The 138,577-nt window shown below is 36.5% G+C and overlaps 2 protein-coding genes across 2 annotated transcripts; one reads left to right on the forward strand and one right to left on the reverse strand.

The window, feature by feature from the left end:
- Positions 1-1,976: 1,976 nt before the first annotated feature.
- Positions 1,977-29,491, reverse strand: PSKH2 (protein serine kinase H2). The gene is made up of 3 exons (XM_074207413.1): positions 29,265-29,491; positions 21,955-22,621; positions 1,977-2,267 (listed from the first exon to the last, which is right to left on the reverse strand). Exons 1-3 carry the CDS (start codon positions 29,489-29,491, stop codon positions 1,977-1,979), a joined length of 1,185 nt encoding a protein of 394 aa, XP_074063514.1.
- A 49,631-nt stretch (positions 29,492-79,122) lies between these two features.
- Positions 79,123-108,810, forward strand: ATP6V0D2 (ATPase H+ transporting V0 subunit d2). The gene is made up of 8 exons (XM_074206306.1): positions 79,123-79,450; positions 97,726-97,897; positions 99,302-99,480; positions 102,489-102,568; positions 103,635-103,712; positions 106,835-107,011; positions 108,196-108,273; positions 108,496-108,810. Exons 1-8 carry the CDS (start codon positions 79,321-79,323, stop codon positions 108,655-108,657), a joined length of 1,056 nt encoding a protein of 351 aa, XP_074062407.1. The 5' UTR covers positions 79,123-79,320; the 3' UTR covers positions 108,658-108,810.
- The last annotated feature ends 29,767 nt before the right edge of the window (positions 108,811-138,577 follow it).

Genomic DNA, 138,577 nt, shown 5'->3' on the forward strand with positions numbered 1-138,577 from the left:
ATTTCTCTCTACCACAACTCCTCTCATCTCCTATTATTTCCCCAATTTTGCAGAAGGACCAGACCTACTCTCTATAGTTTATTCTCACTCTATTCCAGTTCCACTACCATTGATATTTTCCCTGATCATATAGTGTTGGACATATTAGGTTTATTTCTCTCTGTAGATTTACAGAAAGTAGTAGTCTGTCAGAATGAGAACACGACTTGGAGAATATTTAGTCAATTTTTTTAGAGAATTATTAATTTTTTTATTCTTTTCTGTTTTCCTACTATTTCTCTCAAATTATCAGTGTTAGTAACCTCTCTTGAATGATCATTAAACTCATTCTCTGTACAATTAAGTTGAAAATCAAACTCTTTACAAATAATTAAAACTAGGCAATAATCTAAAATTTAACTTCTTTACAAATAGCATAACTATCACCAAACAATTTATCATGAATCAAAGATGATACTTGTACTGTCTCCACCGATTTCTTTTGGTTTTTGTTGTCCAAAAGTTTTCAGTTGTGTTTAACATTTCAAGATCCCATTTGGAATTTTCTTGGTTTGCCATTTTCTTCTAATTTTACAGATGAGAAAATTGAAGCAAACAGAATTGAGTACTTTGTCCAGGGTCACAAGCTAGTTAGAGTCTGAGGCCTGATTTGAATTCAGGAAGATGAGTCTTCCTGACTCTAGTCCTGACCTATCCATGTGTCACCTAGCTAGCCACACTGACTCCTTAGGGAATGGTAGTTAAATTACTACTGTTCAATAGTTCAAAGACACATAAAGAAATAGTAATCACTATGTACAGGATAAACAGGAAATACTCAATAAGAGGAAAGCACTAGAATTGAGAGCAGTTGGTAACGGCTTCCTTTGTAGAAGACGGATTTTTGGCTGGGACTTGAAGGAAGCCAGGGAAGCCAGAAGGTGGAGATAAGGCAGGAGAACATTTTAGGTATGGTGAACAGTCAGAGAAAATGCTAAGAGTAGCGAGATAAGTACCTTGTTCAGGTAACCACAAGGAAGCAAGTGTTATTGGATCAAAAAATACAAAGAGAATATTACATTCCACTCACTCCTTTCTTGTTTGTTATTCCTATAACCACAGTAGTCTGTTTAACCAATTCAATTCATGACACTAGTTCTTCATCTAAATATAATTTCTCATATTTGAGTTAATCTAATATTTGATCGGGTAAGTCTTTTGCAGCAATGCCTTTTAGTAAATAAATATTTTTCAGATTTGAAAAAAATCAGATCCAAGAAAGGTGAAAGCAAAACTTATTACCTATTAATCAGCCTTATTAGCTCCGTTCTGTAAGGTAGATCACATGAAATAGTCATTTTATTAGGGTGTATTTGTATGAATATATATATATTACATATGTGTGTATTTATGTATATTTTTCCCTCATAGTGAATGCTATTAAGACATTTCTATGTTGTATATATGTATACATGTGCACACACATGTATGTATACATTCATATATACTTTTTTTTTTTAGATTTTTCAAGGCAATGGGGTTAAGTGGCTTGCCCAAGGCCACACAGCTAGGTAATTATTAAGTGTCTGAGGCCGGATTTGAAATCAGGTACTCCTGACTCCAAGGCCAGTGCTCTATCAACTGCGCCACCTAGTCACCCCCATATATATACTTATAAATGTTTTCATAGCATTCACTAAAAGGAAAAGAATAGGCAGAAAGGGAGTGAATGAAAAGTTTAATGTCTGTTTCTCTTTATTTTATTGATACCTTTTGTAATGGCCTCCGTCACACACTCTTCCTGTCAGTTGTAGATTGATTCAGTCATTTCTCATCTTTCCACTATAGGGAAGAAGGCACAACAAGTCATACTTACACTAAGCCCATGTAATGGCTGCTCGGAATAATACTCCACATGAGTCCCAAGGGTAAGTTAGTCTATTTGATTAAAACCTGAAGTAATTGCATAAGTAAATGTCTCTAACAGAGGTTCTTGTTCATCCCAGACTACCGGTCTTATTCACCAGTTTTTTCCCCCAAGTGTGTTTTGAACCATTAGAATGGTAAGACTCAGAGGTCCGAGCCGATCTGGAACACTGTGAATGGGGTGATGTCCTGAGCATCAAGTTCCAGGAGATGGATCTTTGAAGATTCTTCATGGGAGATGTCATGGCCATGGTCACCCAAGGGTGATTTAGTGCCTGCCCAGCTGACATGCGCTGATTGGAATCCAAAGTCAACAGTCTATCTATAAAGTCCTTTGCTAAGTTGGATACATTTGACCAAGGCTGAAATAGAAAAAAGAGAAAGAAAATTGGAATTTGGATGTTAGTTTATTCAAAGGGAACATTTAGAATGCTGGAGTCAGGAAGGTCTGGTTTTACAAGCCAGGTTTTAAAACTCTTATACTTAATAGCAATTTGACTGGTCAAGTCACTTATGATTTACAAAACTAGAATAGGGATACATGGAATACCTCTACCTCACAGAATTCTTTTAAGTCTCAGACAAGATAATGTATGTTTAAAAAGTGCTACACACATCAGCCCTAGAGTCAGGAGGACCTGAGTTCAAATCCAACCTCAGACACTTAATAATTGCCTATCTGTGTGTCCTTGGGCAAGTCACTTAACCCCATTGGCTTAAAAAAAAAGAATGCAAGAAAAAGTGCTGTACAATTGTTCTTATATAAAAGTCAAGATCAGATCACATTTAATTCAAAAGCTTTTTTTGTCACAAGAATATGATTATTAACATAGAACGAACCCAAGACTTCCCTCCACCTTTAAGAAAGCAAATCAGAACATCCAATTTACAACTAATTCTTTGCTAAACAAGTGAGAATTCATAGGTTTATGGATCTAAAGCTGGAAGTTTTCTCAAATTCGCAAAATGAACTGGAGAAGGAAATAGTAAACACTTCAATATTTCTGACAAATAAGGAAACTGAGGTCCAAAGAGGCTAAGTGCTCAGGTGGGGTGACTCTGAGGTCAGTGTTTTTTCCATAATACACATTGTCTCTTTATGGGGAATTTTTTTCCTGGAAGCTATCAGACTTAAAAATTACTACATTAAAGATCTAGAAATGGCAAAAATAATAGTAGTAATATAGAACCCAGGTTTCCAGTAAACCCTGGAATATCTGTTGCATAAGCAGGAGACTTCTTAATTGATGGAGTAATGTATTATGCCTGTGTGGCGAACAGACTTAGTGCTAGAACTTTAGAGAAAAAATATATTCATTGAAAGAATATTTCTTCATCACACATATAACCAGACTCTTAAGGACCAACTTTAGACATATAAAGAAAGAAGAAGAAAACCTTGGGAAGTTTTAGATATGTAAAAGAAGTTGACTTCCCAATATGTCCCTGGTTTCAAGTTTTCTTCCTAGGAACCCTAGAATGAGATTGGGGTCTCTCTCTCTCTCGGCTTAAGTTAAAAGATCATCTCACTTCCAGAAAATAATTTATTTCTCATGTATTTTCTATTATAGTCTAATTTGTATAAATTATTCCATTTTTGTTGGCCATTGGCTTAGATTAATGGGTTTACTTGCTATTCACTATTTATGAATGTCTTTTTATGTAGCCAGTGTTTGATGGAAAAGTGTTAAAGCTTCAAATAATGCTGAAGAGGTATAAGCCTTCCCCCCCTTAAGATCAATCAGGAAAGAAACTTTTTGTTTTAGAGCAAAATTATGCCCTTAAAACCAGAAATATTTAGGGCAGTGAGGAGATATAATTCTACTCCAATATATTTCTCAGAGACTAGAGGAAAAAGCACCTAACCTTGTGACATTTTTCCTACTTTCCTCAAGGCAGGAATGGCAGTGTCCCTTAAATGGAGTAGGCAAGATCCCAAAGATATTTATCAATGCTTTTCACAAGCCACATTTAATTAACCCAAGTGGATATGTGTGCCTTACAGGGTATATCTTGTGATGTTTCGAGGATCAAATGAGATAATATTTGTAAAGTACTTACCACAGTGTTTGGCATTTAATGAATGCTTATTCCCCTTCCCTTATGTATGCAATTGGGAAAATACCTAATTCTTTGATCACTATGCCCAATTACTATTAGATTCACTGAGTTCTATTATCCCACAGAAGACATTACTCCCTGGGTTTATTACAGTTCCATCCCCACAACTATGTAGGGGGAAAGGGAGGGAGAGGGGAATAATTGTTGCATTTCAATGAAGGGATTCTCCTGAATACAGAGTTCTCATTGTCTTCAATCAGCAGACTGGCACAGGAATTCAGTGTGCTGAAGAGATAGGACATGGCTCAGTAACAGCTACTAGCTCTATCTGACATTTGAATAGTTTAATCTGGCTATGTTTACAGTGTTTAAAATACTTTATAAATACAACAGTAGCAATTCACATGGGAGAGGGAAGGAAGCAGTGTTCCCTATAGTCAAGCAGTCCATATTATTCAATGCCCCAGAGCACCTAAGAAAAATGGACAGTTTGCCTCCTTCCTCTAAACGTGAAAAATTCTATGAAAGATTCAAACACTGTTTCTGTTTTTTGAAATTTTGTTCAATTCTAAATGGAAGGTCAGAATGTTCCAGAGGAAACAATAAAGGATCTCCCTGTGAAATTAATCCCTAACGTTTCATCAGGACAAGGAAAGTGGGAATGAGAGCTTGGGGTTTAAAAATGTAACCCTTTTAATAACATTCAGAATGTGAATTGAGAAAAATTCCTTCATCAGTTAGGGAATGGCTGAACAAACTGAAGACTATGAGGAATGAAATAGTATTGCTCCAAAAGAAATAACCAATATAAAGAATTCAGAGAACCAGTTGAATATTTGCAGTGTGAAGTGAATCAGAGGAAAGTAAACAGAACCAGGAAGGCAAGGTACACAATGATCTATGATCAAGTAAATGATAAGAACATTAAAATGAAACCCAGTACTGTGGGCATAATTTTAATGATCAATTTTGACCCTTCAGAGAAGAGGTGAGGAAATGCATCTCTTTTCTTTGGAAAAATGAAGGGTTATACAGAATACTGCATAAGCCATTCTATAAAGAAGCTGTGTCTGTTAAGCTTTAACTATTTTTTGCTCAACATGTATAGGCATGGAAATGACCATGATGTAAAACAAGCTATCAAAAATTAATTTTAATGAACATTAAAACTGTGTTTTTTAAAGTGAATATGAACAAATCATGAAGCCACTCCTTTATTCCCTTAGAGATGAAATAATTAGCAACATCTATCTTAAACTAATACAAAGAGGGTTCTGTCTATTATGAAATAGCTACCCTCAAGTCTAGACAAAGCATTTCAATGGACATCAAATACAAATGTGTGCACTCTAATTTTGCCCAGACTTGGCTCTGAATTTATACTTTTATTTGAACTAAGTTCTTCATTTAAATGAATGTTAAGTTGCATATATTCTAAACTTGAGAAGCAGTGTGAGGTGATAAAAAGAGAAACCTGGAATGTCCTCTTACACAAACTGTTTTTGTAGGGTGGGGAAGAGGAAGGGAGTCTTTTAACCATTTCATGCCCCAGATAACTCTCTGAGATTATAAATGTAGAACAGTTTTGAATATGCACTGAAGTAAGGAATTTCCATCCCAGCTCATATATGAAATCATATATCTGAAACAAACGAGCAGCAATAAGGAAAAAATGCTGAGCTTGTTAGGAGATAATAAACTAAACCTTTCTCTGAAAAGCATAAAATATGTACAATGCAGCTTCTGAGACACTCCTTAAGTCCAATAGAACATAAGTTTCTTAGAAGCAGAAACTATTTCTATTTTTTTTTTGTCTTTGAATCTTCAGGGTTAAGTATAATATCTGGCATTTAAATGACATTTAATCAATATTGAACTGATCTGAATTGTTTATACCAAATGCAAATATATTTAACATTCAACAGAAGAAAATGAGAAGTTGTGTCCTGAAAACAAAAAGTATTTTCCTTAAAGCTTGATTTGGGAGGGTGAGGGGGAAGTTATGTGGAAGATTCTGAGCGTGGAGACATCCAAGTCATATGACCAGCAAGAAGAGTCCCATGAGTACTCAAAAAAAAACCAAACAACAAACCTCCAAAGAGGGATTCATTGAAGTATTGAGATTCAAAGAGGTTAAATATCTTTCCCATAATCCCATAATTAATTAAATGTGAGAATCTGATCATGATGCCTCTCCTGTTATTTATTTAATACTTATTGTTTGTAAATTATTCAGTACTTTTGTTTTTCCTCCCATTTTTTCTCCAGGTGATATCTGTCCCTGTTTCTCTTTCTCTTAGCAACATTCACAGAATTTCTAGAATTTAATTTTTTAAATGGAAACCAAAACTCAAACCAATCAATTCTATTACACTTAAGTACCTCTGTAAAAAAAAAACCAAACAAAAACATTTAGATCTATTAAAAAGGCAGTCCTTTATAAGATTAAAAATCATTCCAAAACACACTGATTTTTAAATCCTACTTAAATGCAGGAGATACCAAGTAAAGGAATCCCTTATCATTGCTGTTTTTCCTTTTTAGAAGTTCAAAAGATTGGTTCCATTGAATATCTTGTATAATCTATGAACATAGCACCTAATTCTCATCTAGATTATTTCCATTCTATTTCCTTAGTGTTTTGTCTCCTAATTTCATGACTGCCTATGAGGAGTTGTATCATTTTTTCAATTTTAAGTCCCATAAATGCTCTGATTCAATGGTTTGCTTGCAAGATTTACTATAAATACACTTTTCTTTCTGGATATTTGTAGGAGGATACATCTTTATTTTAATACTAGTAAGTTTAAAGGAACCGTTAGACATGATTCTTGGTTTTTAAGTTTTCAGAATTTATCTTCCAAGTTCATTCTATAACTTGAAAATATATGGATGTGTCACATACCCTCTTCAGATTTCTATGTATCATGGCTAATCATGATCAAAATGGAGTTCTTATCAAGTAGTTGATATAATAGCTATATATATTCCACAAAACAACCAGTCACGGGACTGCATTCTTTCAGTTTCATCTTATATTTTTTAAACTGATCAACTTGCTGAATATGCTGCTTGCTGAAGCCTAAGTAATTAACGGTAGATTTAATTACAGAGTTTTCAGAGTGTTTGAAAAACTAACAGCATCCTAAAATTTTAAATAGATGGCTAAGCTGTAATTCACTGCATTAGGCTTAAAGCCAAATTAAAAAAATCAACGTTTTCCTTAAAAAAATAGTGACAACTTTAAGCAAAACTGCTACTGGTGATCACCCTCTTAAATTAGCACCATTTTAACGCATCTCACAATGCCTCATTATTGCCGAATGTTGTGCAGGTTGTGCAACTAAATTATACCTCTGTGGATCATAACTCATGGACTCATTTCCTCTGGTTTTATAGGAAGTAAATTAACAGCACAACTTGAATACATAAAAAGCATGTGATACCTGGTCCTCTAAAAGTAGCCTAGATAAATTCAATTCACCTTTGTTGAGTGATACGCAACTCTAGAAATAATATTTGTGTAGCAAATTTGTGTTCGAGGATTTTTTTTTCTCCACCCTTTACTACAAGATCCTTGCTTTGGTTAATTTTGAATTGAAAATTTAACAAGAAGAAGCAACAAATTTTATTGTGATATTTCATCCAGTTGGGCATATGGCAAGTTTCCTGAAGTTAATATTGTAACAATATTCATGACAGCATATGTCATGGGTTTTGTTTCAACACTGAAGTAGCTAAAATTCATGTGTATAGTATATATAAATATGGACACACACACACACACACACACACACACACACACACACACACACACATATATATATATATATATATATATAAATAATATGTAGATTTAGCTGTTGTTTGTCCTTCATTCTCAAAGGAGACCTTGACCATGACATGCAGTTGGATTGGAGTGGGGGGGGGGGGGTGCTAAGTCACCAGCCTCACTTTCTCCTCCAAACTCATCTAGGTTCAGTAGCTAGATATGAATCAGAACGACTGGAAATAGTCTCATATGCAGTGGGAGACCTTGGCTTTTGAAACTAGGTCTTGTGCATATGTATCAAAATAAAGAAGTTGAAGTGACAAAACTACCTTGTTTAATGTATATCAAGAACTATTTTTCAACTCGTGTCTTGAAAACTTTCCTAAGGTACTGAGAAATGAAGTAATTTACCCAGGGTCATAGTCAGTATATATATCAGACACACAAGAATAGAGTCCAACACAGAGGGAACCATTAATCAAGTATGAGATGAACCAGGAGAGGGCAGTGTTACAGAAGTCAGAGAAGAAAATGTGCAAGAGGATAGGATGGTCACTGCTATACAATTATCCCTTCCAGCTTGTAGGAATAGGGTTATTAGGGGCATATGGCCCCTGCAATCTGGAAAATTCACATAAAATGTTTTAATCTCCCTTCATACCAGAGAAGAAGTCTGATTTTTTTTCTTTTATGGGAGGTTTACAATACCTTATTGTACTTGTCTTAACCTTACTGGGTGAAATAATTGATCATAGGCTCTGAGTCATCTGCTGACTTTCACGTGTTGTCTGTTGCTTCCACAAAACTCAGTTTCTTATGCCAACCCACAATATATTGAAATCATGATGGGAAAAGTTGAAATTCTGAAGGATAACTATAAAAAGCAGCATAAAAGTCAATGAGAAGACATACTGACAAAGAGAGGGATCCTGTCCTGATATTTATCAAGTAGGAAACATTCATTAAGCACCTATAAAGTATGAGACATTGTGCTAATGGAAATGTGGAGACAGTTTCTTTTGCCTTCAAGGAATTTATATTCTTATCAGGGTTATAACATGCTCATATATAAGTAATACAGATTAGATGAAAAATGAATTCTAGATAGTTTTGGGAAGAGGTTCTTCAGCAGCTGGAGTGGTGGGGAAGGGGCTAGCAGGCCCACAAAAATTTCATGATGAAGATAACACGAGAAGAATTTTGAAGGAAACTAGAGATTCTGAGATTAAGATGTAAGAAGGGAATATATCTGGAGAGTATTTTTGAGACAGTGAATAGGTTTCAACGTGACTGGAAAACAAAGCACAGGAAGTGAGTTGCAAAATAATAAACTAAAAAACAAACAAACAAATAGCTACCTAGAAAAGGAGGAAAGGGGCAGATTGTAATGAATGCAAAATATTTCATATAGTTATAGATATTTACATATGTAGTTATATATGTAACTAGCCATCAAGGGGTCTATTTTTAATCCTTGGGTTTTTTTTTTAAGTTTTTTGCAAGGCAAATGGGGTTAAGTGGCTTGCCCAAGGCCACACAGCTAGATAATTATTAAGTGTCTGAGACCAGATTTGAATCCAGGTACTCCTGACTCCAAGGCCGGTGTTTTATCCACTGTGCCACCTAGCCACCCCTAATCCTTGGTTTCTTGAGGGAAGCCCTGGAGTTTGTTGAGAAGTAGAGATGACTTAATCAGACCCAGACTTCAGCAACAGGAAAGATAAACAGGATTGGAATTTAAAGGTAGGAGACTAAATAAGAGGCTACTGTACTGGGAGGCTAGAGATGATGAGATCTTGAGGTGAATGGTAAGAAAAATTATTAATAACCAATTGAAGGGTAGCTAGCTGGTGGAATGGATAGAACAACAGCCCTTCAGTCAGGAGGACCTGAATTCAAATTTGACCTCAGACACTTATCAGCTGTGTGAACCTAGACAAGTCACATAACCCTACTTGTTTCCTCCCCTCTCCACCTCTCTCCCCCAAACCTGTTACACTGGAATACAGGCATTTCTTCTCTGTTTCTTCATTGATACCCAGCTGCTTTACAAGTCTGCCCTTGAAGGATAAGACAGATTAAAACTATCCCTAACCCTGGAGGGGCATATCTTTCAATCTTGGACCAGACCCCACCCAACTAGGAGACCTTACTTAGGTTTAGCATGTAAACAGAATCCAATCTAAGCGAGTATTTGCCCCCAAAGAAATGAGCCTGTCCTTGTTAGATTTTAGGGTGACCCAACTCATAGTGGTTTGAATGGAAATAGATTTTCCTGTCCCAATTGCTGGAGATACACGAGTTTCATGATGAAGAAAAGTTCTCAGCAGGAGGAGATGAAGACTTCCAGCCCACCTTCTCATTAAATTATTATTGATTTTCACAAGATGATGGTACCTTTGACAATAATAATGGCATGTGGAAGAGAGGAAGGTTAGGGTAAGAAAGATAATGAGTTTTGAACATGTTGAATTTGACATGCCTACAGGATATTTTGAGATTTCATAAGGTCATGTGAGACTGGAACTCAGGAGAGATCTGATACCAGTCTGCTCAGAGAAGAAAATTGAGGGAATGTCAACAAAAGAGAAGTTAAGTGACTTGTCCAAAAGAGCAAGCAAATAGTCAACTAACATTTAATAGGCTCCTACTATAGGAATTGTGCCAAATACTGGGGGGGGGGGGGGGGGGGGGGGGAGCCAATAACAACCCCTGCTCTCAAGGAAGGCATAATATACAAATGACTTTATACAAACAAGATGAATTGGAAATGATGAACAGAGGAAAGATTAGTAAAAATTAGAAAAGGTCTTTTGTAGCAAGTGAGACTTTGAGATATAAAGGAAATCAGGGAAGTTAGGAGGTGGAATATTTACTACAAAAGGATATTTACTTCAAAGATATAGCAAAAATAAATAAAATACATATAACCTTTGATCCAAAGATGGATAACACTACTAGATCTAGCTCCAAAGAGATCAAAGAAAAAAAAGAACTGACATGCAGAAATGTTTATATCAGTTCTTTCTGTAGTGCAGGAAAAAACATATTGGACACTGAAAAGGTAACCATCATTCAGAGAATGACTATACACAATGTGGTGTATGAATGTGATGGGATATTATTGCACTGTATCAAATGATGGAGATGGTTGCAGAAAAGCTCAAGAAGATATAGTGGATAGAGCACATGATCTGGAATCAGAAGACTTGAGTTCTAATTTGGTCTCAGACATTTACTAACTATGTGACACTGGACAAATCACTTAACTCTGTTTACTTCAGTTTCCTCATCTGTAAAATGAGCTGGAAAAGGAAAAGACAAATCACTCACTCCAATATATTTGCCAAGAAAATCCCACTGCAGTCAAAAAGGGTCATATCCTAAAGAAACAAATGAACAACAAAGTGAGCAAAAGCAAGAAAACAATTTAAATAACAACAATTTATAAAGACAAACAAATCAATAAGATTTGGGAACTTGCATCAACACTATATCTAACCACAATTCCAGAGGACTCACTGATGAAAAAAAGTCCTACCCACTTCCAGATAGAGAGGTGATAAATATAGAATACAGTTTGAGATATTCTTTTTTAAATGACTAATGTGGAAATTTGTTTTACTTGAGTATTCATGTTTATAGCAGATTTTATTTTCCTTTCCTTCTCAAAGGAGATAGAATGGGAAGTAGAGAACACAGATCTAAAAGTAAGATAAAACTGAATTTTTTAAAGAGGTTTTTGCAGTGTTGCAGATAAAAGGTAATGGTACAAGTTAAAGTGGTAGCTATGAGAATGGAGAAGGCATTTGATATGCCAGATCTGAAGACAATAAAACTCTACCACTGATTGGACTAAGGAAGGGTGGAGCTGAAAGGATTTGAAGATGAGTCAAGGATAAAAATCTTGTAATGGCTAGAATAGGTAATTTAGAATTAGAGACCCTAGATTCAAATTCTGACACAGATACTTCTTGTACAATCCACTTAATCTAATCTATATGTGCCTCAGTTTCCTACCATGTAAGATGGATGGTTGGACTAAACCAGTGCTCTCTATACCATTTTAAATAAACATTTAATCAGTGAAAAAAAAATTGAACACCCTTCAATATATTACATAAACTTTAAAATACACCCCAAAAAATAAATAAAAAGGGTTAAGGCAAAAATACTATAAACATTATTTTTTAAAACTTTGTCCAAAGATAAAGCAAGAACTAATATCCAAACATCCTCTACCCCATCACCTTGAGGGCACATTCTTCTCTATGCTACCATAGTTTCTGGTGGAACAGGCTGGAAACTTAGTTCATTTCCTAAATTGTCATGTCTGCTTCTTTGCATATCCATATGGAGTTTTCTTGGCAAGGAGACTAGAATGGTTTCCTTCTCCAGTAGATTAAGCAAACAGAGACTTGACCAGGGTCACATAGCTAGTAAATGTCTAAGGTCAGAAAAAACTTAGGTTGTCCTGACTCCAGGCCCATTGTTCAATCCATTGAGCCATCTGGTTGCCTCCAGTTCCCTATATAATATTGATTTCACCAAGTTCATGTCTAAATGTATTATAAATACCAGATGAGCCTTTGTCTCTACTACTACTACTACTACTGACTTGGGGTCACAAAGGTTACTCCTAAAGGTCACTCCTTGATACTCAGTTCATTCATACTTCACTGTCTGTGAAACTATGACTCTGGAATGCAGGAAACCAAGGAAGGCTTTATTCTCTTTATAGGACCCCACGAGTGAAGAAATCACAAAGATCTCACAGAATCAAATGAAGCAAAGATAAAGACCAAAACTGAAGATGACAGGACTTTTCAAATGCTTCCTCAGCCAGTCAAAAAGTGTCTTCTTCAACACATGAATAACTGAGTAGAAAAAAAATTACCGAGTATCTACCCATGTCTCTGAGAAGTAGCAACCCAATGTCTGTCGCATAGAGGAGCCATCTTAGAAAGCTAATAGGGTCTGCATATTCACTGGACCCCCATATGCAAGATATCTTACAAATAATTAAGCATATACAATCACATTGCTTTCACTAAAAGTTTTATTAATAATATTTTAATATTGATACTATTAATAATATTTAATATTAATGCTAAATGTTAATAATATTTAGTGAGAACAAAATTATTTTTGAAACTTTAATGAAATATTTTATTTTATTTTGTAATTTTATAAATTTTACAATTTATACAATTATTAATATAGAAGAACATATAATACATGTATAATATTTATAAATAAGTAAATATGCACATGTTGTAGGTACAGGTTCATTATTTTTCTGGAGATTTGTGAACAAAAAAGTTTGGAGGCCATGTTCTATGCCATTTCAAAACTTTTCCTCAAATCTCAAATAATGCTTCCTTTATACTCTCAGATATGTTTTTCACTGAGAAAATAGGGGCTATTCACATCAAGTTCCCTGTTTTCTTGACTCCCTGCCTAAAAATTCCTCTACACCTCTACTCATCCTGAGGAGGCCCTTCTTACCAAAGTCATTCCCTCTACCCTTTTTCCCTATGTTCTAAACTCTTTTCTTTATTATCTTCTCCAAGAGCTGACTATCTGTCCCTCTGCGCCATCTCTTTATCTTGTTTTCCCTTAGTTTTCATGCAATGGTCCTCTCAGCCTCCTACCTGTCTGTTTCTTCTTTGTCTTCTTTGTTGGCTCATCATCATCATCATCACCTCCTATGCCTCCTATCTCTGGGTATTCTCCAAGTCTTAGACTAACTTTTCTTCTCTCTTCACACACACACACACACACACACACACACTTAAAATTCCCATCAGCTCCCACAGGTTCATAGGATCATTATCCAGAAAACTTTCAAATGTCAAGCTAATTAATAACCATCATTATTGGAGGGATTCAGTTTCCAATGAGCAATAAATATGAACAAGAACTCTTCCCCAGAGGAGTAACTTGAGAGATGGGGGAGAATAGACAGCTTTGGTTTCAACTGTAGTCTTATATCTCCCCTTTTTGCCTAGAAGGGAAGGCACTTTTGAGCTTCAAAAGATTTAGGGAATGGGGTGGCTAGGTGGTACAGTGGATAGAGCATCAGCCCTGAAGTCAGGAGTACCTGAGTTCAAATCCAATCTCTGACACTTAATAATTACCTAGCTGTGTGGCCTTGGGCAAGTCACTTAACCCTATTTGCCTTGCGAAAACCTTTAAAAAAATCTAGAGGAATTTCTTTTGCTATTGTTCAATTTTATTTTTTTTTCCAAATTCTCTCCCTCCTCCAACCATTGGGAAGGCAAGAAATACAAAACTCATTACAAATGTGAAGTCATGCAAACAAATTTTTTCACTAGAAATTTGCATTAGGTATGCCCCTTTCCCCCACAAAAAAAAGAAAGAAAGAAAGAAAAGAAGGAAGAAACAAAGAAAGAAAGAAAGAAAGAAAGAAAGAAAGAAAGAAAGAAAGAAAGAAAGAAAGAGAAAGAAAGAAAGAGAGAGAGAGAGAGAGAGAAAGAAAGAAAGAAAGAAAGAAAGAAAGAAAGAAAGAAAGAAAGAAAGAAAGAAAGAAAGAAAAGAAAAGAAATACAAGGGAAAAATGCTTCAATCTGGAAGTAGTATTTTTTTTATCATGAGTATTTCATAATTGTGGTAGGTCATTGTGTTAATCTGAGTCATTAAATCTTTCACAGTTGATTATCTTTATAAGATTTCCTGTTACTCTGTAAACTGTTCTACTGATTCTGCTCCCTTCACTTTTTATCAGTTCATACACATCTTCCCGGTTTTTTTCTGAAACTATCCTCTTCATGAATTCATAAAGCACAATACTATTCCATCACAATCACACAAACCTCGGCTTGTTCAGCCATTCCCCATTTGAAGGCACCCCCTCAGTTTTGCTGCTATAAGTATTTTTTATACATATGGGCCCTTTTTCATTTTTTTTGATCTTTGGAGTATAGCCCCAGGAGCAGTATTGCTAGGTCAAAGGGTAAGCACAGTTTAATTGCTTTTTTAAAGATAGTTCCAAATTGCTTTCCAGAATGAACTAGTTCACAGTGCCACCAATAGGACATTATTTTCCCACAACTGCTCCAGTATTTGTCATTTTCCTTTTCTGTATCTTAATCAATATTATGGGCATGAGGTACCTCAGAGATATTTTAATTTGCATTTCTCTATCAGTGATTCATGACTAATGGGAGTTTTGATTTCTTTCTCTAAAAATTGTCTGTTGACCATTTATCATTTGGCTCTTATGATTTTGAATTTCTCCTATTCTCATTGGTATCATTCAAGATATTATCTTCTAGTGGCAGTATCTGGATTGGGAGACGAGAACAGAATGAATACATAGTCAAAGTTCTATTAAAAATAGGAAAGACCATCCTAAAGAGAACTTCTTGAGCATCCCATCAAGGGGAGAAAAGGACTTCCAGAAATCAGGATCTATGAGTCACCTCTGTGCCACATTTGACCTCTAAATTTGAGTCCACTCTCTCCTAGTAGAAAGTGTGTCACAGATTTTTGGTGATATGTTTTGTACCAACTATTTGGAATTTTAGAAAATATTTCTTTCTTAAAGCTTTTTAAGACTGGATGACTTTTTAAGTAATGATTTTTAACTAAAATTCTTAGGAGTAAAGAAAGAGAGAGAATGAGGCAGACTAGCAGAGATACTGAATATCCCTGAGGGACAGAGTGTACACATTCTAGAGATCTAACTCATGAGTGTGAGTTGGAATTGGGAGAATCTCCCTAAAGCATGTATTACATTTGAAATATTCTTATTTCTGTTAATAATCTCTCTCCTCTCCTTTTCACCTCAGTTGAATATGAACTCCTTGAGGACAAGATTTGTTTTGTTTGTGTCTTTGTATTGCCAGTACCTGGACCCAATAGGTGATTAATAAATTTTGAATTTAATTGAGTCAATGCAATCAGTACAATGTCATCTGGGAACAAAAAAACTTTACCATTAGTAAAATGCATTATTCATAGGGAGAACAAAGTAAGTATGACTCTCATTTTTCAGCTTCCAAGAATTTCCAGTCACTTTCTTTCAGTGTTTTTCCAACTCCATTTAAGCCCACCCCTAACTGTAATAAAAAAAAAAACCCAACAATATACCTGCTGCCTTCCATCATCCTTGCCTCTTTTGTCCTCAGTTCTAACAGACTGAGTGTGGTCTATACAGACACAGTAAAATGCATATTTGCCATTTTGATCCTTGGAAAATTGATTATTCTTAATGACTCATGTGTAAGAGATAGGGAACACAGCCTCTCAAATTAAGTGAAGCAAGACAAGGAATGAGAAAAGAGAGGAGTTAATATCAGAAAATGGAATTATGTCCATTTTGCCAAATAACAACAACAAAAGACTTTCTAATTAGCTTCCATCAAAGCACTATATTTTTTACTAATGACAAATTCTTGAGCATCACAATTTTAATGAACATAATTACTTAGAAAATGAGCCATAGGAACTTAAATTATAAAAATTATGACTTGGCAGACCACCTGAAATGTGTAATAACTATTACTGGAATTCTAGCCCTGATGGAAAGAAAATGGAAGGAGATTAGTATAATCTTTCTCTAGTTCAGTCTCTACTCTTGTACCTGTTCAATAATCTGAAAGAGGAAAGATGCAAGAAAGTGCTATGCAAATTCTGGGAGATGTGAGAAGATTCGAAGAAGGGCCTTGAAAGGAGAAAATGAGTATCATCAATCAGACTTTTCATTAAAGAATCATTGACAAATATGCTTTTCTCCAAATTGGTCAGTGCTAATTCCTGAAACTGTAAGAATTTCTATTTATCAAATTTTGTCTGACCAGTTAGCTTAGTACTTATGTCCATCCCATTAGCAACTTTTTCATTCAAATAGTTTATAGTGGTGCCACGATGTATAATTAGGCACGAATGCATGAAGTCCCTTCTTTCCTTCATTAGCAACAATACTAACAATCCATCATTCAACTCCCCTTGGCTAATATCAAACTAGACTTCCTAGACAATTCCATTTTGAAGATGATGAAAGTAAAAACTATTAGTTGATTAAGACTATGAACTACTAGAATATTTGTATTATAGGGGCAGCTAGGTGGCACGATGGATAGAGCACCAGCCCTGGAGTCAGGAGTACCTGAGTTCAAATCTGGCCTCAGACACTTAATAATTATCTAGCTGTGTGGTCTTGGGCAAGCCACTTAACCCCATTGCCTTGCAAAAAAAAAAGGAATATTTGTATTATAAAATATCATATACTTTTAAATTGAAAGTCTTGGAGGTTTTCATACATTTCAGTTAACATCAAACTCAACAAACATTTGTAAATGTCTACTATGTGTCAGACAATATACTTGTGTTTACATTTTCCTTTTTTTAATTTAAAGTGATTTTTTAAAAATCATAAACAAAATAAACAGGGGCAGTTAGGTGGTACAACTGATAGAGCACTAGGTCTGGAGTCAGAAGGACCTGAGCTCAAATTCAGCCTCAGACACTTACTACTTATTTAGCCCTGTGATATTAGCTAGTCACTTAACCCCATTGACTTGCAAAAAATAAAAAAAAGCAAAAAACCCCCAAAAACAAATACCCAAAACAAAAATTAAATACAAAAACCAAAACCCAAAATATCCCCCTACCTTCAAGAAGCTCCCAAATTCTGCTAGGATACATAAATTCAAACACTTCAATTTTTTTTGATATTCCTTAATCACAAAGTCTTAATAAAGGAATTTTGAAAGGAAAGGAAGGGCTATCACTAGACAATATAATAAAACTCTGTTTTATATCTATGCTTCATTCACAAGGTAGACAGAATGCTGGCAAATGAAGGTCAGGACTATCCATAAGAATGATCAAGGGATCATTTTTCCATCTGAACTCCTAACATTGAACCACCAAACTAAAGATATTTGAGAGGTGACAGAGAGATAATGTCTAATTAATAATTTTTGTGCTTTGGACTAAAATGCACCTCCCATGTTTCTCTTCCAAGTGATTGAGAAGTAGGAGGAGCCTTAAGGGTTTCAGAGATCGTTAAGGTTTCTCTATTATTGGAAGTGTTACAACCCTGACATGGACTCTTTGCTACAATGGCCATTACAATAACCATTTAATGTGACCAAAGAGAAATCATCCCTTGGACTTGCCCAGAATTCTACCCCTATTAACAATTTTTTTTTTCTAGTTTACCTCTTACTGTGCCTGCTTGACCCCTTTGTCTCTACTTTGTCTCTACTTCCAATGAAAGATATATCTTTTCCTACCTTTCTCAGTTTTCTAGAGATAATGAAATTAATTTTAGCAAGTAGAACTTTTAGCATATAGTAGTGTGTATGGAAGGTGGGGGATTGGGAGCATGGAATGGGTGAAGTGTTTTAAATGACCTTAATCTGACTTTGAGCCCATCAGAAGTTTAATAACTTGCCCAAGGTAACATAGGTACTTTTATTTAGCTTCTTCATCTGTAAAATAAAGAGATCGTATTAAATGATCTCTAAGATCTCTTTCAATTTTGTGATTTTGTTATAACTGATTAAATTTAGAAAATTAAATTCAAGTTAGCTCTTGCAAATCAAAAGCTTGTATTTTACTGAAACTACTGAAAATAAATGCTCAAAACAGAGGAATATTTAAGATCAAAAATAAATTTTTGTCACATTTTAATTGAGGATTGTTGACAACTTTATGAGTGTTTATTAACTGACTTCTATGTAAATTACACTGAGGCATATTATTTGGACGTATGTGAGAGATGTGAGAGATACAAGTGAGTTTCTGATCTCAAAGAGTTTACAATTTCATTGGGGAAATAAAGTGTAATTCTATTTCTGCCCAAGTTTGGATCAGTTTTGTGGAGAAATTGGTCTGTGTTGTGTAAACAGAATTGTGTAATTGTGTAAACTAATTGAGATAACTTGGAGTGTGATACTATTTAAAGGACTTCAGTTTGTTTTAGGGACTTAAGAAAGATGTTTTTGGAAACATACATGGAAAGGAAAACTTCTAAGTAGGTGATTGAGATTTCTGAATTGTGGACTAGACCAGAACAATCACGTTCCTTGAATTCCAGAATTATCAGTTCTAGAGCTGCTGAGTAGACTTTTTCTGGGTAACAGTATTCTTTCTCCTGGTTTGAGTTTAGATCTCATCTCATTCCCAGTTGATGAGCTCATTTCTCTTGTGTATTTGTTAGTAAATTTTAATCTGTAGAATTCCAATATCTATTTGCCCTTTTGCTTGGAAAAAAAATGGGTTTACTTATTTCAAGATTTATGATGCTCATTAATGTAACACGTATTTGGTAGGAAGGGCTTAAACTGGCAAAAAGTCTATCCTTAAGAATGATCAAGGGACAGAGCACTGGCCCTGGAGTCAGGAGTACCTGAGTTCAAATCCAACCTCCGATGCTTAACAATTACCTAGCTGTGTGGCCTTGACCAAGCCACTTAACCCCATTGTCTTGCAAAAAAAAACAAACCTAAAAAAAAACAATCAAGGGATCATTTTTCCAACTGAACTCCTAACATTGAACCTCCAGACTGAAGATATTTGAAAGGTGACAGAGAGAGATATGTCTAATTTATAATCATTCTTGGAAACTAGTGTGTGTGTGTGTGTGTGTGTGTGTGTGTGTGTGTGTGTGTGTGTTATATGTTGGTGGCATCAACACCGCTTTTCTCCTACTTTCTAAAGAGGTAGACCAGATCTCATTCATACCAAAAGAAGGCTGTGTCTAAATATTTACATACACACATGTTATAGAGACATATAGACATGAGGCAACTAGATAATTCTACAGCACTTTTTTTTTATCATGCTGTTAAATGATAAAATAAACAATGCAATACTTTGTAAGTACCAAAGGACTGCAAAAGCAGGTAGGAATTGGGGCAGCTAGGTGGCACAATGGACAGAGCACTGGCCCCAGAGTCAGGAGGACCTGAGTTCAAATTTGACCTCAGACTCTTAATAATTACCTAGCTGTGTGATCTTGGGCAAGTCACTTAACCCCATTGCCTTGCAAAAAACCCCTAAAAAACCACTTAGCAAGAATCAACATGAATTTGTAGGAATTTGGGTGGGGGGAAGAGGGGGAGGACATTTTAGGCAACACATTTAAGTGATTCATACAAATCAGCAAATCCCAAAATGAAGTCATTAATCCTAATTCCCAGCTCTTAACTGATTTAGTATTGGTGTGAAATGAGGAAATGAAATCATATCACACACAAAAGGAATTTACTGAAATATTTGATATTACTATTTCTCTTCACTTTGTTATATAAAACAATACATGTTATTTTCATTCCTTTTCCTATTTAATAATCCATTCACAGTCTCAATTAACATTAGGAAATTAAAGTCTTTTTCTTAACTATGAATACCTTTTATACTTATGAATTCCATAGAAAAGGGCAAAGAAAAGTATGTACCCAGCTATGTCCTTGAACTAGGGATTCATATGAGGTTAAAAGATATTTTTATCTGTTACACATACACTATGGTCTCTTTATGGCTATCTTCTTTTTTTTTTTTGACTATTAACATAATAAAAATTTCATGGATTTAAAAATGAAAGAGATTATGGAATTACCAAGTCCAATTTCCCATTTTTAATAATAGGTACCCTCTATTTTAAGATTAACAAAGCACTTTACAAATATTTCATTTATCTTATTGTCCCTATTACACAGATGAGGAAACTGAGGGAAACAGGGAAAGTAAATTACCTAGGGTTATATAACTAGTAAGTATCTGAAGCTATATTTGAACTCAGGTCTTCTAACTTCAAGTTCAGTTCTCTATCCACTTTGTAATCTAGTTGTCCCCTTTCTTTTTTCCATGAGCAAGAGATCCACATAGCAAATTATTGCTGTTGTTCATCCTTCATTCTCAAAGAGGACTAGTGACATCATGAAGGTGATGTCTTGACTTGAGCATGAATTTTTGCTCCAAAGTCATCAAAGTCCAATGGTAAGCAAAAATTAAGATGATCCAGGATATAGTGGGCAACTTTGGTCTTTCTAAATTAATGTCTTTTACAGATCTCAGTTTGTCTGAGGCCATGATCATTCAATGGCTAAGGGCTAGATAAGAGTTGAGTCAAAAAAATGACCCAATCATCACAAAACTATCAATCTGGGAGGAGAAGACTCTTAGAGTTTCTGAAAAGTACAGAAAAAAAATAATTGCTATTCATCCAAGCTAGCAAAACTTAAATAATAAACTACAAAGTCTTGGGTTGGGGGCTATTATTAATCATTCAATGAGAACCAGAGTGATTTGGATTTAAAGACTAGTCAAATAGCTCCATTTGAAACACAACAGATTTTCTAAAACCTGCTTTTTTCAGAGCTGTATTTCAAGCAATTGTAAATGAAAACTGCATAGAACCAATAGTAAATTATCCTAGATTTTTTTTTTTTAGTTTTTTTGCAAGGCAAATGGGGTTAAGTGGCTTGCCCAAGGCCACACGGCCAGGTAATTATTAAGTGTCTGAGACCGGATTTGAACCCAGGTACTCCTGACTCCAAGGCTGGTGCTTTATCCACTATACCACCTAGCCACCCCTATCCTAGATTTTTTGAAAAATAAAATAATAATGTAGTTTTTAAAAATCTAGGCTCTAAACCCCAAAATGTCTAACAAAAGTAGGAAGGAAAATAATGGCATCCCCCAATTTCCACTTGAAGTGACTGGTTGGGTCCCCTACTACATTTAAATAACATGGTAAAGACAGTTAATATAAAACATTCTCCTAAAATCTAGTTCACTCCATCCCACAAATACACACATACAACATCCATATAAGTGAGGTAAATATGTAAGAAATAGATGTAAAGAATATGTGTAGTAAGCCCCAGAGTCAAGTTCTCTGATTTTAAATCCAATGTTCTTTCTTTTATACCACAATGATTTAATTTCTTACACATCCACTAAAACTTAAAGTCCCCATAAAAGATTAAAAGTCTTTCACAAAATGAGAAGCTGGGGCACTGAAACTACACTGTGTAGCTAATTGAAGGCCTTCCAAAATGCATCAACACTTTCATCAAACACTTAAAGATCATACTGAGGAGAGTACTATGTCATCACTGTGGCTCTAGTACACAAAGGGAAAAAAGAGTTAAGATGTTAAATAATGCAACAATTCAGTAATCCAACCAGATATTATCCAATATACTAAGTTTAAGCATATCAAACATTTTACTCACTTCTCCCTTGTAGCTGTATTTGCCCTTTAGAATCTTCCTATAAAGTCTCATGTGGTTTTCATCCTCAAATGGCAGGGAGCCACTTAGTAAAATGTATGTTATTACTCCAAGGGCCCACATATCCACTGCATTTGTGTATGGTTTTCTGGACAAAATCTCTGGTGCTATGTACTCTGGTGTCCCACAGACAGTATCCATGGACCAGTTACCATTTTTGTTACCAGAGCTTGCCAATCCAAAATCTGTGATTAAGATCTTTGACTCTGCTCCTGGGTGATAGTACAAGAGATTTTCAGGCTTCAGGTCCCTGTGAGTTATTTGCAAACTATGCAGATACCTTACTCCATCAACAATCATTTTGAGGATTGTGATGGCATCCCTTTCTGTGAATGTTCCCTGGGAAATAATTCGATCAAAGAGTTCTCCTCCTGTAGCCAGTTCCATCACGATGTAAACTCGATCCTGTGTTTCAAAAACCTCTACAAGCTTGACAATATTGCAGTGACTAACTCGCCGGAGGACGCTCAATTCTGATTCACATGCTTCTCTGCCTTCTTTCACTCTGGTTTCCACCATTTTTATTGCAAAGGGCTTCTTTGTGACTCTCTGCTCCACTCTCACAACCTTGCTGAAACTGCCTCTTCCAATAAGAGCCTGGATATCATATCTAATGAAAAACAAATAGACCTGTCAACCATCTAATATAATTATTCTCCAATATATTCAGGATCCCTGGGGGACTTCTTCCCATCCCTTATCCTGTAACATATAGCTTTCAAACATATTCCCTTGCAAAAAGGAACTTAAATGTTTTAAATTAGCTCATTTTCTGTAGCAATTTGAAATTTATAAAATATTTTCCACACAACCCTGTGAAGAAGGTGTTATTATTGTTGTTTTGAAGCCATTTTACTTATGAGGATAATGAGACTGAGAAAAATCAACTGACTTGCACAAGTCATATAACAAGTCATATAGGTAGCACTTTAACCCAAGATTTCAGGACTACTGCTAAAATCCAAACCCAATATTGACCATTCTGTTAGACTCAGTTGATGGGATAGGTGACTTTGCTCATCTTCTTTCCTTCTTCTTTAATTGTGTTTCTTTAATCTTTTAATTTTTAAAATGCACAGAAGAGAACACAAGGTAAGAAGGAAACACAATCAGGACAGTTTTGAAAATTAGTTCTTGAATTTATTAGTCAATTAGTCATTTATTAGACACTAAGTTCCAGCTAGATGGCACAGTGGGTAGAGTGCTGGTCTGAAGTCAGGAAGATCTGAGTTTAAATCTGACCTCAGACCCTTACTAACTGTGTGGCCCTGGACAAGTCACTTAGACCTGACCACCTCACATCCAAGGTCATCTACAGTCTTTCTGATTCATATGTGGTCACTGGAGAAAGTGAGGCTGGTAACTTAGCGCAGCACCCCCTCACTCAAATCCAGTTCTGTACTTGCCTTGGCATTATCTCCATGATGGCATGGTCTTCTTCCAAAACAAAAGACAAACAACAACAGCAATAACTATGTACTATGCTGAGGCACAAATTAAGGCAAAAAATCCAGTCTGTATCCTTAGGGAGATCACATTGTAAATAGAAGGCTAAAGGAAAAGAAAGCAATATGCAAACAACTACGTGTATATATGATATATATACAGTATTATTAGGTTAGTTCAGAGGGAAGACAGTCTCCTGAAAAAGGTGGGATTTGATCTGAGCCTTAGAAGTGAAGTACAATATTAATACTTGTGTGATCCCTGTGTAAAGGGAGTCCTTGACACTTTGGGGCACCAAGAAACTTCTCAATTTGGCTAACACCGCTAAGTCTGGGAACATCCTGACAGGGCTCAAACAGTTACCTTGAGAGTCACAAGACATACCATAAATTTTATCTGAGATTTACCTAATCCTAATCCTTTTTCTGTTTCTGCAATATTCCTGCTCCCTCCTAAAACTGCCTCCCCCCACCCCAGGTGCAGCTGGAGCTGTGAGATAATGAACTCCGCCCGATCTAAGTCTCCTTGGTACGTGACTGTACTGTACCATAGGCAGAACTTGACCCTCTCTCTGGTGCGTGACTGTCCTGTACCACAGAACACATGTTAAGACCTAAGGTAGACCTGACCCCCTTCCATCTTTTATTGGCCTCCTATCTATACTATGTCATATGTGTGCAACAGTCTGACAAGGAAATATATCTAACTGCTATTTCTGCTTCTGTACTCTGCTTGCTCATGATACCCCCTCCCCTCAAAATACTATTAAAACCTTGTTCATTCTATTCTCAGGATTGTTAGATTTGGGTTTTACCCCCTAGCATCCCCTGGGTAAATATACTCCATTCCAAAATTCAATTGGTCTCTGTTTCTCATGTCTGTTTGGGGGTACAACAAAAGAAAGACAGGGAAACGAGGAATCAGAGGCAAGGAAGAAAAAAGTTCTAGGAATGGGGGTGTTAGCCAAAAGTCATGGAGTGTCTTGGGCTATAAAAGCAAGAAGACCAGCACTGCTGATCATAGAGTATGTGAAGGTAGGAAGGGGACAGATTGTGAAGGGCTCCAAAAGTCAAACAGAGAATTTTATATTTGCTCCTTGAAGTAACAGGGATTCAGGGCAACTAGGTGGTGCAGTAGAGTACTAACCTTGAAGTCAGGAGGATTTGAGTTTAAATATGGCCTCAGACACTTGACACCTACTAGCTATGTGACCTTGGTTGAGTTACTTAATCCTGATTGCCTCACAACCAGGACTATCTTCATTCATCCTGATTTATATCTGGTCCCTGGACCCAGACAGCTACTGTGGAGAAAGTAAGGCTGGTGGTGACTTAGTACAACACCACCTCTCTCAAATCCAATTAATGTGCATGTCATGGAGTCACCTCCTTGATGTCATGGTCTTCTTTGAGAACAAGGACAAACAACATCATCATCATCATCATAATTATCAATAGGGAGTCCCTGGAATTTATTAAGTAGAGGACTGCCATGTTCAGTTTGTTTATTAGGAAGATCATTTTGACAGCTGGCTGGAGACTGGAGCAGGAAGCAGGTAGTAGGAAGACCACCCTGCAGATTATTATAAAAGCCTAGACAAGAGGTGATAAGGACTTTCGCCAGGGTAGCTAGAATTTCAGAGAAAAGAAGGATGACGATAAAAGATGTTGCAAAGGTAACATTAACAGGACTTGTCAGCATATTGGATATGGGGAAATGAGTGAAGAATCAAGCATGATACTGAGGTTATAAACTGGAACTGAGAGGAAGAATGGTGGTACCCTAGGCAGTAACAGGGAAGCTGGGATTAAGGGGGGGGGGGGGTGGAAGGAAAAATAATGAGTTCTATTTGGAACATGTTTAATCTGAGAACCCAATAGGCAGTTGGAGATTGGACTGGAAGGCAAAAAACAAAAAAAAAAGTTTGTGATGAACAAATAGAATCAAAATTTATCTATATAGAGATAACTGAATCCGTGAAAGCCATGGTTAAACCTATTTTATTGTACATGTAGAATATTCTTTTTCTTTTCTACTTTATAAGAGGAAATTCTAATTTTTTGATTTAACTTCAAAATAAAAATTAAGGTCAACAAAAAAATAAAGTTCAAAACAAAAAAAAAATGAAAGGAATGTCCAGAAAAAGGATTTTAATGGAGGTGAAAGAGGGCATCAGGTCAGAGGATTGATTGTAAATAGCTGCTAGTTATTAAGAATTAATATTACTCTCAAAGTAAGTTCATGAGGGCTTGGGACTGTCTCACTTTCATCTTTATAGCCCTATGGATTAGCATAGATGCTTGTTGCTTCATTGATTGTAAGTTCCTTGAAAAAGAGAATTAAATATAATTCATCTTTGTTTCTCTCCTACAGCTCCCAGCATTTAAGTACAACAATAAATATTTGTTGAATGACTCAAGGAAGAAAAAAAATTGATCTGAAACAACAAGCCACAGCTACAGTTCTTCAGGACTCAGAAACTGTCTTTTACTATCAAACAGTATAAATTGAAAGGAGTGACTTTTCACAAGCTCCTGACAACTCCTTAGGTGAAGAAAAGAAAGTCCGCACCCCCTCTGAAGGAAAAATGTTGCTGACACTTGCTATTTTTAAGCAGTAAATACAAGTTTTAAGAGAATGTAAAATCATTATCAATAATATATGGGCTACTCTCTCACAGAAAAAGCAACCCAGTCAGGTAGAACAACTGAAAATAGTTCAAAAGCTCCCCTCCTGACCTGGATTTGTTGTGTGACCTTGTGAAATTAAACATTTAGAACATAGAGACAAGCAATTCTAGACTCAGGATGTTAAAACCCACTTTACTGCTCTTTTCCACTCAGTAAACTGTCTTCCATTTAAAAGGAAGAGAGAGAGAGAGAGAGAGAGAGAGAGAGAGAGAAGAAAGAAGGAAAGAGAAAGAAAGAAAGAAAGAAAGAAAGAAAGAAAGAAAGAAAGAAAGAAAGAAAGAAAGAAAGAGAGAGAAAGAGAGAAAGAAAGAAAAAAGGAAGGAAGGAAGAAAGGAAGAAAGAAAGGAAGGAAGGAAGGAAGGAAGGAAGGAAGGAAGGAAGGAAGGAAGGAAGGAAGGAGGGAAGAATTGGAAAGAAACATGCAAACCAATAAATAATAAAGAATGTGGAATATTTTAAATTCTACTCTGAAAGATTCCTATTTTAGTTTCAATATTATGCTCTTAAAATTGAGGTGGGGTAGATTTCTCTGGTTTTTTTCCATTTTTATTATCTCTCTCCAAATTATTTGTTCCTATTTCGAACAGCTTACTGAGCAAAAAGAAAAAAATAATAATAATGGTATTTCTACTGACTAACTGAAAACATCTTTGTTCTAGGAAATGCTTTTTAATTTTCTGGTCAATTAGTTTATCAAAATAGGTAGCAATTTAGCCATCTTCAAAAGATTCTTTTTTCCTCTTTCCTTTCTTCTCTTCATGAACACAATCATGGGCATTTTCATTTCTAATACTTTCTGGACTAAGAAGACATCTCAAATTCATGTTTTACCTTCACTTTAAAGCAGATGAGAGCATTTTGCAAACACTTTTCCCCTTGAACTGAAAGACAGACCATTTGCTCACTAAATTAATCATCAGTTATCAGACAATTCCATTGCTGAAGGTCCAACCTCATTTGCTTAAATAAAGAATGCTTTAGTCAACAAAAATAAACTGCATTTATTCAGCAAGTATTTTAGAGAAGACTGTGTCATTGGCATTTAAGCAAAGGGCAAGGTTTTAAGTCTACCTTTAAAATGGTTGAAATGAAATTGGTTCAAGAGAAATGACAAATGTTCAGCAGTAATATCCAGATCTTACTATGTTATAAAACTTGACCACTATTTCCCTGGATTCTGATTCATGTCTTAATATAATGATAGAAACAGATTTTGGACTGGAATATTAGAGGTCAGCTAATAATTGCTAGCCTTTATCTATTCTAGAGCTTTAAATTTTACAAGTACATGTGTTATCTTGTTTGATCCTCAAAACAATTCTGTCAAGTAAAAATAATTATTATCCACCCCCTCCCTTTCTTAACAGATGAGAAAATTGAGGTTCAGAGAGGTAAAGAGATAGGTTTTGAATCTGGATCATCTGACCCCAGACATAACAATTTAAAAATTCCCTAGCTGACCCAGCTTCTGATAATGAGTTTCTCTTAACTGAGCTTAACTGACAGGATATCACTAGACCCAAAGTTTTGAACCTGGTAGAATCTTACAGTTTATACTTGGCTGCCATGACTTTAGAGAGTCCAGGATTATTTCCACAAGATGGGTTGAGGGGGGAAAGAGGAAGAAGAAGAAGGGTATAGGGACTTTATTAGAAATAGTTGAAAAAAATTTAAATTGGATTGACCAGGTGAGAGGCATTTCTCAGTAGTCTTTACTCTTTTCCCACCTCTAGCCAGAAAAAGAAATAAAGCTGTGGTTCCTCTACAGCAAAAGCAACCAATAATGCAATTTTCCAACCTCTAAATGTAGTAGATTTTAGACCCAGTTCAAGTTAATGTCATGCTACAATTTTGGATTTTCTGAACCTAAAGTTAAAGGTGAGATAGAAGAATTATTAACACAACCTGTATAATAAGTATTATAACAGAAATATCACAAGGAAATATAGTCAATTAAGACTTTAGAACATACTGAAAGTGTAAGAAGCAAAAGACATTCAAATGATAATGTAAAGTGCTTGGGGGAAAGGAAGGAAAGAAGCACCTTATACAAATCTCATTTGATCCTCACAATAGCTCAGTGAGGTAGGTATTATTACTATCTATATTTTTATAGATAAGGAAACTGAAGCTGAGGGTAAGTCAAGTTTCTTGCCCAGAATTTCACCACTAGTGCTTGAGGTACGATTTGAACTCAGATCTTTCTGATTCCAGATCCAGGGTTTTATCCATGCCACAAGCTGTCCCTAAACCTTAAAGTGATATTTAAATGCTCATTGATGGTGGTGGTGATGGTGGTAGTAATAGAGTAGGGCTCAGATTGTCCATGACATAATGGAAAGATGGCTGAACTAAAAATTAGTCTTTTCTCTTTAATCCTGCCTATTTCCTCACCTGTGAAAAGAAGTTGGACCAGATATTGCTTGTATTTAATGATCTTTGACCTTCCCACTCTAAACTCCTCTAACCTGATTCCCTGGAGAATCCCATTTGTTCCAAAGGTTCTACAACCTGTTCTTTGATCTACCCCAGGTAGAATGGGAGGGCTTGAGTTAGTTTAAATACTGGGAGCTGATGATAAATGGGGAGATACAGATTACATTGTTCCTAATCTCCCAGGCTTTTCTTTTAGAACCAGGCATGGTTTGCAGCCAATCAAATCAGGTTCTCTCTGGTCGCGACTTTGGTTTCTTCATTAGTAAAATGAAAAGATCGGACAAGACCATCTGAAAGATCCTTGTCTGACTCTAAATTCCTATTTTACATTTCTTTTTTTTTCAACTATTTCCATTTTACATTTTTTTAAAAATTTTTGCAAGGCAATGGGGTGAAGCGGCTTGCCCAAGGCCACACAGCTAGGTCATTATTAAGTGTCTGAGGTCCGATTTGAACTCAGGTCCTCCTGACTCCAGGGCCGGTGTTCTATCCACCGCTCCACCTAGCCGCCCCCCTATTTTACATTTCTAAAGGATTCTGGTGTTCCAAGCCTTTTTTTCCCCCCAGAGGGACCCTTTAACATTCGCTACCCGACATCTCCATCCCGGCAGAGAAGAGAGGCGACCCTTTGCCCACCACACCGTGCCCCCCACTGCTTAGACGAACTTTAGGGTGAGTTACCTGGCTGTGACCCGGGGGTCGAACTTTGCCCGGTATCTGGCCACCTGCATTTTTTGAGCCGCTTCTGCTGCCGCTTCGGGGGGTCCCCGATGCCCCTTGTGCCCAGCCTCCCCTTCCCCTGTCTGCAATGGGCCACAGGTTCCTCCCCTCACTCCTTTTCCCCAGCTCGGGTGAAAGAAAGAGCCCGGCAGCTCGGGGACCACTTTCCTACTGGTCCCACAGCCCATGGTCCCTCTACAGGGGCAGAGCCCCTCCAGAAGCAACAAATGAGTAGAGGACAAACACTTCTGAGACACTCCTGAGGTTTCCCAGGGAAACCGCCCATTTATCCATCCAGGGGACCAAATTCCTCTCTCTCTCTCTCTCTCTCTCTCTCTCTCTCTCTCTCTCTCTCTCTCTCTCTCTCTCTCTCTCTGTCTCTCTCTGTCTCTCTCTCTCTCTCTCTCTCTCTCTCTCTCTCTCTCTGTCTCTCTCTGTCTCTCTCTGTCTCTCTCTGTCTCTCTCTCTCTCTCTCTCTCTCTCTCTCTCTCTCTCTCTCTCTCTCTCTCTCTCTCTCTCTGTCTCTCTCTGTCTCTCTCTGTCTCTCTCTCTCTCTCTCTCTCTCTCTCTCTCTCTCTCTCTCTGTCTCTCTCTGTCTCTCTCTGTCTCTCTCTGTCTCTCTCTCTCTCTCTCTCTCTCTCTCTCTCTCTCTCTCTGTCTCTCTCTCTCCCCTTTTTCACTTGGGAGGAGGAAGGGCACAAGAGAAAAATCTCTATCACTCTATCACTGCCCCAGATCCTAGAGCTGGTGGTTAGCTGTTTACTTCTGCTCCCCTCATCCTGAGTTAGTCCTGAAGCAGGGCCTGAGGTTTGACCCTGTCACAGACAGACAGACAGACAGACAGACAGACAGACACACACACACACACACACACACACACACACACACACACACACACACACACCTGTCTCAACAACTTCACTTCCCAATAAATTCAAGGATAGGGACAACTTTTGCACCTACCAGTCCAAGATTTTTGTTTCAAAAACAAATTAGTCCTCAGGACTTCTCATCTGTAAAGCTTAGGGAAACATTATCTCTGTTATTGCTAGTTGGTAGCACAACTGAATCCGGAGACCTGGATTAGAATTGGTTATTAGAGCTGGCTACTGGCTAATGCTTCATCTATCTTTAAAAAAAAAAAAGAGGATTATGGTCTAAGATCTCTTTCAATTATGGTATTTTATGATCTCAAAGAACTGAGAGTAAGAGCATCACAACTCTTGATAATAATTGAGCTGTTATGAATTCTGAATTGCTCTCAGAGACTGAATATAATAAAAGTGATTACTAAAGTTTGCAAAGTTTTCATCACATTCTGAGACAGGTAGAAAAAATTGAGGTTCTAGAGAGGCAAAATGTTCATAGCATAGGCGTAAAGCTAATAAAAAGTAGAACTGGGATTTGAACCTAGATAAAATAAGGAAAAGTAGTCATCAGACAATCATGTCACCAGGTCCTTGGGACTTGATCATTATTTCCTGTTTGTTGCATTTTTAGTATAGTGGATAAAGCATTTTACTTTTTCTTTTAATTGAAATTTTATTTTATTTTCCCGATTACATGCAAAGGTAGTTTTCAGTATTCATCTATTGCAATTTTATGAGTTCCATATTTTTCTTCCACCCTCCCTTCCTTCCCCCCTCCCCATGGCAGTGAACCATCTGGTAAAAGTTTTAATGTACAATCATGTAGAGCATTTTACTTTGAGTCTGGAAGGGCTGGGTTTGAATCATGCCTCAAAACATAATAGCTTTGTGATCTGTAACCTTACGTAGGTCATTTAATCTCTTTTAGACTTTGTTTTCTTCATCTATAAAATGGAGTTACTGTTAGGATCTATATCTCTCAAATTAAAATGGCTGTCATGTGTTAATACCCATTGCACTTGGCTTTGAAAAGTTAGCATTGTGGCTAATTGTTAGTACTACACTTCTTGAACGAAATGAGAAAAATCCCCCTGGCTCCCCTTCATTAGAGAAGTGGGAGACTGGCTGTGGAACACTGCATAAAACTGTCAGATTCAACTGTCATGAGTGGTTTTGCAAAACAGACTTTTCCAATTTTTCCCTCTTCTTTTTTTTATTCTTTGTTAGACATAATGACTCTCTGGTTTTGGAAAAGGGAAGGAATATATTTGGAAATGAAGGTATTTTAAAAATAAGAGATACCATTAAAAATAGGATTGATAGCATAAAAAACCAGTAAGTGACCAAGACACTAAAACTAAAGCTAAGTGAATCCTAAACAAGGTCTATTCATTTCTCAGGTCTTGTGAAACTTCAAATGAAGTCTTAAAAAATCAAGAGTTACAAATGAATAGAGGACATTATGTTGAGAAAGAATACAGGTTTGGCCTGAATCTGAAAGATATCTTTTCTACTAAGGTTTCTCTTGAATTTCAGGGACAACCATTTATGTAACTTAGGTTATATTTAAATTTAAACAATTTGAGAGACTTTTATGCTATTTGTAAAAAGTATTACTTTTATTCATTGCAATAATAGGTTCACATTTATGTAGTTCTTTAAAAAGGTTTTGTAAAATTCTTTTCTCATAATAGTCCTTTGAGACAATGGAAGGGTAATTATTCTCATTTTATATAGATAAAGAAATAAGTTAAGAGAGGGTTAAATAACTTGCCCATCTTCACACAACTACTATCAAAGTCAGGATTTATATTCATTTCTACTTATTCCAAGTCAAGGGTTCTTAATGACATGTTTTTTTCATTATCAACTAGATGACACAGTAGAGAGAGCACTGAGTCTGGAGTCAGAAGAGACCAGACATAGAAATTTGACCTTAGATACTTAGTAGAGTGTGACTCTGGGGAAGTCATTTTGCTTTTATTTGCTTCAGCTTCCTCATCTGCAAAATGGGGATTACAATAATATCTACCTTTGGATTGTTGTGAAGATCAAGTGAGATTAACAAACTTGAAAGCACTATATGAATGCTAGCTATTGTTATAAAAATTCATTGATTTAGCAAGACATTTCTATGTGCACAGGTAACATAATGCAAATTGAATAAAAGTAGCTTCTCTAGGCATTATTGATACCAACAAGAGAAAAAGTTGAATGGCAGAACCAAAAAGCATCTAAGCAACTGACTACTGAGCAATCAAGTAAATTCAATATGCAAGTAGAGAAAATATTAATTTCTTTCATAAACAAAGTATGGGTAGGGTGTGAAGATCCACCATGAGAGTGGATTTTCAACATGGAGTAATCAGCAGGATTCTTCAGTCAGAATGAATTAAATCAGATAATGGTATCTTTAAAAAAATTAATATCAAAGAGAAAATCAAGAATACATACCAGAATCATTGAACCTGGGAAATAGTGACCTGCTTATTCAACTTTCTGGTGGGGGAGGTCTAGATAAAAATAACAGCCTAGGAGGATGCAATAGATCCTCTCCCTCAGATAGGTCACCACCATGACCAACACAGAGGCAAGGAGAGGCATTCAACTGAGGCAGGTGAAGGGGGCAAAGGAAAGGGGGAAGGATCAAGGAGAAGTGAATGGCAGTATTTTGCTTGCAGAATTTTCTGTCTTTTCTCTTTTTGACTGTTTGGTAGGATTGAAATACTTAGATATCTTCGATTTTGTGGTGAGGAGTTGCAACCTTAGACTTGTATCATATTAAAGGTTTAGAGATGTTATTAAATGGACTCTCCTGATTGCCAGTCAGGAGAAGGAATTGAAGATAGGAGACAAAGTGGTGGGGGAGGTACAAGTGAAAAACCATGGGTAAGAATCCTTGACTGCTCCTAGATGGGAATTACAAGTTCTGAAGTTCCAGAACTTTGACCTGTCTGGGAGGTAGAGAAAGGGTGAAGGAAATAGAAAGGAAAGTTAATGTAGGAACTAAATGTTTAAAGTCTAGAAAGATGCATTCCATGCATGTTGATAATAAAGTACTTTGATTTGTTGGTGCTATAAGACCCATATTGCCATATGACAACTACATTTCCCAGTGGTCCATGTAACTGAGATGGGTCTATATCATCATTTTGAATTATGCTTACTCTGTTATGTCTTCTAAGCAGACTTTAATGAAGCAATGGGTAAAGGACAAGTGGGGAGATTTTTCTTCTTTTTTGACATTTAATTTTTATTTTATTTTTTCTCAACTTCATATAAGCAAAATTTTTAATATTCATTTTTTTTTAATTTTGAATTCTAAATTCTCTCCCTTCCTCCTTGAAGGATATTTTTTCTAAGCAGAATTATGGGAGTCAAATTTAGTATCAGTTTCTGTCAGATAGTAGGCACTTAATAAATGTTTATTGATTGATTGGAAAATCCAAATATCATCCCTAGAGTGAATACCGCGGTATTCCATGAAGAGGTGGAACTGAGGGTGTGAGTTGCTGCCAGCTATTATGAGAGCTTAAGAGAGACATAGGGAGTTTGGCAGATTCATCAGTCCAAGATCCCAATAGTTAAATGAAATGAGAAACCAGTCCCAATATCCACTCCTTGTTATGTTTTACACATTTATATCCCAGAGCCTAGAGAAATATATAATATATATAATATATAATATACATTATATATATATAATATATAATAAATGTTTGTGGAATTGAATTGAACTGTTGACAAACCATTCCACTTCCCTTTTTCTCCAAAGGAAATCATACACAAACATCTTTCTCAATTCCATTTTTTTCTTCAAAGCTGAGAATGTAATTAATCTGCCCTCCTAATGAGTAAAATTATAATCACCTTGAATATGACATTCCAATTGCTAAATCCTGTTGAAAACAATAAAGAAATACACTTCCTAAAAGTCCTTTTTATGTCCTGAGATGGTGAAGCTCTCATATACATAAATGTGATGATACAATAGCTAGGATTTGGGATTAAAAATAAAGACTATAAATGGTCTGATAAGAGTATGCATGTTCTTCTCTGAATTATGCATGCATATCTGTGTATCATTCCCATGCAATCTATTGGAAAAGAGATTTGTCATAATTACTATTGTATGCAATATTATATCCCAAATGGTAAATTAGCTATAGAATTAAAACCAATTTTTAACTTATCTTGTTGCACTGAATCATTGCATTTTAAGCACATATTCTATAAGTGGATGGCTATAATTGAAATATTTGACCCAGCTAAATAAATGGAAGCTCTGCCCAGCACTTTATACATTATTATCCCACCACCCCACCCTGAGGTCCTCAGTAAATATTAATTGAATAAATTGAAGTCAACTTGCAACCCCTAAATAGAAAAATCTCCCTCATGTTCAATGCCTACGCATTTCCCAAAGCTATCAAAGGCTTTGCTTAGTTACTTGCTATTAGCATGTTACCATTTATAACAACATGCAATTTAGTTTTCTATTGAATTATTCAATGCAGATGCTACATAACCTCCTAAATTCACTCTGGCACCAAAATTGGGAATCAACACAGCTGAACAAATCCTAGAATAAATGTTCTGGAAACACAGACTTTGAGCCCAGAGCTTCTCTAGGCCAAGACCCTGAGCTTCTCTGGCTTCCTTCATAAAAGGTATCTTTACTGTTTCCTACTCAAGCTCCTAAGGGGTATTCTTATATAATTAAAAAAAAAGCTCAACTAGTCTTAGGGAGAACTAGGTGTCTCAGTGGATAGAGCATTGCCCTGTAGTCAGGAGGACCTGATTTCAAATTCAACCTCAGATCAGCTGCTTATTAGCTGTGAGACTCTGGGCAGGTCATTTAAGTCTTTTTAAAGTTTTTTTCAAGGCAATGGAGTTAAGTGACTTGCCCAAGGTCACATAGCTAGGTTACTATTAAGTGTCTAAAACCAGATTTGAACTCAGATCCTCCTGACTCCAGGGCTGGTGCTCTATTCACTATCCATCTAGCTGGCCCTGGGCAAGTCATTTAACCTCAATTTCCTCCCTACCCCTTAAAAAAAAGTCTTCTTATGGATCACAAAAGTCATTCTATTTCCTATTATTCTAGGCTCCTGTAAATGTAATAGTCACCTCCTTATTTCTACCTCTTTTAGAGTCCCTAGTTTCCTTCAAAGTTCTGTTTCAGGATGACCTTTACATGAAGTCTTTCATAATTCTTGCAGTTGATTGTGTTTCCTCCTTCGGATTATTTTGTATATACCCCTGTATTAATACAACTGTGAGTTCTTTTGGGGTAGTTTCTGCTTTGTTTTTAATCTTTGAATTCTCAATAACAGCAGCGTCATTCACATTTTTTTCCTTATCAGAACTGAGAGTTCACTGGCATAGGGAATGCCTGAGGAGATCCCCCTACCTTTCTGGCCTCCTAGGTTCATAATCTTGGCATTATTTGTGATTCCTTATTCTTCCCCCCCCCATATCAAATCAATTGCCAAATCATACTATTCCTCACTCCACATCCCTTGTCTCTACCCCTTCTTTCTACTCACATATATCCACCACCAAATTCAAGTCAGACACCCATCATCTCACATAGATCATCATGCTTTTAATTGGTCTTCTTGTCTTTAATTGGTTTCCTCACTCCGAGACAGTCTACACAAAACTGTTGGCAATAGCCAAAATAGTTTTCCTTTACTTTTCCAGATCTGACCTTGTGACTCAACCAATTTCAGGAAACTGAAAAGGGAGAAAGGGGATTCAGGGAGTACTCAATACAGGGACACGATGTTCTGTGAATTCAAATCCAAATTATTGCCTCTAGGTTATAGAGTTGAAGATGAACTATAAACCTTTGTTTAAAATTTAACATCCTTTATAATCTGGTTGCTATCAGTCTTTGCAGTAGAGTTGAACAATATTCCACCTCTCAACTCTGCAATCCCACCATATGGGACCTATCTCTCTATTCCTCACACTTGATATTCTAGTTACTGTCTCCATACCTTTGGAGTCACCATTCCACAAATCCAGAAAACATATTCTTCTTACTTCTTTCCAGAGATACTCTCTTTCTACTTGCTACATTTATATCATCTTCTACATGAAGCCTTTTCTGATCCTCCAACTGCTCTTCCTTCTAAATTTTTAACAACTTTGTGTTTATTTTTTACATTTTGATAAACATTTATTAAGCTCCTGCTAAGTCCCAGCTAAGAGCTAAGTATACAAATAGATAGTTCCTGCCTTAATGGGGTTTGCAATCTAATGAGTGGGGGATACAACAGACAAAAGGAAGCTGAAAAGGGGAAGGCACTGGAAGAATACCCAGCCCAGGAACATGATAAGGAGTTAAAACCAAGCACAGGGGACAGCTAAAGGGCACAGTGGATAGAGCACCAGCCCTTAAGTCAGGAGGACCTGTTTTCAAATCAGACCTCAGACTCTTATCTTGGCAAGTCACTTAACTCCATTGCTCCACAAAAAGACAAAAATGAAACCAAGCACAGTTGCTGATAAAAAATGGAGAGTTACCTGAAAAGTTCTGATGTGAACCTCTATTAAAGGAAAGCTTTTGGAGGATGTCTTGTCCAACAATTAGGATATTCAGGGCACCCCCAAATAAGGAGTCCAGTCTAATTCCAAAGAAAGAGGACAGGGAGCTCCAGGTTGATTATATAAGTAGTTTAATAAACAAAGTGGGATATCCATATTCAGGCAGTCTAGGGCAGCAGCTAGACAACATATTGGATTTCCCTTAAAGACCATCCCTGCTCCCCAAAAACCTGTGAGGTAATTATAGAAATCAAAGAAAGGAGGAGTTTATGTTAATGCATATTGACCAATATTTGGGGGCTTACTCTCTGCTAAGCACTGGGCTTGGATCCCAGATATCTGGGTGCCATAGCATTGCTGTTTTAACATAAAGTCCTGGGCGTACATGGCCTTGTACTAGTCATTGTTGTTAATGTGTTTTCTTTAGACTTACATCAATTTCGGTATATATTACTCATAGTTTTCATTGATAGGGACTCCATTTTATTATTATTATTATTATTATTATTATTATTATTATTATTATGGCTTTCACTTACAGAAACTTCAGGATCTTTGTTGCTACAGAGTCATTGTTTAAGGGGTCTATATTATTATGACTCCTCCACAGAAGAGTTCAAGTGATCAGCTTTTCTGATATGAGGTTTCTTGGAGTCTATGAGGAACTCCAATTCTGACACTCCTCTGATTCTGAATTATGCTTATTTTTTCAAAATAAACAAAGAAAGAAGACCAAAAGGGAGGGTTTGTTGTAGATAAAATATATTAGCTCCATTTAGGATGATTTCCCCTTGGAGCAGTTGGAAGTTTGCTTTTTCTGTCAGATCTTCTCTGGTTTGAAAGGCCTCCTGCTGAGATTAATTTTCTTTAAAGCAATCGTACCACTGAAACATCAGTTTGAAGGTGTTCATTTTATCAGCTTCTCTCTCCCCAAGGTGCAGACTGACTGAGGGTTTGCAATGAAAAGTGGCATGGGGCTTCTTCCTTTAAACTCATCTCACAAGCCATAGGACATGTTGACAGAACAGTCCGGAGAGCTTCTTTGTGCTTTCCCCTGTAAACAAATAATAATGAACCTTGAAGTAGGACATCTCTGTGTGAAAAGAAAAAACTGAATACTTTGTCACTTTCATTACTACCTCGTGCCAAGGACTATTCCAATTCAGATTGCAGTCTCTAATTGAGGCCACACAGTTGCAATGGCTCAGGAAAAAATCTTGAATGGTTTTTCAGAATTAAGGGCAAATTGTTTTATTTTATTTGGATCTTACATATTTATGAAAAAGCTGTGATTACTAGGTGTAATCTATCGTGAGGAAAGTGGGCAAGTGATTTAACCCTGATTGCTTATAACAAAAAAGTAATGGGTCAATTAGGTGGTACAGTGGATAGAGTACTAGTCCTAGAATCAAAAGGCCCCAAGTTCAAATCACAGCCTCAAATACTTAACTGGGCAACCCCTATTTGTGACCAAAAAAAAAAAAAAAGAAAAGAAAATATGGCTATACTTAACTTCTGTAAGGTAAATTAAAGAGTCCTGTGGTACCTTCTTTTTTTTAAGGTTTTCTAAGGCAAATGGGGTTAAGTGGCTTGCCCAAGGCCACACAGCTAGGTAATTATTAAGTGTCTGAGACCGGATTTGAACCCAGGTACTCCTGACTCCAGGGCCAGTGCTTTATCCACTACGCCACCTAGCTGCCCCGTGGTACTTTTTTTTTTAAGTTTTAAAGGGTTTCTTTGTTAGCAAAGAAGGAAAATATTTATAATTAACCAACACATAAGAAAAATTTCCTTTTGGGCAGTTCATAGGATCATAAATTTAGAGCTGGAAGGTACTTTAGAGACTATTAAGACCAAAACCTTCATTTTATTTATAGATGAATAAACTGAGGCACAGAAAACTTAAGTGAATTGCCCAGATTTTTCTTGTGTAAGGTCCAGTGCCTGATCCAGCACAAGTTCTGATTCAGATCTTTGATACTATCAGCTTAAGAAGCAAAAATAGCACTTCTAAAGTCCTTGTGATCTAACGTTTCATAAAATAGCCCTGGACTCAGAGTCAGATCACCAGGGTCCTAGTGCTGTTTCTATTATTTAGAAGTTGTGTATGTTAGACAAGCTACTTTACTATTCTCTGATTTGTTTTCTTTCTGGAAAAAAATAAGTAGATATTATTATTGTACTATAAGAAATTAATTTGAAAACAGGGTGAGCTGATGCAAACTGAAGGAAGCAGAACCAGAACAATCTAAAGAATGAAAACAAAGACTTTGACCAATGGGATGACCATTTGTGACATCAGAGGACCTGATGATGGAGTCTGCCTACCACCTATCAGCAAAAAGATGACTGAGGGAGAGAGAGCTCCTTTCTTTGATTAAAATACCACATTAATCACCTTACTTCCTTTTAATTTAAATTGAAATGAGAGGGTTGAATTTGACTGTCCCTTTATAGGAAAAAACTATAATTTAAAGCTCCTATTGCCATTATTAAAAAACTATCTGAAATGCCAAGAATTGAAATATACTGCCAGTCTATGTGGTTAACAAGATTTCCTTTATTAATATAATGCACTTTAAGGCATCCATTTTCAGTCATGAACAATGTGTTGACTTAATTTACTTGATTGTGCTTATTACTAGAGAGGGTACCACTGCGAGTGGAGAGCATTTGGGAAATGACCTTAAGAGTTGTGTTAAAACCAAGAAAACAAAATCCATAAATTTTATACACACACACACACACACACACACACACACACACACAGACATATATATATATATATATATATATATTCCCTATGAATAAACAGCATTTTCATCATTTTAAAAAAAATTTGTGGTCTCAATACATGAATTTAAGGGCATATGGCAGAAAAAAAATCTGACTCTATTTTTATAGATTTATTCAAAGGATTTTCATGGTTCGACATTTTTTAACAAATAAATAAAAACATCAAAGACCTCCACAATCTGGCTGCAATCTGCCTTTTCCAGTCTCATTCCATGATACTTTCCTTCCTTTTGTACTCGAGTCAAATTAGACTATTCATCTTGTCTCCGTGTATTTTGTACATATCTTCCCCCAGATTGGGAACAGACCTGACATTTCCAAATGCTCAAATCCTTTGCTTCCCCAAAATGCCCAGATCAAAGACCATTTCCTCCATCTTTCCCTGTTAATGCAGCTAGATGTGATAGCTTCCTTCTTAAGTAGTTTATAATGTCTTTTTGAGGTTTGGACCCCTTTGACTGTCTGATAAAGGAAATGGGAGGGAAAAGGGAACACAAATGTATTAAGCAACTATATTTTGGACACATTACAAATGTCTCATTTTGATCCTCACTACAACCCTAGGGAGGTGGGTGCTACTATTATTTTTGTGCAAATTAAAGCAAACTCTGAGGTACTACCTCACACCTATTAGATTGGTTAATATGAGAGTAAAGGGGAAATGATGAGGGGAAAAACTAAGACATGAATGCACTGTTGGTGGAGTTGTTACGCTGATTCAAGTTTTCTGGAGAGCAATTTGGAATTATAACCAAAGGGCAATAAAACTGTGCATACTTTTTGATCCAGCAATATCACTACTAGACCTATATCCCAAAGAGATCATAAAAAAGGGAAAATAATCCACATGTTCAAAAATATTTATAACAGTTCTTTTTGTGGTGTGTCAAAGTCAAAGAATTAAAAATTGAGATGTCCATCAATTGGAGAACATCTGAACAAGTTGTGGTATAAAAGCACAATGGAATATTATTATTCTATAAGAAATGATGCACAGGAAGATTTCAGGAAAAACCTGCCAAAACTTACATGAACAGATGCTGAGTGAAGTGAGTAGAACCAGGAGAACATTGTACACAGCAACAGCAATATTGTGTAATGATCAACTATGATAGACTTAGCTCTTCTCAGCAAGGCAGTGATCAAAGACAATTCTAAAAGACCCATGATGGAAAATACTGTCCACATCCAGAGGAAAAAAAACTATGGAGTCTGAATATAGATCAAAGCATACTATTTTCACCTGTTTCAATTTGTTTTTTGATTTTTCTTTCTTGTGGTTTTTTCCCGTTTGTTCTGACTCTTCTTTCACAGCAAGACTAATATGGAAATACGTTTAACATGACTGTGCATGTGTAACCTTTATCAGGTCATTTGCTATATAGGGGGGAGGGGAAGGGTTGAAGGGAGAAAACTTTACAAAAATGAAAGTTGAAAATAAATGAATGAATTAAATTTCTTTTAAAATTATCCTGTTTTATAGATGAAGAAACTGAGGCAGGGATTAAATGTCTTGTCTAGTGTCACCCAGTTAGTAAGCATCTAAGGCTTGATTTAAATTCAGGTCTTCCAGACTCCAGGTCTAACTCTTTGTCCTCAGCCTTTACCTAGGTACCTAGGTAGTACCATCAGGTTCTTCTCAGAATAATGTTTTTAAATATATAAAATAAAATAAATAGGATTGCAAAGGAAAATGAAGTTTAGCAAAGAGTAAAATGTAATCTTTTTTTCCCCAATACAAGTTTACATACTCCTTGAAATATCCATGGACCTCAGCTTAAGAAGCTCCATTCTAAGAACTTTTTTCTTTGTTAATCTTTCCTATATACTTTATTTCATTCTATTTTGGATTACGTATTTTATTTCATTCTATTTTGGATTACATACTTTATTTCATTCTATTTTGGGTTATATGTATTTGTGTTGAAACTTCTGTAGAACTCATCTTCCTTAGTTCAAATTTGGCTTCAGACATTTGCTAGCTGTGTGACCCTAGGCAATTCTCTCAACCCTAGAGGTCTCAATGTTTTCATCTGTAAAATGTGCTGGAAAAGGAAATGGCAAATTGCTCCAGTACCTTTGTCAAGAAAACCCCAAATCAGGTTCTGAAGAGTTGACCATTATTGATATGACTGAGCCTTAGCCCTATTACACTATGAGCTTCATGGAGAAAGGGGCTAGTATCTTAAAATAGGTTGAAAAATACCGAGAGATTGAATGAAATTATTAGTGAACCTTTTCTCTGTTTGAAATAACACCCTAATCATCTCACTTCCTTTCTCTTTATATTGAAATGGGGCAGTTGGATTTGACTACCCCATCCTAGAACAAATTATAATCAGTTTAAACCTTGGATTGCCACTGTTAAAAAAAAAAACTTTTGAAAAACAAGAATTGAAATATATTGCTAGTTCCTGTAGTTTCTAAGATTTCCTTTATTGAAGAGATCACTTTACATGCTACAAAAGACTTAAATTATTTACTGTCTCCAGAGAATGGTTGTCTGGACCAATGGTGTCAAGCTAGATGCCTCAAGGCTACATATTAACTTCTGTTATTGTTATTGTTGTTGTTCATTTGTTCGGTCATGCCTAAATCTTCCTGATTCCATCTAGTATTTTTTTCCATGATGCTGTAATGTGTCTAAAATAATTAATATCAATTACAAAACAGTTCCATAATCTTTCTATATTTAAGTTATCTCAGGCACTACTTATTGCTGTTGCTTCTTTTATCAGTTTTTTGTTGATATATTTTATAATTATATTTATGTAAACACTGGATGTCCTTTGGGAGACTAATTTCCAGAAAATACTTTTTTTTTTGTTAGGTTTTTGCAAAGCAATGGGGTTAAGTGGCTTGCCCAAGACCACAAAGCTAGGTAATTATTAAGTGTCTGAGGTCAAATTTGAATTCGGGTACTCCTGACTCCAGGGCCGGTGCTCTATCCACTGTGCCACCTAGTTGCCCAGAAAATTGTCAGAAAATACTTTTTAATGACAATTCTACCAAAACTAAACTATCTGTTTAGTGCCCTACCAATCAAAATTCCCAAAAATCACTTTAATGAGTTAGAAAAAATTGTAAGTAAATTCATATGGAGAAATAAAAAGTCAAGAATTGCAAGGAGCTTAATGAAAAAAAAAATGCAAACGAAGGTGGCTTAGCCCTACCTGATCTAAAATTATATTATAAAGCATCAGTCATCAAAACTGTTTGGTATTGGCTAAGAAATAGAGTGGTGAACCAGTGGAATAGACTAGGTGTAAAAGCAGGAGATGATTATAGTAATCTGCTGTTTGATAAACCCAAAGAGTCCGACCATTGGGATAAAAACTTCCTCTTTGATAAAAATTGCTGGGATAATTGGAAGTTAGTATGGAAGAAACTTAGATTAGACCAACACCTCACACCCTTTACCAAGATGAGATCCAAATGGTTACAGGACATAGACATAAAAAACAATACTATAAGCAAATTAGAAGATCAAGGACTAGTCTACCTGTCAGATCTATGGAAAGGGGAACAGTTTATGACTAAGGAAGAATTGGATAACATCACTAAAAACCAATTAGATGATTTCAATTACATTAAATTAAAAAGCTTTTGCACAGATAAAAACCAATGTAATCAAGATTGAAAGAAAAGTAGTAAATTGGGAAACAATCTTTACAACTAATGATTCTGACAAAGGACTCATTTCTAAAATATACAGAGAACTGAGTCATATTTTTAAAACAGAAATCCATTCCCCAATTGACAAATGGTCAAAGGATATGCAAAGGCAATTTACAGATGAGATCAAAGCAATCCATAGCCACATGAAAAAATGCTCTAAATCATTAATTATTAGAGAAATGCAAATTAAAGCTTCTCTGAGGTACCACCTCACACCTCTCAGATTGGCCAGTATGACCAGGAAGGATAATGATCATTGCTGGAAGGGATGTGTGAAATCTGGGACACTATTACACTGTTGGTGGAGCTGTGAACTCATCCAACCCTTCTGGAGAGCTATTTGGAACTATGTCCAAAGGGCAACAAAAATGTGCATACCCTTTGACCCAGCAATACCACTACTGGATCTATACCCTGAAGAGATGAGGAAAAAGGGTAAAAACATTACTTGTACAAAAATATTTATAGCAGCCCTGTTTGTGGTGGCAAAGAATTGGAAATCTAGTAAATGTCCTTCAGTTGGGGAATGGCTTAGCAAACTGTGGTATATGTATGTCATGGAACACTATTGTTCTATTAGAAACCAGGAGGGATGGGAATTCAGGGAAGCCTGGAGGGATTTGCATGAAGTGATGCTGAGTGAGATGAGCAGAACCAGAAAAACACTGTACACCCTAACAGCAACATGGGAATGATGTTCAACCTTGAAGGACTTGCTCATTCCATCAGGGCAACAATCGGGAGCAATTTGGGGCTGTCTGCAAAGGAGAGTGCCAGCTGTATCCAGATAAGGAGCTGTGGAGTTTGAACAAAGTACAAGGACTATTCCCTTTAATTTGAAAAAAAAACTAGATATCTTATTGTCTGATCTTGTTACCTCTGAGAATTCTGTTCTCTTGAAGGATATGATTTCTCTCTCATCACACCCAATTTGGATCAAGGTACAACATGGAAACAAAGTAAAGACTGACTGATGCAGTGCTATCTGTGGGGTGGGGGTGGGGGGAGGGAAGCAAGATTGGGGGAAAATTGTAAAACTCAAATGATATCTTTAATAAAAATAAAAAAAGAAAATAAAAATAAAGAAAATACTTTTTAATTTTCAGTGTTATTGTTTTTCAGTCATTTCAATCATATCCAACTCTTTATGACTTTATTTTGGGGTTTTTTGGCAACAGTGAAGTGGTTTGTCATTTCTTCTCCATCTCATTTTACAGATGATAAAACTGAGGCAAACAGGATAAAGTAACCTGCCCAGGGTTACATAGCTAGTAAGTGCTGAAGTCAGATTTGAACTCAGGATGAGTCAGACTTCATGACCTGTTGCTTCTTATGCTCATTCAGGAGGCTATGAACCCCACCCAACACCAAGAGGCACTGGGAATCTAAACAGAGCTGTTCTCTCTGTCACTCCATACGCCCTTTTGGGGGGTGATAGTGCTTATCTTCTTAGTCAAGCAAGATGAGTTCTTCTGGATTGATCTAATTTGACTTTTCTCACATCTTCATCTAGCTTTTTCCCTTCTGTATTGCATTTCCATTCCATGATCTCTTTAATGGGAATCATACCATCATAGAGATGACCACTTAAGCATGATCTATTTATGTACAGTTGCTTTACTGATTACCATAACATGAAAAAAAACAATAAAATTAGAATCTCTTAAAAACAATTACATATTTGTAGTTTGTAGTTTATTCCAGATCACCTAGGTTCCCAGAGAAGTCAGGAATTTAGGCTAAGTTATTCTTCATTAGCCATTCCCAGGACTTGACAGATAACCCCCAACCAATGTTTTAACTAACATTCCTAAATTGCAGCTAACAAATATCCCAAATTCTGGAGTTAAGAAATGTCACCAATGCTAAATTGAGCAGAAGTACCCCTCCCAGCATGTACTTTCTCATTTATGACATCCTGGAGGTTTTATTGTGATGATGAAAAGTTCAAGAGACTTAGAGTCTGGGTTATTAATCATTTTATTGATTATTGCTAGCAAATAATTAATAAAAGAATGATCATTTGACTTTCACTTGTAAATCAAAGACCCCTCCTGTTTCTCTTGATGCTTATAGACCCTTGGAAGAATGAGTGTTCCCAACAGGTGGCAATCAATTCTGAGTGTTTAACAATTGATGAGAAAATGAATATCATAATGAGAGGTAGTCCTATTCTAATGAGAGGTTAGGGGGAATGTGACTTTGATTATATCACTCTTACTCCCAGAACAACCCCAGTCTTGGACAATCTAGGTGAAGGGTCTACTCACCCCACCCCACCTCCATCCAAGCCTGAGTAGAACACAATGGACCAAATAGAATTTACCTATATTAGATCCTTGTTATTCAAATCAGAACTCAATTTCTCCAGTTAGGTGGGATTTCAGCAAGATTGAGGAGAATGTTAAGTCCAATCTTATCATTTGCTTTATACTTCAGGGTCTGATTTGACCCAGTTGAGACTGAGGAAATAGGATGATTTAAAAAAAAACATAACACCCTGGATCCTCTGATAGAAATTGGTTATTAATGGTCAATCAGATAGAGGAAATTCAAGACTTTAAGTAGAATATCAGTAGTACTGCTATGCGAACCAAAGTTTTATCCCTGCAAGTAATTTCCTGCCATTGTCAGACCAATTAGGTCATCAGTTGAGACATTAACCTCAAATCATGGGATAATTGAATAATTGGGGTAAACTCATAAGTCTCATCTGATAGGTGGGACCCTAGGCCACTTCCTATGAGTCACATATGTTGTGGCTCAGCTTAGTGAAAATGCTGAGTGGTCCCTTAGGTGCTCCTCCCACCTGTACCAGAGGCTCTTGAAAGAGAAAAGTAAAGGTAATGGTAAAATGTTTAATCTACCATACTGCAAATTCCTTCATGTCTTCATGTTTTAAGTATCAAAGTCAACATTACTACCCAAAGAAGTAGTTTAGTTTATCTAAGGGGAAATAAGATTAGTTCAGGATCATTTAATATTGTCTGAGGTTTTCTGTGATTTCCTCTGATGTGAGAGGAAATTGTGCTTGTCCTGGTCTGTGGGAATCTTCATTTGCATATTGGTGCCAATATTTATTAACTACATAACCTTACTTCCTCCTGAGTACTAATTGAAGAAAAGTGCCTCAAGGGGATCCATATTCAAAAGCTTTGGTCTTATTCCTTACACTTCATTTCTCAAAGGCAGGGAGGTGGTACAATCCATTGGTCTTCCCAACTCCAAAGCCCAGTGACTTGTGTTTAAATTCTGTCTCAGACACTTTCTAACTGTAGGAGCTTAGACAAATCATTTAACCTCTATTCATCTCAGTTTCATTAACTGTAAAATAGGGGTCAAGTCCTACTCACAGGATTGTTTTGGGGATCACACAAGAAAAATATTTGGTCTATAGTTAATGCAATATAAATACTTATTCCCTTCTATCTCTATTTCCCATACCTGAAATGCAACTCCTCACCTATATCACTTAATTCTTTCAAGACTCAGTTCATGTACCATTTCCCACATGAAGCCTTTTCTAATCCACCTCTCCCCCAATTTGCTAGTATACCCCATATCATCTTGCAAGCATCTATTTTTGGTATCTAATTTGTTTGAGTATACATATGGGGGAGTTTGTGAGGGTATTTGTATATTGTCTACCCAATAAAACTCCTTGAGGGCAGGTTCTTTTTCATTTTTGTTTTTGATGCCTTAGGCATGGTATCTAGTATATTAGATACTTTTATTGATTGATTGGTTACACTACAATGTGACTAAACTAAAAAAGGGAGCAGTGAGTGACCTAAATAATCATTTCTCAATGTTCTTCTGGACAAAATACTAGACACACACACACACACACACACACACACACACACACACACAATAAAGCAATAAACATCTGTTTTATCTAAGGTCTTTTCCAGCTTTATAGTTCTATACTCTTATCCATAGTTCCCTTGAACATTTTTCTCATTTGTTATCTTTTTTACCACCTTCTAAAGGGAAGAGGTTGAGTTTCAAAGAGAAAAACAGAAAAATATGCTGCAAGGATAACAAAGAATTTTACAAAACAGTTCCCCATAGCTGGTCATGTCCTTTGAAAGACACTAGTCTTCTCTAAAAAGGAACCCCTACAGACTACTAAAAAGATTTCAAAGTTTTGGATACACTTCCTGATTTCTCACCTGCTAGATCAATGACTCCTGTTTGCTTCTCTCCACAGCAAGATTTCTATCCATGCCCCATGCAATCTGCATTTCTATATTTGTATAACCTATGTGGTCATAGAATTTTTACAAGAAGACACAAATATCACACATAATTAAGGTTTTTTCTTTCACACAGTAGGAGAATCTATGCTTTTCCTCATTGAACCCTAGAGTCTAACTCAATTGTTTTAAACTTTTGAGAAGAAATGTACTTGAACCCCTCTCTCTGACATGTGAAGCCCTTTATAAGTTGACCTTTTCCTGCTTTCCCAGTCTTCTAGACTTTTCTCCTCTCCACACTTACTAGGATCACTCTATTTAATATTCCTTGCATGTTATACTCCATCTCTGTTCTTTGGGCTGGAATATAGCATCTCCTCACCTTTGACTTTTGGTCTCCCTGATTTTCTTCAAAACAACTTAAATCTTCCCTCCCTCTTCTTCCCTACCCCCCTCCAGTGGTACCTTTCCATGGATATCATTTCCTTTTTGTACTGTGATAATGATAATAATGATAATTAGTATTGATATAGCTCTTAGACTGACAAAACCCTTTACAGATATTATTTCATTTTATCTTCACAATAACCCTAGAAAGGAAGTGCTTACTTTTCATTATCTTCATTTTATAGCTGAGGAAATTGAGGTAGACAGAGGCTAAATGACTTGCCCAAGGTCACACAGCTGGTAAGTATCTATGGTCACATTTGAACTCAGGTCTTCCTAACTCTAGTTTTGCATTCCATATACTGAGTCATGGAGCAGCCCATGTCTTGTGTGTATACTAAATACAATCAGAATATGCTCACTTGTTTATATGTTGTCTCTTCCATTAAACTATGAGATCTTTGAGAGCAAGGACTTGATTTTTAACTTTTTTATATCCTCATTGATTACAGGGCTTGGCATACAAAAAGCATTTAATAAATGTTTGTTGACTTGACTGTCTAAAATCCTAAATACCAAATGTCACTGTTGTGACCAACCACATGCCAAACTATTGCAAAGAGAGGAATGTCTAGGCAAGGGAAATGTTGCATAATTATTCTAAGTGGCAATGTACAATTAAATTGCTTTATCTACATCATTTTCTATTGTGGTTCTTACTGGAATAGAAGTCGTGTTCTTTTCTCTACCCATGAATTCAAAGGCTTTTTCTTTAGTTAAAAGTGTTGTATATAATTGAGGCTTTAAGATTTTTCTCTTCATTAAACCAAACCCTTTAGTTATTTCATGCAATGTTTAACTTTAATGTTCCATTTCCCTACTGCAAAATCTCAACCAGAGCAAATTCTAAAGCAAGCTTTCTTATCTATAAAAAACAAAACAACCCAGTTCATTCCCTGGTTGTAAGTCTTCATGTAGTTCTGAGGTCTGCTCTAGATATTTGTCAGACAATTGTAAATCCCTGTCTTCTCCATCAAAGTGAAGTAGGAGAACTCTGAATAGAGAGAGTGATTGTCATTCCCCCATCCCCCACCATCTTTTTTTCTGTATTGAGACAAATGCTATAATCCTTTTCTTTTTTTGTAATTATTTCTTACAAGGAAACCCTTAAAAGCGAGAAATGTACCTAGCAATCACTCTGTCAAAAACAGTTAATCTTTTGAAACTGCTAAATCCTTCCTATATTGACTCTGTACTAATCTCCTGGTTATACATCATAAATTCTTTTGAGGCTACCCTGTGTTAACAAAAACTCTAACTCCCAGTCAATTTGGCACCTTCAGCCAAGATGTTACACATTCTTAACCTTAGTTTAAGAATTTAAGGGGAATCTATGATTTTTAATTCCTCTGGGCATGGGCAGAAACACAACCTTATGTCATTCATCAAGTCACTCTTAGTTCCTCTTTGGTACCTTCCAGTTCTGCCCATAACTTCACCTGATCCTTCCCCCCAAGAATTTCTTGAAAAAAGCCCATCTTTCCATCTTCAGGCTGCTGGATCCTTGAACCCATTCCAGCCACCCATCTTGCAGCTGTCCCTGCTTTGATGTTCTCACCAGCCCAGCTTGTAGCTGTTTCTTCTTTACTTAACTTCAGAACTACTTCTACTGAAACACAATTTTTTTTGCTTCCCTAAAGAGCTTAGCTTACTAATTTTTGCAGTAACTTGTGAATTAAAATTTATTTCTTTTCTTACCCTCCTGAGTCAGTCTTCTGATTTCTTCTCTGATAAATGAACCCCCACCAATCCTTGCAAGCCTCTCCCCCCAGCCAATTCTCCTAGCCACAAAAGGACAAGTCATTTTTGTCTCTGGGATAAATCATTTTTATTCCTGAAAATATCATTATTGTCATTCTTGGCTATATTGATTTTTTCAGTCTGTCAAATTGCCTTTAACATTTTTTGCTTATTTCTTTTATATTATTACAATAATCTTGTGAGAGTAATCACAAACCACATTCTACTCCAAAAAGATGAGAAACTTCAAGAATAATGAGAGAGAAAAAAAGTGTACTTCAGTCTGTGTTCAGATTCCAATGGCTCTGTCTCTGGGATGAGTTGCCTTCCCCATCATAGCTACCAGAGAAGTTGCTTCAATATTTTTCCCACAGTTGCTATCACTAACTGTATTCCCCTCTACTCTATTCCTCCCAACTCTCATCTATTCCATTCTCTCTCTCCTTTCATCCTGTTCCTATTCAGAAGTTTGCTGTATCTGAGTACCCTCTCTTACAATCTTCCCTTTCTTCTCATTTTTCTCTAGGGTAAGATAAATTTCTATACCCCATTAAGTGTTGTTTCCTCATTCAGCCATTTCAGATGAGAATAAAGGCTCACTCACTCCCCTTCACCTTCCCCCATTCCACTCCATTGTAAAAGCTTTTTCTTGACTATGATATGGAATATCTTAGGCCCTTCTTCCTCTCCTTTCTCTTTCCTTTATCACCCATTGACTCCATCTTTTTACTATATTATACCATTATATTCAGCTCCTTCCTGTGCCTTGTCTATATATGCTCCTTCTATCTGCTCTTATAAATGAGAAAGTTCATATGTGTTATCAGTTTCTTATTCCCATGCAGGAATACAAGCAGTTCAGCATCATTAAGTTCCTCATAATTAGTCCTTCTCATCCACCCCCTCTATGGTTTCCCCGAGTCCTGTACTTGGAGATCAAACTTTCTGTTCAGCTCTGGTTGTTTCAATAGGAGAGTTTCAAAGTCCCCTGTTTCCTTGAAAGTCCATCTTTTCCTCCTGAAAGAGGATGTTCAGTTTTGCTGGGTAGTTGATTCTTGATTGTAAACTGAGATTTGTTTTATTTTGAGTTTTACAATTTTTCCCCCAATCTTACTTCCACCCCACCCCACACAAGACAATTTGTCAGTCTTTACATTGTTTCCATGGTATACACTGACCCAAATTCAGTGTGATGAGAAAGAAATCATATCCTTAAGGAAGAAGTAAAGTATAAGAGATAGCAGGATCAGAAAATAAGATATCAGGTTTTTTTTTTTTTCTAAATTTAAGGCAATAGTCCTTGTTCTTTGTTCAAATTCCTTGGTTCTTTATCTGGATACAGATGGTACTCTCCTTTGCAGACAGCCCCAAATTGTCCCTGATTGTTGCACTGATGTAATGAGCAAGTCCATCAAGGTTGATCATCACCCCCATGTTGCTGTTAGGGTGTACAGTGTTTTTCTGGTTCTGCTCATCTCACTCAGCATCAGTTCATGCAAATCCCTCCAGGCTTCCCTGAATTCCCATCCCTCCTGGTTTCTAATAGAACAGTAGTGTTCCATGACATACATATATCACAATTTGCTAAGCCATTCCCCAATTGAAGGACATTTACTTGATTTCCAGTTCTTTGCCACCACAAACAGGGCTGCTATGAATATTTTTGTACAAGTGATGTTTTTACCCTTTTTCATCATCTCTTCAGGGTATATACACTGTAGTTCCAAATTTCTCTCCAGAAAGGTTGGATGAGTTCACAGCTCCACCAACAATGTAATAGCATCCCAAATTTCCCACAACCCTTCCAACAATGATCATTATCCTTTCTGGCCATATTGACAAGTCTGAGAGGTATGAGGTGGTACCTCAGAGAAGCTTTAATTTGCATTTCTCTAATAAGTAATGATTTAGAGCAATTTTTCACATGACTATGGATTGCTTTGATCTCCTCATCTGTAAATTGCATATCCTTTGACCATAAACCAAGATCTTTTGCCTTCCAGAATATTCCAAGCCCTAAGAGCCCTAATGTAGACGATGATAAATCCTGTGTAATCCTGACTATAGAGACACAGTAATTGAATTGCTTGTTTCTGGTGACTTTTAGTATTTTCTCTTTGACTTGGGAGCTTTGGAGTTTGTCTATAATATTTCTGGAAGTTTTTTTTGTGGGGGGGATTTCTTTCAGGAGGTATTCAGTGAATTCCCTCAATTTCTATTTTACCCTCTGTTTCTAGGATCTCAGGGCAATTTTGCTATATTACTTCTTGAAAAATGAAGTCTAAGTTCTTTTCCTGGTTATGACTTTCAGGTAGCCCAATAATCTCTTCTGGATCTGTTTTCAAGGTCAGTTGTTTTTCCAATGAGATATTTCACATTTTCTTCTAATTTTTGGGGTTTTTTGGAATAGTTTTATTTCTTCCTGAGTTCTAGCAAAGTCATCAGCTTCCTTTAGTTCTATTCTACATTTGAAGGAGTTATTTCCTTCAAAGACCTTTTTCATCTTCTTTTTCAGCTAGTCAATTCTGCTTTTTAAGGCATTCTTCTCCTCATTTGCCATTTGTGTTGCTTTTTCCATTTGGCCTAAACTAGTTTTTAATATATTATTTTCTTCAGTATTTTTTTTATTTCTTTCACCAAGTTGTTGACTTGGTTTTCATGATTTATCTGCATTGCTCTCATTTCTCCTCCCAATTTGTCCTCTACCTCCCTTAATTGCTTTTCAAACTCTTTTTTTGAGCTCATCCATAGCCTGAGCTCATTTTCTATTCCTCTTGGAGGTTTTGCATATAGAAGTTTCAATTTTGTTGTTATCTGAGTATGTATTTTAATCCTTCATGGAACCAGAGTAATTTTCTATGGCCAGATTCTTCTTTTTCTGTTGTTTGCTCATTTCCTCAACCCATGAATGATTTACAGTACTTCTAAGGCTTTGGGGTTTTGGAGGACAATCAGGGGACTTTAATTCCTCCAAGGTCTTATGAGAGGCTCTGACTGGTCTCTTGCCTGTGTCCATGAACTCCTTTCTGCCCTGGAGCTGTTGTGGAGGCCCAGAGTGTAACCTGGATCTGAGTGTGGGCAAAGAGCTAAGTCCTGCCCCCAGGGAGAGCAGAGAGACCTCTGCAGTCTCCCCCAACCCCCTTACCATCTATGGGCTGAGAGCTCTGGATGTGCTGGGTAGCTCTGCTCTGCTGACTCCTACTGCAGGTTCTCGTGGCAGGGCTTCTCTGAGGCCAGAGCTCTGCTCGGCACACACTCTAGTGCAGCAGAGTTCTTTCACCACCTGTTCAAGTTGTTCCCTGGAATCTCTGGGCCAAGAGGTCTGGAAACTGCTCCCCTCTGCCACGGACCCAGGTGCCCAGCCCAGCTGTGCTGCACTGTAGCTGCCCTGCAGCTTTTTCCAACCCTGGGTCCTGGTGGAACAGACCTTTCCTGTGGAACTTCTAAGTTGTCTTGGACTGGGAAATTGTATCACTCAGTCTTTCTGTGGATTCTGCCCCCTCTATATTTTGGCTAGGTCACAATTTGACAGGGCTTTTGAAGTGTTTTAGAGAACAGGAATCCATGCCTTCATGCCGCCATCTTGGCTCCACTCCCCTGAATTCCAAACTGACTTACTCTAACATTTTGGAGGTGCCTGCTGTGGACTGAAAATTAAGGCAGCAGTTTCCTTCCAAATATTACAACCAGAATACTGAACATAGTCATGTCCTAAAAAATTAGGATGTCATTCAAAAGCAGGGGAGAAAATACTTGTTGCTGACTCTTCTAGTATTTAAAATTACCAAAATAAGGTATTTTGGGGTTCAGTTATTTCAGTCATATCTGATGCTTTGTGACCCCATTTAGAATTTTCTTGGTAGAGATACTGGAGTGATCAGTCATTTCCTTCTTCAATTCATTTCTTACAGTTGAGAAAAACTGAAGCAAACAGGGTTAAATGACTTGCCCAGAGTCACACAGCTAGGCAATTATTACCATATTTCCCCATATAAGACACACCCTTTTACAAAAAAATTAAGTTCTAAAAACTGGGAGTGTCTTATACAGTGGTTGCAGATTTTGTTTACTTGCATTTCCTGCTTTTTTTTGCAACTGTTGTCTTTGCACTCATTTTTTTTGCATTGCTACCAGTATATTAGGTTACCTTTTGCCACATTCTGCCCAGAAATAGCTCAGAAAAGATTTTTGTACAGAGCTGAATTCAAGTTCAAATTGATCCACTTTGCAAAAGTGGATGGAAATCGTGCTGCTGAAGCTAAATTTGGTCTTCCTCCAACTGAGAAAGCAATCTGAGACTGGCTATGGGAAGAAGAAACCCTACTGAAAACACTCTGGTAGAAGAAGGCCATGAGAGACAAGTCAGTCAAATGGCCTGAGTTAGAAAGGGAATTGAAGAGATGGATTGAAGAGTAAAGAACCATTGGAATTCCTGTGTCCACAAAGATGGTTCAGCAGGAGGCAAGAAGTATTGGTTATTAAAATAAAAAGTTCCTGATTTCAAAGGAGGGTACAATTGGTGCTTCAGATTCATGAAATGGAATGGACTAAGCATGTGTCCATGCACCAGACTTGCCCAGGGAGAGCTTCTGGTCAACTACAGACCAGAGCACAGGCAGGAGAGCAGTCAGAGCCTCTCCTAAGACAATGATTTGTCATCAAACATAGAAGACAAGATAATGGATGGATTATCCATTATCCATTATCCTCAGAGAGGAGTTGTATGAATTTTATGATAAATAAAACTTGAGTTAAAAAACTTTATGTAATACTTTTTTTTTTTCAAATTTTGGGCCCCAAAATTAAAATGCATCAGTAAGTGTCTGAGGTCAAATTTGAACTCAGGTCCTGCTGACTCCAGGGCCGGTGTTCTATCCACTTCACCACCTAGCTGTCCCTAACATAGTTAAAACATAATAAGTCTTGGAGAGTATTTTGAAGAACAGAGAAATTAGACAATCTGTTTAGGGTCACATAAGTGGGATGAAAAAGTTGAGTTCATGGTTTCTGATTTGAAGACTTACACTCTAATTTACTATCTTTCACATGGTGAATTTAGTCTTGCTCTATTCATCATTCATGCTTTAAAAATCTGTGTTTTTAAGGTCAGTTCTGAGTGCTGTATTTTCAGGAAGGCATTGAGGAAAAGGAGCACACTCAGAAGAGGTCAACCAGAGAATTCAAAGTTGTGCCCAGAGAGAACAACAGAAGAAACTAAGGTTGTTTAGCCTGGAGAAAATATAGTGGGGAATATGAAAATTATCTTCAAGAATTTGACTCTAGGGATGGCTAGGTGGCGCAGTGGATAGAGCACCAACCCTGGAGTCAGGAGTACCTGAGTTCAAATCCGGCCTCAGACAATTAATAATTACCTAGCTGTATGGCCTTGGGCAAGCCGCTTAACCCCATTGCCTTGCAAAAACTAAAAAAAAAAAAAAAAAAAAAAAAAAAAAAAAAAATTGACTCTATGATAGAGAGAATAGTCATGTTTTGTATCTCCTCCTTCAGGCAGAGGCAAATTTCAGCTTAATTATATAAACATCTCAACAAATAGAGCTCCCTAATAAAAGTGAAATCTCACTGTCTTAAAGGAAAGGAGTTCCTCTTCAGTGGAGAGATTAAATGAATGCTTTAGAATGCAGGTATCTAGTAATGAAGCCCAACTTAAGGCTATTTGACAATGGTTTGGGCCCTGATTGGTTCAGAGTAAATTCTGTTTTTTTCCAGAAACCCTGAGTTTCTTCCCCCCTCCCAGGCTGACTTTTTTTTTTGACTCTGCAAAAAAGAGGCTCCTTTGGCTCCTTTTCTTTCTCACCTGCCTGAATTCACTGAGATATTCTGAGTGTCTTCCCCCCACCCATTTTTTTTATTTCCTTTTTTTTGGAAGTGATCATTAAGTGATCATCCAGTTGTCTTGATCCAAATCTGATCATTTGGACCAGATGGCTCCAGAGGAGAAAGTGAGGCTGGTGACTAAACACAGAGCCCTCTCACTTAAATCCAATTCACTTTCATGTCATGACATCACCTCCCTGATATCATGGTCTTCTTGAGAATGAAGGACAAACAAAAACCTGACTCCAAACCTAAAACTTTTCTTTGGGGTCAGCATTGAATAGGTAGGTGTCACATAAGCATCAGAACACACACACACATATTTGTGGCATAAGCACAACACTATCAGAAGCAGCCCAAACCACATTAAAATTAAATTGGGAAATAGTTAACTCCTTAAAAAAATCTATAAAATCTATAAAAATATGCAAAATATAACAAATAATAGTAAAATGAACTTTTGTAAGTCAATATGCAGCCTATAGAGATTCTTTTGTAGAATTTATTAGTCTTCATTTCTATTTGAGTTTGAGACCACCAATCTATGACCATCTCCTTATTTTATAGATGAGGAAATTAAGGTCTGGAAAATTTTAAGTGACTAACTCAAAGTCATGCAGTTATTAAGTGGCAAGTTCAGAACTAGAAGTCAAGTCCTGCAGGAGAGGTACTTACTTAGAAAGATTAGATGAAATATCATTTTTGAGAACTTCCAACTCTAGTATTCTATTATCCTATGATTTTTGTCTATGGGTTGTATTTTTCCTAAATGCTTGTTTTTCATCATTGACAAATTACTTCTCAGGCTCCTTATTTCGATTTTTGAATACATGCTGGGTGCTTTAATGAAGTAGTTTATTTCTGGGCAAGAAGAAAAAGGCTATTAAAATTACATTACAGATCTGCCCCTGCATATGTCTTTGCAAATGATAAGTATCACTACCTAGAGGAAAAGCAATGGCAATAATTATTCAAGAGGAAGGGGAATGAAAAGATAAAAAGAACTGTCAGACTTTAGCATTAAGATGATCTTTTTTAGTTAGATTTTTTAAAAAATTTGCTTGTTTTTGCAACCAAGAAATAAGGTGTGGAATTCATTGGTCCTTCCATACCAGAGACTTCCTGTTATTATCCCTAGACACACACACACACACACACACAAAATGCATATATGTACAGAAGAATTTGATTTGTTTGAATAAATACTGCACCTTTGAGAGTGTGAAAGTAAAAATGTGTGGCTTCCACCACATAATGGAAAATTATTTTTAGTACGGTGTACCCTCCAGGAAATTTAGAGACAACAATCTTCACATTTGTCACATCTTCAGTCTATGTTACATATCCATTGGCTAAAGAGAAAAATCAGTTCTAGCAGTTTATGTTTTTACTTTCTGCTCACTAGAGTTAGCAGAGATCCCACAAAAATGTGAAGAATAGACTCAAAAATCTATTGGCCTGGGGGCAACTAGGTCACTCTAGCTAGGTGAACCAGTAGTAGATAAAACACTGTATCTGGAATTGGGGAAAACCTAAGTTTAAATCTGGCTCAGACACTAACTGTGTGTCACTTAGGCCCTTGTCTTCAATCCTTTTTTTTGTAAAATGGGGATAAATAATAACACCTATCTCCAAGGATTATTGTAAAGATAAAATGGTACTGCTTTGTGAACTTTAAAGCAATATATAAATGCTAGTTCTTATTAGTATACATTATTTAATGAGTTCTGTTGAAATCACTTCTGTATTTGAGTTTTTGAGATAATTAAGTATAACAGGATTTTGAAATCACTTTTCTCCCAAATAAATCCTAAAATGCAAAACTGAAAGAAGAATAATTTGGGTTGGGTTTTTTGTTTTTGTTTTTAAAAATATATATTTGTGGTCCCAACAATTGCTTTAGGGGAAGGAATAAGCATTCATAATATTATCATCCCCTTTTTACAGTTAAGGAAACTGATTTAAATGGAGGGTAAGTGATTCTCCCAGGGTCTACTGGCTAGGGAGGACAACTAAGTGGTGAAATGAATAGAGCACTAATCTTGGAGTCAGTAGGATGGAAGTTGGAATCCAGCCTCAGACACTTGTCACTTATTAACTGTGTGACCTTGGGTAAGTCACTTAACCCTGATTGCCTCAGACCCAGGGCCATCTGCAGTAATCCTGATTTGTATCTGGCTGCTGGACCTAAGTGGCTCTGGAGGAGAAAGTGAGCCTGGTGACTTAGCACAGCACCCCCTCACTCAAATTCAATTCATGTGCCTGTCATGGCATCATCTCCCTGATGTCAGGGTCTTCTTCAAGAATGAAGGACAATCATCATCATCATCATCATCATCATCATCATCATCATAGCTAGGAACTGTGTACTGCTGAATTTGAACTTGGATCTTCCTGACTTCAGTCCCAGCTCTACAGAGCTATCTTTAATAAAGATGCTGTGAGAAGAAACAAAATAACATTTTGATAGCCCCAAGGGAACCATCTTTTCCAAGGAATACTTGCTTTGAAAACTATGATGGGTTAGGTGTGAGAGGAAAGTACCTTTTAAATATGCAAGGGAGATATCACAGTTCATGTTCATATATTCTTAGGACACTGCTCTAATATGTTGGTTCAAGACAAACCAGCAATGTATGACTGTGTCCCAAAAACCACTGAAGTCCAATAAAATATTGTGAAGGAAGTTTCTTATCTGTTTCAGATAAAAATTAATAGCTAAAATAAACTATTTTGCTAAAGTCATAAAAGCAAGTGGCACATCATAACTCTGATGGGCAGATTTTAGACATTTGATTAACTTGAAAATTTTTTGGTATTTTTCTGTTTAATAAAGTAGCTTAAAACACCTACTTCATACCAAGTCATTCCAGATCATGGATTTTAGATAATTGATTAACTTGAAATCTTTTTGATATCTTTCTGTTTAATAGTCAAAGTAGCTTAAAAACACACAAAGCAATAAATCACCCTAAATCATGAAAAAAGAAATGAATTATTATTGGAAATGAATGAAACTAGAGAATCAATGATTGAAGCCAGGAGAGGTGAAATCTGTGCTGTCCTGTAGAGAACCAGAATAATCATTGGGAATTCATGCTAAGAAATACTCTGCTTTAGATGAGTCATTTGCCCTGCAAAAAACAAAAATAAAAAAAATACTCTGCTTTGTTTGCTTAAAGTGCTCATAGTCAGGGAACAAATTGTCACATGCTTTTGATTGGTCTTAAACCAGGATATGGAGCAAGGTCCTGAGAACTCATGAGCATGAGCTGTGGTATACAATTCTTGCATTTTTAAAAGGTCTTTTTTTTTTTCCAGAATATTCACTGGGAAAAAATGGTTCCCTTGGGATGGTCTAGGTGCTTAGTCATCTGTGGGGGGAGGGGGAAGAAGAGGAGAAAAAGAATTTGCCCTTGAAAACTCCAACCAAATTAGAACAGAGGGGGGGAAAAGGTTTTATGAATGTCTCTGCTGTATCTCCTGTGTTAAAGACAGTGCTTTGCACATTGTTAAGTGCTTAATAAATGTGGGGTTTTTTTTCATTCATCACTGCAGGAGTCACCAAGTAGTTATTTTGTATGTATGACAACTCAAAGAGATGATCTACTCAGGTATGGGGGGGGGGGGGGGACATATAATTTGTATCATTGGAAGGAGTAAACATTCGAATTGTCTTCAAACTTTGGAAGAAAATCACAAGAAGAAAAATAGATATCCAGCATAATTAGTATAGAAATAAAAATGTAAAATCTAAAAAGGAAAGGAAAGTATTTTAGTTGAAGTTGAACTCATTGAAACTTAACAAATTCACTACTAAAACTTACCCTTTCAATTGAACAATTATTCAATAGCCTGCAATATGCAAGCACTATCTACAACTGATGATGATGATGATGATGATGTTTGTCCTTCATTCTGGAAGAAGATCATGACATCAGGGAGGTGATGCCATGACAAGCGCATGAATTGGATTTGAGTTGGGGGCAGGGAGTGCTATGCTAAGCCACCAGCCTCACTTTTTCCTCTAGAGTTATCTGGGTCCAGTGGCCAGATATGAATCAGGATGACTGGAGATGATCCTGGATGCAAGGCAGTCAGCACCATTAAGTGACTTGTCCAGGGTCTCACAGTTAGTAAATATAAAATGTCTCATGCTGCATTTGAACTCAGATCCTCCTGTCTTCAGGGCTGGAGTTCTGTCCATTGCACCATCTATTTACTTATTTACATACATACATACACACACCTACCTATATGCCCATGTACATGCACACACACACATATATTATTGCTAGTTTTATATATAATTTTTATTTTTAATATGCCCCCAAATTTTAAATAAATAAATGTATCTATGTATATAAAACTAGCAAAATTAGAGAGAGAGAGAGAGGTGCGTGGCAAGTTATTAGAAAGATAGGTCTAGAATCAGGAAGATCTGAATTCAAATCCAGTCTCAGACATTTATTTTAGCTCTGGGCAAGTCACTTAAATTCTGTTTTTCTCAGTCTCCTTAACTATAAAATAGGAATGGAAATAGCACCTTCTTCCTGGGGTTGTTGCGAAAATCAAATGAAATTATATCTTTTGAGCTTTTAGTATAGTGCCTGGCACAAGTTGTTTTCTTCCTTCCATGTGTTGAAGATGCTGATTCAGTCAGATGCTCATAGTGTATATGTTTCTTAGGAATAGATAAAAACATTTTTTAGAAGGCTGGATCTGAATAAAGACATATTTAGTCTTTTAGGTCCCTGGAGCTTTATAAATCCATGAATTTAAATATTCTATGGATCAAATCATTTTAATTATATCAGAGCAGATTCTGCATCTTCCCCTCCTCTATTCTGCTTGCAGTTCCAGCACTATTTACCTCTCTCCCTCTAGATTATTATAAAAGCCTTTTTTGTATTTCTTCTTACCTCCCACTTTTTTGTGTCTTCTGCTGAACCCTTCAGGCTATTTTCAGAATAATCTTCCTTGTGTAAAACAACTCTCTGTCTTGCTTCATGCTCACTCCCTCTTTCAGAATGCCCCTATTTTTGTGGAGACATCTGGGTTCACAACCTCAACTATCCCTAATCTCTCATTCTTCTTCACCACCCACATTCTATTGTTTCTGTTCTATTGATTCTATCTCCACAAGCTCTTCTTGCCACTCAAATAGCCATATACAGAACAAATATAAGCCAAATATATCAAAACAATTAGTAAAATTTTGGAAAGAGGGGACACTAAGCAGTTGAGGTAGGATGAATCAGAAAGGTTTTATGCAGAAAGTGATATTTGAGTTGAATTTTATTTTATTTTTCCAAATTACATGTTATGAAAGATTTTCAACTTTCATCCATATGCATATACATATTTTTAAGTTACATAATTTCCTTCTACCCTCCCTTCCCATCCCCGTCTCCACTGCAAATAGTCAGATGAATATTGTACATACACATTTGAGTTTAACATGTTTACAGATTAATCATTTTTGGTATGAGAAATTAGGATTAAGGGAAAGAAAACCATTAGAGAGAGGAAAGAAATACATAAGAGAAAATTTTAAAAAGTGAATGCTGTGTTCATTCAGAAACAGTAGGGGTTTTTTTGGTTTTGTTTTGTTTTGTTCTTCTTCCTCTGGATGGGGATAGTATCTCCAGTTTTCTGGGGTTGTCCTAACTCTCTGAGTTGCTGAGAAGAGTTGCATCCATCAAGGTTGATCAACTCAAAATGCTGTTAAATTTACAGTGTTCTCTTGGCTCTGCTCCCTTCACTCAGCATCAGTTCCTGTAATACATTCCATGCTTCTCTAGAGTCCAACCATTCATGGTTTCTTGTAGAACAATAGTATTCTATAACATTCATAAACCATGATTTGTTCAGCCATTCCCCAATTGATAGGCATCCCCTCAATTTCCAATTCTTTGCCCCTACAAAAAGAACTGCTATCAATATTTTGGAAAACGAGGGACTTTTCCCATTTTTTATGATTTCTTCTGAATATAGGCTTACTGTTGGAATTTCTGCTTCAATGGGTATGATCAGTTTTATTGCTCTTTGGGTATAAATATTGTTGAGCTGAGTTTTTAAAGAAAAAAGGAATTCTAAAGAAAAAGAGGACATAATAGAGAGCATTCCAGGAATGGGTCTCCTTCATTGGATCCTCAGTCCTTTTCTATTTGCTGAACTTGAAGATTCTCTAAGATTTAGTCCTTGTTCTGATACTCTTTTTTTGGGGGGGGGGAGGGTTTGTAAGGCAAATGGGGTTAAGTGTCTGAGGCCGGATTTGAACTCAGGTACTCCTGACTCCAGGGCCTGTGCTCTATCCACTGGACCACCTAAACACCCCTTACTCTTTTTTTCTTTACCACACTCCCTCTGAGACTTCATTCAATTCATTGACTTCAAGTGTTAATAGGTTTATGGATGACTTCAGCAACTCTTTCGAAAGAGCTAACCTTCATCTCCAAATATTTCTTAAGAAATTTTCAGCTTCCTTTCATGTTTTCCACTTGCTACCTCCAAATCAATATGTCTAAACCTACAATTATCTTAAATATTATTATACTATAATAGAATAAATAATGACATCATTATTTTAAATAACCCATAATTATCTTCCCCCCAAACTGTTTCCCCTTCTGACCCCATATTTCAGTAAATTGTGCCACCTTTCTCTCAATCACAAAAGTTCAGTATCTTAGAGTCATCTTTAATTTCTTCCTTTAAGATGTCTCACACATTTATTCTCCCCCCCCATTCTCACTGCAATATATGATGGAATCAGCAAAAGATGAATAAAAATAAAAGGATAACAGTATTAGTGAGGATCAAGTTGAAGATAAATAACATTTTTCTGAGGTTAAGCCACAGGTAGGTAGTAGTCCTCCATCTGTCACAGAGATATGGATTCAGTCAGAGGAGTTTATAGCTTTCTCAGTTATCAATCAGCAATCCAGGAATGGGAGAGGATAAAAATAAATGGTCAATATGACCCAAGCTTGTATAATAGTATTAGCTATAGAGTAGAAGGCTAGCCAGGTGGCATTGAGAAGATAACACTAGCCCAGGGATAATGGAAGTCCATGAGTTACAATTCTTCCTCAGACACTTATTAGCTGTGTGAACCTAGGCAAAATACATTTATATAGAAGGTAGTAGGCACTATTCTTAAGAGCTTTCAATTAATATCTCATTTGAATCTCACTATAACCTGGGAAGTAACTGCTGTAATTATCCACATTTTACAGATCAAAAAACTGAGGCAAATAAAGGTGAAGTGACTTGCCCAGTGTCTGAGGCTGAATTTAAAGGTGGGTCTTCCTGACCCTAAGCCCAATGCCTATCTACTGTACTACCTAGATGCTCCTCAACTATAAAATGGGAACAATAATAGTACCTACTTCATAGGGTTATTGCCAGAATCAAACAAGATAATATGTTAAGCACTTTGTAAACCTTGAAGTGCTTATGTAAATGATATCCATTATTAAGGAGATGACCTTATATATGAGACTTTTCCTGATGCCCCCAGTAGCTAATGATGTGATACTCCATCAAAATGAACTTGTTTTATCATATATACATATATATATATATATATATTGAAATGTGTACATATTTGCTAGATGGCATAGCAGAGCATAGTAGAGTTCCCTGATTTGGAGTCAGCAATCAAATCTGGCCTCAGACATTTACTATCTGTATGACCCTGAGCAAGTCACGTAACTGTATTTTCCCCTCTGTAAAATCAGTTGGAGAAGGAAATAAGCAAACCACTTTTCCAAGAAAACCTCAAAAGGGGTCACAAAGAATAGGACAGGATTGAAAAACAACTGAACAACAACAAAATGTTTTGTAAGATTATAAATTCCTTAGGAATAAGGACTTTATTCTTTTAACCTAAGTACTTGGTTGACATAGGATCATTTGTTCATAAATTTAATCAGAGAAGACCTCATCTAGTTGACCTCATTTTACTGATGAGGAAACAGACTTACAGAGGGGAAGTGACTTATCCAAGGTCATATGGATAGTAAATGACCAAGTAAGAACTTAATGTAATGTTTAATTGACTAATTCTAAATTGGTGCAAATAGTCAAACAGACAATGCAAGAAAATCCCAGAATTTTTGTGAAGCTATAGCATCAGATTATATTTAGTACTGTGATTTGCTGCATTTTCAAACTAATATCTGAGGAAAACAACATATTCTCTTGGATTAGTAGATGGCAAACTAGTCTTCTAATTCCTCTGCTAAGATCAAGCACAGTCCTAATTCTGAAGTTTAAATATAGAAACCTTTCAGAATCTATTTATACTTGAGGATCTTGCTCAGAACCAGGCCTCAGAATGTCCCTGACCTTTTCCACATTAGGCTACCTGTTCTCCAGCCATCATCCCCATGCCTCTCCCTCTGGAATCTTGGTGGTTGCCTCTGGGATTCTGGACTCTGATATGTGAGCTTTTACCTATTCTTACTTGCACCAGGTCTTCTTGTCATTGCCTTTTTCCTCTCCTGCTTTTTATTCCACTTTAATATGGTCTTTCCCCATTTGAATGCTAATTCTTTGAGGGCAGAGACTATCATGTCAATGATAGACAATCATGCCATGATCAATGATGAAACATATTATCTACCTCCTGACAGAGAATTGTAATATAAATGATTTATAGCACAAAGTGAGACATAAATATTTTTGAATTCAGCCAATGAGGGAAATTATTTTGCTTGACTATGCATATTTGTATAAGGAATTTTCTTTTTTCCTTTTTTTTTTTCAATGATATAGGAGGTAGTTGGGAAAGAAAACAGATTTCTATTAACTCTTTAAAAATAGAGATGTAGGGAGAGCTGTAGATATGGAATACTGTATGTTCTTTCAGATGAAGGAACTTACTTTACTGTACTATAAGAGACCACTTAATGTTTGCAATTTAAAAACAAAACACATCAATAAAACTCTTTAAATGTCAAAACAAAACAAAGTCTTTGTACCCAAAATGTAAATACATGGTGAAACAAAACAAGTTCCCACATTTACTATCCCCTAAAATGAATGCTTCATTCTATACCTGAACTGCTCTTTACCAGGAGGTGATCTGAAATCATTGGTCATTGCACTGATCAGAATTCTTATATCTTTCAAAATTTATCTTTTTTACAATGTTATCGTTATTTTATAAATTATCCTCTTGGTTTTACTCTCTCCACTTCATGTTAGCTAATACAAAATTTTCCAGGTTTCTCTGAAACTTTCTCACATCATTTGTTACAAGATAATAGTATATTCCATTAAACTCATATACCATAATTTGTTCAACCATTACCCAATTGGTGCCCACCCTTTTAGTTTCCATTCTTTGCCACTAAAAAAGGAGCTGCTATAAATATTTTCAAACATATGGGTGTTTTTCTTCTTTCTTTGATCTCTTTGTATCTAGAAGAGGTATTTCTGGGTTAAAGAATATGCCTGTTTAGTTACTTTGAAAGCATAGTTCCAAATTGCTTTCCAGAATGTATAGACCAACTCAGAAAGTCACCAACAGAATATTAGTGCACTTATGTCACTTGTTCTCAAATCTTTTTCAGGCATGTTTGACTCTTCAGGACCCTATTTGAAGTTTTCTTGGCAAAGATACTGATTTGCCATTTCCAGCTCATTTTATAGAAAAGAAAACTAAAGCAAACTTGCCCAGGGTCACACAGCTAGTATTTGAGGCCCATTTGAACTCAGGAAAAGGACTCTTCCTGACGGCAGCACTCTATCCATTGAGCCACCTAGCTACCTCACACCAGCAAGTAATAAATAGTATGACTAGTATAGTTACAGTTCCAACCCCTATTTTTAGCCTCTTGCAAGAATGGTACTGTTGGGTTAACTTTCCTACTGCTCTATTTCTCATTCCCATTTCCATGTTTCTCATTCTTCTTCCTTATTAGGTAGGCTAGAAAATATCTTTATTTTGCTGGTCCAATATATATATATATATATATATATATATATATATATATATATATATATATATATATATATATCAGGATGGTCTCCATTTATTATACTGTCTCTTTGATTCAAATGACATATAAAGTCCAGCCCTTAGGCTAGAGGTAAGTATGGATCGCCCACACCCCTGCTAATAGTAGTTGCTTTCTTCTTTCCCTTGTAAATAAAAATAAAAATTATTAAAGCTATCTCTGTGTGTAAAGACACTTTTCATCTGAACTCTCTGTACTATAACCTATATTCCTACAGCATTTCCAAGATTTGTCATTTTCTTTTTTTCATTTACTTTGCCAGAGTGATCTGAGTGAGGTAGAACCTCAGTTGTTTGATTTGCATTTTTATTAGTGATTTAGAATATGTTTATGACTATTGATAATTTTTTCCCTCTGTAACTTTCTCTTCTAATATTAGCATGAAGTCTAGATTTTGGTGGCTTCCTACATTTGATTTTGAGGTAGAGACAAAAGATCTACCCCTCTATTAAAGAGTCTATTTAGCTCATATAGATCTTTATTTAAAATGCAAATATCTTGAGACTATTAGAGTCCCATTAAGCCATTTAGTCAGTTACATCAAAGCCCCAAAGGAATGATACCCATAAGAAACAGTGGCTTAGTGGACAAGATGGAGAGGGAGGAGGGAAAGTCAGTGAAGGATGCTGTAGTGATGAGTGAAAGATGATCCATAGAATAGAAACACGAAGGCTAAGGGAATACGTAGTGGCATCAACAGATATAGGGAAATCAGATAGAGGGGTGGATTTAGGGAGAAAGAGAGTTAATTGAGAGGATCAAATAAGACAACATGGATGCACATTGCTTTCCAATATTTGAAGGACTGCATGCATGCTGGCTATTATAATAAATATTATTTTGAGATTGTTTGGAGTCCTGTTGAGTTTGACGTGCCTGTTGAGCAATCAGGCAGAGACGTCCAGCAGGCAATTGAAGACACAGGACAGGAATTCATAAAAGAGATAAGGGCAGGACTTTATGCAGTCCTGTTATATAAAGAACATAGTTAACTCAGAGGTGATCCTATTTACTGAACTTCCTATCATCAGGATACATAGCATGACTTTGAGAATTATTGCTTAAAGAGGCAAGATTTTATATGTCTTAGCATAGATTTAGAACTGGAAGTGATTTTTAGAGATAACTGACAAGCATTTCTTAATTACTTACTATCTGTTATTCCCTATACTAAACCCTGATAACAAATAACAATGGAGAACAATTCCTACTCCCAAGGAATTTATGTTCTAATGCTAAAGGCAAATATATGTATGTATTTATGTATGCATATATATATGCATGTGTGTGTGTATGTATGTATGTATGAATTACACAGAGTGAAGGGAAGATTATCTCAGAAAGGATGGCAATAATTCATGTCTTTTGTCATCCTGGTCAGTTTTTGTACATATTTTCCTATGACTCCTTCATGGAAGAGCCACCCCATCCCTGGGCTGTCTCTCTTTAAGTATCTCAGAGTTGATCTTCAACTTTGATTATGTGGGCTCAGTTGGTCTCCAAGTAGTTTTGAAAGCAAGTTAGATAATTTTCTAGGTTATTTAGAGCCCCTGTGTTGGATATAATGAGGAATATGACTTACACAGGATAGGTAGACACAAATGACAGACACAATCTGTATCAGAGAAAGTAGTATACAATGAAACCATAAGCATTTATTAAGAACGTACTATGTCAGAAAAAACAAAGCAAAAAAAAAAATCCTACAGAATCTGAATAAACACAACATTCACTTTTTAAAAATTTCTCTTATGTATTTCTATCCTATCTCATGGTTTTCTTTCTTTTCCCTTAATCCTAATTCCTCAGACTGAAAATGACTAATTTGTTAATATAGTAGACACAAATATGTATGTACAATATTCACCTGACTGTTTGCCTCTGAGGGGAAGGTGGTGGGAAGGGAGGCTGGAAGGAAATTATGTAAATTAAAAATATGCATATGTAAGTGAATGAATGTTGAAAAACTTTCCTAACATGTAATTGGAAAAATAAAATAAAATATCAATTATAAAAAAAGAAAAAAAGAAAGGATGGCAATAGCAGTTGAAGATACCAGAAAAGGATTCCTAAAGAAGGTGGTTCAACTGCTAGCTTTCTTCTTCTTCTTCAATTTTTTTTGCAAGGCAATGAGGTCAAGTGACTTTCCCAAGGTCATACAGGTAATTATTAAGTGTCTGAGCTCATATTTGAACTCAGGTCCTCCTAACTGCAGGCCTGGAGCTCAATCCACTGCACTACCTTTCTTCTTTAAAAACAACAAGGATTGGGGTGGCTAGGTGGCATAGTGGATAAAGCACCGACTCTGGAGTCAGGAGTACCTGGGTTCAAATCCGGTCTCAGACACTTAATAATTACCTAGCTGTGTGGCCTTGGACAAGCCACTTAACCCTGTTTGCCTTGCAAAAACCTAAAAAAAAAAAAAAACAAAAACGAAAAAACAAGGATCCTCAGAGTCAAGTTGTGGGAGAAAGTAGAAATGGAGTGTTGTGTCTAAGGAAGAGTGTAGACTATGGGACAATATGGGGAGGTTAAAAGAATGTAAGAAATTTGGAAAGATAGAAAGAGCCCTAATTATTAAGAGCTTTAAATGACAAAGAATTTATATTTGATCCTGAGTGTATTAGGAACCACTGAAGTATAATGACTAGGAAGAGTGGCATGGTTAGTTAGACCTTTGTTTTAAAAAAATCATTATGCCAGCTGAGTGAGGGAAGAGTGGGAGTAGCTTTGAGGCAGGTACTCACAATGTCTTCTTTAGAGATCTTAGAAGGCTACTATAATGGTCGAGGTTTGAAATGATGAGGGCCTATATTAGGGTAGTAACCTAGTAAGTGGAAAGATAGTGATGTATGGGAAAATGTTTTTGAAGAAATTCTATTTGACAACGGATTGAATACTGGAATGAACAAGAGAGGTGAGTCAAGGATGACATAGGTTGTAAACCTGGGTGACTAAAAGAATGGTGGCCTCTTTGATAGAATTAAAGGGGTTCAGAAGTGGGGGAAATTGGGGGAAAAGAAAATGAGTTCTTTGAGCATGTTGAGTTTGAGATGTCTATGAAAGGTTCATCACTACTGATGCAAGATTGCAGCGCAAAAGAAAGGTTAGTTCTGCATAAATATATCTTTGAATAATCTGCAGAGAAAAGATAACTGAAGCCATTAGACCCCAGCTAGGTGACACAGTGGATAGAGTTCCAGGCTGGGATGGAGAAGACTCATCTTCTGGGGTTCAAATTGGCCTCAGACACTTACTAGTAGAGTGGCCCTTTTCAAGTCACTTAATCCTATTGACTTTGGTTTCCTTATCTGTAAAATAAGTAGAGAGGAAATGGCAAACCTCCCCAGTATCTTTGCTAAGAAAACCCCAAATAGGATCATAAAGAGTCAGGCAAGACTGAACAACAACAGACTACAAAGTTCGATTCATTTATTTTATACCCAAGGAAAATGAGACCCAGGGAAGTAAAAGACAGAGTGAGGATTCAAGTCCATATACTCCAGTCTCAAATATAAAATAGTTTCACATTTAAAACCTTTCAAAACCTGGCCTTTTTCTCCTTATACTGTATTCCCTTCCACAATCTCTAAAATCTGGCAACATTGGTCTATTTACTGTTCTTCTACTTTTCATTTCCAGACTTTATAACTTTTTACTTGTCTACCCCATACACCAGGAATGCATTCTCCCTTCATCTCCATCTCCTAGCTTCCCTGGCTTCCAAGATTCAGTTCAAATCTGATCTTTTGCTCAGCCCAATTGGTAGTAATTTTGTTTTTCCTTTAAAAGATATGTATACTGTATATATCTTATATCAATAAATAAACATTTATTAAGATTCCTGGCAATTCAAAACAAGGTCCCTGCCATCAAGAAGTCAATAATCTTATGGGGAAGACAGCTACCACCCAAATACATATAGAAAGCATGATATTTAAAAGACAAACAAGAAATAATTAATAGCGGGAAGGCACTGAAATAAAGAAGGGTTTGGGAATGCTTCCTATAGAAGATGGGATTTTAGTTAGGGTTAAAGGAAGCCAGGGAGATCATAATCAGAGGGAACAAGAGAGAGCATTCCAGGCAAGGGAGACAGGTAGAGTGTAAAATGATTGGAAAGGTAGGATGGGGCTAGGTTAAAAGGACTTTGAATGCTAAACAAAGCATTTTGTGTTTGATCATGGAATTAATAGGGAGCACTGAAGTTTATCTACTGGGGGTTGAGAAGAGTGGCATATGATATGATCAGACCTGCCTTTTAAAGAAATTCATTTTAGCAGTTGAGTGTAAGATGGATTGTAGTAGGAAGAAACTTGAGTCAGGCAGATCCAGCAGCAGACCATTGTTCAGTGTGAGGTGATAAGGGTCTGCATTACTGTAGTTGAGAGAAGGGAGCATCAGAACAAAAAATAATTTTTTAAGAAAGATGATGCAAAGACTTTGGCAACAGATTGTGTATAGGTGTTGAGATATTATGAGGAATCCAGGATGACTTCTAGGTTCTTTGCCCAAGCTGGGAGGATAGTGATGCCTTCTGTAATATTAGGTAAAGTAGGAAGGGATAATAATTTGGGAGAAAAATTAAGCTCTATTTTAGACATATTGAGTTTAAGATGTTTACTGGACATCCAGTTCAAGATATCTGAAAGGCCATTGGAGTTGCAAGATTGGAGCTCAGCAGAGAGAACAGGTGTATAAAGTTATTTATATGTTATCTCCCTATTAGAATGTCATCTCCATGAGGGCAGGAATCATGTTTTTGCCTTTCTTTGTGTCTCCATTACTTAGCCAGTAGCTAAATTACAGTTATTATTTTAAAAATGCTTATTGATTGACTGACACTGAAAGCACTCCTAATAGTTTTTGCCAAATTACCAAACTTCCTCTTTAATTGCTACTATAACTGGAAAGCAGGATGTATCGTAACCTCGTACCAGTGAAATCACAGGATAAGACAAGAAAAAACCAAAATCCAGTAAAGTAGGTACTTACAATAACAATAGCAATGTTTCTCCTTCATTTTTTAAGAAGACCATGACATTGGTGTGGTGATGCCATGAAAAGCACATGAATTGGATTTGGGATATTGTGCTAAGTCACTAGCCTCACTTTTTCCTCCAGAGCTATCTGGGTCGAGTGGTCAGATTTGAATTAGGACAACTAGAGATGGCCCTGGATGTGAGGCAATCAGGATTAAGTGACTTGCCTAAGGTCACACAACTGGTTGGCTGGTTCTTATCCTCCATTATCGAAGAAGACCAAAATGATAACAATATGTTTAAGATAAATTACAGTGTGTCTACTGTGATCAGACCAATATGAACATCTGAGGTGAGTACTCTAAATTTACGGATGTCAGGTTTCCTTTGAGCTGCTCCAATTCTGCCTTCCTCATAGAGTGCAGCACCCTGACTGATGAGAGCATGCCATGCTGGGAGGTCCTGTGCCAGTATCACCCATGTTGTATGATCAGTTCTAAAGAGAGACTTTCAAGGTGTCTTGGTATCACTTCTTCTGACCCCCTTGTGAGCACTTGCCCTGTGTAAGTTCTCCATAAAATAGTTTTTTTTTTTTTGGCAAGCATAAGTCTGGTATTCTAACAACATGTCTAGCTCATCATAGTTGCACTCTCTGTAATAATATTGGTGCTGGTAGACTGTCCAGGTTTCACAGGCATATAGCAAGGAGGTCAGCACAGTCTAATACCTCTTCTCTCCCATACTTTCTTTCAGAGCCTCCCAAATACTGAGCTATCTCTGGCAAATGTCAGCCTCATTGTCAATGTGTATCTCCCTGGAAAGGACACTGCCAAGGTAAGTGAACCTGTCCACAGTACTCAGAACTTCTCCATTTGCTGTAATCGATGGTTCTACATATGAATGGTGTGGTGCTGGCTGATGGAGGACCTGTGCTTTCTTGGGTTAATTGCTAGGCCAAGTAGTAAAGAATCAATCAATCTATATTTTGTTTCATCTCAGTTTCAGAGGCTGCATTGAGTGCACAGTCATCTGCAAACAGAAGATCATGCACCAACACTCCTTCCACTTTGGTCTTGGCTTGTGGCCTTTTCTAGTTGAAGAATTTGGCATCAGTGCAGTAGCTGACCTTGAGGCCATGTTCATCATCAGTGAAGGCATTTGATAACATGGCTGAACACTTCATGCTAAAAAGTATGAGAACAAGGACTAATCCTTGTTTTACTCCATTAGTGAATAGGAAATCTTGAGAGTATCCTCCACTATCCAGAATCCAGACATGCATACCATCATGGAACTGACTTACAATACTGATGAACTTCTCTGGGCAACCAAATTTTGACATAATTTTCCATAAATCCTGTGACTGATGTTATCAAAGGCCTTGGTCAGTTCTTCAAAGGTTGTATACTGACCTCTGTTCTGTTTCTAGAGTTGTCAGGCAGCAAATACCATATAGACTGTTCCTCTACCCTTCCTAAAGCCACACTGCTCTCAGGGAGATGATCATCTTCCAAGTGAAGGATCAGCCTATTGAGAAGGACTCTGGCAAGAATCTTACCAGCAATGACTAAAAGAGAAATACCCCTGGGATTGTCACAGGACTATCTATTCCCTTTATAGAGATGAATGATGGAGGCATCCTTGAATTCTTGGGGAATAACCTCTTCATGCTATATCTGGAAAATTTCAGTCAGTTTTTTGGATGAGCAAAGGACCCCTAACTTTGTAGACCTTAGCTGGAATACAATCAGCACTTTGCTACTTGAAAGGAACCTAATGTCATTCAAAACCTCTTCTTCAGTTGGAACTTCAGCTAGAGACTAATTGACTTCAACTTGAGGTAAATGGTTTTTGATTTCAGCATTGATTGATGATGGTCTGTTAAGAACACTATGGAAGTGTTCAGTCCATCTCTGCAGGATCACGTCCCCTATCTTTAATTAATGTGGATCCATCAGCACTGAGTAACTGAGACGCACCATAGGTCTTTGGTCCATAAATAGCCTTCAGGGCATCATAAAAACATTTTGGCTTATACTGTCTATATAAAATTGAATTTCATCTGCCTTCTTACTGAGCCAAGAGTCCTGCATCTCTCTTAACTTTGGACTTACTTTTGATGGAATTAAATGCTGCCTTCTTAGAAATGAATTATACTGTTGGTAAACCCTGTGGAGTTCTTGTTTTGTCATTTAACAGCTTCTGTATTTCTCCATCATTTTCATCAAACCGGTCTTGGTGTTTGTAAGTGTTTTGGCCCAGATGAGCAAATGCAGTGCTGTACACCAGATCTCTGAAAGCTGCCTACTCCTTTTCTACTCTACTGTTGCCAGCTGTGTGTTGTCTCAGTTTTCCCTCCAAATTAATGACAAACTATTCCTGCTCAGAGAGACACTTTAATCTCTTGCCATTAATTCTTCTAGTATTCATTTTGTCTTGGGACTGCTGCTTTGGTTGAATATGAATATTTAGCTTAGAGAGGATAAGTCTGTGATCAGTCCAGCACTCTGCAACTCACATTGCCTTTGTCACTCTCACATCCCATCTTTCTCTTCTCATTACAATCACATAATATAATAGATGTCACTATTTGCTATGAGGGTACATCCAGGAAGTTTTATTGCATTTAGGTAAATGGAAGACAGAGTTTGTGATGAGAAGGTCATAAGATGCACAAGTCTTCAGTAAAAGGTAACCATTGCTATGCTGTTCCCAACTCCATTTCTCCCAAGGGCTCCCTGCCATGTCTGGTAATCTGAGCCTATTCTAGCATTAAAATCACCCAGAATTATAAGTTTGTGCTCTTTTGGCACATTGATGATAAGGGTCTCCAGGTCTTCATAAAATTTTTCTTTAACTTCATCAGTGTGCATCATGGGAACATAGGCACTGATGCTGGTGGCATGGCATTGTCCTGAAAGTGGCAATCTCTTTGTCATGAGTCTGTTGTTTACTCCTTTTAGTAGACATTCAAGAATGTTGACTGATTAGTTTTTATTTTAATATCCTAACCATATGCTACCAATTCCTCATTAGGTTCATGTGTGAATCAACATTTTTGAATTGATATTTTATTTCTCCAAATACATGTAATGAAAGTTTTTCCAACATTCATCCATATGCATATGTGTATTCTTAAGTTACAAAATTTCCTTCCACCACCTCCACTTCTCTCAATGGCAAACAGTCAGGTTAACATTGTGTATATGTATTTTTGATAAACATGTTTACAGATTGGTAAATTTTGGTGTGAGAATTAGGATTAAGGGAAAGAGATAAGGGTTTTTAAATTTAATTTAATTTAATTTTGGGTGTTTTTTCTTCCTCTGGATGGGGATAGCATTGTCCATAGTTGGTTTAATATGGTTGTACTAGCTCTCTGAACTGCTTAGAGGAGATACATCCATCAAGGTTGATCAACTCACAATGTTGTTGTTAATATGTACATTGTTCTCTTGTTTCCTGATTCCTTTGCTCAGCATCAGATCCTGTAACTCATTCCATGCTTCTCTAGAGTCCAACCATTTATGGTTTCTTATAGAACAATAATATTCCATGGTATTCATGAACCATAACTTGCTTAGCCATTACCTCAATTTCCAATTCTTTACTACTACAAAAAGAGCTGCTATGAATATTTTGAGACATGTGGGACTTTTCCCATTTTTTTATGATTTCTTCTGGATATAGGCCTAGACTAGGAATTGCTGGGTCAAAGGGAATGAATAGTTTTATTGCTCTTTTGGCATAGTTCCATATTGCTCTCCAGATTGGTTGGATCCATTCACAACCCCACCGGCAATGCATCAATAATGCCTCAGTCCTCCCACAACCTCTCCAATCAATAATGATTTGGAGCATTTTTTCATATGATTATATAAAGATTTAATTTCTTCATTTGAAAACTGTCTATTCATACCCTTTGACCATATATCAATCGGGGAATGACTTGTAACTTTATAAATTTGATGCAATTCTCTATGTATTTTAGAAATGAGCCATTTATTAGCATTCCTAGTTGTGAAGATTATTTCCCAGCTTTCTGTTTTCCTTCTAATTTTGGCAGCATTAATTTTATTAGTGCAAAAATTTTTAATTTCATATAGTCAAAATCATTCATTCTGCATATTCATTTATAATGTAGTCTATTTCTTGTTTGGTCATAAATTTGTCCCCTTTCCATAGATTTGATAGATTATTTTTAGGTCTATTAAGTTATCTATGATGTCTAAATCCTGTATCCATTTTGACCTTACTTTGGCTTAGGGTGTGAGATGTGGGTCTATGTCTAGTTTTTCCATACTATTTCCAGTTTACCAAGCAATTTTTGTCAAATATTGAGTTCTTATCTCAGAAGCTGATGTTTTGGGGTTTGACAAACAGTTGATTGGTGTAGTCATTTACTACAGTTTCTTTTGAACCTATCCTAATGCATTGATCCATTACTATATTTCTTAACCAGTGCCAGGCAGTTTTGATGACTGCCACTTTATAGTATAGTCTTAGATCTGGTAGAACTAGGCGTCTTTCTTTACATTTTTTTCATCAGTTCCCTTGCTATTCTTCACCTTTTGTTGCTACAGATTAATTTTCTTTCTATTTTTTTCTAGCTTGGTAAAATAGTTATTTGGTAGTTTGATTGGTATGGCACTGAATAAGTATTTTAATTTGGGTAGAATTGTCATTTTTATTATTTTAGCTCGATCTAACCATGAGCAATTGACATTTTCCCAATTATTTAGATCTGATTTTATTTGGATGAGAAGTGTTGTGTAATTGTGTTCATACAGTTTCTGGGTTTGTCTTGGAAGGTAGATTCCCAAGTATTTAATGCTATCTATAGTTACTTTAAATGGATTTTTCTCTTTCTATCTCTTGCCCTTGGGCTATTTTGTTCATATATATATATATATATATATATATATATATATATATATATATATATATATAAATGCTGATGATTTATGTGGGTTTATTTTATATCCTGCTATGTTGTTGAATTTGTTAATTGCTTCAAGGAGTTTTTTTTAGATGATTTTCTCAGGTTCTCTAAGTATACCATCATATCAACTGCAAAGAGTGAAAGCTTTGCTTTCTCAATGCCAATTCTGATTCCTTCAATTTCTTTTTCTTCTCTTATTGCTACAGCTAGCACTTCTAATACTATATTGAACAATAATGGAGATAGTGGGCATCCTTGTTTTATCCCTGATTTTATTGGAAATGCTCAGTTTATTCTCATTACATATAATATTTGTTGGTAGTTTTAGACAGATACCATTTATTATTTCAAGGAAAACTCCATTTATTCCTAAACTTTCTAGTGTTTTTAATAGGAATGCATGCTGTATTTTATCAAAGGCTTTTTCAGCATCATTTGAGATAATCATATGACTTCTGTTAGTTTTGACATTGATATGTTCAATTATGTTGTGTTTTTCTAAGACTAGATTAGTTTTGTTTACAGAACCTAACCCAGTTTCATGGCAGTCCCTTTTACTACAACCCCCTCTAGAAAAACATGTATCCAGCTCCTACTTCAATAACCTGGTCTTCATCTGCAGTCTTGTTTCACTCAGGGCTGCTATTTGAATACTATACCTGTTGATTTCTCTAGCAACATGAGTTGTTCATCTTTCAGGTCTACTAATCTCGTGTTGTCTATGAGTGAGTGCACATTCCATAAACCAATGGTGAGTGGAATCTTCTTTAAAGAAATTTTTTGTAGATTTTTTTGTGTGTTTTGATCACACTGTGGGATTCCCCACCTGACATGGTAATCAAGTCAGGGTTGGGTAAGCAGACAATTTTTAGGGTGCCTTTTCTAACCCCATCAAGAGGTGAACAGGGGGCTGCCAAATTCCACTGCTGCTTTCAGTGGAGAAATGACTGTATAACCTGGGGCACCTCTGTGCAGATTGTGACTACAGCTCCCAGTGTGTCCACATCTCCTGCTGAGTCCAGTGTCTGAGGCTCAAAGGTTGCTATCCTCCAGAAAAATGTCAAATTAATATACCTAAAACTCAGGTCTGACTATGTTACTCTCTTCATCAAGAAACTCCAGTGACACTACATTAGTCCTCTTTGAAAATGAAGGACAAAATTCAGCAATAATAGATAGAAAGAGAAATTCCATTTAAACTAAATATAGGCAATATAAAATACTTTGGAGTCTACCTGCCAAGACAAAACCAGGAACTCTGTGAAGACAGTTACAAAATACTTTTCATACAAATAAAGTCAGATTGGAAAAATATCAATTGTAGGCTGAGCCAATGTAATATCTGTCAATTCTACTTAAATTAAATTTATTTATTATTTGAAATTGCTTGAAATGGCTAGGGAAAAAAGCAACAAAATTGCTGTGGAAGAACAAAAAGGCCAAGAATATAAAGAGAATTCATGGGGGGGGGGGGGATGCAAAAGAAAGTGATTTAACCATATCAGATTTCAAACTATATTATAAAGCAGCAATCTTCAAAACTATCTGATATTGGCTAAGAAATGGAATGGTGGATCATTGGAATAGATTAGGTACATAGGACACAATAGTAAATGACCATAGTGATCTAATATTTGATAAATCCAAAGACCCCAGCTTCAGGGACAAAAAAATCATTATTTGACGATAATGGCTAGGAAAATGGAAAATAAAAAGGCCAAAACTAGGTATAGAACAATCTATGTATTTACTGTATATCAAAATACGGCCAACATGGGTGCAAAATTTATACGTAAAGGATGATACCATAAGCAAATTAGAACAGCAAGGAATAATTTATATCTCAGATCTCTGGGGACAGGAAGAATTTGTGATCAAACAAGAGAGAGTTTTACAAGATATAAATGGATAATTTTGATTATATTAAATTTAAAATGTTTTGCACAAATAGACCAATGCAACCAAGATTAGAAGGAAAGCAAAAAGTTGGTAAAAATTTTTATAGGTTATCTCTCTCTTTTTTTTTAGGTTTTTGCAAGGCAAAAGTGGCTTGCCCAAGATGACACAGCTAGGTAATTATTAAGCATCTGAGGTCAGATTTGAACTCAGGTACTCCTGACTCCAGGGCTGGTGCTCTATCCATTTTACTACCTAGCTACCTCTAGGTTAGCTATTTGATAAAGGCTTCATTTCTCAAATATATAGAGAAATGAGTCAAATTTATAAGAATACAAGTCATTTCCTAATTGAGAAATGGTTAAAGGATACAATAGGGGTTTTCAGATGAAGAAATCTAAGCTATCCATAATAATAATATGGAAAAAATGTTCTAAATCACTACTCATTAGAGAAATGCACATTAATACATCTCTGAGATACCACCTTACAATTACCAGATTGGCTAATATGACATAAAAGGCAAATGATGAATTCCAGAGAGGATGTGGAAATTAGGACACTAATGTACTGTTGGTGGAGTTATGAACTGAACCAATTATTCTAGAGAGGAAATTGGAACTATGCCCAAAGGATTAATGATGGTGTTTCTCCTTGTTCTCAAAGAAGTGCATGACATCAGGGAGGTGATGCCATGATAAAGTACATGAATTGGATTTGAGTGAAGGGGTGCTGCACTAAGTCACCAGCCTCATTTTCTCCTCTGGAGTCATATGGTGGCCAACTATGAATGAGAACAACTGGAAATGGCCTTGGATACAATCAGGGTTAAGTGACTCACTCAAGGTCACACAACTAGTGTCAAGTGTCTGAGACTGAATTTGAATTTAGGTCCTTCTGACTTCAGGGCTGGTACTCTATACATTGTGCTATTTAGCTTCCCAAAGGGTTACAAAATTGTACAAACCCCTTGATTCAATAATGCCATTACTAAGTCCATATTCCAAAGAGATCATAATAAAGGGAAAAGGACTTACATATATTAAAATATTTATAGCAGATCTTTTTGAGGTGACAAAGAATTGGAAATTGAGGGGATATCAATTGGGGAATGGCTGAACAAATTGTGATATCTGAATGTAATAGAATATTAATTGTACTTATAAGAAGTGATGAGCACACAGATTTCAGAAAAATCTGGAAAGACTTAGATGAATTGTTGCTGAGTGAAGTGAACAGAGCCAGGAGAAGATTGTACACAGTATCAGCAACTTTGTGTGATGATCAACCATGACTGACTTAGCTCTTCTCAGCAACATAGTTCACAATATTCATGATGGAAAATACTATCCACATAAAGAGAAAGAATTGATGGAATCAATACAAATGGAAGCATACTATTTTCAACTTTTTGTGTTTTTTTCTTTTGTTCTGTTGTTTCATAACTTGACTAAAATGGAAAGATTTCCCCTGGGAATTCTCCAGGACAATAAACTCCAAAGCAGATGCAGATCTTCATGTGTAGAATGGGTTCTACTCTTTGCTACTACCTTAAATCTTAGGTGGGGCAAGATAACAGCAAGTACTTTAAAAATGAATTGGGTTGGATTACCTGGGGGGAGGAGGGGAGGACAAAACTGCTTTTTAAAATTAGAGTAGAAAGTACCTAGATCAATGCCTTTGAATATTGTAGGGGCTTTATAAATATTTGATGAATTAAGAAGTCCAGGAAGGGAACAGTGAGAACTAGTTATGTGGTGGGGGGTTGGTAGAAAAGTAAGAAATTACTTTCTCAAAAATGGGATCTGCTGCCTGGAAGGAGGTTCGGATTGTTGTCTGACTGATTAGGTATTGTTGTGTAAGCAGTTCTGAGCTGCAGGCTATAGGATCTGGGGGAAACTAGTCAGTGAAGCCCTCACCACTCACCATCAGCTGACAACCTTTAGTTCCTCCATCTCCTCTCTTACAGTCCTCCTAGAAGACTTCTGTGGCTGACAAAAAGGACTAGAGGTCTGCTTCTGCTTTAATCAACCCAATCTTCTCCTCCATGCTGCAGCTCGCCGAGTTTTATTTCAATGTGGACCATGGCTACCTGGAGGGGCTGGTCCGAGGGCACAAAGCCTGCCTCCTTACCCAGCAAGACTACAATAACTTGGTGCAGTGTGAAACTCTAGAAGGTAAGTGTCACCATTTTCAAATTCTTGGAAAACAAACAGGAGATGATATAGTTATTTGTAAACTATAGGAGAGAAACTCTCCTAGTGGCATGGGAATTTAGAGAACTTTGGACCAAAGCCCAGCTCCAGTTCTGACTTTTTGAATGGTCTCTCAAAAGCATAAAGTAGATAGAATAAAGTAGAAACTACTTCTTCACCCTAACTGGTGGTGAATTCACATTTTGAAGTTCCCCTGAGATACTGCTAAAATTTTGCAAAAAATACATTAATTGATCTTAAGACTAAATGGCAAAACAGTATTTATGGTTTACATTTAGTTAAGTACTTAAAGGCTTACAAAGTGTTACAGGTACAGCATCTCATGACTTGGTTCTTACAATCTTGTAAGCCTGAGAAGTGAAAAGTGCAGGCTGACTGAGTGACTGATCAGCCCTAGAGTCAGGAGATCTGGATTCTATCCTAGACTCTTTGCCAGCTATGTCTTTGAGCAAATTAACCTCTTCGAGCCTCATTTTCCTCTTCTATAAAATAAGGCTGATAGTAGTTTAAGTTAGCTATGATCACTGAGTTGTCTTGAGAAAAGTGACCTGCCAAATTTAAGGTAAAATACATTTATTCTCATTTTACAGATGAGTCATACAGACTTAGAGAGGATCATATGACTTACTCATGTTATGTTGCTCAAACCCCGGTCTTCTGCCCGAAAATACTTTGCTTTTTGTATTATATCAAATGACCTCTTGTTCATTTCAGTTTAATTTTGACATAAACCAAAATACAATCAGTCACAGTGACTAGAACACTCTAGGTCAGGAATCTTGAAGACCTGATTTCAAATCCAGCCTCAGACACTTAATAGTTGTGTGACCACAGGCAAGCAAATCACTTAACTTCTGCCTTGCCTCAATTTCCTCAATTGTAAATTGGAGATATTAATAGCTCCAATCTCTCTGAGTTGTGAGGAACAGGTCAAGTAAGGTCATATTTGTAAAAAAATTCTGGCATGAGCCTATAAAATACTTAATCCCTTCCTTTTCCATTCTTCCCTATCCTGCCCCCACCCCCTTCCATAAACTTCTGGCTAATTCAAGAAAGAGTTTAAAAAATTGACCTATGCACTAGGGAGAGGATTGGAAGTAAAAAAAAAAAACTCTTTGAAGGTGACTTTGTGAACTGTTGAAGTGAAGCAGTAACTGCCAAACCATGGACCAGACTGGTTAAATCCTGAACCTGTAGAACAAGCAACAGCAACAGAAAGACTGCAGGTGCTTTCATTTGAAACGGAAACTAAAGCCTCAGAAATGATCATACTCAGTTCTATTCTCCATAAATTAATTACAATTATGCAGTTGATGAGCCTCAATGGTGGTAAAATGGTAAAGTGTCTTCAGAGTTTCTGAGATGGGGGAAGGGCTCAATGAATCCCTTTTGAATTTATAGCCTAATTTTTTAAATGAACCAAGATAGGAAAAAGTTAATAGAAGCAAAGGTTGCACCAAAATGTAAAGAAGCAGATAGGCTGCCATTGTGAGTTTCTAGAAAACAAAAGAGTAAAGAGATAAGTGTCTACCTTTGCTCCTACTTAGTTAATTTTTATGTATCCTTTCGGGAATTTGTTTAAAGCTGGTTTTTTCAGATTCATTAGCCCTTTGAACTAAATGGTGCTGTGAGTAGAGTGTGGGCCCTGAAGATCTGAGTTCAAATGTGACCTCAAATTCTAGCTGTGTGACCTTGGCAAGTCACTTAATCCTGATTGCCTCATATCAGAGACCTCTCCATTTATTCTGATTCAAAACTGGCCACTGGACCCAGATGTCTCCAGAGAGGAAATTGGGGCTAGTGACTTATCATAGCACCCCCCTCAACTCAAATCTAATTCCTATGCTTGTCATGATGTCACTTCATTGATGGCAAACATCAGGGTTAATCTTCATCATCATCATCATCATCATGTATTAGTGCCCACCTATGTGCATTAGTTAAGTGCCTTATGATTATTATCTCATTTGATCCTTAAAACAGGCCTAGGAAATTATTATCCCCATTTTACAAATGAGAAAACTGAGTCAGACAGAGGTTAAGTGGCATGCTCAAGGACAGCAACTAGGAAGTATCTGAGGCCAGATTGAATTTATCTTCTTCACTCTAGGATTTAATACACTGTAGGCACCACCCACAGCTATAATGGAGATAGACCAGAATTATTTTATTCCCTTTATGCTTTATATGTGTGTATGATAGAAAAAGATGCGGACTGCTTTCCTGGAAGGGGTAAAGGATGATAGGTGAGCAGCCAGAGTCTAGGAAAGTCTATGAGATGGCATGTTGGGTGGAAGGAGAGACTTAGGGGAGGACATGACAAAAGAGTCAAAAGGATGGGGAGGAGTGAATAGATTGTGATTTGCACCATTAGGAGGAGAATGCCTAAAAGAAGGGCTTCTAACATCCATTTAAAAAAATTAAGGGTTCCAAATTATTTCCCTCCTGCTCCTCTTCTACCCTATAATTTCATATTAGCCATGCTGCAAAAGAAAATACATAAAGAAAAATAAAGTTAAAAAGTATGATCATCAAAAGGAAAGCTTCTTAACCTCTTTGATTAAAGCCTTATGAGGAATGTTTTTAAATATTTAAAATAACATACATAGGATGACAAAGGAAATCAGTGTTTTTGAAAGAGCCATCAAATTTTTAAAAATCATAGAAACCAGGTTCAAAACTCTTATTTTGAGCACTGCTTTAGATACGTAGTAACACTAAGCCCCAGGATTTTTTCCCTGCAAACTCTTGCCTACCTTCATTTTTTTCTTTTTTCCAATTGTCAACAGATAATTACTTCTTTCCATCTGACACTTATTTACTTGATCACTAAACTTATCTCTGCTTCCCATCAATGATAACATTTTCTTTTTTTATCTTTTTTTTGTAAATAGTATTTTATTTTTTCCAATTACACAGAAAGATAATTTTTAACATTCATTTTTTATAAGATTTTGAGTTCCAAATAAGTAATTGCTTTTTGAAGAAACACCAAAGGGCAGTTAGCTGGCACGGTGGATAGAGCACCAGCACTGGGCTCAAGAGATCCTGAGTTCAAATTTGACCTCAGAATAACTACTTAGTTATGTGACCTTGGCAAGTCATTTAACCCCATTGCCTTGCAAAAACCAAAGAAACACCAAAAAAGTAAATTCTAGCTCAATAGAATCCGGAACTTGAAAAAGACCTCAGTCTAATCCTATCATTTTACATATGAGCAAACTATAGCCCAGAGAGGCCTTACTTCAACCCCAAGTCACACAGCCTGTTGCAAAACCCAGGTCATCTCATATCTTCCAATCCTGTGACCTTTTCCCAATACCATCCAATGTGGTTGTCTCTCAAGTAGTAATTTAGGAGAGTTGAATACTGTTCCATGATCTATATAAACTTCAACCCCATCTTTACCCTGGGAATAATGATTGTTGCTCTCCTCGGACCCACCTCTTTCACTGCCATGTTGGGACATAATTTGTACAAAGTAATCCTATTGTCACATCTGGCTTAAGTGGAGACCAACCAGTAGGTTTTTTGGTTTTGTTTTGTTTTTAACTCAAATGAGGGATTTAAGAAGAGATAATTATAGTTTCAAAGGCAGAGATGTAAGAAGAGACTTAAGATCTAGGAGTTTCTCTGTACAGAATGTCCTAAATATCTTAGGGCAATTTTAAGCTTTCGATAACAGAAAATTGCATTGACTTTTCGGACATCCCATATTTTTACATGAAAAGAATGGTAGGCAAATAATGTATAAGAGAACACTCTGCAAAATCATTTTAGCCCAGTATATAAAGTGAGCTACTTTTTTTAATAGTATGTCAGAAAAGAATTTTGAATCCCAAAAGACTTGTTTCCCCCTATGATTTCAATCTATTAAGTATTATTTTAGAAACAACTTTCAGGACAGATTTAAATGTCAAGAAAATTAATGTATAAGGATATATTTTAGGAACTATTATTCACAAACTTTTTTGAGACTTGTCTTGGTCTGAGATTTTCCGAGGTCTGCTAGTGATTCAGTGTATCCACCACTAAAACCTCTAAAATTTAGTTTTCCCTTCTCTAAAATAGAGGAACCGAGTCATGCTGCTTTTGTCACCATGGACAATCTTGTTCCTAGAGCTAACAAAAGCTTAGGCTATTTAACTACTGGTCCACTTTATAGTATTCTCTTGAACCTAGAAGGGGCCTTAGATCTCATAGGATCCCATATCTAGGGGCTGCTAGGTGCCTCACCTTGGAGTTAGGAGAACCTGAGTTCAAATTTGACCTCAGACAAGTCACTTAACCCCATTGCCTTAAAAAAAATAAAATTTAAAACAAAAACAAAACAAAACATTAGTATGACTTGGATATGATTGGAACAATAGAATGCTATAATGGTTTTATGTGATTGACACATAGTAGGAGCTACATAAGTGCTGGTATTGCTGTTATTGTTAGCACCTTGGAGGATAAACACATAGAAAATGTTTAATGCTTGATGAGTGTAATAAACATTTTTCAATAATAACATAATCTTTAAATTTTGCATATGCATCTATTTCTCTTAAAGAACAATTAGACAAGGTGAAGTATGGTGTTGCACAACTAACATGGAATTTTTGTCCTTTTATTAAAAATCTACTCAATTCTGCTTCTGTGAGCATTATTTCTGAATCTTTTCCATCTCACATGGAAGCGTTTATAGTACCTGACCTATTTTTCAGAATATGTAGGGTTAGGGAAGGAGGGTTTCCCATTGTGTTCAGAGTGAGGGTGGACCCAGATCCCTTAGCTAAAATTCAATCTTTCCATGCTCTGTCTTTTCCTTCAAGGAGTCTTTTAAATCATGAAAGTATCACAAACCTGAGACTTTCACATCTTGCCTAGAGGTAGATTTTTGTGTCTACTCTTTCACTTTTCCTGCTTTCTCCAAATATTCTGTGTAGAAAGTACTTCTATGGTCAGTCAAATGTCCTTCCCCTACTTAACTTTTATTGAATACCTAAAAATACCTTCATTCATTTTATTTTATTATTATGTCTACTACTTAGGAGTGGTTTGTAAATATGTATTTACTTTCCTTGGAGTCAATGGGTTTGTTCTGATAACTTTTAGTTCATTGGAAAATAAATCTAAATAAAAAATTTTAACCTCAAGGAACTTTGGAAATATGGAACAGTATTAAAGGAACATTCTTCTTCTTCACAAGGCAGTGGGTTGAGTGACTTCCCAAGTTCACACAGGTAGGTAATTATTAAATGTCTGAGGTCAAATTTGACCTCAGGTCCTTCTGATTCCTGGGTTGGTGCTCTGTTCACTGCATCTCATAGCTGCCCCATTGTACAGACTATATGTTTTTTATTCAAGTAGTAATTTTTATTTTGAGCACCTTTCACCAACACCCTACTTGTTCTCCACCAAAGTGATTTACCTAAAGCCTTTGGTAATGATATGAAACTCCCATTCTTCTCAACAAACTCCTGTAACTCTTTTACCTCTCAAATATAAATATAAACTGGAATCTAGTTCTTTCCTATCAGTCCTCTTCATTACTCCTTTCCACATATGTTTCAGTCATCTCTGCCTTTGCACTTGCAGCTTCCTTTCCCAAGCCTAGAATGCTCTTTCTCCTGCTCTCCTGTTCTATGAATTACTTGACACTCTGGGCAAGTTCCACCTTCTATTCAAAGCCTTTTCTGTTTACACAACCTACTGTAACCTCCACCTGCAAAATTGTCTTTATATTTATTTTATTTAAATGTATTCCCTACTAAAATGTAAAATCCTTGAGGGCAGGAACTATTTTACTTTTAATCTTTGTATTGACAGAATCTGGAATTGCCTTACTGTTTTATTTGCCACATTTAGAGTTGTGTTTTACATTGTCTTCTACAGTTACAATAGGTCCTAGCTCAATCCTCACTTGGTCATTGTTTGGACCCACTGGCTCTGAGTCAATGTAACTAGCAAATGTTTTTGTTTTGGTCAGAAATCCTGAGAATCTTCCTCTCCCAGATTGATTTTTTTTTCTTTTTAAAAAAAAATTATTTGTTTTTCCAATTATATGTAAAGATAGTATTCAACATTCATTTTTGTGAATATTTCTCCCCTTTTCTCCCCCTCCCTCCATACATAAGAAATAATCTAATAAAGGTTGTACATGCGTGATAATTTTTTTAACTAGGTAAAGGAAGTCATTTTATGCCTCATGTCTTAACTAGCTTAAATCATTGAATGGGCCTCAGTCAAACTGAGACCTGGGTAAGACCTTAGCTTAAAGAACGCCAGTGTCTTCCACTGCATAGGGGTCTCCAATCATCCTGATGTATATGGTGCCACAGGACTCAGATGGCTCTGGAGGAGAAAGTGATGAGGCTGGTGACTTTTCACTGCCCTCCCTCACTTAAATCCAATTCACTTGCAAGTCATGGCACCACCTCCCTGACTTTGGCTTTCTTTGAGAAAGAAGGGCAAGAAGCAACAGCAACCATTTTGATATAAACTTCTGGAGTGCTAATCTTTCCCTTGCTCCCTTATATTTAGCTTTAGCATTTACAGCTGTGGGTCAGATAGAAAGTACTTAATAGTACCTTGTAGGGCATCTGGATGATTAATAAGTGCTTTTTGATTAATTGTTGCTAAAGTTACCTTCTCAATCTAGGGAAATCAAGGAATTCTGCAGGAATGCTCCTTAAGGATTCTCAGGATTTTTCTTTGTTTTTCCTTAAAAACACATTCTCAATGCTTTTTTGTTGTTGTTGATGGACACTTAGTGGGTTGAGTGTCTGTGGGATTTGTAATTGACTAGTAGTTTGAGATAGAACTTAAATGGTGCAGTGGATAGAGTCAGGGGGACTGGAGTTCAAATCCAGCCTCACTCACTTGACTTTTTAAAAATTTTTTTGTTATTTATTTTTTATTAATCAGATTATATTGTAAAGTATTAATTACTACTTCTACAATTTAATCAAATGAAATGTTTTGAATTTACTGCTCGGACACATTTAGTCTAGTGGCATAAAAACAAAGACAAAACAGAGTACATGGGGTTTGTTTTTTGGAAAATGTCTAGATTTTTAACTGAGTCCTACCTATGTTATTTTGGACCACATTTTTCCTATGAGAGAGCATATGTTATATACAGCACTAAGTCACATTAATTTTCCTAGGTTTTAAAACATCAGATGTGGCTTCTTAACAATTTCTAAAGGAAGAACATAAGACTTAAAACACATAATAACTAAAAGAGAAAAATTTAAGAACTAAGTAAGACTACGGTTACAGCCAAATATCAAGTCATGTCCTGTCACTTGACTCTTACTAGCTGTATGATCTTAGATGAGTCACTTAACCCTGATTGCCTCTCATCCAGGGCCATCTCCAATTGTCCTAATTCATATCTGGTCACTGGACCCAGATAACTCTGGAGGAGAGAGTGACTTAGCCTAGAACTCCATGACATCATCTCCCTGATGTTGTGGTCTTTGAAAATAAAGTACAAAACATTATTATTGTTGTTGTTATTGTTATTATTATTATTATTATTATTAAATTGCATTGGCAAAATGCTTTTAAGGTAGCATTCTAGATCTGGAACAAAGAAAAATGCCAAGATGTATTCAGGAGAAATTGATTGTGCAGAGTTGCTTGGTACACTGAATTCATAGTAAGAGAAACCAATGTAAACTTGGTGAGTTATTTTTCAGTTGTGACTAACTTTTCATGATATCATTTGAAGTTTTCTTGGCAAACATACTGGAGTGGTTTGCTCTTTCCTTCAGCTCATTTTCCAGATGAAGACACTGAGCCAAACAAGATTCAGTGACTTGCTAAAGGTTACACGGCTAGCAAATGTCTGAGGCTGGATTTGAATCAGGAAGAGTTGTCTTCCTGACTCTCAGGCCCTGCGCTGTATTCATTGAGCCACATACATGTGTAACTTGGATAGGTCATTGAACCCTTCAAAGCATGAGTTTTTTCCATAAAAATGACTAGGCAACCCCAAAGGTTCCTTCCAACTACAACAACTTACTATTATCTGGAGAATATTCTCTGGCTGTCAACCCCATCTAAAACTTTCTTCCTCCCCTGCTCCAACTGCTTACCTCCCTGTTTCTACCTTGTGCAGGAAGACTTCCCTTTTAATTCTCATGCTTTTCCTCTTTTAATTGTTTCCTTTTTATCCTGAATGTAGCTTGCTTTGTATATATATATTTACAACTGAGGACTAAACAACTGTCCCATTCTTATTTAGGCCACAGTTACTTTACCTCAAGACCAATGATGACAAACTCACAAAGAAACTGAAATCACTAAACCATATATAAGAATGTCCATTAGCAGAATATTAATTATTATTTGATTAATATTAAATTAAAAATTATTATCTATGTTCTACTGTAATTTTTTGCTAAATATTTCCCAATTATATTTCAATCTGCTTTTGGCCCAAGAGCCATCCATTTGATACCTCTGTTCTAGACTACTTTGACAACTTCTTGAATGGTCTCCTGGCCTCCTGACTCTCTACTATCCAATCTATCCTTTACACAAATGCCAAAATAATTTTCCTAATGCATTATTGTTCAATCATTTTTCCATTCTGTCTAACTCTTTGCGACCTCATTTGGGTTTATTTTGGGGGTTGTGTTTTTTTTTTTTTGGCAATGATCAGTATCCAGTGAGTGGTTTGCCATTTCATTCTGCAGCTCATTTTATAGATGAAGAAACTGAGGCAAACAGAGTTCAGTGACAGTCACAAAACCCTTTAAGTATGTGAAGTCAGATCTGAACTCAGGAAAAAGATTTTTCCTCCAGGCCTGGAATGCTTAGCTACCTGTCCTAATGCACAGGACTAATTATTTCCTATCATATGTTCTTTGTCTTTGTCAAACACCTGCTGTTCCATAAGACTTGATTATCACTTTTCTCCATGGAGTACTGTCAGTTCTCCCCTGCCAGCAATACTTCACTATAGAGATCAGGCTTTAATGATCTCTGCCTTCCTTCAGGTCTCCATAGCCCTCCTTCACTTAAATCAATTCACTTGCATGTTATGGTGTCACATCTCTGATGTCATGGTCCTTTTTGAGGAAGCAGAATAAACAACAACAACAAAAGCAAACAACACTCTTCCAATGAACCTATGCTGATCCTTCCCAGACCCAGGTTTTTCTCTCATCTTAAATTTTCCTGAAGAATTTAATTGTATTCGCTCCCTTATGTAACCCTCCTCTCTCCTCCACTGTCACCCAACCCTAATTTTAAAAATCCTGTACAATGTCTCAAATTTATCTTTCCAGATTTATCTCACGTTACTCCTCTTCTTCACAATATATTTCAGGCACTCGGATTTTCCCTTAATATTATATTCCATCTCCTGGCAGAAGGTATTTTCTCCATTCCTGAATGCTCTGCTAAACTGCTTTAAATATAATTCCCTCCTACAAGACACTTTTCTTCTCTTTATTTCCTCTCCTGCCTCATCCCTACCCTAGTATTCTTGCTTCCTATCAACCTGTCCACCTCTATCTATAGTATGTTTACTCTGCAAATTTTATTTAGACTTTTCAGTGTTCTTTTCACTCAGTAAAATGCAACTCCCATGAGGTCAGGGACTTTTTATTTTTTACTTTATATCCTCAGGGCTAAACACAAGTGTCTGGCTTGTAAGTAGGCCCTTAATAAATGCTTATTGCATTGAATGAATTAAAAGGTATCTCCATGTACCAAGCACTGGGAATGTAAATGGATGTACTCTAATTGGGCAAAATTATATTTTTTTAAAAGATCAGGTGCATATCCTGAGTCTTTCTGACTCTATGTCCAGCACTGTATCTACTAAACTACTGCAAGGATTTTATAGCAGCTCTTTTGGGGATGGCAAAGAATTGAAAAATGAGGGGAGATGTCCATCAATTGGGGAATGGTTAAACTAGTTGTGGTATATGATTATAATGTAATATTGCTCTATAAGAAACAATGAGAAGACAGATTTCAGAAAAATCTGGAAAGATTCACCCCAAATGATGCTGAATGAAGTGATCATAGCCGGAAGAACATTGTAACCGCAGCATTTGTTCAATGATCAACTTTGAAAGACTTCTTTCATTTCAGCAATACAGCAATCAAAGATAATTCTAAGAGACATGATGGAAAATGCTATCCATATTCAGAGAAAAAAACTTTGGAATCTGAATGAAGATCCAAGGATACTATTTTCACCTTTTTAAATTTACTTTTTGCTTTTTTCTTCTCTTATTTTTTCCCCTTTAGTTCAATTCTTTTCATAATGGTGTTTATATGGGAAATATATGTAACACAATTGTGCATGTATGTAACCTCTGTGAGATTATCTACTATACTAGGATGAGGGGAGGGGAGGATGGGAGGGAGAAAACTTTACCAAAATGAATGTTGAAAATTATTTTTACATATAATTGGAAAATTAATAATGAAAAAAGAAGAAAAAAGGTTCAGCTGCAGGGTAGTTTGGAAGGTCTTGTAATCCTGCAGTGGCTAAAGCAGATAGCAAGGCTCAAAGGTCTTTGGGTTACATCAGAGATGTCCAACTTTACTTTTAAACATTTTTATTGAAACAATAGACTATATATTTTAGTTTGCCATTTTAGTGAGAGCTCTGCAGTAGCTCAGCTCCATTCACTAAAGCATTTAGTAAACCCACAGGGGTCCCCATAAAATTGCACTGTATGAGGGCTGCATTTTATTTTTTTATTAATATTTTATTTGTTTTCCAATTATATATAATAGTTTCTACCTATCATAAGGTTTTGAATTTTGCAATTTTTCCTCCACCCTCCCTTCCCTCCCCTCATCCTCCCATAGAAGGCAATCTGATAATCTTTACATTGTTTCCATGCTATACATTGATCAAAATTAAATGTGTTGGGAGAGAAATCATATCCTTGGGGAGAAAATATTAGAGATAGCAAAATTATGTAGTACACAATACATTTCTTTAAAAATAATTGAAGGTAGGGGCGGCTAGGTGGCTCAGTGGATAGAGTACCAGACTTGGAGTCAGGAGTACTTGAGTTCTAATCTGGCCTCAGACACTTAATAATTACCTAGCTGTGTGGCCTTGGGCAAGCCACTTAACCTCATTTGCCTTGTAAAAAAAAATTGAAGGTAATAGATTTTGATCTTTGTTTAAATTCCACAATTCTTTCTCTGGGTACATCATAGATGCTCTAATATTGTCCCTGATTATTGCATTGATGGAATGAGCAAGTCTGTTAAAGTTGATCATCACCCCCATGTTGCTGTTAGGATGTACAGTATTCTTCTGCTTCTGCTCATTCATTCAACATCAATTCATGCAAATCTTTCCAGGCTTCTCTGAAATCCCATCCCTCTTGATTCTAATAGAACAATAATGTTCCATAACATACATATACCACAATTTGTTCAGCCATTCCTCAATTAATGAACATTCACTCAGTTTCCAATTCTTTGCTACCACAAACAGGGCTGCTATGGATATTTTTGTACAAGTGATGTTTTTACCTTTTTGCATGATCTCTTCAGGGTATAGACCCAGTAGTGGTATTGCTGGATCAAAGGGAATGCACATATTTTTGCCTTTTGGGCATAATTCCAGATTGCTCTCCAGAAAGGTTGGATAGGTTCACAGCTCCACCAATAATATATTAGTGTCCCAGATTTCCCACATGAGGGCTGCATTTTAGACAGCCCTGAGTTACAGCATTATGTGAGATGACAATGATGAATCAAATTGTCTGCCACCATTACACCCTTATTTGTATCATGCTTTTTAAGAACAGTTCACATCAACTTAATATAATGTAAGCTCTTAAAGGGCAAGGAGAGAGTATTATTGTTAATCTTTTGGTCCAGTACCAAGTACAATGTCTTGGATATAAAAAGCACTTAATGTTTTCTGAATTGTAGATAAATTAGCAAATGATAAAAAGAAGAAGAAATAGTAGAGGATAAAACTGATTACTCAGAAGAATATGATAACAAAAGAACTCTGGGGGGAGAGTGTTTCAAGAAGAGAGATAGTCAATAGTTTCAAAAACTACAGAACTTTTGGAGCTTATGATGTTCTAGGAATTCTTTGATAAACATATAGTCAAAGATAATTCTAAGGGTTTTTTTGGTCTGGGTAATTGGAAGACAGAGATTTGCCAAATTGTGGGTGGAAGTTGGTAAAATATGCCATAGAGCAAGAGCTATGACTAGAGGCAGAAGCAGTAACAGACTGGTATTAGGCACCAGTTTCAGGGAGAAGTTCAGTTTCTGAGGACTCTCTATCATGTTGAAAGGGAAACTCAAGACACAGAAGAAAAAATGATTTGAAAAACATCTGTAAGCAAAGCTTCAAAGAAACATACAGGTTGAACATAAACCAAACAAGAATTCCTAGAGTTGAAAAAGGGGAGGGAGGAGGGGGGAAAAAAAAGATTTTTTTTTTTAGTTTTTGCAAGGCAGTGGGGTTAAGTGGCTTGCCCAAGGGCACATGGCTAGGTAATTATTAAGTGTCTGAGGCTGTATTTGAACTCAGGTACTCCTGACTCCAAGGCCAGTGCTCTATCTACTGTGCCACCTAGCTCCCCCCCAAAGATTTAAATCAAATAAAAGACATAAAGGATAAAATGGGAAAACAAATGAGATCTGTGAATTAACAGCTCAGTAAAAGTTCAAAACATATTGAAGAAAATAAACCCTAAAAATTAGAATTAGCTAAATTGAAGAGAATGACTTCATGAGGCATCAAGAATCTATAAAACAAAGTTAAAAGATTGAGAAGGATATGACAATGGGACATTACAAACGTAATTCTATTTTTACTTTTTCCCAAAAATATTTTTATTTTACCTCCTTTCCCCAATTGAATGATTTTTTAAAAAATAAAAAAAAACCCCAACATATGCATCATCCAACAAAGCTAATACCCACACTGGCCATGACCCAAAATTTATGTCTCATTCTGGATTTTAAATTCAACACTTCTGGCAAGAGGTGAGGTAATATGATTCATAATCAGTCTCTGGACTCCTGATTTATCCTTGCTTTTATCATCATTTTAAAATAAAAAATCTTTCAAAGTTGATTTTTTTTTCCATTTCAGAAATTTTTCTCCTAGTTCCCCTTACTTCACCTTGCATCATTTCATAGTTTTCTTTGATATTGTCCATTTCATCATTTCCTAAGAGACAATGGTTTTTCATTATGCTCGTATTCAACATTTTGTTTAGCCATTCTTCATTAGGGGGAAATTTAGTTTCAAGTTCTGCAGTACTAAAACAATATAAATGATCCTTTTTTTCTCCTTTATCTTTTTTGGAGCATAAATCTAATTAGTGGTATTGTTGGGTCAAAGAGTATGCATGCTTAAGTAATTTTGAAAGAAATTTTAGTAAGCATTGGAGATGAGGTGAAGTTTGGATGCTAAGGAAATGCAAGAATTTTCTATATATGAGTGATAGGTAAAGCTCTCAAAGTGGGGTGAAATGTCAAAGAAGGCAAGGGAATAAATATCTCCTGATCAACGTTGTCTTAACATTTGTCAGGGAAAGTCTAAATAAACTCTGTCTGAACAATCAGAAGAAGATACACCTAGATTTAAAAGACCTTTTCAGTCTTTAATCAAGAACTTTTGTCATTGAGAAAATACATTGACCCAATTTATTGGTTACTGCTAGCCTAAAAAATGATTTGATAATGCTCTCAGTTTACCTTAATTTTAAGCATAATACTATGTACTTCATAAATTTGGAGGGGGGGGCTATTAGCACAATTCCTGTTTCATTTGGCTCTTGAAGAGATCACTGGATTCACCAATTAGGAGATCATAGATGTCTTTTTGACATCTATGTGTTAATAGAATGGAAGCAACAGAGGTTGTCATCTGGCTAAAGAAATAGGAAACAGTAGAATGGGGAAATAATGACTTTAACTGTCCAATTTCATGCCCCAATTCCACATGGGGTAACTTCTCTAGGCCCAAATTCCTCAACTCCAAAATGAGAGCATTGAACTAGATGACCACTGATTTCCCTTCCAGTTCTAAATCTATGACCCTTTGGTAACATTACTTGATTCTCTTCTCCCTGGGCCAGGTTTGTTACACTATTCCCTCAAGTACCTAAAATGCTACTGAAAGTTTGGGTCATTCTGTTTGCCTGTAATTGCTAGGGGACTCATGACTAGTCACTATAGACCAGTGAAAGATGGAGCAAAAAATATATAGTGAATATAGCAAGAATATATATATTTAGTGTATCCTCCAGTACCTCTTCAGTATACTCTCCCCTCTACCAACTTGTTCTCTTGAGGAAAGGGGCCACCTTTGGACCCATCAAGTACATGGTAGCTGTGACCTGACTGTTAGATAAGCTTGTTTCAGTTACCTCTGGACTGGTGTACTGAAGGTAACTCCCAAAGGCTAAGCTTCAGGTCATCAGTGTTATGTTTTGCTGAGAAGCCTAGAATATGGAACATGACAGGATGCCAAGGGAGGTGACAAGACTACAAGGAAGGCTATATCTTCAGACCTCAGAGCATCAATGCTATTTTTGTTGCCTACTCAAACTCTGGAAGCCAAAGGAAAACTTTTGGGTCTTTTGGATCCATAAGGCTGTAGGTCCCACTCCCTCTACTGGTTGCTGAGTTTCCTCCCCTTGGCAAAGAATCAATTACTGAACCTGACAGACTTCTTTGAATGCCTCTGAAGCCAATCAAAGACTCTACTCTTCAACATATGGTTAGCCAAGGAGAACAAGTTACAGAATATGTATGCTCCATGATTTTATCTTTTCTTTTTGAGGAACTTCCCTTACAATTCATCAGATTTCTCCAGGAATAAGAGCCTTAGAACCCTCCCTATGGAGATGTCATATTAAGGCATGCTGAGTATGTGTAAGACCTCCCCATTATACTAAGATTTTAACTGCTATTGCAATATCAACTTCTTGAGAGGAAGGTTTATTTGATGTATCTGGGTGGTAGTATAGTTAGAACACTGAACTTGAAATCAGGAAGACTTCAAAAAGTTGTCTGAGGAACTTACTAGTTGACTTGGGTAAATCATTTAACCTCAGTCTCTCTCAGTTTCTTCATTTGTAAAATAAAAATATTAATAGTATCTTCCTCCCAGGATTGGTTGTTCTGAGAAAAAAAGAGAAATATGCATGATATTTTGCAAACCTCAAAGCACTATAAAAATAATAGCATTTATTTTCTTTGTATCTGCCTTAATATTATGCATAGTAAGTACAATTGTAAATTGCTATTGTGGAGGTTAAGGAAAATTTTTAATGATAAGCCTCAAAGTTCTCTGGTTTGAGACTCCACACTGGTAGAGATCAATGCCTGGTGACTGTGGATGGAGTTGGCAGGAATGAGAAAGAAGAATGAGATCTAGTCATTTCAGTTTCTTTTGGCTTTTTGGTATCCAGTTTCAAGCAATAAAGGTCCACAATGCCACTCTGGAAAGAAGTTAACATGAGAGGAGCTAGAAATCTGTTCTATACAGGAAGGGGAACTTTCAGTGAGATCTGTTACTCTCTTATTTGAACTATTACCTAGATCTCAGTGGAAAACTTCTTCACTCTGTATTGTCTGATACATATTTTTCTATGTAATCTTTTTTGGATTTCTGTCTTGTTATCGATTTGGATATTTGAGGGAAAGAAATGGAGCCTTGGGAATAAAGTTTAAGGGTCCTCCAGGAGTATCTGGGTTCAAATCCGGTCTCAAACACTAAATAATTACCTAGCTGTGTGGCCTTGGGCAAGCCACTTAACCCCATTTGCCTTGCAAAAACCTAAAAAAAAAAAGTTGGAAACTAAACTTGGCAACTTCTACATCTACCAGTTTTGCCACTTATTATTTCATAGTACTATCTGCAAGGCCTGGAAATAGTGGGCTCCCAGATTCATCTGGCATTGGAACATATTGGATTTATGCAACCTAAAACTATATCTGAGAACAAGAACTGTATATCAGAGAAGAAAAATATTATGGTACAGTGTAATATCATTTGTAACATTTGGTGCCAATTGTTCTTTGCTCTGAGAACACAGACTGTCAAAATATAAATCTAAACTACCATTGGTAAAAGCCAAATGCAATATGCCAAAATGATCATTTTAATTTACTTAACTAAATATTCCCAATGAGGATGAGTGCATAAAAATATCTTCTAGACTTTGTGAAATAGTGCTGTTCTTTACTTATATCCTTTCCATGATTTGACTTACAAAAAACCATTTCTCAAAAGAAATGATTTTTCTAATTTAAATCTAAAGACTTTATTTTACATGTTCCATTTAGGTCCTTTGAAAGATTTGGACTTATTAGGAAAACACCTGCATCAAGTTCAAACAGTACCTCAGACACCCTGTGATTGGGCAAATCACCTTTCTTGGCTTCAGTTTTCTCACTGCAAGATAGTAAATAAAGATAGTAGGATCTAACTCATAGGGTTGCTGGGAAGATCAAAAAAGATAACCAATGTAAGGAGCTTTGCATTCTTTAAAGTACCACCTAATGCTAATTATTTCATTATGGTGTGGATGTAGTTGCCAGAAGGAGCAGAAGTTCTATCTAGTCTTACAAACCTGAGAAGTCTTCAAGTATGGTCCTGGTAATGGAATGGATATCTGAGAGCCATCCTAGATTTGTTTAGCAATGCTTATTATGCCAATGTTGACTGACATTGATTATTTTTTCTTTGTCTCATAAGAACATAGAATCATAGTAAGTGTCTGAGGTAGTATTTGAACCCAGATCTTCCTGAATCCAAGTCCACTATCCAATGGACTATACTACATTGCCACTTAAAGATCATTTTCTTGGGGACATTACTGTATGTTTTTGTAGAGTACCTACAAGAACAAAAATAGATTTGAAGACATTAGGTAAGAACAGGAAGCTTTGTAGTTTTCTCTTTTTAAAAAATAAATCACAAAATATGAAAGCTGGAAGAGGCCTTAGAGATCTAGATTTTAATCCTATCCTTCGTTTTACCAATAAAGAAATAAGCCCAAAGAAGGCAAATGACTTCCTTGAGACCATACAGCTAGTTTGTGATTTATTTGAAAACTTCAATATAAAAAATTTTTGTAGACTATTATAGTCATGAACCTCAAACTATGAAATATATAATAGTAACATAATTGAGCAAGTCACTTAAAATCTATAATATTCTTATCTGCAAAATGGCATAACCTATCCTCTACCTCAATTCAATTCAACCAGCATTTATTAAGCCCCTGTTATGTGGAAGACTGTGTTCTGGGTACTGAAGTATATATTAGATATAGCTGAAATCAAGTACATGTTAGATGCCTAAAACAACAACAAAAGAATCCCCCAAATTTTTATAAACTTAAAGCATTATATAAATGTGAATTGTTTCTCTTTTTTTAAAAATTAGGATGGAAAAAATTTTTATTTTTCTATAATTATTTTATTTTTTTAAAGTAAGATTTTTTTTATTTATTTAGAGTTTTACAATTTTTCCCTTATTCTTGCTTCCCTCCCCCACCCCAACCCCCCCCACAGAAGGCATTCTGTTAGTCTTTACATTGTTTCCATGGTATACATTGATTTAAGTTGAATGTGATGATTATAGGATCCTATGATTATAAGATGGATAATTTTGAGATCAGAATTGAGAACTAGTCACAATCACTTTTTCAGCTCATCTTCTGCTACCTAAAAATCTTTTGTCTTGTCTCAATCAAGATCATTCTCCTTAAATCCTACTTCTTTAGGAAATCTACTGGACAATAGCTGGATTTAAAACAATATCAAATATCTAGCTGGAACTAGAAAAACTCCGTATTTGAATCTAGACACCGATACAGATTCAAAATTTGTATAAATCATCAAATTCTTTACTTTTGGTCCACATGTGTTATAAAAATGTAATTCATATAGTTATAGTATAAGAGGAAGATCTTTGAGTGGTCTAGGACTAAGTGATGGGCTTATGTTAATGCTATTAAGTTCCTTTCTGAGATTATCTTTCTTCTACTCTGTATATATTTGTCTCCTTTATTTCATTGTGCCTTCATGAAGACAATGACTACTTTTACCTATCCTTTTGTTTCTGACCCATACAGTGTTGAGTACTGAGTGACTACTTAATAATTTGATTGCTTATAATAATCAGTTGGTTACCTGTGTCTAATTTAAGTAAAATCAAAATGTAAATCATTCCAGAAACTAATAAAATTCATTCTTGGGTTTTGTTTCAGACTTGAAAGTCCACCTTCAGACTACAGATTATGGCAATTTTTTGAATGAAGAAACTACCCCACTCACAGTTTCTACCATTGACAATAAAATGAGGAAAAAATTATGTAGAGAATTCGAGCATTTTAGAAACAACTCCCTGGAACCACTCAGTACATTTTTCACCTATATGACGTAAGTAAAATGTTAGCTCTGTATAGATCTTAAGCTGCCTTAAGTTATTAAAACTTATTGTCTAGTACATATTAGTACATAAAAATTTGTAAATTAAACTAAGTAAATAAAGGAAATCTAGTATGTTGAGAGTTAGAAAAGAGGCAGGATTATATTCTAAGTATGAAAGATAACCAATATAAAAGAGATGATGAGTATCATGAATGAGGAATAGTAAGAAAACCAGACTGACCATACCATGGTGTCCCTAGATAAAGAGTAGTAAAGAGTATTGAGTTTCAAAAGATATTGTGAATGACTTTAAAAGCCAAATTGAGGAGTTTGAATGTTTATATTTTATCTTAGAAGTAATAAGGAGTCACTAGAATTTACTAAGCAGTAGAATAACATGGTCAGATTTATGTTTTAGGAATATTAGTTTGGCAGCTTTGTGAACAACATATTGGAGAAAGGAGAGACTTAAAAAGAGATCAATTTGGTGGCTAGCAAAATAGTTCAGATCAGAAGGTGATAAATGGTTTAAACTAGTAAGTGATTATAAATAGAGAGATAATAGATACAAGGTGGGGGAAGTGATACTATCTTATCAGAGTTGGGATATGTGGGATAAATAAGAGTGAAGAATCAAAAGCAACATCAAAGTTTCAAGCCTTAGAGAAGAGGATGGTGTACTTCAAACAAGGAAATCTGGAAGGAGATTGGATTTGGGAGAAAGCTATTGAATTTGAATATTAAGAGATTAAAACCTAAATTATAGAACTGGGAGTTACTAATTAATGAATCCTATGGGAATTGATGAAGTCACCAAGATTATAAAAATGGAAGAGGCCCAGGACATAGCCTTTTGTATATCCACAGTTATATTCAGCAAAGGAGAATAATATGCCACTATTTAAACAGATAGGAAGAAAATTTAGGAAAAGAGGAGGAAAGAACTCCTCAGAGAACATCATGATCAACAATTTCAATTAGAAGCAATTAGAAAATCCTTGGTGGCTTTGGAGAGGGCTGTTTTAATTGAATGATAAGGTGGGAAGTCAGATACAGATGATTTAAAAGTAAAAGGAGAGAGCATTGATAGCTTTTCCAAGGAATTTGGTTAAGAAAAATGGGGAGAAACATGACAATAAATTGCAAAGACGGTGAGTTCTAATGGATATTTTCAGAAAGACTTGAGTGTCCTAAAAGCAGAAGTGAAAGATGATAAACATCCAAAGACAACTCTTCTATCCCCTTTTTCTTCTCCAAAGTGAATATCTTCAATTCTTGGACACTGTTCATCATCCTGGATGAACTCTGGAACTCTCTCCAGTTTATCAATGTCAATGAAACTCTTTAAGGGATTTTTATGTGTCTTTGGAAGTCATAACCATGCATATATTTAACATCCACTCTCCAACGCAGGTGCAGCTATATGATTGATAATGTGATTCTGCTGATCAATGGTGTGCTACAAAAGAAATCTGTCAAGGAAATTCTTAAGAAGTGTCACCCCTTGGGAAGGTTTTTGGAAATGGAAGCTGTCAACATTGTAGAAACACCTTCAGATCTATTCGAGGCTGTTCTGGTTGAAACACCTTTGGGTATGAAAATGTATAAAATTCTTGACTCCTTAGATTTTCTCAGAGTCAACATCATTAAAATCCAAACTTTACTTTTTTTTTATTTGATTAGTTAGTGATTTAGATTAGATGGTGAGTGAATTACAAAACATTCCATTTTTAGGGAGAACTTTATCTCACTTATTTCTTAATCTTTTATTATAATTTTATGCATATAAAAGTCACATTCAAAGCATTTCACTTAAAATATATTACACATGTTAAGTACATATTTATATATACATATATATGTGTATGTGTGTGTGTGTGTGTGTGTTTGTGCATATTATAATATGTAATCTTTTAAATGAAATTCTCCAGAGTTTTTTTTGTTTTTTAAGGTTTTTATTTTTTTGTAAGGCAATGGGGTTAAGTGGCTTGCCCAAGGCCACACAGCTAGGTCATTATTAAATATCTGAGGCCAGATTAGAACTCAGGTACTCCTGACTCCAAGGCTGGTGTTCTATCCACTGTGCCACCTAGCCACCCCCAGAGTTTTTGAAAAATGATCTGAAAGAATATTTTTGTCATGTTTTGCACTGAATTATAATTATTGTTGCTAGTTTTAATGAATTGAATTTTAAGAAATGCTTTTTTAAAGTATTATCCATTTAATATTTGTAAGAAAAAGTGAGCAGTGGTAGTTTACTATGAAGATCATTCATCATTGTAGCCAATTTCTAGTACAAAAACTGAAAGAGAACAATTACTATAATAATTAGCTTTCACTTAATTTCATAATGCACTATAGATTGTTCCTTTATTGCCCCATCCATCCTATGTATTGGACTCAAAGTCTTGGAGTCAAGCACTATTCAAGATCAGAACCTTTTCAATAGCTTGTCTTTACCTTCCTGCAAAACATAAGATAGATAAATTGTATTCTTGTTTTCATTTGAATCGTCTTTGTTTGAAAACTCTACTACTGAGGGGAACCTATTAGATAATATGCTTAAAGACAGCTATCATGTCTCCATCATTCATCTCTTCTCTGGGCTAAACCCTTCCACAGTTCCCTCAAACCATTCTCTTGCTATGTTCTCCAGGTCTTTCATCATCCTATTCACCCTATTTTGCATGCATTCCACTTGGCTTGGTAGAGTAGCTAAGTGGTACATTTGACAAAGTGTGGGTCCTAGAATCAGGAAGACTTATCTTGCTGAATTCAAATTCAACCACAGACACTAGCTCTGTGACCTTGGGCAAGTCATTGAACTCAGTTTGCTTCAGTTTCCTTATCTGTAAAATGAGGAAGAGAAGGAAATGGCAAGAAATTCCCAAATGGGGATCACAAAGAATCACACACAACTGAAACAACCCATTTTAGCCTAACTCCCTTTTCACAGAAGCCAAGGTTGAAAAAGGACAGGCTATAATAGTCAGAAAAAGCTGAATTCAAATTCAATGTTAGGTACTTATTAGTTGTGTCAACTTAGGAAAGTCACTCAACCTCTTTTTGCTCAGTTTACTCATCTATAAAATGGTATTAATCACACCTACCATCTCAGGTTTGTAAGGATCAAATGAGGTAATTATAAAGCTCTTCACACAAAGCATTATAAAAGTATTAGCTATTATTAATTCTTATTTTATACATTATTATTAATCACACATGCTATTCTAAAAAGATACTGAATATAAAGATTGAAATAGAGACAGCCTATGATTTTAGTGCTAGAAAAGTCTTCTGATTGAAGAAACTCCTATAACTTTGGGTAATTTATAGTCTTTGCTTAGGACAACAATAAGTGACTTGGGAGAGTTCAAATATTTTTAATATATTAATATTAATATTATATATTAATATAATATAATATAATAATATATTTTTAATATTTTTTAAGAAGTTGGGAGAAAAGGTATTAAAAAGTATTTATCAGACCTGACCCCAAGTTTTTCTAGTTTTGAGCCCGGATCTCATTGAATCATGCTATGCTGTACTGTCTAGAGTATGGAGCATTCATATAGAATATAGGAACTGCAAGACGTGGTTTCTGATCTCATTATGATTGTGAAATTGAAATGTGCATTCAAAATCAAATAATGTTAAGTTAATTAATTAGTTAATAAAGAATGTAAAGGTTTTTAGGACTTTAGAGGAGAGGAATCTCTATTGAAGTAATTAGGGAACATCCCATGAGAGAGAAAGAAAAATAATATATATATATATATATATATATATATATATATATATATATATATATATATATATCACCTACTAATTAGGATCTGTGTTGTGTTTATTACAAATATCTCATTTGATCCTTACATCAACTCTGATGATGTCCATTTTACAGTTGAGAAAAGTGAGGCAAACAGGGTAAGTTACTTGCCTAGTCAGTATGTAACATCAAGTTTGAACTCAGGTCTTCTTGATTCTATTCACTGTATTACCTACCTAGTCTCATGTAGAAATAGGACTTTAGCTGAGCCTTGAAAGAATGGTTACCATTTTGCAGGAGCAGCGCTGAATGAGGAGCCAGTAGACTTGACTTTCAATTCTGGTTTTGCCAGCAGATGTCCTTAAACAAATCCCACCATCTCTCAGCTTCACTTTTTTCATCTATCAAGTAAGAGATTTAGGACCTCTAACATCCCTTAGGGCTCTAAAGATTTATTGATTTATGATTATTGCTCTAGAAAAAGGATAAACTGTGGCATAGTGGATAAAGCACTGGCCCTGGAGTCAGGAGTACCTGGGTTCAAATCTGATCTCAGACACTTAATAATTACCTAGCTGTGTGGCCTTGGGCAAGCCACTTAACCCCGTTTGCCTTGCAAAAACCTTAAAAAAAAAAAAGAAAGAAAGAAAAAGGATAAACCTTCCAGATAGAACTTAGCATAAGCAAAAGGTCTTTAGGATTAGAAACAGAAGTCAATGGAGTAAATTTGGATAATACAAATAGTAAGTCAGTATCAGTCACATTTATAACTATAAGCATGGTCAGATGTGTAACATGAATTAATTCTGTGATTATCTCTGTTTTCAGCTCCTTTCTTTCAAGACTGCATGTCAGAAAATATCCTTAATGAAGTGAATATTGAAATAATGCGTAATAAGCTCTACAAGGTAAATACTTCCATAAAATATTGTATTTTGTAGTGAAAAATGCCCCAAACTAGAAAACAAATTGTTTTACATTCAGTTATAAAGTTACCATGATCCTAAGTCAATCCCCACAACCACATATACCTTTCTCCCTTATACCACAATTGCATGGTATAGACCGCCATTTCAGTTCAAGGAGTATTAAAGTGTTGATGTAGGTATGTTCATAGTATTATTCTAGATTATTGAGTGAATTCACACGAATCGTGAAACAAGGTCTCTTGGTTCAAAGTACATATCAGTTTGAATCACCTTGTTCAACTATTTCATTTGCTGACAATGTGGCATCCTGGGGTGGCAGTGCTGGCAATTCATTCTTATCAATCCAGAGCTTCCTTCAGGGCTCAGCTTGTGCCATATACATCAGAAGCTCATACTCTTCTTCCCAAATGCTAGTGCTCTACACCCTCAGCCCCCAGTGTTTTATGTGGATGTTACAGTGGGTTTTCTGTATATATATATATATATATATATATATATATATATTTTCATCCAACTTCTTAAAATCAAGTTGCAGAGATGGTGCCAACCTATGTCTATAGAATTTATTGTATACTGAGCAAAAGAGGTTTTGTATTATCCGCCAATAAGAATGATTGATCCTTCACATCACAATTTAACATTTTACACAATCTATACTTCAAAATACAGATTGACATGTAAACAGTCCCTTGACTTTATGGAAGTCTGAGTATTTGCTTTTCCTGATAACTTTACTCTCTCCAAAGATATTCAAAGGAAGAATCACAGTCATAGCTCCCACTGGATTATTCTACAAAGTCCTAAATTGTGTCACATAGAAGATGAGTATAGATTGTATTTAGTTATGCTTTCTCTTTGCTGTCAACCTTACTGACATTATGTCAATATATATTAGTTTTTTTTTAATTAGAACATAATCTACAATATTTCTTCAGGGGAAAAGGATGTAATTCCCTTTACAATAATTAGTAACTTGCTAAATTGAGCATTCAACCTTTTTAAAGGAAAATATATTTATTGTATTATCTTACAATTTTTTTAAAAGTCATACCTTGAAGCTTTCTACAAATTCTGCAAAGAACATGGTGATATCACAGCAGAAGAAATGTGTCCTATTCTTGAGGTAAGAAAGAGGTCATTTAAAAAAATAACCAGGGGCGACTAGGTTGCAGTGGATAGAGCACTGGCCCTGGAGTCAGGAGTATCTGAGTTCAAATCCACCCTCAGGCATTAATAATTAGCTAGCTGTGTGGTCTTGGGCAAGCCACTTAACCCCATTTGCCTTGCAAAAAAAAAAAAAAGAATAAGAATTGATAAGAATAATGGCGTTAAAAAAAGTCATTGGAAAGTTTTCCTTTTTTCTTTCCTTCCTCATAAAACCCTGATACATATAGACCTTGATTTACTTTCTTGCTTAATTATCTTGTTGCATCAGAATATGATAAAGTTATTCTTTTGGGGTTCCCTCTGTTAAGTATTTTCCTCCCTTCTTTCCTTCCTCCCTTCTTTCCTTTCCTCCCTCCAATCCTTCCTTCCTCCCCTCTTCCCTTCCTATATAAGTACATATACATACACAGTATACATAAATATATATATATGCATTTTCCTCTATACATAAATATGATTAGTATGCATGGGAATTCATGTGTATATGTATATGTATATATATGAATGTAAATAAGGATATTTCCTTCCATATAGTGTATGATCTAGCTACATAAAGAACCTGGTATTCTTTAAGAATAATACTAAATTTCCCATCTTTTCAGAAGCTGTTCCCTGTACATGGAATGCTCTATCCTCTCACAACAATTTTCTGGCCTCTCTGATTTTCCTCAGAACTCAATGCAAGGGACCAGCTAGGTGGTGCAATGTATAGAGCACCAACCCTGGAATCAGGAAAACCTGAGTTCAAATCCTTTAATAATTACCTAGCTGTGTGACCTTGGGCAAATCATTTAACCCCACTGCCTTGCCAAAAAAAAAAACCTCAATCTAAATCTCACTTTTTGTAGGGGATCTTTCACAGTCTTCCTTCCTTCCCTCCCACCCCCATCATCACCAAAACACCACCAGAGCCTTCCCTCTGAGATCATTAATTTTTACTATGTAGATCTTTTATGTACATAAGTTTTTGCGTATTATAGTCCTCATTATAATGTTCTTGTTGAAGATAGGATCTAAGGGTTTTGCCTTTTTTTACATCCTTAGCACTTGGCAAAGTCTCATTTAAAAAATAAATAAATCTATATTACTAGAAATAAATTAGCTGATAATAGCATTCAATTGATAATATACTAGTGCATCAAGCAAATTTTACATTATGAGAGTTCACAATTGTAATTTCAATTTTAACAAGTGTTTTAATATGTAAGAAAAAAGGTGAAGTTTATGATGAGCAAGTATTTTCAAGCATATTATGCTCTTTCCCACTGTTTGAATTTTCCACATGATTTATAAGAAAATATAGAGATAAAATAAACGCATGGTTTGTGGCGGTATGTTTATCTCCTTTAGAGTATGTTGTTAACAGTAATAAGGCCAAGGTCCTTGAATGGACTTTGCTAGTTTCATTATGTTCTATAGCCTTAGACTTTTTACAGTATATCTAGTCTCAAGGGGTCTTGGGGTGAAAGCGGAGCTTCATCCACATAAATTGATTATAGCAATATGAAAATAATTGATTCCTGAGTTAGGAACCTCTACATTAATGTAAAATAGTTTGTTGCTACAGCCACAGAATCATTCAAGTCAGTTCTTTTAAGCCCTAATATTTCTAAGAAGGATGCTCTTGAGGGAGAATAATTTTAATAGCTTCATTCAGGCTTGTGAGGGTGTCCATGATACCCCTCTTAGCTCAATATATTTTAGAGTTTTAAAAAGGACTGGATATCATCTAATGAAGGGGCATCAAATTTGTACCTAGTCTCCCAAGTGCTGCTCAAACCAGATAAAAAAATAAATATAATTGTTTAACAATGAAATATTTAACAAAATAAATAAAGAATATAACATGTCAATTTTTGGTTTTCTAAATCAATATTAAGCCCCAGGGATTAATTTCTATTTAAATTTGACACCACTAATCATCAGTGAGGTACATACATCATTTGCCTTTCAACCTGTCCTAGATTTTTTCCCCCCAAGTTTCATCTCTTTCCCAAACTCCCTATTACCGAAATCCCTTCTTTATTTTCTTCAGCTTTCCCCAATAGAAAATCAATAAAATCAGATCATTCCCATCCATAAGAGTCAGCCAGTACTCCTTATAAGTAGGCAACACCCAATTCATGGTGTTTTTATTATTACATGAGAACCATCAATGAATGCTTCAGCAATCCCATGAATCAGCCGCCACATCCAATTCATCAGCTGTAATAATATGTACAGGGAGTTGTACAAGATGCTGAACATACAAAGCCAGAAGCTCCCAAAAGTTAACTTATAATATTTTATACAAAAGCCTAAGCAGTCTGTGAGTAAACAGTTTGAGTTTGTAGTACACTAAACTTAAGGGAGTTTCAAAGAAAGTGAAAAATAATAAAATTTCAAGGTTAAAAGGAACCTTAAAAATCTGCTAGTCTAAACACTTTATTTTGTAAAGGGAAGGACAAAGTTAAGGTTTAAAGAAGAGAAGGGACTTTTCCAAGGTCTCCCAGGAAATCAGTGACAGAACTAAGATCATCTATGAAAAAATCTATAGTGACTTAGAGAGTGTGTAAAGAAATTTCAAATTACATTACACAAGGAGTGGGGAGACAGAGAGATTGGTGTTGAGAGCTGATATAGGGAAAGGCATCACATTTATGTCCATGCTGTTCTCCCCAAGGGGAGTTGGTTTCTAAAGGGAAAAGAATGGAATAAGCATTTTTTTAAGTGCTAAGCAAGTTATGAAACATGGCTGACAGATTTGTCCAAAAGATCATAGTAGTTATCTGAATCCCACTATGAATCATCTTCTGGAGCATTCTGTCTATTGTACCACTTTGCTACTTTATTACAGAAAAAGGTTAGAGGAATTCAAAATAATAATTCCTACTACTATTTAATGTATATGTGTGTGTATATAGTGCTTTAAGGTTTGCAAAGTGTTAAGAAAAATGTGACTACATCTTAATCAGATGCGGATCAGGAAAGGTAATCAGATTGATTCAGAAGTGAATGTGTCTCATATTAATCCCAACTTCTGTCAAAGTATTTAGCAGATGATTAGCTCTCTCTATAATCTTGTGTTTATAAATTCAGTTTGAGGCTGACAGACGTGCTTTTATCATCACACATAATTCCTTTGGCACGGAATTGAGCAAAGAAGACCGAGAGGAACTGTACCCAACCTGTGGTAAACTGTATCCAGAAGGGTTGCGCCTGCTGGCCCGAGCAGAAGATTATGAACAGATGAAGAATGTGGCTGACCACTATGCCGTAAGTGATAATGGGACTTTATACTCTTATTTCCCCAAGGGGGAATGGATTATTCTTATTATTTATTATTATTATAAAACATATTCCCATGTTCTGGAACTGACAAACAGGGCATCAGGATGGTTGACTGATGCAGTTGCCCACGTTGAAGAGGTTGGAGAGCCAGTTTCCAGTGTAGAGTGCCTTGGGGAGATTTGGAGCATGCACAGATATTCTGTAGCTTGCAGGCAGTTAAGCCTAGCATATACTCCATTGTCATATCTTCTGGCACCTTGCTCTTTTGGCCTCTCAAAGTTCTTGAGGTCTTAGCCATTTTCTTTCTCTTTCACCTAAAATAAAAGAACAAAGGCTAAGATGACTGCTGAGCCCATATTCATAATACACATGTCAGCTTTGCATGGGTAAGGCTTGAGACCTCTATCTTGTCTTTCTTCTCTCACTGGAACTCAACCATATGGGAAAGAGTCAGACCGAGAGACTTGTCTATGGTTGATGAGTACCTTTTTGAAAGCTCTCAGTACCTGCTGTAGAGCCAAAGAGGTTCCTCTTCATCATGTGATTAAGGGAACAGAAGGTTCATCCAAGCTCTGAAGTCCACACAGATGTCACTGACTATTCCTTCATCATACGTAAAACTCACCTGTCCTAAGCTACAGCAATTTTTTTAGGGAAACCAACAAAAGACAAAGCTATCTGCGCTGTGTTGTTGTAAGATTCTGGAGAACAGAGACTGTCACTCTTTTATACTTGCAAGTCATTACCTAGCACAATGTCTTGCCCATAGTAGTCCTTTCAGAATATGTGTAAAACTATGTAATAGCATAAACAACAGAAACAAACTTTATAGGTTGTTTCATTAGGAACATTGACCAGTTTTTTTCCAAAGAAATGATTTCAAAAGTATTTCTACCCCAAAGTTAATGGTTTTTAACCAAGTGTATTTCCATGTATCTGTTTGATTGTTTCATAAAGGAATTCCCAATGAGTAACCAAAATTCTTTGAATATAAGATTGATTTATATGAATGTCCTTGGTGTGGCGGAGTTCTCTGCTAATTACAAGTACAGAACATAACTTCTGAGTGTTTTTACTCCATACTATCCATAAATCATCCATACACAATTCACATGGGAGTTTGCTTTTTTCAACAGTCCTCACCAATGTTTTTGTTTGTGCTTCTTAAGGATTATAAACCCTTATTTGATGCTGTTGGAGATGGCCTTGAAGGAAAGTCATTGGAAGATGTATTTTATGAACATGAGGTGAGAGACTTTAAATCAAGTTATCCTAATCTAACTCAGGACTTTAAAATCTGTATCTTCTAACTCAAGGACTTTTTCAGCATCACATCATTTGGCTGGCATCAGTTTAAATGCATATGGACAACAAATATATTTTTGTGTCCAATTTATCTCTTAGCATGTAAAGAATGTAAAGTTATCCCCACACCGGTTTAATGTTCTTTATTCTTTCCTTTTTTTCAGGTAAAATTGAATGTACTGACCTTCAACAGGCAGTTCCACTATGGAGTGTTTTATGCTTACATAAAGCTGAAGGAACAAGAGATGAGAAATATTGTGTGGATTGCTGAATGTATTTCACAAAGACATCGAACAAAAATTAATAATTATATTCCTATTTTATAATTCTCTGGGAGAAACAAGGTTAGAAAATCAACAAAGACAAATGTATCTCTTGTGAAAAATGATGAAGAATATTTTGCTATAGCTATCTGCTACGTAAAAATAAACAAAACTTCCTTTTACCATGTATGAGTTCTATTATTAAACCTTATAAATTAACACCAAAATAATAGGTCAATTATTTCTTTCTCTAATAGAATTAAATCATTGTTTTTACATTTGTAGCTCATGGCTCAGTAAGCATTAATCTTATAATTTATTATGCTTGTTTTGTAGTATTAAAAGTCTTTCTTCCTCCCCCCCACCTCAGCTATCCCTTGCAAGAACTTTTTTATTCTGACAATCCCACTCCCTTCCTACTTCCTCATCCTCCAGGCCTCTAGGAATTGAGTTTTTCCATTCTTTTAAATTTTTTAATTTACTTCCCTGAGATTCTTCCCTTACCTCTTGAAAAGGTTAAGGCTCTTAGTGCTTTGATGGCAGTGGCTACCAAATACTGTCTTAGCATACATGGGCTTTTGTGTGAATGTTGATATGATGTTTTGGGGCATCAATACAACTTACAATTTAATTTTGCTCCAATGAAAGCATGTTAATATTTGTTAAGACTTTCAACCCAGGTCTTACCAATGGCATATATACCAGTCAGGTGTCAACCCTTCCATATTCTTGTCTAGGTCTTTCCACAAATTCCCCATGGATAATCTCCAAATGCTAGGAGCTAAGACAGAGGAGGAAGAGACGGAAGACAGGAACAGCAAGAGCATCCTCCTCTTCTTCATGGATACCATCAGCATAAAACTCAAATTGTTTCTCTTTTTTTAGCTATTTTTAAATTTTTTATTTATTTAAGATAATGGGGTTAAGTGACTTGCCCAAGGACACACAGTTAAGCAATTATTAAGTGTCTGAACTCAGGTACTCCTGATTCCAGGGCCGGTGCTCTAACCACAAATTATTTCTTGATGCTTATTCTCACTACTAAACTAAACCATTTCCTTTTGCTTGCTTACATCTTTTATTGATAATATATACTATTATTTCTCCCCCCCCTTTTTTTTTAGGTTTTTGCAAGGCAAATGAGGTTAAGTGGCTTGCCCAAGGCCACACAGCTAGGTAATTATTAAGTATCTGAGACCGGATTTGAACCCAGGTACTCCTGACTCCAGGGTCGGTGCTTTATCCACTACACCACCTAGCTGCCCCCCCCCATTATTTTTAAAAATATTATTCATATATTGAGAACAATACATTTTTGACTTGAGAAAGAAAACAAAAGACTAATTGTATTGTACTATTCCTTCAGCAGAATAAATCACTTTACCATAATTCTGCATTGTAGGCTTTTCCTTGTAAATGTGTCTGTATTAGCATGAAATCCTATAAAAAGAGAAAGAAATTTTGGAGTTAAAGGATCATCTTTCTTAAAAGTTAAAGAGATTATCCCTAGCTCATTGAGAGGAATGAATTCTCCCCCCCCAAAAAAAACTGAACAAAAATGAATGTTGGCATGACTTTTAAAAAAAAGGTATTGATTGCCAAGGGATGGGAAAATAGGGAGGTATTTTTGCCTCAGGTAACAGTTTGATAACCAAGATACTTAGGAAACAGTTGCAAATTCATAATATTAAAAACCATATCCCCAATAGGCTAGTGGTCAAAAAGTAAGAACAATTTTCAAAGGAAAGGTTGCAAAATATCAACAGCCACATGAAAAATTGCTTTGAATTAAAAATAGAAATGATAAACCCCCAATAAAAGATGGAACCAGTCCATGTAGGACTGCAAAAAATATGGATACACTACTAGTGGAATTGTAAATTGGTACAGCCATTCTGGACAACAATTTGCAATCACTCCCAAAAAAGGGACTAGAAAGGCCAAACCCTTTAACCTAAAGATCCCACTGCTAGGCATATGATACCCAAGGAGGTCAAAAATAGAAAGGTCTCAGGTGCATTAAAATATTCATAATAGAGCTTTCATGGTATCAAAAAATTGACAATAAATTGTTGGGGGATAGCCAAACAAATTATGGTATATAAACAAGATAGAATATTATTGTGCCATAAAAAATTGTGATGATGAATAATTAACTATTGGAAGAATATATGAATCAATGTAAAGTGAAGTAATCAAAAGCAGGAAAACTATTTGCAGTGACTATAAAAAATGGAAAAAAGAACAACACATATCCTTGAAAATTGTTTTAGAGGTTGATAAAAAATAAGTATGGAATACTGTATACTCTCTTAGAATTAATTTGACAGGTAGGTTCAGTTTACTGAACTACTTTTTTTTCTTTTTCATCTTTTTTTTTCTTGTAACATTCCTTCATAGTCAAAGAGGATCAATGAGTTGATGTCTTGATTTATGAATTGGATTTAGGTGAGACAGAAAAACACAAAATCAACAGATTCATTTTCCAGAATCATCGAAGTTTAGTGGCAAAACAAAAGGCAGTTTGACTAGTGATGACCTGGGATGCCATGCATGACCTTAGCATCTTTGAAGTCTGACCAAGCTCTTAACTCTATGCCACCTGCTTCCGCCACCTTTGTGGCCATTGGAAGAAATGTTCTCATCTAATTATTCCTCCTAAAATGTCTTCACTGTTGGATCCAAGCCTGACTTTCAACATTGCCTAGTAAAGCCCCATTGATTATCCTTTCATAAGGACATGAACCCTAACCTCCATAGAAACATCAAACAGTGCATAATCTCATCTTGGTGAACCCCCAAACACCCCATTGTCTCCCAGTCTTATTTTTTTAGGGTTTTTCAAGGCAATGGGGTTAAGTGGCTTGCCCAAGGCCACACAGCTAGGCAATTATTAAGTGTCTGAGGCCGGACTTGAACTCAGGTCCTCCTGACTCCAGGGCTGGTGCTCTATCACTGTGCCACCTAGTCGCCCCCTCTCCCAGTCTTTATAGAAACCATATCACCCTGCCCCCTATATCCAATACCCCATAAAAAGACATGGTCTCTCCACTAACCACTGCTGGAGTCTGCTTGGACCCAGTCCTCTATACCTTCTTTCAATTAACAGCTTTACATTTACTTCCATTTATACTGCCATGTTCCTTTTTACCAAGGGTTCACCTTTTGGCCTTTCATTTGGTGCTGAAACATGAAAGAGAAGTAGCAGGGAATCTTGAAGGCTCACTATCAGGTAAGCCGGCTGACTCCCTGATCTTGCCTAAAGGAACCCTTGCAACCCTCTTCTGGACCTACCGAACCCTTGGTATTCAAGGATCACTGCTACCTGTCCTCCTCACCTCGGCTACTTCTAAGGCAAGGCTAATTTGAGAGGTAAGACTCCTTTCTGGCATTCCCCTTCCAGGACACCCAGGGTGCTCCTTTCCAAAACCCTAGCTAGGTAGGGAACGGCCTCAAAATAGAGTAATGGAACAGGGATGCCTCTTTTTTTCCCCTGTTTAAACTGGAACTAAACAACTCAGCAGGTAGGGACACCCCCTGTGTAAAATCTTAGTTATAGCCACTGGGCTACTCTGTGGATCTTTACCTTTCCTAGTACTCCTTTTCATGAGGACCTTAAATTTAAAAAATATCAGAGACACTCCACTGGGATTAGCCTACAAAAATCTGAAACAAATAGATCCCCAACTCAAGCTCAAATGGCTTTTCTTTCCAACATACAATGATCTCAATCTAAATTGGATAATGGGGAAGCATGGTCACTTGAGAGAAATTTTGATTATGACACTTTCACTGACAGAAACAATCTGTGTCAGAGGCAAGGGCAATGGAGTGAGATTCCATATGTTTAGCTGGTTTTTGAGCTATGGTAGTGACTCTCCCTATTCAGATCCATCTCCATTACTCAAATTCTTCTCCATCAACTAGAACCTCCCCAAACTGGTTACATCAGACCACCTCTCCTTCAGATGATTCTGTGGAGATGCCCTCCTCTCAGTCTCACTCTGCTTTCCCCTCCTTAGGCTCCTCTCCCTCTACCTGATTGCATCTCAGGTCTTTCACTGACTGACCACATCTATTCTGCCTCAGATAATTTACCTTCTTCAGTTACCAAAACTTTTATCCCTCTTTCACCTCTTCTTTCAGGCTGACCTTCATCCTGTCCTGTCCTCCCTCTTCGTGAAGTGCTGGGTCCAAAGGGTAAACCTACCAGCTCCATATCCCTTTCTCTTTTTCAAACCTCAGTCAGATTGAAAACCACCTTGGTTCCTGTTCTATTGATCCCTCTCAGTTTTCTAAAGGATTTCTTATCTTACTGTATCCTAGGACCTAACCCGGACAGATCTTTATGTTATTTTTTCCCCCACTTGTATCACTGCTGATGAGAAAGAAAAGGTCTGGAAAGCAGCAGAGGAGCATGTGAGTATGTTAAATAGAGAGAATGCCTCAGACAGTCCCATAAGTACAATTGCAGTCCCTCAGGAAGACCCTAAATGAGACTACTGATATTCTTAAGATTTACATGCGAGGACTGCATGATTGCTTGCCTGTTGACTGGTCTGCATATCTCAATTCAGAAAGCTATTAACTTTGATAAAATTAAGGTTTCATAAGGCCCCAATGAAAACCTCATAGCATTCCTTAACAGATTAAAAAGACTATGCTTCATTTCTCAGTCAGCCCCTGATATCCATAGAAAATGGAGAAAAATGGATGCTGACCCCCAAACACCAATAGTAGATTTAGTCAATGTGACTTTTTTGATCTTTAATTATTGGGATGAAGAGAAAGCTACATCCCATGCCAAATCTCACCAAATGTTAAGCCTCTATCATTAATGGGTCCTGAAACCCTCCCCAAAGAGTACTAAATAATGACAATAATCCCAGAGGTGACTGTTTTAAATGTGGTAGATTGGGACATTGGGCAACTCAAATGTCCAAATTCCAGGCCCTCCTCTAAGCCTTGCTGAAGGGGTAAGCAAAAAAAGGATACTAGAAGTCAGACTGCACCTCTTTTCCTCAAAAGGGAGGGCTTTGGTCTACTCCTAATGACTTTCCTGCTCTCTTGGGTAAGGTCATGGATGATTGATGGTGCCCAGGATCTGCCTCAGCCCTCAAACACATCACACAAGCAGAACCTCTAATAACTCTACAAGTATCAAGTAAGGCAATATCTTTTCTCCTAGACATGGGGGCTACCTTCTCTGTCCTGCCAGAATATAAAGGTCCCACAAAGAACTCATTTCAATTATGAGGATTGACTCACCTCTAATTATTCTTCCTTTATACCCTGTTCTGTTGGAGCTCCCACTTTTTCCTCATCCCTTTCTGGTAGTTCCCAGCTGACCTACACCTATTGGGCAGGGATATCCTTTCCCATTTAAAAGCTCTCTTATAACTAATGCTGACCTAATCCTTAAACTCCTCTCCTTTGGCAATGATCCACTGTCAGGGACATCAGGGCATGTCCATCTCTGTGGCAACTGGGAATGAGAAGGTTGACCAGGCAGCCAGATAGGCTGCATACCAATCCTATACACACCTTCAATTAGTTACCTTGCCTTCCCTGAATCCAGAATATACACTGGATGAAAAACAAGCCCACATCTCTAAAGGGGCCATATGGCAAGGGTCCTGACTAACTCAGAATGGCCACCTTCTCCTTCCCCAAAAGCAAGCAGGTACTTTTCCTTCTCCCTTTCATGATTCCCTCCATATGGGACATAAACTCCTCCTGCAGTTTCTACCCTCATAGATTAGTGCTCCTGTTCTCTGACCCCCTCCTGAAACTTACCAAAGATGGTCATATCTGTAATCATACCTTAGTACCCCCCTTCTTTCCCAACCCATCAAGCTCATGGGCAAATCCATGACCAAGAGCTATGACAGGTCTAACCCTTGCAGATTTCCTCTCACTTTGGTACAGGGAGAGGAAAGAATTTGCTCACCTCCTCTCTCTCTCTCTCTCTCTCTCTCTCTCTCTCTCTCTCTCTCTCTCTCTCTCCCCATCTTGGTGTATGCTTGAGAGAAGGTATCTGCTTCTTCTGTGGGAATTCTGCATACATTCCCACCAGTCAGACAGGTATTTGTTCCCTAGTCTACCTCTTGTCCCACATTGCCCCTAACAACCAGTCCCTTCTTGTCACCTTCAAAACATATGCAAGATGCTAAAGAGCTCCTACTCTCATTCCCTTCTTAGTGACTATAGGCATCCTTTCTGGCTGGGTATAGGGGTTGGACCATCACAACTCCTCTGTATGACTTTCAGAATCGATCACAAGACCTTCAGGAAAGTATTGATGACGTAACCAAAAGCCTCCTACAAGTTCTAGTTCAACTGTATTCCCTAGCTGTTGTAACCTTGCAAAACAAATGGGGCCTGGACCTACTGACAGTGGAGAAGGGAGGCCTCTGTTTGTTCCTGGATGAAGAATGCTGTTTCTATGTTAATCAGTCTAGATTGGTTCAGGATGCTGCTAAAAAAAACTTACTGATGGAGCCTCACATATTAGGGAAAAAAATCAATAGACACTTGCTCCAGTTTCAGTCTTCCCACATATTCCCTTGGCTCCTTCCTATATTAACTCCACTAATCATGGTCTTGTTGGCACTCTTATTAGGCCCTTCTTTGTTTCGAATACTTATATCCTTTATCCACAAAACAGTAAACACTACAGCATCGAAGATAGTCAAAGCCATGATGCTACTTCGGGCACAAGGATACCAACAGTTCCGTCCTTTGCTGTACCTGATGATATTACCACCACCCCCCAATCAACTAGAAATAGCTCTAGAAGAACTGGCCTCTGACCTCAATTCAATTTAAAACAAGAAGGCTGGAATGTGGGATCTAGGTCTGAATTTCATTGTTGCCTAGGAAAGTCCCATTGATTATCCTTTCATAGGAGATGAACCCTAACCTCCATAGAAACTCCAAATAAAGCACAACCTCACCTTGGTAAACCCCCAAACAAGACACATCCTCTATGGAGATCCTAGTGGCTCCCAGTCCCTATAGAAACCATACCACCCTGCCTTCTATATCCAATACCCTATAAAAAGATTTGCTGTCCCCACTACCCACTGCTAAAGTCTGCTTAGACCTAGACTGCTGTACCTTCCTTCAATAAACAGTTTTGCATTTATTTCCATCTACAGTGCCATCTTCCTTTTTACCAAGGCTTCACCTTTTGACCTTTCATTCACCTGCTTGGGGTAGATACCCCTAATTCACCAACTCATTTCAGTTACCTTCCATCTAGTTTAGCCCAACTGCCCAGATAGTTTTTACCACAGGTCTCTATTAAACCTTGGAGCTCCAAATGAGAATTAGGTGAAAAGTGGTCACCAAAGGTGAATGAACAGCCTGAAAAGGACTCAGCAAACCTTCACACCAGAAGTTATCAAATTTACCTTAATACTCCATATATCCCACTCCAATATATTAATCCTGGGTAGAGGAGAAGAAAAGAATACATTCAGAAGTACAAGTGATAGAAAAATAAAATAACACATTTTATGCTTAAAGAAAGTGATTCTCTGATTAAAACTAAGTTTCTTCTACATTAATATATGTATAATAAATTATACTTTAAAATATCTTTAGTTATATTATTAATAAAATAAGGTACTTAACTGTATGTGTAAGTCAATATCTGAAAGTGGCAGCATTCAAAAACCAAAATTAAAGAGCAAATAGTAATTTTTCAAATAACTTTATTAAAACTTTGCAGTTATGAATAGGAATAAAGGTAAAAATATTTTTTAAAGTAGACAAAGAATACCTTAAATATTAAATAATTTACATTTATATAGATTTTTTTTCTCAGGAAACTACAATACAATCGCATTTTGGGGGGGGGGGGTGAGAAAACAACCTTGAAGTGTTTAGTGACTTGCCCATGGTCACAAAACTAATTAAGTAGAATTTGTTTTTCCAAAGGATTACTTTCAAGATAAAAAAAAAAATCCTTTTTTTCATCTGAGGAGACAAAACAAGAATATCAAGGGAATTAATTTTATTTTTCATAGGAATGAAGGGGGTCTAGGTTGTAGTTGGTCTTAAATTATAATTGTCATTACCATTTGGTATTGGGCAAAATAAAAAATTTGGTCAGTAGAATAAGTTAAAAATGCATTGGAAATCAGCAAAGTTACCTAGTTTTTATAAATCCAAAGTTCTTATCTATTGAGGAAAGAACTTGTAATTTGATAAAAACTTGGGAAAATTGAAAAACAGTTGGGCAGAAACTAGATATAAACTATCTCATACCTTATTCCAAGATAATTAAATGAATATGATTTAGACCAAAAAAAGGAAAAGTGACAAATTAGAGAATGGACAAATGCAACTGCCAGATCTTTCAGAATGGGAAGAATTTATGACCAAACAAAAATTAGAGAGGTTCATAGGAGGTAAAATTTTGACTAAAATTAATACATTTTTGCATAAGCAATCAAAGCAAGTAAAAATTAGAAGAGAAGCAAGAAACTGGGGAAAAAATTCTTTGCAATAAAAGTCTCAATTATTAATAATTAGAGAAATGCAATTAAAACAATTACTTGAGGGGGTGGCTAGGTGGTACAGTGGATAAAGCACTGGCCCTGGAGTCAGGAGTACCTGGGTTCAAATCCGGTCTCAGACACTTAATAATTACCTAGCTGTGTGGCCTTGGGCAAGCCACTTAACCCCATTTGCCTTGCAAAAACCTAAAAAAAAAATTAAAATTAAAAATAATAAAAAATAAAAGGTTACAAGACATAAGAAGGGCTAGGGTTGGCTGGGTCATTGTCAGAAAAGACTGAGGCCCCAAAGTGGAGTCCAGCTCAGGTTTTTATATCTTGCTTCTCATCCAGAGAGCAAAAGGTGAATTCCCTTCTCCTATACTAGACCAAGCCTAAGGAGATCAAGATACAAATTTTACAATAAACAATGAATAAATGGTACATTAAGAATGGGGAGGGTCTTCAACCAAGATTACAATTGTTTCTGTTAGGATCATAATTCTCTACTTCAAGTCAATTTACATCTCCACCCAAATTCTTTGTTATATTCACAATTCCCCTACTTCATTCCCCCCCCTTTAAATTATTTAGAACCAGATTCTTCTGGGCCTTTCAGAGTCCATTTGGAGATGAATGTATTACAGTGAGGGCTTCACTGAGGCGGGGTCCAGGGAATGATTGGCTGGCACAGTTGGTTGGCATTCTACAGAGGCTGATCTTGGAGTTGTATAACTAAGAGAAACAAAACTCAAGGAAAAAAACTGAGCAAGCAAAAACCAGAGATATTATAACAGAAAAGGTTATTTAACAGAGGTTCAATAATTAGGGAAAAAAAACAAGGTTTATAAGGGGCAGGAAGTATACTTTATAATCCTAAGCCAGTATCAAAATATTTTTATAAGAACACAGGTTCCAATACAGCACAGATTCGTTGATGAACACCATATAAGTTGTAAAAAAAAGTTCAAAAATAGTATAAACAAATGTACTGAAAAGGCATTTTAAAAACTGCACATATCCAAAAAGTAATTAACAACAAAATTCTCTTTTAGTTTGGTCATGCTTAGAATGAACAAAAAATTTTAAAGCAAATTGATACCTTTAAAGCAATTAAAAGGTATACCAATAGGCATTATCCTGATCCATTGGCTCACTCTCATACTTAATCATGATGCACCTGGAATGATCATGGCAATTTGCTATTACAGAGCAGAGAAGGACACAAGGACATGTTCCCTTCTGAAGTCATACAGACAATATTTTTCAATAGGCCAGGTGAGGGAACTTTTTTTGTTGTTGTTTTTTGCAAGGCAATGGGGTTAAAGTGACTTGCCCAAGGCCACACAGCTAGGTAATTATTAAGTGTCTGAGGCCATATTTTAACTCAGGTCCTCCTGACTCCAGGGCCCGGTGCTCTGTCCACTGCACCACCTAACTGCCCCCAGGTGAGGGAACTTTTAAAAGAATCCTACCCTAGTTGAGGCTAGGGTAGTTCTTTCAAAGATCACTTACTTCATCTGTACATCAAACCCCATAGGGCTAAATGGCTGCATTGGCATATTGTCTTTCTATTTTATCACACCTGATATCAGGCAGATCAATATGTTGTAATATAGTAATTACCTATAACCAGAGCTTCAGGTGGCTTGAGCACTAAGGAGAACCAAGAGTGTGCCAGGCTGTAATTTAGCATAAGAGATCCAGGGAAAAAAAATCATAATTCAATTGTTTTCACATAGCTAAGGACAGTGCTGTAAATGAAATGCAATAAACAGATTTTGAGATATAAAAACAATCATCTTAATTCACTTATACATACATATATATTATATATATGTTTAATGAAATCAACTTTTTCAATGAACCTATTTAGTTATTAACTTTAAAATAACTAAACATCTCCTTCTGGCTAGGAAGTTGTCTATCATCTCCATATTTCTCACATAACAATTGGCTAGAGATTACCCCAGAGAAATCTCAAATCATCATCATCATCATCATTATTTTATCTTCTTCATGTTACATAGGTGCTTTTCCCTCAAAGCAAATAGCCACAATTTAGTCCCAGCTTACATATAGCTAGAAGCTTCTATATATAAACCAAACTACTAACCATCTTCAGCATACAAATGATTACTTTCAGAATTCTTTAAAAAACCATTAGAACATCTTAGGTAACCTTAAATTTCTAACATGTGTTATTGATTCCAGTGCAGTAAAACAATCGTAAAAACAACCAGGCATTCAAGTCAATTAACAACATGAGTTATTATGCATGAATACACAGATTTATCCCAGAAGGGGGTCATAATATGTGATATTTTCCTTACCACCCCTTCAAAACAATGTCATGTTAATCCCAGGCTTTAACATTACAATATTCAAATAGCTTGCATGTTCACAAGAGAACCAAACACTATTAGTATCTCATATTCCCTCAGAAGTCAGGAAAGAGGTAGATCCTGGAATATAAGTGTACCAGGAAGGGCAACCCATGCCAATCCCATATCAATCCACTTTAAAGATCCTAACTCTTTCCCTCATAGGCCTCAATATCCTCTTAAACCTGAGATAAGAAAGGGATTACAGCCTTTAATTGGCAAATTTCTACAATATGGCCTTCTAGTGCCCTGTCATTCTCCTTATTAGTCCAATATTTGGAATTAAGAAGTCTAATGGAGAATTTCGCTTAATACAAGATTTGAGAGTTATAAATGAAGCAATAATCCCAATATACCCCATTGTTCCAAATCCTTACACAATTTTCATTCAGATACCAGGGAATACTCAGTGGTTTTATATTCCCAAAATATTTTTGCTTTTTAGTGGACACCTCCTGGAAGATTACCTCCACAGCAACTGATTGGATTGTACTTCCACAAGGATTCAGGGACAGTCCCCATCTTTTTGGTCAAGCATTAGGAAAAGGTCTAAGAGACTTAGAGATAGATGACAGCACCATAATCCAGTATGTTGATGATATTTTGATCTAGTCCAACTCGAGAATCTGCTTTGAAAGCTGTTTCCCAAACTCTAAATTTCCTAGGATCAAGAGGATATAGTCTCAATAAATAAAGTTCAAATAGTCTCTCAAACTGTTAGATATCATGAACTCACCCCAAACTCACATTCTCTCACCATAGAGAGAAAACAAGCAATTCTATCCATCCCTCCCCTAGTCACTAAGAAGCAGCTGCATGCTTTTTTTTTCAGTGTCTGTGGGTTTTGTAGAATCTGGATAACAAATTCTGGGGGAATAGCTAAGCCTCTTTATAATGCAAAAAAAGCAAAAAAAAAATAAGGACATCCCCCCCCTTACTAACCCAGAAGAGGAATGGTATACAGATGGGTCATGTCTTATTTTAAAGGGAGAGAGAAAATCAGGATATGCTGTTGTCAGCCTTCGTGATACTATAGAAGCTAAACCTCTCCCACCTGAGACTTCTGTTCAGAAAGCTCAGTTGATTGCACTCACTAGAGCTCTAGAATTAGGGAAAGGAAAAAGAATAAACATTTCTACTGATTCAAAGTATGCCTTTCTAATCTTACATGCACATGAAGCTATTTGGAAAGAGAGGGATTATCTCACAGCAAAAAACTCCCCTATTAAGAACAGTCAGGAAATCCTAAATCTTCTACAAGCTGTTCAAAAACCCCAAGAAGTAGCAGTCATATTTTGCAAAGATCATCAGACAGGTGACTCAGATATAATTGTGGGCAATAGGCTAGCTGATGCAGCTATGAAGGGAACATCCTGTTAGCCTATAACATTGGCTCCTTTAATTCCACAGTTACCTGAATCCTTCTCTCTTTCCTATAGTCCTCAGGAACAAGCTTTAGCCAAGGACCGGAGTTATACTGTCTGCCCCTTGGGTGGTATCAAGCAGCCTCAGGACAACTTCTCAGACCAGAAGACAGTCAGTGGAAACTCCTCTTTGGATTACACCAGGCCACTCAATTGGGAAGAGATGCCCTTTATTCTCTAATAACATCTGTTTTTACAGGTCACAAGTTAAGGGACACTGTCAGCCAAGTCTGCATTTGTGCTCAAGTGAACCCCAAGGGTGGGCTTAAGCCTATACTCTTAAAACCTGTACAAAGGAAAGGTACCTATCCTGGGGAGGACTGGCAAATCGACTTCATCCATATGCCCCTTTGTCAAGGCTTTAAGTTCCTCCTTGTCTTGGTGTTGAGTCCCTTTTCTGGACTCCCTCAGTCTTCCCCAGGTGAACATTGGAGGGGCAGGAGACAAGGAAGACTCCCTATACTTCAAGGTCTCCAAGGTCTGTTTATTGAACCAAATACCGGTGCTTAAATATCCTTCCCAGTCCCTTAATCCACTTAGTAAAATAAGGCTCTGGTGCTCAAGGACAACAGGTAAAGATAATTTACTGTGTTCCTACACACAGCAGTCCTTAACATCTTGGTGGACACCTTTACCTCCTGGGTAGAGGCATGGCCTTGCGGAACAGAGAGCTCAGAAAGTCTCCAAAGTCCTTTTGAAGGAGATAATTCCATGCTTCAGCCTGTCCTGCTCTTTACAGAGTGATAATGGCCCTGATTTTGTCTCTCAGATAACTCAGGGAGTAGTTAGAGCCTTGAACATCACACACTTTCTTCAATCAGCTCGGCATCAAGCATCAGGAAAGGTAGAAAAGATGAATGGCACTCTCAAACATACCTCAGTTAAAGTGTGCCAAGAGACCAAAGGAGACTGGATGATTCTTCTTCCAATAGGACTATTAAGTGTTTTTATTGCTCTGTGGAAAAACATTAAGCTTAGACCATTTGAGCTGTTATATGGCAGACCATTCCTGACATCAGATATTCTCATGGACCCAGAGCAACACCTAGTTACACAGCTTGCCACACAACTAGGTGCTGTTAGAACAGGTCTCTCTCTCTGAGTATGCTAACAAGCATCTGCCCAAAGCTGAAGATAATGGCTCCTGTAAGTCCAGGGGATATAGTAAATTTAAAGTCCTGGAAGGTTCAGGGAACAGATCCACTGGAGGTGAAATGGAAGGGACCATATTGAATCATTCTCACTACCCCAGAAGCAGTGAAATTGGAAGGTCTCCCTAACTGGACACACCTTTCTAGGATTAAACTTGACCCTCCCCCAGCTGCTCCTCCAGGTGACATGACATACTCTTGTGAACCACTGGAAGTACCTTTTTAAGAAGACATCCTGAGGAACCTTAGAGATAAGTGTCTGTGGATAACTGAGCATATTCTTATTGTCATCCTTAAACAAATTATGTTATTACTAATTATCTTTAGTCTTTTAGTTCCTATCTCTCCAGGTTTAGGATTAAGTCAGATTCTTTGTAACTGGAACTCAAATGCTCTGGTTAAAATTGGAATATCTACAGGACAGGGTGGGGCTCAGTAACACCTTTTGCTTTCCCCTTATCCTCAGAAAAGCCTTCATGGCAGCTCACTTATCAGAGATCAGTTCTGGTTCTCCCTGCTATAATTAATGCTCATCTTCTCTTAAATCTAACAGCCCAAGGACCTTGTTTCTAGGCTGGAGAAGAAATGGGAAATTCTATCTCTTCTGCAAGGGAGATGCTCCATCTACTGAATGGAACTTGCATTAGAAAGACTTTTATCCTTCTGCAGCACTCACTAAAACAACCCTCCCCTGGACCTTACAATGCTACTGAGCATATGCCTGGACCACTCCCAGGTATCTGTAACACAACCCTCCCACAAGCAGTCAGAATAAGAGCTCTGTTGAATCAAACAGGGTCTCCGAGCTATCTTCATTTATGGGTGGATTGAACTTGCTGGCTCTTCCCCTACAGGCCTCTGGGTCAGTATATACATCCCCATGCCAAAGGTAGATTTTGAGAGAACATCCTTTGGTGCCCATCCAAGGGAGTTGTGTATCTGCTTCCCGGTATGGCCATTTAAAACATGAGGCCATACCAGGCCCTCTCTGATATTCAAAAGTCTCAACTCTTTAGCCAATGTGGATCTAGATAACCCTATTGCTCTTGATTATCCCCTTGCATCTTCAGGTGGTATTTGTGCTCTAGCCAATGCATCTTTGCTGCATGTATATTAACAATTCCTATAAAGTGGAACTCCATACCAAGAAAATACTGCAAGAGGCATCTTGGATGCAAGATCTTCATTTCACCTTGAGCTCCCCTTCCTCCGGATCTTCTTGGGGTTCCTGGTTACTCTCCTTGCTGAGTCCCTTGATTGTTCCACTTATAATAATAATTGTTCTTCTGTGTCTTTTTGGCCCTTGCCTACTTAAACTCCTTGTCAAATTTGTCTCCTCTAGGATTCAAGCAACAGTCCTACAGCTAGTGAACTAGGTCGAACATCAGCCTCTACAGGTATTGACCTTGGCCGAACAGCAGTCTGTCTGATCCTGATTGCCCACACCCCTTGGATATCATCTCAATCAAGTTTCATCTTCAGAATATTCCCTCTCCAAATGGGCCCCTAATAGGTTAGGTTAGTCTAGGTAGGGATACTGCTACGCCCCTCCTCAGCTTTGAACAAGTTCCAGAGGACAGACCTTCATCCCAATTCCCCAGAAGAATCTGGGTCCTTAATAATTTGAGGGGGGAATATGATGCAGAGAAATGTGGCATAAGGGGTGATTAGATCAGCTGGAGACAAACTTTGTAAATCCTTTGTTTGCACTAGAAAGGGAATCTTCCTTCCTTTATCAATCTAATTTAGGCCACACTTGAGGGAAGCCAGGAAGCACAGGTCCTGGAAGACCACCCAAAAGAGAACCCTCCCCAAAAGTCCCCAATGAGGGACTTGGGTCACTCTCAGCTCACCACCCTCTCCTTTGGACTCTAGGAGAGAACTTAAGGGGAAGGAAAAAAAGGAGCTTGCTCTCTTTGACCTTCCAGTCTCCTGCTGAATGCTGGCCAGCTAGCAATCCACATTGTCTTCTCTTAAAACTCTTTCTAACTTTTCTATCCCATTCTTAATATGCTGTAACTTCCTTTAATAAATCTCTATTTTCTTACCAAAACCTCCTTTCCTGAGTCTGAGTTGTGATTCCTTACAGGGTGGAACTGAACCCAAGAAACAAATCAGTGGCTACACTTTGACCCAACAATACTGATAATAAGTTTATAACCTAAAGAGATTAATAAATAAATCAATATGTGCTAGGCAATGTTACATGCAATTGAATTTGTATCCTCAAGAAGCTCACAGTTCAATGGGGGAGATAATAAGAAAACAAATATATACAAATGAGTTCTATATAGGATAAATAGGAAATAATGGTGAAACCACTAGGATTAAAATCAATAAAGAATGATATTTAGTTGGAATTTAAAAACTCAAGAAAGTCAGGAGGAAGATATGAGAGAGAGCATTCATGTGACTACAGTCAGAAAATGCACAGAACTGAGAGATGACATTTCTTGTTCTTGGAACATGCAGGAGGCCAGTGTCACTGGATTAGAATACTTGGTGGGGAATAAAATGTAAGAAGACTGGAAAAGCAGAGAGAGCTAAGGTATGAAGGGTTTTGAATGCCAAACAGTATCTTGAATTTGATACTGAGATCATCTAGCTTCTATAATTTATATCAATTGATCAATTTTGAGTACAGATACATATGCTGAGCTCTAGAGCTAAAAGAGACAAAAGGCACTCCCAGTCCTTAAGAACAAATTACAATGACAATCTAATGGGGAAGATAACATGCAAAAAATAGGAGAATTAAGAGAGGAAAAGCAAAGTACTTAAAAGGGATTGGGAAAGGATTCCAGTGGACAGAGATGGAGTTTCTTGCTTGTGGAGTAGCCAGGAGCCCAATCTAAGGTTTAAGGATCTAAAAGAAGTGTCAAGGAGTAAGATGTAGAAAAATAGAAAGGGGTTAGATTATTAAATTCAAATGGAGAATTTTTGCACTTTATCTGGAGAAAATAGGAAGTCCCTAAAGTTTTTTTTTTGGCGGGGGGGAAGACAGGAAATAGTTCTGATATGTACTTTAGGAAAATCACTGTAGTAGTTGAATGAAGGTTGTATGAGGAAAGTAGGGAGATAGAGGCAGGCTGATTCAACAGCCGGGTATTTCAATAGGCATGAGGACTGAGGTCTTACACTCAAGTCCGGGCAGTATCAGAGGAGAGAAAAGGATATGAGAGATGCCGCAAGGTGAAGCTGACAAGTCTCAGCAACAAATTGAATCTGGAGGATGAGGAATGAGAACGACACTAGATTTCAAACCTTGGGAACTGGAAGGATGGTGATGCTCTCTAAAATAATAAGGCAAATAACAGGGAAGGTAAGGAAGGAAGGGTTTAAGGTGGAAGATGAGTCTAGTTTTGATCATGTTGAGATTGTCATCTACTGTACATTGAGAGAAATGATTATTTCGCCTATATTAACAACTATTAACTTAAAACTGGAACCTTAAAGAGTTAAAATAACATAATAATAATAAGAAAATATATTAGACAAGAAGTTTTATTTCTCATAGATTTACCCACCACCATAAATTAGAATGCTCTCCTTGAGCTGAGATCAGAAAATTTATACAGCAACAAGGGGGAGGAGAACAGAATATACAAAACAAGTATAGAAAAAAACCTTAAACTAGCCTGGAGACCATTCTATTATTTGATTTCAGAGGCCCATTCTTCTACAATGCTATTTTCCCTGAGGGAGGTAACTTTTTTGAGTAAGTACTTAGAGGGCAGGGTGAGTACTTGTTTATGAAGTCTAGAGGCCGACCCAATTCTTTCTTGATTTAAGGAGGATTAGACACACTTCCTTTTCAAATTATAAAGGGATTAAAGAGGGCAGGGCAAGTCTTCCTTTCAAAGTCGAAAGAGGACACATTCCATTCCTCACAAAAGCTAAGACCTTTGACCAGGAAAATAGTTTTTAAAAATTATAATAATTATTTTATAACATAACCAATTATTATCAGTGGATACAGGTTATTATTGCTGTTGTTGCTGTTGTTTTTAACCTTCCCATATCCTCCTTCTCTACTAGAAGAAATCAGACTCCTCAATCTTCATCAGAGTAAAGAGAATCTAATCTAGGTGAATCTAACCCATTGTGTTCTGCATAGGCTTGGTAGATTTTTGGTAGTTTACCCAAAGCCAGCCAGGATGGTCTAGGAGTAAGAGTGAAACAATCAGTCACATCCCCCAGCCCCTCATTAAAGTAGGCCATCTCTCATATTTATTTTCATTGTGGCAGCTAGATGACCCAGTGGATGGAACACTGGCTTTGGAATCAGGATGATGGAAGTTCAAATCCAACCTCAGACATTTACTAGCTTCGTGACCCTGATGCCTAGCATCCAGGGTCATATCCAGTTATCCTGATTCATATTTGGCCACTGGAGCCAAATGGCTCTGGAAGAGAAAGGTGAAGCTGGTGACTTAGCATAGCATCCCCTCATTCAAATCCAATTCATGTGCTTGTTATGGCATCCCTCCCTGATGTCTTGGTCTTCTTTGGGAATGAAGGTCAAACATCATAACCAATCAGAGGTTGTCAGGAACATCCACTCTTCCATGGGTATATAAACATCAAGAGACCTTCAGGAAGGGCTTTGGTTTATAAGAGGATGACAAATGACTATTCTTTCATTAATTATTCACTAGTCATATGTGGGAAAGAATCAATTATAACATTATATTTAATAAAATGATTACTTACCCAGAAATTACTAGAACTTTTTATGTCATAATATCAAGTTTGAAATGTCTGATAAACAATTGAAATGCAAGATTGGAGCAAAAAAAAAGGTAGATTTGAGAGTTATCAACATAAAGATAATTAAATTCATGGGATCTGATGAGATCAACAAGTGAAATAATATAGAAGGAGAAGAAAAAAATGCCCAGGACAGATTCCTGTACTTACAGACTGTGATCTGGATGAGGATCTAGAAAAGGCTACTGAAAAGAAGTGGTCACATAGTATACTGAAAACCTAGAAAGAGAAGTCTCCCCGAGAAGGTGATTAACCGTGTCAAAGGCTGAAGAAAGGTCAAAGAGAATTAGGATAAAGAAAAGACTAAAAGATTTAACAATTAAGGAAATCATTGATAATGCTGGAGAAAGCAGTTTTGGTGGAATGATGAGGTTAGAAACTGGATTTTAAGGAAATAAAAAGAGAAAGTAGGGGCATCTATTATACCCTTTCCAAGGAGTTTAGCTACAAAGGTCAGAAGAGATATAGGAAGATAGTGGAGATGAAAGTATAAAATGAGAGGTTTTTTAATTGGGGTTTTTTTAATGACCTTCAAGTGTTCAGCATCACTGGAATGATGAAGTATGAGAGTGTTTATTATTGAGTAGAGGATACATCTTTTCCCAATGAAATTGGAGGTCAAGGTCATATGATCAGATGGTCCTATTTCAGCCCTTCTCTTCCTTTTGAAGGATGGAGATTAAATAGGAAAAGGACCCTACAGAGATGGATTTTGAACCCACACAGCTGGAGGAAAAAAATTTTCATTTCTTACCAACTTTTCTTTTCCTCTTCCTTTCCTGGACAGGAGATAGAAAACCTGAGATCAAAGATAAGGTGTATCCTTGGCAGGAGAGGATCTCCACATTCCAGGTGAGAGATTAGGAGGTGAAGAATCAGAGATTTCTGGAGGTGAGGGTTCTATTTGTGCTCACACAGATGAAAGTCATTGTTCTAGAATAAATTGCCACCTTTCTTCAAGGGACACCCTGCATCCAGCAAAAATGGAAGGTATAAGACAAAAGGTCAAAAGTCCATTTGACTCCCCTAGATTAAAGAAAGAGATAAAAGACCATAGGTACAAAAATATTTATAGCAGTTCTTTTTATGGTAGTAAAGCATTAGAAACTGAGTTCATACCCATTGACTGGGGAATATCTGAACAAATTACGGTATATGAAAGTGATAGAATACCAGAATACTATAAGAAATAATGAAAAGAATGGTTTCAGAGAAACCTGAAACTTTAAAGAACTTATGCAAACTGATGATGAAGAGAGCAGAATCAGGAAAATAAATTATAATAACAATATTGGAAAGATAATTAACTTTGAAAAACTTAGAAATTGATTAATAAAATGACAAACCACTAATTCCAGTGAGGTCATGATAAAATATACTACTCACCTCCTGATTACAGATGGACTCAAAAGTGCAGATTGAATCATTTTTTCTCTTCTCATCTCTTTTCTCCTTTTATTTCCATTTTCCTTCCTTCTTTTTTCCTTTTTTTCTCTCTCTCCTTTCTCCTTTCTTTTCTCTACCTCCTTCTATCCTTCCTGCTGCCTACTAATTCATCCTTCCTTCCTTCCAAAAGACTAAATGTAAGAATTTGTTTTGTATGACTATGCATATTTGCATTGGGGGGGGTCTTCTCAATAAATGGGGAGGGGAACCAGAAAGGGACAGAATTTAGAAATAAAATGAATTTGAACTTTTAAAAATAATTTTTAAAAAAAGAAATAGTGTTTGAACCCAGTACTTTCTTACTCCAATCTACTCATTAAATTGTTCTAGATCTTCAGGGTTTTAAAGTAAAGTTGTGAGACAATATAACCTCTGCACTCAGACTTTACTCAAGGTTGTTGGTAACTGAAATCAGTGCTGCAGAATGGAAACCTTATAATCAGAAACTTATCTGAGGCATTCTCTATTTATCAGTGAGGGAAATATGACCAGAGAAAACCAATTTCCCAATTCTACTTGAAAATACAAATCTTCCCTTCTCCCCACCAAAGAATTGCCTCAGAAACCCACCCAACATTCACTTCCATAATCAGCCGACACTCTTCTGATATTTTTCTTACGCTATAATCTCTGTCTCACCCTAAAAATATCTAGGCTGATAAACTGGATTCCTATACTCTACATTTTCCAAAAACACTTAGAATGAACCTGCCTCTTGTGATAAATCTTTTCCTAATCTCCCCCCACATCTCAATATTGTGCTCATTTGTCTCTTTATTGTTTCACACCAATATGTCTTGGCTAAGCAACAGATTTGGTGAGGGATCTGAAAACAGTTTGAGGATATGAGCAGGCAGATTGGCAGTCAAAAATGATACTGAATAATTTGGCTGGAAGTGGATTGCATCATGAAAGACTTTTTTTTAATTTTATTTAGATTTTTTTTTCAAGGCAATGGGGTTAAGTGGCTTGCCCAAGGCCACACTGCTTGGTAATTATTAAGTGTCTGAGGTTGGATTTGAACCCAGGTACTCCTGACTCCAAGGCCAGTGCTCTATTCACTGTGCCACCTAGCCACCCCGAAAGACTTTTTATTAATGAAGAAAAATCTATTTTATCTCATGCCACATCTTCTCCTCTTTCTTACCCCCTGACCCACATTGAAGAAAAAATTAAAAAATAAAATCCTTATAACAAATATTCATAGTCAAGCAAGACAAATTCCTGTATTGATTATATCCAACAAATATGTCTCATTCTGTGTCCTCAGAGTCTATTCTATTGGGAGATAGTATGCTTTGCCATTGATCCTCTAGATTCAAGTTTGGTTGAGAGAGTTATTAAGGCATCAAAAGTTAAAATAATGTTACTTCCTCAAGTGTAGAAAACAAGTCTAAATCAATATTCATTTATTAAGCATATGCTCTGAGCTAGGCACCATGCTAAATGATGAAGAAGCATAAGTTGGGGGAGGAGGGAGAAACAGTCCCTGCTCCTGAGGAGCTCAGTCTTATGAGGGAGACAACATACAAATGACTATAAACAAATAAGCTATGTACGCGATAAATCAGAGATGATCTCAGAGGGAAGATATCACAATTAACAAACACTAGAAAAGGCTTGTTGCAGAAGATAGAACTTTAGCTGAGACACAGGAAACAGGGAGATAGAGAGATGAGAAAGGAGAGATTTTCAAGGCATGGTGAACTACTAGAGAAAATGCCATTAGGAATTGAGTTGACATGACAGTGTTATTAGATTGATGAGTCCTTGATGTGACAAAAGATGTAAGAAATGGAAAAAGATCAAAAGATATCAGGTTATGAAGGGTCTGATAAGACAAAAGTAGAGTTTACATTTGATCCTTAAGATGCTGAAGTACTAAGCCTTGTAAGCCATATTTAAGCTGCTTTTTCAGGAAAATCTGTGTTCTATTTATGTAGACAGATCCTTCTGCATTTCCCATGTAGGAAAACTGGAAAACTCTCCTTCCCCTTTATCTCTTTAAATGTATATCTTATATATTGCCTTCCAAACAAATATAGTCAGTGAGATTGAATGCCAGTCAATCAATGAGTATTATTAAACATTTATTATATCTATCCAGCACTGACAAATTTTGCTTAATGAACTTAGGGTTTTTTTTGTGCCTTTTTTTGGTAAGGCAATGGGGTTAAGCAACTTGCCCAAGGTCACGCAGCTAGGTAATTATTAAGTGTCTGAGGTCAAATTTGAACTCAGGTTCTCCTGACTCCAGGGCTGGTGCTCTATCCACCTTGCCACCCAGCTGCTCCCAAATTTTTCTTGAGAAAGGAAATTGAGCCTTTGGCCTTCACTACCCTATCACACCTTGCCAGTGCTATTGAAATAGTTCATTTATTGATCTCCCATCATCGTTCCACCCCTATCCATCTGTCTTCCAGCTGCTGATTCCTCTATTTGGCATCAGAAACCTGCACTACCTGGTTCTAATCAACCTTTCCACCCTGTTACATATAGTAATTCCTTCACAGCTCTGTATCCTAGCCAAACTGGCCTCTTTGTTTCTCATACATCTCCATTTCTCCATGCTTTTGTTCAGGCTATGGCCCAAGCCACTCCCCCCCCCCCCACACACACACACAACTATCCCTTTTAGAAATTTCCATCAAAAATCCAGTGAATATTTATGTAGGACTTTAAGATTTGTAATGCACTTTACATAGCTTCATAGGTGTCATCTGATTTGATCCTCACAACAACACTGTGAAATAGGTTCTGCTATTTATCTGCATTTTACAGATGAGGAAACTGGGTCTGAGAAAGGTAAATTGACTTCCTCAGAATCACACAGCTAGTGTCAAGTTGTCAACAATTATTTGTTAAGTTCCTAAAATATGCTAGGCACTGTGCTAGTCCTGGGGATACAAAGAAGGGCAAATACAGTCCTTGTGATCAAGGAGTTCACCTCCAATGAGGAAGCAACATGCAACCAACTATGAATAAATGATAAATAGAGAAACACAGAGAGATAGACAGCTAAAAACTCACATGCAGAATAAATTGGAGATCATTTCAGAGGAAAGGCACCAGTGTTGTTGATGATGATAATATTTGTCCTTTGCTCTTGAAGAAAACCATGACATCAGGAAGGGGATGCCATGACATGCAGATGAATTGAATTTGAGTGAGGGGGTGCTGTGCTAAGTCAACAGCCCCACTTTCTCCTCCAAAGACATCTGGATCCAGTGGCCAGATATGAGTCAGGGTGACTGGAGATGACCCTGGATATGAGACAATCAGGGTCAAATGACTTGCCAATGGTCACACAGCTAGTAAATATATGAGATCAATTTGAATTCAGATTCCCCTGACTCCAGGAAAGGTGCTTTATCCACTATGCCACCTAGCTGCCCTACTAGCATTGAGGGAGGTCAAGAAAGACTTTTTTGAAAAAGGTATTTTTTCCCCCTTAGGATTTGAAGGAAACCAGGTAAGTTAGTGGAGATTAAGAGGATGGAAATTCCAAATTTATAGAGAACTAAGACAAATTTATAAAAATACAATTCACTCCCTAAATGATAAATGATTTAAGAATATGGAAAAGTAGTTTTCAGACAAAGAAATCAGTTATAGATAGTCATATGAGAACATGCTCTGAATCACTATTGATTAGAGAAATGAAAATTAAAACAACTTCACAGTCATGAGAAAGGAAAATGATGGATCTTGGAGGGGATGTGGGAAAACTGGGACATTATACATTGCTGGTGGAGTTGTGAGCTTATTTAACCATTCTGGAGAGCCATTTGGAACCATGTGCAAAAAGCAATCAAACTGTACATACACTTTGATCCAGAGATGCCACTGTTGGGGATCTATATTCCAAAGATACCACCAAGAAAGTGGGGGAGGGGAGAAAGGACCTATTTGCACAAAACCATTTCTAACAGTTCTTTTTTTAATGGTCAAGAATTGGAAATCAAAGGGATACCCATCACTTGGGGAATGGCTTACGAAGCTGTGGTATATTACTGTGATGGAATATTAATTATTGTGCTATAAGAAATGACAAAAATTGATAAAAAGTGAAATGAACAGAACCAGGAGGAAATTGTCAGCAATATTGTATGATGAAGAACTATGAATGATTTACCTCTTCTCAACATCACAATGATTTAAGACAATCCTAAAGCACTAATGATGAAGCATACTATCTATCTCTAGAAAAAGAACTGATATTGTTTGAATATGGACCAGAGCATTCTATTTTTCACTTTCTTCCATTCCTTTTTTTATTGCACAAAATGTATAATACTGTACAGATGTACAATAGTTGTACAAACTGACTGATATGTAAATATTTATATGATTTCACATGTATATTTTACCATCTCAGAGGAGGAACAAGGGAGAGAGGGATAAAATTTAAAATTCAAAACCTTAAAAATAATGCAAATGTTAAAAAATTGTTTTAACACAGTTAAAGGGAATAAAATATAAGCAAGTTAAAAACAAAAATATTTTAAATAGTGGGGATTCCAGTCATAGGGAACAGATAGTACCAATAGCTTTGTGCAAGGAAAAGAAAGGAAGCAAGTGTCGCTAGATACAAGCATCTATGGAGAAATGTTAGAGACAAGAAGGCTGGAAAGGTAGAAAGCGATCAGGGGACTGGGGAACAACTAGAGTTTATTGAATAGGGTGAGGGGGTATGGACATCACTAATTTGACAGTTGAATTGAGGGTGGATTGGAGTGGGGAGAGACTTGATGCTGGCAGACTCACCAGCAGGCTATTGCAATAACCAAAGCTAAAGTGATGATGACCTGCACCAGAGTGCACCAGAGTGGTGGCAGTGTTGGAGGAGAGAAGAGAGCATATATAAGTTAAAATTAATAGGACTTGGTAATATTAAATAGAGGGAGGTTTTTGAGTCTGAATGTCTATCCTTGACAGTAATAATGAAATTCAGAAGAGATTTGAAGGGGTGGGGTGGGTAAGTGAAATTATGAGTTTGGGACATGTTATGTCTACAGAATACTTAGAACTCACATAATACAGTATCTAATAATAAAAATTAGACTTAATAATAATAATAATAGAGATTAGGCTTTCTGGACTATATCTTTCTTATCTTTAAAATTACAAGATAATATGATATAATACATGTGGTATAAGACAGCTAGGTGGCTCAGTGGATAGAGTGCTGGGTCTGGAGTCAGGAAAACTCATCTTCTCGAGTTCAAATCCAGCCTTAGATACTCACTAGTTGTGTGACCCTGGGCAAGTCGCTTAACCCTGTTTGCCTCAATTTTCTCATCTGAAAAATGAGCTGGACAAGGAAATGGCAAACTACTCCAGTATCTCTACCAACCCCCCCCCCAACCCCAAATGGTGTCGCAGTCAGACAGGATTGAAAATAACTGAACAGCAAAATATGATATGAGTTAAGTTCATTTTGTTGTGTATTTTTTTTTTAGGTTTTTGCAAGGCAAATGGGGTTAAGTGGCTTGCCCAAGGCCACACAACTAGGTAATTATTAAGTGTCTGAGACCGGATCTGAACCCAGGTACTCCTGACTCCAAGGCCAGTGCTTTATCCACTACGCCATCTAATTGCCCCAATTGTGTGTTTTCTTAAGATATCATTCAGTTTTCTAACAGTGATTTTTCCAGGGAAGAAAGTTAAATTTAATAATGGTTGTAGGGTGGAAGATGGCAGGAAGGACTGGAATAACCTATAGAAGGTATGAAATTCTGCAGGATCATTGATGAAAAGACAGAAAGCATCACTATCACTCAATTGTTGAAAAACCTGTCCTCATAGTTTAATGGTAAAGAAAACACTATAGAGATTCTGGCAGTTTCAGGAAGAACTGTGAAAGATAAGATAGATGGCTAAATAGATAGAAGGATAGACAGATTAGATAAGTTTTTTTGAACATTTAATATGCTGAGTGCTGGAAATAGAAATACAAATAAACAAAAAAGATACAGTCACTACTCCAAGGAGTTTACATTCTATTGGGGGAAGATAATCCATTAAATAGAACTGTAAAGTGAAGGTGGCGAAGGGGAAGAAAGTAAAATAGCAATATGGAAAAGTCCACTGAGTCAGGAATGGAACCAGGAGAGAAGAGAGCAAGTGCGGTTATGAAATGGTGGTTGCAGGCAGGAACTCACCAATCAGCGAAGGAGGCCACAGGCAGGTGAAGGGGAAGGCTACTGATGAGTTGATGAACAAGTGTTGAATTTAAGAATGGAGCCAGGGAAAAAACGTTTAACAAACTGAGTTCAAATGCTACCTCAGCTACTTATAAGATGTGTGATACTGGGCAAGTCACTTGACTTTTCTCAGCCTTAGTTTCCTCATGTCCAAAAATGGGGATATAGCTTTACCTATATCATGGAGTTGTTGTCAAGATGAAATGAAATTACAAATGAAAAACCTTTGTAAACCTTAAAGCAGTATATAAATGATAGCTATTATTTTATTTATTTTATTTTTACAAATGTGTCAAAGGTAGGACTTGAAAATGGATATACCTGACTCTATACCATGTCTACTACTCTATGCTATCTAAAGATATATTTCTTATCTTAAATCTGCTTCTGACTCTCTTCAAATGGATTTTTTCAATTAAAATTTTATTTTAATTTCTCAATTACATGCAAAAGTAGTTTTTCAGCATTCATCTATTTGAAAATTTATGACTTTCACATTTTCCTACTACCTTCCCTTCCCTCCTCCCTTCCCATGATGGTGAACAATCTGATAAAATTGTGTTTAACATATTTCCATATTAATTGTGTTGTGAAAGATGAATTAGAATTAAGGGGAAAGAAGGAAAAAGCATGAAAAAGGAAAAACATGAAAGAAATTTTTAAAAATGACCATAGCAAGCTTTGCTCTACACCCAAACTCTATAATTATCCCCCCCCCCCATTGTGGATGATATTGTCCAAAGGAGGTCTCTTAGAATTGTCCTTGATCTCTGATCTGCTGAGAGGAGCTGTGTCCATCATAGTTGATCATCTCACAGTGTTTGTTAATGTGTACAATATTGTCTTGGTTCTGCTCACTTCACTCAGCATCAGTTCATGCAAATCTTTCCATGTTTCCCTAAAGTCTGGTCATTCATGATTTTTTTTTTTTTAGATTTTTCAAGCCAATGGGGGTAAGTGGCCTGTTCATATCCTTAACCATTTATCAATTGGAGAATGATTTGTAATCTTATAAATTTGATTCAGTTGTCTATGTATTTTAGAAATGAGATCTTTATTAGAAACATGAGCTGTAAAAATTGTTTCCCAGTTTTCTGCATTCCTTTGAAACTTAGATGCATTGGTTTTATTTGTGGGAAAACTTTTTAATTTAGTATAGTCAAAATAATAAAATCAAGGCCACACGGCTAGGTAATTATTAGGTGTCTGAGGTCGGATTTGAACCCAGGTACTCCTGACTCCAAGGCCAGTGCTCTTCACTGCGCCACCTAGCCGCCCCCATTCATGATTTCTTACAGAACAATAGCAGTCCATAATTTTCATATACCATAATTTGTTCAGCCATTCCCCAAATGAAGGGCATCTTCTTCAATTTCCAATTCTTTGCTGCTGCAAAAGAGCTGCTACAAATATTTTTGAACATGTGAAACTTTTTCCATTTTTTATAATTTCTTTGGGATATAAGTCAGATATTGGTATTGCTGAATCAAAGGGTATGAACAGGTTTTTTGGGGGCTTGGGGTTTTTTTTTTTTGGTTTTTGCAAGGCAATGGGGTTAAGTGGCTTGCCCAAGGCCACACAGCTAGGCAATTATTAAGTATCTGAAGTTGAATTTGAACTCAGGTCCTTCTGACTCCAGGGTTGGTGCTCTATCCACTGTACCACCTAGGTGCCCCTGTATTGAACAGGTTTTTGTTTTTTTCTCTTTGGGCATAGTTCCAGATTCCTCTCCAGAACTGTTGAATCAGTTCACAGCTCTACCAATAATGTATTAATGTCCCAATTTTTCCACATCCTCGCCAACATTAATCATTTTCCTTTTTTATCATTTTAGTTAATCTGATAGATATGAGGTGGTATCTCATAGTTATTTTAATTTACATTTCTATAATCAATAATGATTTGAAGCATTTTTCAATATGAATATAAATAGTTTTAATTTCTTTACCTGAAAACTGCCTGTTCATATCCTTAACCATTTATCAATTGGAGAATGATTTGTAATCTTATAAATTTGATTCAGTTGTCTATGTATTTTAGAAATGAGATCTTTATTAGAAACATGAGCTGTAAAAATTGTTTCCCAGTTTTCTGCATTCCTTTGAAACTTAGATGCATTGGTTTTATTTGTGGGAAAACTTTTTAATTTAGTATAGTCAAAATAATAAAATCAAAAACAATTTATAATGTTTTCTATTTCTTGTTTGGTCATAAACTTCTTCCTTCTTCATAGCGCCAATAGAGCATTTCTTGTTTTCTTAAGTTGGTCTATGGTATTATCCTTTATGTCTAAATCCTGTTCCCATCTCAACCTTATTTTGGCATAGGGTGGGAGATATGAGTTTAAACCTGGTTTTTGCCATACTATTCAAATGTATTTTAAACAGACTTTGAGCTTGAGAGCACAATGGTGCAACAGAGAGGAGCAACCTGGTCTAATGTCCAAAGTGTTGGATTTAAAGCCATATCTGGATTGGAATATCCCTCCTAGATATTTACTAGCTGAAGAACTATAACAAGAATTCTTGAACTTAGGGCAAATTTGGGTGGTGTAAGCAGGCACAGAGGATTTATGATCTTAATGCTGCTGTACCCAAGGCTCCAAGATCCCAGTGGACCATTAGAAATGGAGCCAGGAAAAATCTCCAGATGAAGTTGGAGGCTCAAAAGCAGATAAGTGGGAGAGAGGGTAGCCTAATCTATGGGGATGAGGGAATGTGACTAATAAGCCAAAGACTCCTGCTAAAATGAGGCATCTGAGGAAGTTAGATGGCACAGTAGATAGAACACTGGCCCTAGAGTCAGGAGCACCTGAGTTCAAATCCTTACTCAGATACTTAATAATTACCTAGTTGTGTGACCTTGGACAAGTTACTTAATCCCATTGCCTTGTAAAAAAATTTTTTTTTAAAAAGGAAGTATATCCACCTCATGTTTGCCCATAGAGCAAACTTCTCAATGTTTCAATCCAGTTATGATTTTGACTATCTGTATGGCAATAACCTCAGGAACTTATTTTCCCCAGTTTTATAATGGGAATAATAAAACTATACCTATTTCCCAAGGTAACTATGTGAGGAAAGTACTTGTAGACATTTACAAATAAGCTATATAAATGTGAGTCATTGTTGTACTTCCAGAAAGGTGAGAACAGCCTTTGGGGTGCTAGAAAACTGGAGAAATCATCAGAAATCTTTGTATCAGTTACATATCAGTTCAGGGGATGAAAGCACAGATGGCTGTGGGAAGGAATATGGCTCTGGCATCCTTCCCCTTTGTCTCATTTATTTCCAAGAGCCAGACAGCTTTTCAACCTATTGTTTTTTTTTTATTTTTAGGGATCATTCTGTTTCTTTATAATTCATTTTCCCTTCTGCTCAGCAGTCCACAGCATGTGTGTCTCAGTACTGATCAAAATTTGTTGGCTATGGAGTAACTCAACAACATCGGACAATGACATCTTTATTAACTGTATTCCTTTTCTCTTGAAATAGTGTCATTTATTAAAAACCCTTCACATGCTGGTCTTTCCCTACTTTTACAGTCTTCTCAGACCATACTCTTTTCCACATAATCCATGATCCAATGATACTTCCCTCTTGGATCTTATTTGCCCAATCATTCTATCTTCAGAAACCCTGAGAGTCTTCCCCTCCCATATTTTTTTTGAATGATATAAAAGAGACACTTCGTGATCACTCAACCCGAGGATCTTATACTCCCAACTTAAATTTTTTTATTATATGAATATTTTACTTGTTTTCCAATTACATACAATGGTAGTTTTTACTAATCATTTTTTACAAGGTTTTGAATTTTAAAATTTTTCCTCCTCCCTTCCTTCCCTCCTCCCTCCCCCCAACAGAATGCAATCCAATATAGTTTTTACATTTGTTTCCATGATATGCAATGATCAAAACTGAATGTGTGAGAGAAAAAACAGATCCATAAGGAAGAAAAAAAATTAGAGATAGCAAAATTATATAATACATAAGACAACTTTTTATAAATTGAAGATAATAATTTTTGGTCTTTGTTTAAACTCCACAGTTCCTTCTCTGGATACAGATGGTATTCTCCATCACAGATCCCCTTAAA

Source organism: Macrotis lagotis, chromosome X (genome assembly GCF_037893015.1).
Source record: "Macrotis lagotis isolate mMagLag1 chromosome X, bilby.v1.9.chrom.fasta, whole genome shotgun sequence".
NCBI lineage: Eukaryota > Metazoa > Chordata > Mammalia > Peramelemorphia > Peramelidae > Macrotis > Macrotis lagotis.

Excerpts from the sequence above, each read along its gene's own strand:
- PSKH2 (XM_074207413.1), bottom strand. The coding sequence starts at position 29,491 with ATGGGCTGTGGGACCAGTAGGAAAGTGGTCCCCGAGCTGCCGGGCTCT. Across the intron at positions 22,622-29,264 it reads GACCCCCGGGTCACAGCCAG|ATATGATATCCAGGCTCTTA; the intron begins GTAACTCACCCT and ends GTTTTTCATTAG. Across the intron at positions 2,268-21,954 it reads AATACAGCTACAAGGGAGAA|CCTTGGTCAAATGTATCCAA; the intron begins GTGAGTAAAATG and ends TTTCTATTTCAG.
- ATP6V0D2 (XM_074206306.1), top strand. The coding sequence starts at position 79,321 with ATGCTGCAGCTCGCCGAGTTTTATTTCAATGTGGACCATGGCTACCTG. Across the intron at positions 79,451-97,725 it reads GCAGTGTGAAACTCTAGAAG|ACTTGAAAGTCCACCTTCAG; the intron begins GTAAGTGTCACC and ends GTTTTGTTTCAG. Across the intron at positions 108,274-108,495 it reads ATGTATTTTATGAACATGAG|GTAAAATTGAATGTACTGAC; the intron begins GTGAGAGACTTT and ends CCTTTTTTTCAG.